This window comes from Anopheles arabiensis, chromosome 3 (genome assembly GCF_016920715.1).
Source record: "Anopheles arabiensis isolate DONGOLA chromosome 3, AaraD3, whole genome shotgun sequence".
NCBI lineage: Eukaryota > Metazoa > Arthropoda > Insecta > Diptera > Culicidae > Anopheles > Anopheles arabiensis.
Genome location: NC_053518.1, coordinates 85,479,625 through 85,583,056, shown reverse-complemented (window position 1 = coordinate 85,583,056; position 103,432 = coordinate 85,479,625). Strand labels below are relative to the sequence as shown.

The following is a 103,432-nucleotide window of genomic DNA, read 5'->3' as shown; positions in this document are numbered from 1 at the left end:
TCCGACGATTCCAGACGATTCCGGACGATTCCGGGCGGTTCCGGTATGTCGGATTGAACCTACCATTCGGAACTGGGTCCGAAATTTGTTGGAATCGTCCGGACCCAGTTCCGCTTTTTTGTGCGTTTTGCCCAACTCTAGTTGGAACCTGTTTTCATGTCAAGTTTGTGTGTGTGAAAGGTAATAAAAAAAACATGTAAAAACATATACATTTTTCGGAGAAGCTACAAGAAGCCGATGTGTTACGTTTTGGATTTATAATTTTCATTTATTTTTCCATTCCTTTCTCTTGGTTTGTCACCTCTTTGCCTGAAGATGGATTGCTCTTGTTCTAACGATGCTCTTTTTCCTGCTTTTGCGTAAAATTCGTGCTTCAACTGCTACCGTTGCACCTCCGTTTATTTTGCGTTTTATTTTCGTTAATTTTGCACATATCTAGTTAATGTTCACCAATTCTATTCAACATTCATTAATGATACCGAACATAGCTCATATTTTAGATTAGTAGTTGTGTGTAAGTGTTGATTTTGATTTTTTTTTTTCTCTTCCAATCAAAAGGTTGTGTTGTTTTGTATGTTTTTCATATTTATTTATACCTTCCTTCCTTGCTCTGTGGTTCTTTCTTGCTGTTTTATCGCTTTTACTGTTTACCTACCGATCAATATGTCTCTAGCAAATACTTCTGCATTTAAATAGTTTTTTTAATGTACCGATTGGAGGGTTTTTTGTTAAACCCTTTTCATACGCACCTATAGCACAATTTGTTTTGCGATGCACCGTTCTGTTACACGCGCTGCACACAGTAAAAACATGATTACATTGGTTAACATTTAGATGGCGAATCGGTTGTGCCCGTAGACAAAAACGATAAGAAAAAAAAACAATACATTTCAAACAAACAATACGAACATTTCTGCTCTGGCTGTTAGGATAAAGGCTCTGGGTGTTGTTGTTGTTTTTTTGTTTGGTTTCTAAAGAGGATGGCTACGTTTGCTTGCCCCTTACGACACAAAAGGTATATGATTTGCTACATGTATGTTTTTGTATCTTCATATTTGCAAGTTTTGTTAAACCCTTTTTTGACGAATAATACGGTTTTAGTAATTTTCTATAAGCATATAATGCATTTTAAATTTTATCCATTGTTTTATCTTGTGTTTATTGCATTTGGTACATGAACTTGATGTCTGTGTATGTGTGTGGGATAAAAATTGTGTAAATGTTTGTCTCTCTATAGCACCGTACTTCGGAGCAGCTGTTTGTGTTTGTTGTTTTATTAAAAAAATTAAAAAAAAAACAACGGAACGGATTCTTATCATTCTAAGCCTAGAACGCAGAAAGTACGGCAACCCGTCTGCTTTAACACGCACTTTTTTCTGTTTGGTTTGGTTTTTTTTCTGTGTGCCAAAACTGTGATCCGCATTCGCCCCTTTCTCTTCGCTAGTTTCTCTTTTCTAGTTTCTCTTTGTTGCACCTTTTGTGTGCAGTTTTCCTCTATAGTACAACCGTCTCTCTCTCTCTCTCTTTCTCCCTTCACTACTACGCAAATTTGACTTGATCCTTTGTCCTCAAAATACTATACGATAGCTTAGAGCACTACGTTAAAGGTTAACTAAGTTTAACTTAAGTGTTTAGCAGGTTTGTAGGATTGTTGAAAGAGAGTAAAGAGAAAAGGGGAAACAACAGAACAATAAAATAGAAATAGATAATGAAGTAGCAAGGTAGCTTAAAGACAAAACAATAACGGATGTAAAGAAGGGAACATTAATGAAGGTTCATCTTAAAACGATTACACTACCAACTAACGCACACTGGGGAGGGTGTTTTGGCGAGTTTAAAAGAGAAATAACGTTTCGCCAATTTGCGGATTCTTTACGGTCTACATTTACATTTGGAAGGATGGAAGGGACCAACTATGTATGTGTGTGTGTAGAGAAGGATGTGTAGTGTGCTAAACCTATGTAAAAAAATGGTATCAAGCCATAATATATATGTAATGGATTTTAAGGAATACGACACCCGACTTTGTATGTTTGGTCTGTTGCAGTAATGATTTTCTGTTCTGGTTCTGTACAATCTCTGTTCAATTTAATACGTTTTCTTAAGGTTCTCATTTTCACTTGCATTCATTTTCGTTGTTTTGTGTTTAATTTTGGCTAGTTGCAATGTGTGCTATTAAGTTTTCAGAAGTGGCTTTTGCGTTTACTTGTTCGGGTTTCTCCTCTTTTATGTTGTTTTACATTACACATCGAGCGGTTTTCATCCAAAGGCAATTTTGGTTACAATTTTGTTTAAAGTTTTGATCTAGTTATAGATTGATTTCTCATTTTTCATTTGCTGTTTGCTGTCTATAACAATTAAAAACTCCTTTTTGTTTTGTTTCGCATGTTTATACTGCCCCCTTTGTTGTGACTTTTACTTGCAAAATAACCTAGGGAACAGTCTCGGGGTTTAAGGAATTTTCTTCTAAAAGACAAAACTTTTCAAAGGCAAAGTAAGGTAGAATGCAATTAAAAAAAAACCATTTCGTTTCTCTTTCAAACGAAATCATTGGAACATGAAAAGGGAACCCGCCACTGGACGCGTTTAATTTTTATGTTTAATGTTGGGCACGAGTGAACAGTGACGCCAGTAGCAGTCATGTTTATCGTTTTTCTCTCGCTGCCTCTCTCTCTCTATCGATGGCCCAGCTATATGCCACGTATACGTGCGCATCCTTATCACCAATGGCATGACCTGCTTGCTTTGCTACTTTGTGAACGATTTCAGCGAATGGTGGTGGTGGTGGTGGTGGGGATTTGTTAAGGGTCTGTGCTATGAAGATTCTTCTTTTGGTTAAACTACTGTAATCCTCGCGCTTTCTCACATTGCCTACCGTAATAACTATATCGCTTTGATTTTGCATCTCTACATACGTTGTTTCATGTTCACCAGTCGTATCTGTGATTGCATGCGTGCGTGTATACTGCGACCCAGACCGGGTGATGACCACATCACATTGGGGAATTGATGATGTGTTTTACTGTCTTTGCGAATGAGGGAAGCTTTGCGTTCACACACACACACACTAACACACGCTCTACCTTTGGGCCATCCCTTTATGCTGTGCAATTTGAGTTGGACGTATCTTGGGTCTCGGTTAACGGCTAACTCGTATCACTCACTTTCACTCACCGGCTATCTGCGAATATGTAGCAAAATCGGGGAAATTTCCCGCACACCCACCAGCTTTGCCGACGCTGGTTTTGGGGCGCGGCCATGAAGGATTAGTCCCTGTTTGCCACTACCTTTATAAATCATGATGAAGTATCCCTCCCCTCTCCCCTTTCCCCACAAATCCAACAAACCTCCAGCAACTGAACTGAAATCGGTTGCCAAAGCTCTCATGACTCTGACTGCTGAAACTTTAACTCCGTGTGATCCGTGTTGGCCGTGCGGATTGGTTCGGTTTTCACTTATTTATGCTACCTTTTAAAAGCGTATGTGCGTGTGTGTGTGTGTTTGTGTCCTTTCCAATCGCTCGCTTTCCCACACACGCTCGCTCTCACCGCCATGCAGCACATTAATACGCTAGCGTTTTAACGAAGGGAAGCGCCAGCAGCAGTAGTAGCGCCAGCCCGCCCACCGACAGTGTCCGGTGCGCTCCGCTCGAACCACCGATCGAAGCCACCTGAATGTTGTCCATCGCGTCACGGATCTGGAACTGGTGCGGCAGACTTTCGGCACTGGACCAACCCTCGGTGTTGCGTGCCCGGGCCGTCACGAACCATTCGCCCTCCGGAAGTCGGATCGATTTGCGAATCCTAGATGATAATGGGGCGAGAGAGACGGTCGGAAATGCAGTGGAAGCGAAACCAATTCGTTCGTAAGCAAAAGGGTTAGAGAAAGCATTATGTCACCCTTTTTTCTCTATTTTGTCTTAAAAAAATGACCCAGAAATGCCGGGTTTCCAGGTGGGATACTTACGTCCAGGTGTAGCCGTCCGGGTTTTGGTCGTGGCTGGAGATTTCGGCCGTCACCGGTATGTATTTGGTCTGTGTTGGAGGCAAGGTTGGGGAGGAGGGGTGTTGTAAGAAAAGAAGAAGAAAAAACGGCAAATGAGGTGAGCGTAGGTTGAAAGGTTCAAAGAAAGATCGGTAGGGTCAATGTGTTGGGTTTAAATAATTGGTGAAACTGCTCTTATAAAGGGTTAATGTAACGAAGGTTGAGATTTGCCTGCAATTGGCGTGACCTTCCGATTTGTGTTCGACAGTTGAGATTAGGTTTGTTTCAGTTCAGGCCTTGTCGATTGGATCTCATATCTTATAGAAAGGATATACATTTGAAGTAGTTAAATATTGAAATCTGTTCAGAATACGGAAGCAATCTTTTCGATTACAGAAACCTTGTTTTGTATAGCACTGCTGTTATATAGTAGATTGTGCTGCTTTTATAAAAAGCATCCTGGAAACATCATCAACTCTTTTGATTGTTCAGATTTGTTTTGCCTTCTTACGGGTACAAGCAAAACACACAAACAAACAGAATGATCTATTTTGGAGTGTAGAAACATAGCGAAGTTCCAAAAACCCAGTTTTTGATACTTCCATGAATGGATTTAAAAATTCACAATGTAGGGACGGTGCCGTGGTACAGTCGTTAACTAATACGACTTAATATTGTGCCTGTCGTGGGTTCAAGCCTAGAATGGATCGTCCCCACCTAACCAAGTTCTGACTATCCGGTTGCGTGGTTTCGAGTAAAGTCCCGAAAGCCTGTATAGACCGGCATGTCCGCGTTGGAAATTTACGTCAATTAGAAGAAGTAATAATTGTCAATGTTGTACGAAATTTGACTGCATCGCTTATTTTGAATTGCTCTTTACTTATAGAAAAATGCTCTTCATACAAATGTCAATTGTTGAAGACAAATTAGAGGGTATCCAACATAAAAAAAAATCTTGGACATAGTACTTCTACTGCTCAACAGATGGCGCAAGATTAAAAAGGCAGTTTCACTACCAGCGTATTTGTGCTACAACATAAAAACGATCAATGTGTCAGTGATAGCATGCCAATTTGTTTTTCTTGATCCTCAAAAACATAATCGATTCAAAAGAACTATTTTAATACTCAAGAGAGAAACAGGAACACGACCCACCAATGTCTAATAAACCTTCAAAGTACATCTTGCTTGGAACTTACATTCTCTCCTCGGTAAAGCACGAGCATCTCGGTGATCTGCTGAATGCTGTGAATCTTCCACCATGTGTGCAGCAAACCGTCCGAAGAGTTGGAGTGTATGAGATGTGCACCGCCCGGCGTCAGTCCCAGAATCGTTTTCGATACTGCTTCGCCTAGCTCGTTCTGTGAATTCAATTAGATAACATTAAAGCACATGAGACCACCCTGTACAGGAATCCTCAACTTTGCCACACGAACCTCAATTTTGCAGTAGTACGCCTGCAGGTCCTTCTGCTGCACGTTCTTGATGGTGAGACGGGTACGGTTGTGGTGATTGTGATGATCGTTCGTGATGATGGTCTGGGCGGGTACCGACTGAACGATCTCATCATTTCGAATCCACTGGATTTTGCGTGGCTCCGGATTGCTGTCGTACAGGCAGACCATTTCCACGTTCTCGCCGATCGCCGTGTTGATGTAGCTGGAATGCTTGTGAATGATTGGGCTACCTGCAATGGAGAGAGCCGGCACGGGAGATTGTTACTGAGACGCCGCAGTTTTGGTAATGGTGGATCTACGCAAGGGATCTAGAGAGGCTATTCGAGGGACTTGAAAATCATAATGCAGGCAGAAGGATACCACTCTCAAACATGCTTCAGGGTGTTGTGGTCGTTCCACGGTAAAAATGCGCAAATGAAGTTAGTGGTGATACCATGCTGGATCATTTTGGAGTTGGATGATGCTACAAAACAGGAGGCAGTGTGACACTAAGGCATAATCCGTTTTCTGGGCTATGTTTCGCCAAAAATTAAAATCACTCTCAATGTGCTATGTGTTGTACAATGCTGTCTACAATACTAAAACAATGCGGTACTAGACGTCAAACTGTGCGATACTGTGGTCGTGCTCGTGCGCTATGTACAGCAGGTGTTAGGAGAGCCTACGGTGGAATCTACTACGCTCTCGCTGTCTGACATGTGTGTGCGGCAGTGCGGCAAAGCTGCAGTCAAAAGTCAAAAACGAAATACAAAAAAGAACAACACTACGAATGTGGTATTATGTTCCACTAATGATGACCTTTCTCCAGCGGCGGTGCAGTTACATTAGCGTCATCCATGTAATCATCCTCCAGCTCTTCCGATGAATCATCTGCGACGGGTTTTGTATTGTTTGTTATGGTAGTGACGTGTGTTAACGTAATGCGCAATGAACGAAGTGTGGATGCCCACGGTGACGGAGTGAGGCAGACAAGAGTGTGTCGGAATGATGTCGAATGAAGTCGCATGATGGCATGAACAGATTCAAAACAATTAGCATTATGTTAAGATGTGGGTGTGTGAATCATGAGGTTAAAAGTAAAGAAGATGATAAGGATTTAGAAGAAATTTGCTTCAAAAAAAAAAAAAAAAAAACTCCCCCATACGTCAATTCCCAGCAAAATTTTTGTGATAAAAAGAAAGTCTCCCACTTCTGCTGAAGCCCTGTACTGACTCACTTGTGAATCCTCCCCTCCTTACCTTTTACAACGACAGTCACCGTCTGGCTGATCGGGTTGCCTATACCATTCTGGGCCATACACTCGTAGTCTCCGGCGTGTTGCGATTTCACCTCGTGGATTTCCAAAAACTCCTTGCGCAGCTTGATACCGAGCTGGCGGCTGTTTTCCTCATCCAAATGGCGTCCCTATCGAAGAGCAAACACACAGTCGAGTACACAGTTAATGATCCGTTGACCTGTGCCGTTGAATTCTTAGTAACCTACTCGATAAGCCCAGGTGATGAGGGGAGTCGGATGTCCTCCTGCCGAGCATAGCAGCACTACCTTGCGATCGCGCTGATGCATCTCAATCGTATCGTTGATGGTTTTGCTACCGTGCATGATGTGGACATCGCGTGGTGGCCTGAAGGATGGAAGGGATGGAATGAGAGATATGTTTACCCTGGCAGGAGCATATGTGAGATTCATGCGCCTTTAAGGTACTCACGTCAACAGCTGTAGTTCAATTTTAACCGTCATATTGTTGGGCAGTAGCTGGCAGGAGTAAACACCCTCGTCCGTGAGCTGCACGTTGTCGATAACTAGCGAAAAGTCGGGGCCACGCTCATACCGCGTGTCCGGTATCAGACGGATCAGCTGCTGAAAGATGGGCTTGTTGTTGTAGTACCATATGATGATGTTGTTAGCTGGAAAATTGATGAGATGGAAGTAATTAGAAGCAGCACTTACGTTACCTTACACCTTGTCTTGTTCAGCATTCCTTTGAAGTTGGGTTTGAAACCGTTCATTCTGCTTAATAACCAAGCCCACCAACAACTCCCCTAACAAACATAATAACTTGCCATGCCATGACCTTGCATTCTCTATAGCTGGCAAAATATGTTCGCCGACGTAAGCATTCCTGAGAATCGGCTTGGAATGCCGAACCGTTTTGCACGCCAAATGCATTCGCGACTCGTGCACCGTTCCCGAGTGGCACAGGAATGGCACAGAAAGCGTAAATAAAATGCACCTGCACATGCAAATAAAATAAAAGAAATACACATAAAAACACACACACACATATACACGAAGCAGTTGGCATTAGAAGCCACTTGGCGTGCAGTTTTATCGATTCCAGGCACTAATGAATTGCAGGTAAAGTAAGCGAGTGAGGAGCCGCCGCTGCCGCACGCCGTTCAACCCGGCCAGCAAACACACCCAGCTAAGGTGAATTTATCGCACCCGGGGAGATGCAATGGAGCAATTAAATTATTCATCTAAGCTACGAGTTCTGCCAGTGGCAGACCGTGCCGTTGAATTCTCGGTGGCCCCCAATGCCCAAACGCCAACCACTCACGCGAGGTAACGTCTAGTGCGTGCGGTGGTGGTGGAGGCTGCTGTCATGCAAATGCAAAACCAGACCCGTAGCTGGTAGTTAGAAGCATTCGGTACTCAAAGAGTCTAGAGACTTTCCGGCTCTGATCGATCTGTTGGGGTGCACGAGAGAGGGCATGCCAGAAAGCACTGGTGCACAGTCAGCTGTTTGATCGGGGAAGTGTGGTTGTGTATGCAGCGAAAAGTAAACTATATAGGAAAGGCTTGGAGAATGTTTTTTTTCCTCTCAGTCACTGCTGAATCGTGAGTCTAGTGGAATTATGCTAACGCGGATCATAAAGCAGGTGACGGGGTAGCCTTGAATTTTAACGAATCCATTTGCGATAGCTGACAAGATTCGTCGACTGTTTAAAAGTAATGTATGGATATCGTTGGAAAATAATTAAATCAATTAAACAGTCGCTTGCGAATGAGATTGATTATCCTCTCGAGTGGCTTCGAAGGTATGGGAAGCAGTGATTAATGTAGCTTTAGTAAGATCTTTTTAATACAACATTTTATACCTGTTATTATGGCCTCTAATGAATGGCCGTATTTTGCATATTTAGGTTGATAATTTTGATATCAGATTAGCTTATTATACGGCTCCTTTACTGACTTAATTTGTTTCATTTACTTTTAATGTTTTTCTTTTTTCCTTTAGCTTTAAGGACATTTATGCTCATTTTTTAAATTATTTTTCTAATTAGAATTGTTACATATGTTTGCAATTATGAAAACTTCATTGTGTTTACTTGTAAGTTTATTTTGCTCTTCAATTCTTTAATTTGTTGTATAGGAATACCCTTAAAAGGCTTATTGCTGTTTGTAATAAAATGTTTTCTATGTTTTATTCGCTCCATTTCATTTTACTTTACTTGTCTAAATGTAACTTGTATTCTTACAATTTTTGCAATATTGCTTATACAGTTTACGAACATCGACAAATAATAAACGTGCCAGAATCCATTCTTTGGATTGTTTTATCTTTATTTACGTTTAATGTTTACCTTTTTTCGCTTATGATTCCTTTTTTTGCTATTTTTGTATGTATTTCAATGTTTGTGTATTTCATTATTGTATTGTAGTGTATTTTATACTTTACTTGTTCCGTTTTTATAGATTGCTTAAATTTGTTAACTTTACTACATCCTTAATTTCTTATGATTGAACCTTTTAATTTATGTTTAAAAAATGTCTGCACAGTTAGTTAAACAGAACAAACCTAAATCCTTACAATGTTTGCAATGCTACACGCACAATTTACAAACAAACCCGCAACATTAATCGTCCCAGCGACCCATTCGGGGGATTGATTTATGCTGCTCGTGGCTGTCACATCACCGTACCGTTTGCGGTAGGTCAGTGCAACCGACGCCAGTAGTAGGTGCAATACTGGACTTTGATTTGAAATTGTGTTGTCAGCTTATCTGTACAAATGTTGCAAATCGTGCATTTCCCCTTTGGGTCTCAGTTGCCTGCATTTCGAACGCTTCCACTTACAACACACCCTACAGTCACGCCCGTCCACGAAACCTTCTGTGTTCTGGAAGGCTTCATTAAACCATCAATCAATCAATCGTTTCCCGATCGTTTCCCGAAACCAAACCCAAGCCCCCGGACCGTCTGTGTACGGTGGTGACCGTGGGTGGGTTTGCTGTAAGCCTTCCGTACTGTCCCGATCGCACGGAAAACCCCCAAAGGGTACAACAATGTCCTGGCTGGCTGGTTGGCTGCCTGCCTGAAGGAGGGTGAATGAAATATTGCTTGGCTGTGGTGGGTGCTTAGGGAAGGGAAGAAAGAAATATGTTTCCTACGAAGATTTGCTCGACCATCGAATGGCAAACACTCCATCAATGGATTATCGACGATCATGTCAACGGTGGGCTCGAGCACTGACTGGACCGCCCCGAGGGTGGGCCCCTTTTTCTTTTAGTGATGCTCCCTTTCCAAAACCCTTTGTCTTTCGCGCGCTCGGTGCATGACCGTTCCGGACATTTGCATACGGGTAAGGGGGGTTTTGATCGAGATGCAGATTTGCATATGCTCATCAGCACCATCGTGTGTGTGTGTGTGTGAGTGTGCACATCACAACATCACGGCGAGCAATCACGGTGCATGCACCGTCGAAAAGTGATTCCATTTTCCCCCGTTTTACAATGTTCATGCACACGGGTCACGTTCACGGTTTGCTTCACGCGAGAACATGACAGTGGCTTGCTTTCTTACAAGGATGAGTAATACTGGGCATTGAGAGGAGCAAAAAGTAGCTACAAAAAAAAAAGGTTCGGGAATGGCCAAGAGAGATCTGAGCTTACAAAACAACAACAGAAACAGCACACGAGTGGGAGAGGGAAAATCCCCTACCGAAAAGGATTCCCCCAGGGGCGGCTGCTGAAATGATGGATCGTGAAAGCATTCCGTTAAGCTGACGTAAAAGGATCCGTACGTCGGACTTTGCCTGTACGAGTGTGTGTGAGAGTGTGTGGACATATTCCGAGAAGATAGTACTTCTTAGAAGCAGATTGGGATAGGATTTGCTATTCTCATGAAAGCTGGCAGAAACAACAGATGGAATTATTTTCGAAACAATTCATAATTTAATTTAGTTGCTTTATGCTGTCCAATTGTAGCAATTTCAGGGGTTTTGGATAAACAAATTGGAATTTAAATCATTTTCTTCTTTTTGTTGTTGGAAGATGGATGCATATGGTCACATTAGCATTTTTGTGTTTGTTTTTTGTTGAAGAAAATGTTAAGCCCGGGGGACCATTGTCCGTACTCGCTAGTGTAATTTTGTTTTTTACTAGCGCATCTGGCGGCGGCTGACCGAAGCAATTTGCCAAACAATTTGGAGCCACTTGAGAAAATATATTATTTTTCCATGTTTTTTTTTTAATTAAACTGGCCTGGAAAAGCTTTGTAATTGATAGGTGAATACGTTGTGCAACTATTTCAGCCATTTAAGCATCGAAAAATGATGAAAATAATACTTTATTTTGAGATCTGGCACGACTATTCCTTTGATGCACAAAAAAAGTTTCCACCAGCCGCCGCCAGATGCGCTAGTGGAAATCGAAATCACACTAACGAGTACGGACAATGTCTCCCGGCCTTTTATAAATACTACAAAGACCATTCAAGTCTACACGTTGTAATGGTTTGCATTACCAACGAATCGGGATAACGAACAGTTTTAATCTGTTTTTGATGTTTTGTTCCTTTTATAAAAAGCTATAAAATGCTTCAATTCCGTTGCACTTGTATTCAACGCCACCACTTTACCCTCCGTTTCCTTTAGAATTCCCTACAGCTAAATATGCAAAATAGCACACAGCAATCCCCGTTACTGCATAGCATCAGTCACACTTACTTGTCGGATTGCTGACGTCGCACTTGAGCGTAACCTGTTCGCTTTCCCGTGCCTGCTCGATGTAGTCCTTGGTGAGCAGCGTCGTCCCGAGCAGCGCATTGTCGCTGATCTCCGGTTTCTCCTGCGACGGCACGTCCTCATCATCGTCGTAATCGTCATCGTAGTCATCGGCTGGGCTTTCCACTGCTTCCTGTTTGTTGCGCTGCTCCTTCGACACGCTTATGCTCGACTGTGGAAAAGCTGTGGGTTAAAAAACACCGAAAACAAAACGATCATTAATATCATGTAAAAATTTAAAATGGAACGTAAATTGTCGCCAGGGATTTAGTGTGTTGAAAGGGAGTGTTTTTTTAATTTGAATCACAAATGCAAAGAAGCTTCTATTGCAACACAGAAGCAACTCGCTACAACGCCAAACACGATAAAATGTCGTGGTCACGATTTCGGGATGACGTTATACCTAATCGCCCAACTAACGCGAGCAGACACTTAAGATACAATGTTTTCACATACAATCTTGCCCTCAAATGTGGTGCTTCAATGTGCCGATGGTCGAGAGCATGTAAGGGCACGAGTGATGTTGATGATGATGATGCCATGCCATGCCATGGCTTTCCGTTTCAATCGCCCGAAACGGTGTTGGGTAATAAAACTATTTATGACTGCGCGCTGTGTTAAGACAACGAAACCACGCGGTGTAAGCGTCCAGCGGTCCGATTGTGATGATGCCCCCGGAATGATCATCGCAAACCGTACGCGCGGAGGTTGTCACAGCAATTGCGGCTCGATAAACACACAATTGAACGTTTATTAGTTTTATCGCATTCTTTCCGGTGCGATGTGTTGGAATTCCAGCACGATGACACGTTATTGCTGATTAAACGAACATTGTTTAGTGCCATTAGGGTGTGATGGGATTGCCTGTTTGGTAGGTGTACAATAGGAATGTAGAGTGAAAAATGCACACTTGTACCATTGGAAAAATAAAAAAGGGGTATATGCCGGGTAAAAGAAAGGATAAGCTTGCAGTAGCATATGAAAGATGCATTAATAACATGAAATATAATAAATACTCATGTTTTAAGACAATTCAATAAGGTATAGCGCAAAACTAAGGGCTCAACATCTAAAAACGAAACAAACAGAGTTGCAAAACCCTTGGAAAGCTTCCTGTCCTCTAGCGTCGAATAGCGCTATCGTAACTCATTTCATTTCCTCTATCTTCCACTAGATGGAGCTAGATAAAAATCCCAGATTCTTGCCTCAGGAATGTCTGTGTCATAAATGATGTGATTCACGCGTTGCTGTAACTGTTGATTACACGACCGCACACGGATTGCGGTAATGATGTGCTTAGCATGTAAAAGAACACATCCATTCATAAGAAAACTGCTGCCTCTGCAAAAAAAAGAAGAAGACCGTTGCAGAACGTGCGAAAGAAATGAACTGTGGCATTTCTATTTGTTCGCCATTAGTCGCAAATGACACATTCCCGAGGTCCGCTGTTTTTGCTATTGGATTCGTTCTGCTGCCATTAATGTGTTAATATTGCCGGGAGATTTTTGCCGAGAGATTGTCGCTTGCGCTTTGACTATGATGGCTAATCATCGTCGTCTTTTTTTCTCTCTCCTCATCCCTCCTACTAGCTCTAGCTCTCCATTCCGGTCGTTAGTAATCGGTTGATTAACATAACCAACGGTGCCTGCTGGTTTGTAATATGCATGAACACTTGGCGCTTAATCGTGCATGAATGCAAGCGTCACAGACACACTCGTACACTCGCTATGTCCTCTTTCCTCGTACCTCCAATGATCAAGCTGTCATGGACGTGTGCCGTTTTATGTCTCTGTGTCTCTCGATCATTTATTACCCCGAAGGGCTACACAAGTGGTTGAATAAAAAAGCTGACGAAAGGCATAGAAAGTGCAGCTTTTGTTGTGCATGCATGTGAGCAGAGTGTCCTAACGGTCGCTGATCACTAACAGATCCCTAACATGGTCGTCCCCCCTAAGCCCTTTGTGCTCTCGTTACTCCGAAACGGTTGGAAAACGAAAGTGACAAATCCGGCACAAACGTGTCATTATAAACAAAAGGTAGTCTTCACCTTCTCCTCTCGCCGTCGCTACCAAAGACACACGATGAAGCCTCGCTGACGAAGCACTCGAAACGATCATTTGTTACGATTCCTTCGATTCCAATTAGGGAATGGGAATAGAAAGAATGAAGGGGAGGATATGACAGGAGTATGACAGGAGAGCAATCGGATGGCGTAATCGCCATGACAGGTAATCCTTTTTTGGCGTACACTTTAACACGATTTATGTGCAAAGTGGGCCACAATAGCAGCGCCCGATTGGGTTAGTTTTGGGTTGGTGCCTGTTAATTGTTCCGCTTGTTAGTGTGATGTCATAGCGCGCGGACCGTTAGTTTTTGTGTGTTTTTTACGATAACATTATTAGCGTTTGTGTATTTCTCGTAGTATTGGAGGCACTTTTGCACGATTTGCATCTACTTGGATATTCCAATGCACACCCCTAAAGCACGGGTTATTAATTTCTTCCCTCCAGAATGACATAAGCGAATGATCACGGCGTGAGTAAGCACAACCCAAAAAGCGCCAGTGCCACCGCACATCTAGATTCAGGTTGCGTGAGTCATCCCGATGACTCGGCCAATTCTGACCACGGGCTGCTCCACTCACAACTGGACTGCCAAGGATGGTTCGATTTGCGCAATACATGCCCGTGCGTTCATGCGTTCCAAAGGGGCTCTTAGCAGTAGGCCATGCCGCGAGAGAGTCTATTCACACACATTTGGCAAACGATTACGGGCTGGGAATGGCTCATCACACCCGCTCAATTTATAGGCACTGCACGTACTTTAATTGTTTCTAGCACCGGCAATGGCGGTTTGTTCCCGCCACTCCTACTCCAATCGACCCAAGAATGGGAAGAAAGTGTGTTACTAATTAAAACCATGTACCAGCGCTTGTAATAAGTGTTCGCCGATGTGTTCCTTTCCTCCGCTTCTGGGCATGAAAGCGCGGGACCAATGGTAACAATGACGAATCGGGCTGTTTGTCCATTTCATGCTTCACTTCACCTCATGCAGACAGGATACACTGCGTAAAGTTGAGCCCGTGCAATGTTCCCCTGGCCCTGGGGCCCTCGATGGCGTCAGCTATCTGTACGCACACCTCTCTCTGTCTGCCCGTACGGCGACGCTGAACGGGATTCGATGAACCAAAAGTAACGCGTATGACAACCCCGAATCCCCTGTTCCGCGTCCTGCGGCGATCTTTTTGCTTCGTACGCTTCCCCGGGCCAAAACGAGGACAGCACGAGCTTTCCGAGCGACCGAATTTTGGCGCCAATCGTCGTCGTCGTCGTCGACGTGTGGTGTAAAAAAGTTTTCGGGAACGGTTTGACAAATATGAGGAAATTTATCATTTTAAGTTCCGATTCCGTTACGTCCGATATCACGTGCATCGAAGGAAGCAAGAATATAGGGGTAGAAATAAAGAGAGAGGAGATGAAACGTTCGGAAACAATAGGGAATAAGGGTCATTATTTGGACGGTTGTGCCGGAGCACCGTTTCGGTTCGGCTCTGTTGCTGAGGGTGATTTTGGCCGCTTTCTTTGTTGTTTTGTTGCTACGGGATCGTTTATGGGGCACCACTCGTTCCGTGGTTCGATACTTGATGATAAGACAACTTCCCTTTTTTCCAAACAGAGTGCTTCGGGCTCTGGGTATCGTCTGGCACACGATGATGACCGTCCGGGACCGTTGCACAGTGGGATAAAAGTTGTGCCGGGCAGGAATGAAATCTGCTCAAATTTCACCTTCAATATTGGATCACTATGGATCGAAAGAATGTCGACTTTCGTGACAATTTAGTCCCAAGATGGGGGAAGGAAAGTATTTCTCTGCCCCAAAAAAAAAAAAATAAAAAATAGGAGACACTTAAGCTTGATTGAAGTGGACACTTTCGGTGCAACTTTTGTGATCCTGATTTTTGACTTTTTCCACCAATTAAAAGCCCCCTTTGTGAGCCGGTTGCTCCGGTGATGACTAATCCCCTTAAGGGAGCGGGACAAGTTTTTCCGAACGCGCACAGCACGAATCCTTGGGCACGGGAAACGTCCTGGGGTGGGAAGGAAGAAGGAGTGCCTGTGTACTAGCGAGTACCGACCGAAATCGGCCACGTGGTTGGTGTGGTGAGGAAAAAAAGAGGAAAAACACAAGCCCCGTTCCCTGCAGGATGCGCGTACCGTCCTTCTGCCTGCACGCGCGCGTGTGTGTGTGTGACTGGCATATCAGCGCCAAATAGGCGACCTCCTGCCAGGCGACCGTGGTCTCCCTTTTTTCTAGCCTCCCATTTTTCGTCCCCGATGCTTCGAAGGACGTGAGTGTTGTTGAGCGTTGTTTTAGTGTCGCTTTTTTGTGTGTTTTTCCTGCTGCATGGATTTCATTGTCAGTTCAGTTTTGGACAGTTTTAGCTTTGAGGTTTTTTTGAAAAATTGTGTGAGCACATTGGAAAATGGTGTTGCAAAAAAAAAAGTAGCTAAAAAATCCAAACCATCCACCGTGTCCCAGTAGCGTGGCAAACCTCTTGGGTATTCACTTGACCTTTCGGCTGGGCGCGATGGAGGAGCCTGCAACGCGAGTTGGCAATAACGAACGATGAATGATGACGGCATTTTGTGTATTTTTTATCATCATCGTCCACGTCGCCGTCGTCGTCGTCGTCGTCGTGCCTGGTCCATCTTTTCCAGTTCCTCCCATGGCCCGTGCCACTGCTGTTATTGTTAACTAAATGTCAACGCTGGAGGTCTTGGATGGATGAGCAAAGTGGTGGTCGGATGTTAAAGCTGCACCGGCTCGTCGTGGCTACTTGCTCCTGCTGCATCGATTGTGCATTGGTGGTGTGCAACATTAAAGCGACGATGCGACACGACCGCGGTGTACCGGTTTTTCCTTTTGTCGTGCGTTTTTTTGCTGTTGCTGTTACTAGTCCGGTAACGGACCGGTTGCACCCTGGGCGGGAGAAAAATGGAAGAACATAATAATAACGCCCGGAACCGTGTAGTGGTGTGCGATGGTGGGCAGTTTATTTATCAACTTGTTTGTTTTTTCCACCTCTTGCCGAGGGTTTTTTTGCTTGTGCACTCTATGGCAGAAACTGTGTCAGCAGCATCCAGAAATCGTCTCACATTTTGCACTGTGCGTGGTAAGCATAATAATTATTAAGATAAAAAAATGCTCATCTTTTTTCTTAAACAAGTTTATACCTTTGCTAAAAAGGGGACAGCGCATTAAAACCAATTTGCAAAAAATAATTAAATCATTTAAATCAAAATAAACAATTGATGATTTTATCACTTTTTCAACCCCCACCGTACGGCGAACGATCAGGCAGAAGATGCAGCAGAGAGGTCGTCTGTGTGCCACTGGTTTCTTTCCTTTTTTTTGCTACGGATGCAAATTTGTTAACAACGTTTAACATCTTTGCTGCACTTTGTCATGCACCTCAGCCCATCCTCGTTGTTGGCTTCCACCCTGTGTTTAATTTCCATTTCAATATAACGACAGGAGAGGCAGCAGCAGCACCATATTGTTTCTCCGCGCGGTTGCTCATCTCTCATCCCGTCCCATCGATCAATGAATGATCGCGATCCCCGTTGGCGAATGTTTTTGTTTTCATTCCACCCTTTACCCACTGGTAGAGATCACTGTCTCCCTAGGGGGTGATAGAGGCGTGTGTGTGTTTTTGTGTGTATATTTTTTCCCCTCCCTTCCTCACGCTGCACGCAGCTTTGCTACTTTTTTCTCATCTTGATAATCATCTGCACTAAAGAAGTGATTGCGGGATGGCGGTGTTTGTTTGTGTGTGTGAGTGTGTGTGTGTGTGTGTGTGTACACACCGAGCACGAGAAGCTAAACGGAAAAGCAAACGAATGTCCTTGTTTGTCTTTAAAGACGTGATTAAAGTGCTGACTGTTGTGCAAAGTACTTTTTGATTCGTAGCATGGGATGGGTGGAAGTTCTCACGAACTTTTTTGTTTGATTATCGTTTCTCCCACTTTTTTGTTTCTGTTACTGCGCTCTAACCGCACTGTGTGTGTGCGTGCTTCATTTGCTGGGCTAATGGCCATATTTCTAGTGATAAATAAATAGAAATATTTCGAAAACCGTTTTGCTATTTGAAGCGGAAGGAAGTCTTTTACCTAATTGCACAGTAGGTTACGCAGTTTGAAGTGGTTGGGAACTTTATTTGAACTGGGAAGGATGCGTCATTGGCTGGTGTCCTAGTTTTGTTTTTATTGCAAATTTGAAGGTTTTATTCAAAGAAGATTGCATTATAAAGCAGTTTTGCTCTTCTTTTCAATTTGAATGAAAAAGACAAGGTTTCAGGAGTTAACACTTAATTTTTACAATTACAGAAATGGCTTCATGTGGTTAAAAACTTCGTTATAGTTACAGTTTTGCATTATTTTATAATAGTTTTGTTTGTTAATTTTTATCTTTTTTTTAATAGAACAATAGAAAAAAGTTAAGAAAGAAGGTAATTGATTATTTTAGAATTTATCACATAATAACATGAAAATTGGAGAACCACTTTGAATATTATACTTGTCTCTTATAGTCTCTTTTGTCAACTATACAAGTATACAATGAAACGAATGATATCAGCTGTGCGTTTTCTTGCTTTAAAATATGTGAATTTGTAACAGAAATTAAAAACAAATCATTAAAATCTCTCCCAACTCTCTAAAAATGTCGAAAGTACACAAGAATTTTCATTAGTTTCGCTTTAATTTTAAACGCCGTTGAACATCACATGAATAATCAGCGCGCACTGCAATGCTCTGTAACGCTGAAACACTGTAACACTTTGTAACAAATTAGGGCGCAATTCCCTTTTTTGTCCTTTTCGCCCCAAAAGTGTGCCTGTGACGGCATGCCGGGGGTGGCCGTGGTTTAATGATTTATGCGACGAAGATTGTATCACCCCATCGGAAACTGCCATATATACATACGCGTATACACTACACTATACGTCGCCCCGTACTGACACACTGGCCCGATTCGTCACACCACGGGTGCGTATGAATGCGTAACCATTGTTCGACAAACTTCCGTAAATTACTTGGCCCTACATGGCTTTTCGGGGCCTGGCTGGCAGTTAAATTGTAACTCAAGTGTAAACACTGTTCAAATTCGAGCCCCCATTTCGACCGGTTCTGCTGCTTTCCGCTCATATACACGACCCGTAAATCTGCGCTAGAAATGAATTGTAGTTTATTGCGTTTTCTACCAACATTGCGGCATGCAATGTACGCGAGAGTTGTGAGCTCTCGTGTGTGTGTGTGTTGATGAAAATTATGAGCTCTTAATTAACCCACCAGAAATTTTGTACACCACAATCTCTTGCCACATCCCACGATTACTGTGCTCGACGTGGTGGTGTCACAGCGTTCCAGCCCTTTCTCCCAAACTCATTTGGTTAATGTTACGAATTAAGCAAATGGACAACGGGAAATTATAGTCCGTGGCTGGCGGGAAGTTGTCCCAATTTGTGCCAACGCTTGCGGTTATGGTGAATTCGATATTCGCGATACCCGATCTAAGATGATTGCAAATTAATTAGGCCCGGAAGCTAAAGTGCGGCGCACGGTGGTGCGCTCGTATTGTTTCGCACATTTCGCAAACGAACGCGAGTCTTTCACGACAGGCTGCGAGATCGGCTGCGCAATTGTTCTCGTAGTTGCTGTAACTATCGCTGCCGGCAGTAATGGGCACTGCTGTAAATTGTTCTCTCGAGGCAATGCTATTTGTAGTACCAAAGCAGAGACAGGGATAACAGGGACATGTAACAACAACAGTGCGCACTATTTGCGCGCGATTTCGATCGTGGCGTATTGGACCGTTGGTAGCCATTCAATCTAGCCGTGGTTGGCAATCGTGCAATCGGCCGTTGGGCTGTCAACGGAATCACTGCGGTAACGGCACTTCGTTTCGCTGGGGGTAAGATGTAATGAATTATTAATCGCAGCAAGAACTCGTTCGGTGGCACGCGCTCGTAACTGTCACGCGGTACACCAGGAGGGCAGCAGGGCGTGTTGTTTGGCGGAAATTTGTTCGATTTTGCTAACGCGAAAGACCGTTATATTGCAATGGCAATGGAATTGGGACACATGTCGTTTGGAGGGGTAGGGGGGGTGGTACATTCCCGTTGGGATAAGACGGGTTCGTTAGTGAGAGATGTGTAAACAAATCGATAGCAGTGTTATGGCAAGAAAACTGCGTTTTATACTCGCAGGAATGGTGTAAACCCGACATAAGCTTTCCGGTATGGTATGTGATCCGGTTCGAAGGACTAAATGACGTCATTTTTGCTGTCGTATATCTTTCGCAAATGTAACGTTCTTTATTTTATTGTACTTTACAACCTTTGCTAGTAATTTGTGAATGTTCATCATTCGATTTTGGGGTAAAAACGATTTTTTTAGCTTTTTACCCATTCTTATTGTTTTTCAGTAGAAAATGATATCTTTACACTTTCTGGAATCAAATTAAAGCAAAGCAATGTTGAGTAATACTGCCTTGTAAAAGGTTCAGTGCGAAAATCAAAAGTGTATGTCGTGTTGGTTTTGTGTTAATATTTCAAGACTTTGCTTCGCAATCAATCTTTGTTAATAATTTCCCGCTGGGTGTTTTAACGCAACCACGGCTAAAAGCCACAACCCATTTGTACCGCCATCAAAACGTGCTCATTACCGTCCTTTTCATCAGTTTCATTCAACCCAACCAGCACAATGTAAAACGGAGGTCACCAAATCATGCTTGAAGATAAATAGACCCTTAGGCGCTCGCGACACAAGCCTGTGAAACAATGGAAAAACCTTTCGTCAAACCGGCGACGTTCGGTTCGGTTCGGTACGTGCCCGTATCCTGATCTCCAAGCAGCAGCAGCAGCAGCAGCAGAAGTAGCCGCAAGGGAGCAATTTCCGTCCGTGCGAAATAAGCTCCGGTCTGTTCTGTTGGCGATGAATTGTGTGCTCCGACATTGACATCGGCTTGCACAGCGCGTCCCGTTGGTGGTACGCGTCACGATCGCGGCGAGCAAAAGAGTGGCTTCCATTCATTGATCTTTGTGCTGGCTTTGGGCATCATGGTTCGAATTTCTTTCGCTCCGAGGTTCGCGCATGTGGAACCCCAGCCTGCCACAGCTGCGACGATGACATCACGTTGCAATCCGAGTGCTTTCCACTGGCGCACAAGGGGGACGGGAACAACATAATCGCTTTATGACAGCGCGAGCGCAACACACATTTGGCGCGTTTGCATCGAATCGTGGGGCGCGGAATCGAGCGACCGGCGCTTCCACCATCATGGCTGTTCCAGAACCTGTGTGTAACTGTCGTGACACACATTTTCACGGATCGCTGGTTGATTGAACTCTGGACAAGGAGGGGCCAGGTTTAGGGGGGGGGCACATTTTTTCACGTTCACGCCATCGCGATGCCGCGCGTGTCGTGTGTTGTGGAGTATCGATCGGTTTAGCTGGCGTAAGCTTGGATTATCGTTCGCACATCGTTCTGGGCCGATTACTTGAAGTCAAAGATTAACGTGAAGTTATTTCATAGTTCTTGGATTCATAATACTAGACGATTAATCTCATTAAAACAGTTCCAATAGAAATGTTGTGAAAACTCAAACTTTCAAATGTGTCATCTAGCAGTGCGCCATCTAGCGCAAAACATGTCAAACGACAAATGTCAAAATTGAGTTTGATGGCCAACATATGTCAATTAGCGAATGATTGTTTACGCTAGTAAACCAGCAATATTTTATTGCGATCAAGGTATCAAAACGTGAAGGTCATATGACGCAAACTTCACAATGCGCTGCGTAATAAACAAAACACCAAAACTGATTAAGACATATCCAGGAAGCAACAAATTGTTTTTCCCTTTTGTATGATTTATGTGTTTTTCGCTGTGCGCCAAACGGGCTGAAATAAATCACTGTACCAGCACTTTTACACCTTGTGGTACATATGTGTGTGAGCGTTCAATTGTTTGATCATTTTTTGATGCCTTTCAGCGTGCATCATGTTTCTTTCTCTCCCCCCTAAGGTTCAGGGAAAGTTGAGGATCATAAATCTAACCCCCATCGCATGCAAAAGAAGTTGCGCTGACACTTTCTCCAATTTTACGAGTGTTCTTTGTTGTGCCTTTGTTACTCCAAAAACCGCACCAACTCACACACTATCTTGGACCTTGGAATGTCTTTTCAAGGGTGGACGGTAAAGGAGTGTGCTACGTGCCCGATTCCAGGACAATACCCCGACATATTGCATGCAAAGATTGCTCGGGGAAATAAATCTTGTCCCTGCTTTTCGCCCTAATGCGATTTGTACCATACCATCGCGTCGGTCTCGGGGTAGTATTGAGTAGTGTCAATGCGTCAATGTGTACGAGAACCGAGAAGCATCGGACGCTTTTCTATTACTACTGAAACGAGTTCCTTTAGCGAAGGATGCGAAGGATTCCAAAGCGCACGAAAATATGCTGCCTTTGTCGCGTGCACCTTTCGTTGTAGGGTCTTGATAGGGCAACACAAAAGCTTCGCCAAGACTGCAACGGTTGGGGAATTGGAAAATAAAAAGGTCGACAAACACCCAAAACACGGAGCGGGCACTGTGTGCCGACTGAGCGTATTTAGGTTAATTTGATTCTTGTGGTTCTGATAAACGATTTTATGATCGTCACCGGAAAACCCACCTCCCCTGACGGGTCTGACAGGCGAGATGTGGGCTTGTAGGGGAAGAAAAAGCACACCAGTGAGCAGTAACCGAACTTAACTTGTGTTTTTTTTTTTGCTGTTGTTGAACGATTTTTATTATCGGAGCTTGATGTTTTTTTTTTTAGTTTTTTTTTCTACTTCCATGTCACCTACTGTGATGTGGTGGTTGGTTGTCGTAGTAAAAGGGCGTAAACGAAGCCATAGGGCTACCGTCTAAAACGCACCCGAACGTGCGGGAAATTATGATCCGGAAGTTTATGACGGGTGCTCTCGCTTGCTCTCGGGAGGTTGCTCCGTTGTGGTTGTTGTTGCTGTCCGCATCGGATCGGAACAAGCTTCTCGTCTGGGAAGCACGGGAAACCCTCGGAATCGATCCGGTTGGTTTGATGTAAATATGGTGCAGCATTTTTTCGCTTTTTGGGAGGAAAAATCAATTAACGGTCACATTTTTTTAATGTTTCTTTTATTTGCCAGCATTATGCTAGCAGCAGATACTTTGCGGTAATATCATTTACGAGGGTCAAAATGACCTCGCACCGGCTATAGGGAAGTGATAAAAAAACATTCGACCGCACTCAACGAAAAGGACTAAATTGGTTCCAAAGCTGTCATAAAAATAATAAAACCCAACTAACCCTTTGAAATAAACGAGCAAATGAACAAAAGTAATGAACTGTGCAAAGGGGTAGATTGGTTTAGGCGATGCATTCGAATGTCTATAAAATTGTAATTCGTTTCAACGTTTGAACGATAAAATCTCAACCGCTGAGCAATGATAACGGATAATGGAAGGAAACTAACCCCACGCCTGTAAACAATTATCCATCAATTACCGGTACGATCCATCCAAGTGTCGCTCTTCCAAGAAACAATATTGATGTTTCCTCAGCGTCCTTTGGCTCACTTGGCAACTGATGCCCCATTCGGTGCCAGACATCCCGACGTAAACGATGGTGAAAAATGTCACCATTTTCCGGAAGAGGATGAGCAACCTCCCAGTAGCAACAGCAATAAGGAAAAAAAAGTAATCGCCCAAGTGTCCTCCAGACACACTCATACACACATAAACACACTGGATGATGCCGAGTGTGCGGGAAAGTTGTCGCCATTGCGTCGCGTAAATAGGTCACTGTTGTTGCATTTTCCCTCCTGCCACACACACACACACACACACGCTACTGCTACCGGCGCCTCTCGCCAATGGTGGTAAAGTCACTGAAAGCGCTTTTATGATTTTACGTAAGCCCCCGATCATCGCCCACAGTGTTGGCTGCTGGCCCAACCGTGGCCGTACCGTCCGTAGCGAAAAACGTGAGCGTATGCTGCGCGCCACTGTCGTGCTGTCTGGCGGAAAATATGATGAAGTGCGGTCCCGGAAGTGTTTGGTAAGCTGGAGGATGTGAGCTTACAGGATTAATCATAATGATAACGATACGGGGAAATTTTTCATCTCCATGCTACGGGGGAGATATGGTCCGGCGGTACACCATTTCATAGCAGCGACGTGGCTGAAGTGTCCAATGCCAGTGGAAGCGTGTGCTGCTATAATACAGAAGGGGGAGTTTTTATTTCAATGGAAAATGAGGAAATACTTTTCCAGCAGTGGGGTTTGAAAAATTATCCCCAATTTATCTGTTAAGCCTGTGAAAGCTTACAATAATTATTTAAGAGTAAATATGGACGACTGAATGTGGTAAAGTTACAATGAGGACTGATTAAATTCTATTTAGCAGCTATCAAAAGAGCTTCTTCTTCATCTTATTATTACTTTTTGGCTTTCAAAAAACGACGTCCGACTATTCCAGCAATCGGTACACGTGTCAACTAGACTGTCAGGCAACTTCTCCAGAGAATGACTATCGGTCCTATAGATTCTGCTGTGCGACAGATATGATGTAAGGTGAAATTAATGCACCTTCGAGCTCATCAAAATCTTAAGACAAAATCTACCAAAACTAACATTGAGTTAAAGTTAAGATATTATTTCAGCTACGTTGTCCTGTTCTAACAATTAAACCTAAACCTGTACAAAGAAACGTCCACCGTTGCAGGACGGTTTACATCATGTTCCTGTGTCATTCGCACTCCGAAGTAAGATGTCAGCAAATTGAAATCACCAGCAACAAGCTTTGTCTGTCAGATGTCAGACGTCAGATTGCGCTCGTGTTGTCCTTCTGCTGGCTGTTTCACCTCGTTCAAAGGAGACACAGTAAGCCCTCCACTAAATCAAACGATGACGTACCGAGCTCGGCTGAGATAAACGGTTACCGAGACCTTGCCACTAAAGCAAGGTCAGGATCGGAGAGCCAGATTTCCCTTTTACGTTCTGTCCAATTGCTTCATGAAATTGCTGAAATTGTTGCCTTTGGGTTTATAAATAGATATAACCGTAATAATCATCACCCCTGTGCAACTCCACGCCGGACGCCCTGTGCGAATACCCATTGGCATGGGGTCTGTATGGTTTTGCCGTATTGCCTCATTATTTCCGCAATGCTCCAAATTACGGTACGGTCACGTCCAGCTGAATCTTCAAAACAACCACATTTAATAGACCGTTGAGCGACTATGTTTTGAAAATTATGTTCCTCAGAAGCACACAACGGAGGACGGGGTGTTACAAATTTCACACCACAACAGCGCTCGCTAATCCATCCCGTACCGGACACACCGAACACAAGCACGTTTCACGCGTTAGCTTATGAACTCCGTGTTCTGTTCTCTGGAGTCTGTTGTAGTTGTTTTTTTGTTGCTCCAAACGTTACATGAGCTACATTCTGGTAAAGCTTTCATATTTTCTCCGATTCACAAAGCGGAAAGCATAGCATACACACTGCTCTGAAGTCAGCGAGATTGCTGTGCTGTTGTGCAAAAGTCGGTGGATTATTCTGCCACCGGTTGTTAATTGTCACCAGCGCTCCATGGTTGGGCCGTTGTTGTGGCGTTCATGTGGCTGTGTTCCATTTCTATCACTAGTTTGCCGTGGTGGCATGGTGTGCCGTGTTATTTTGTTCCCGTTTGTATGTTTTTGTATTTTATTTCTATTCCCCGCACCGCCTCTACGAAACCGACTTCTCCGACTTTTGTTTCTAACGAGCCACATTTACACAATTTTCCACTCCGCGATGATTACCAGCGTTTCCTAACGCTTACTGCTGGTTCGCGCGTTAGCGATGCGATATGGATGGGCTATGCGCTCTATTCGTCTTGCTGTGCCAATCCTGTTCGGTGGGTCGCAGCACCACGTGAACCGTTGCCACCACTGGCTTCTGCCGTACTGCTACCACTTGGCTGGCTGGCTTATGGTTGACGTGGTTTTCACTCCATTCTCCAGCGGCAGTGGGTTAAGCTACCGGAAAACGAGCCTTCAAAGCTGAACCACTCCTTGCTGTGGAGCAGGAGAAACTCCACGCCCTTGGTTTATCTTGCCACTGTCGTCGTCGTCGTTGTCGTCGATGTTGGTAAAAGCGACGGAACGCACGGCTCTTCGTGTTCGGGCGGGATCAGCGAAATTTATTTCCCTCCCAGCAATAGGAAGCCCACCATGATTGGGGCGTGAGGACACAGACACACACCCACAGAAGAATTCCTTGCAACGGAGAGATAGTATCAACCGATCGATAGCAATAACTGGTTTTTGATGGTGTGTTCCGGCGAGCGTTGTGAGCCCGTATCGGAATCGGCAAAATCAGCATCTGGGGGAGGAGGGCCACGGGCAGCAAGAATGGGTGCAGAAATTATCTACATCTCGCTGAAGGTGCAAACGAGCGGACGGACGGCGAAACGGAACGTCTCAAATAACACCTTCGGAGCTTGGAGCCTCGCATCAGTCCTGCAGCGATGACTCAACGTGCGAACGTCATTTTGCCTCCACTCCTAAGCGTAATATTTTATTCCTGTACTACCGTTTGCTTCGCACGAATAAGATTGTATTGTAGCCGCCATTCGGGGTCCGTTTTGCTCCAGTGACAAGGATGGTGTAGAATTAAAGTGCACGGGGGAAAAAAGCTAACTTCCCAACAAGAATATAACGCGCAACGTTCTCATGGGACACGGTGGAGCAGGAGGAAAACAGCAAACCCCTTTCCCGGGGGTTTCCCTCCGTTTTCATAGAGTATGGTAATTTTGTACTACGTTTTTTTTTGTTGTTGGATGGATGGTTGGCACTGCTGACTCCTTTGTTGAGGAGCGCTTTTGTTGCGTTCGGGTTCCGTGTCGGCTGCGTCGGGGAGTCGGGAGAGTCAGCAACACAGGGAGAGAGAAAAAAAAATCTACCGGGAAAGGAAAATCTAAAAATCACGAAAGTGCAGTTTTGAATAATTTATCCCGTACCGTTTCTAAGCGCTTCCGAGCGTTTTGTTGATGAAACTCTCTCCCCTTTAGTGCGGGAGTGAAAGGCTTACGAGGAAATGCTTTTCTTTGTTGTGCAGTTTTTTTGTTATCCTTCTCCTCCATCTTACGGAAAGCAATGAAAATTATGCATGGAATGTGATTTATTCGCGGAATTCATTGAAATAGGAGGGGGAGTTCGTTTTTAAAAAGGTTTCTTATGTCGTTAGGATAAAGGTCCATTAAGTGTTGTTGTTTGCAATTGGCCTCTGGGTTGGAATTGTGATGTAATTAGGTGAGGCTATATTACGTTAGCATTTGATTCTGCGATGAAAAGGTTTGGAATTAACTGTAACGAACCTTTCGACACTGAAAACTGATGCTTGGGGTGATATTGATGTAATGAAATATGAATGCTGCCAGAAATAACGATCAGAAGTTACGAGCCTATAGTTATTTACATAATATTTTAGAAGTTGTAAAACATGATAGACATATTGGAAGAAAATTAAATCTAATAAATGGATATCAAAACTAATTTTAATCATCCTTAATGCACCAGATAATCCTCTCTTTTATAAAACAAGATTAGTAAGCCTAAGTAACATTAAGGAGAAGGTTATTTACTTCATCAATTAATGTCTTAATTAATGTACTATGAAGACGACAAAGGCCATAGTCAATGCTTCATATTCATCGATTTTCCCTGCACAAGTAATCGATCACTAGCAGGCATCGCGGGTGGGGCATCGCTCCATAATGTTCCAAATCTTTCCTTCCCGCCCGAAAGTTGCGTACAAATATTTGTTTTCGCTGCCATCTGCCCAACCAGACACCAGACTCTTCCAACCATCATCGATCGGCATTCCGCATATCCGGAGCATAGTGCCCCTGCGGCGGTCGGCAATGTTTGACAAACATAAATCTAACCACCGGGCCGGGCCGGGCCGGGCTGCTGGCCTTGGAATGACGGTTCTTTGAGTGTTCAAATTTCCCTCCGTTTCCACGGAAAATCCACCACCAACTCTTCGTGAAACGTGTTCCGCGCTGGACGCGCATTGTCAAGACGCGCAGGAGCCCGGAAGCGGGTAGAGCAGGAGCGCGTGATTTCTTTGTTGGGTTTCTTCGAACACAGAATCCGAAAAGTAAGACGTTAGAGCGCCGTGGAAACCCCATATTTCCCAGCCTCAGCCTATTTCACAACCATTAAAGCGTGACGCGCGATCCAATGAATGAAGTCGGCACACATTTCTCGAACAGCTCGATGACAGCTATACCCGGCCGATGTTGGTCAGATGTTGGTGGTGTGCCACACACATGTGGCGCATCCTGGCGACCGATTGCGATTTGATAATGTTTGTCTTCATCGCTGTGTCTTCATCGCTGGGACGTATTTGGTAAATACACAAGGGAGTGAGGGGGGTGAGTCTCAATGCGTAATTCATCACAAGGTTCGCCTCCCTGATGCCAGATGGAATGCGTAGCGGCAAAACAACAAGAATATGCTACGTTACGAATCGTAAGAAGCAGACGCATTTCGTCTTTTATCGTGCTACTAAAAGACAGCAGTAGTTTTACGAAGCGAAAAAAAGTGAATTTAGTGCCCATTCGCTGATGAAGAGCCGGAATGGATTGCTGCTGAAATTGGTTTGCCACTGGCGACGATAGTTCACGATTTCATTAGAAGTTTAAAATTTCACTCTATTTGATTGCTCATTTTGGGGAACTTTTGGGGAAGCGCCACGTTTAATTTCCCGTCCAGAAGTGGGTTACCCATTGCCCGTCCCATTGCCCAAGGTTACCACCATTCTTAAGGGAATTGGATTGGAGCTCAGCGCACTGTCCGAAACCGTTTCCTTTGCGCCGCAAGTGGCGGAAAATCACGCAGCGCAGCGACAGTTAAAAGGATTCTTCGTTGAAGTGAAAACTGCATTTCGGGTAGCGATTCGGGGAAAGCATTTGCGCGACGCATAAGAAGCAAAGGAAAACCATTCGGTGGCGCCATTCAGTCATTGGAATTCATCCGTCGTGTGAGCTTAGGGTTTAAAATTTCAAAAAAGAAATAGCACTTCAAAAAGAAAGGAAAAAGAATCAGGTGTTTTCTACCGATGGGGAAGGGGGGTGTTATGTGGTGCATGGTCTTTAGAAAAAGTCGTTAGGGATTGTTCCTGGTCTGAGAGGAAATAAAAATTCCACTACTAAAGTTTATTTTTATTTTTTCACTTTTTGTTCTGTTCCATGACAATCAAACTTTTGCACTAGTGCATTTTGCTTTTTTCCCTCGGCCTTTTTTTGTCGCTCTTTCACGTATGTGCGGACGTGAAAGTGTTTCTTGGATTGATGCTTCAACATGGTGGTAGGTCTCTCCCTCTTGGTGAGACGAGTAGTAGTGTCATAGTTTTTCAACAACCACTCCTCACTTAGCGAAAGGACAAAGAAGAGGTCCAGCCACTACTCTGTAGCGTGAAACAACTATGAATACAAAAAGAGCACGAAACTAAAAGGGGGAAAAAATTCGAGGGGTAGTACGTCACTCGGGAAAAAGAACATCAGGAAACATGGTGCTATCGCTATCTGACACACACACACATGCTCTCGTATTACTTTATCGTAATACTTCTTTTGTACTACTATCGGCATGGAAAATGGGGAGAATCACTGCTAAGGGAACAACAACAACAAAAAGACACGAAAACTTGTCCCGCAAAATGGAACCTAGGGGAGGAACACTATGGCACTAGGGAAGGGCAAAAACTATACCATGTGTGTGTGCGAGTGTGTGTTTGTGTGTCAGTAGCGCCCGTACATGTCCATGCATAATCGGCAATTTCGGCGGTGGTTGTTGGTTGCCGTTTTCACTACTGCAGAGGGAAATAAAAACTCCCGCTTTCCCAGCAAACCGCGTGTGTGTGTGTGTGTGTGTGTGTGTGCGCGCGAACTCATATTTCACCCAGCACCCTCCCCAGCAAAGTGCTGGTAATTCACAGGCCCCCTATTCAGCTCTGCGACGACTGCGGAAAATATTATATTTATAGTTATCGGGTCTAGGGGCCTTGTTGCCTGGCAGGATATGGGGCAGTGGCATGATATCTCTATACATTTCGTACATATATTCATTGAAAAACATTGCCTTTTACCAGTATCGATTTTCTTTCCCACCGTACTCCGTCCTGCGGTGTTTCGGAACTTCTGGTCTCGGTTCACTTTGATGGCCAACTGCTGCCAACTGGGTTGATCCTCTGTGTCCTGTATTTTTTTCCGGTACACAAGAACCTGGCGCCGCTGTAGCCTTGACCAAGGTGGGTTTTGAACGTGTGTGTGTGCGCCTTTGTGAGGGCAATTCTAGTGAGGTGTGGTGGGTCATTGCCAAGTTGACGACGGTACCTCCTGTGCAACACTGCAGCTAGTGGTAGAAGAAAGTGTGCGATCGAATTTTATTGAAAGTCATTGCTAATCCGGTCGATAAGAAGATTGAGAGGTTCTGGTAGGGTTTACAATTTATTGGAGCTCGTTTGGTGCAGCTGCGGCCGACTTGCATTCGTTGATATATTGCCTAATTTATAGGTTTAACCATGTACATAAAGCTGGTACAATAAGTTACAGCTATAAACCACTTCTTCTGCACGCTTCCCGATCTGCTTCCATGGGGTTTTGCAACTACTTATGTTAGGAATTCACAGGCACTATGTGTAGTATCTCTGCAGAACCACTCAACGGCAAGAGTTACGACTTCTTGCTCTCTCGTAACAAAACGCACTAAATGTTTCCGAATCTTACGGCCCCACATCTCTCGAATGATGGCGATTATATGAAAAGAAAAAATCATTGGAATCCAGTGTTCCGATGCCATCCAACTTGAACTACGAAAAGTGTTAACTCCAAACACATCGCTGTATCTCTCTTCCTGTCCAAAAGGTTACGTGATGTGGTCGCAAAACCTTAGCGATTACAAAACGACAACCCATTAGTGGGGCGGCAGTTGACGTGACTGATGGCAGTTTTCGGACTAAATGGAGCAACCGGTCACTACCGGGGGCCGTGGGACTCCTCCAACTAGATTAGAAACCCTGTCGCACCCATCAGGCTTGAGGTAATAATTCAAGAGTCAAGAATCGGGGAATGACTTGAAGCGAATGCACTACATGTATTCAACGCGCAAAACTCTTCAACAGTGGAGGGAACTGACGGGATCAGCTGGCTTGAATGTTATACACACACACACCCCGTGTATTGGGTTTTGGTAGAGAGTGTATGCTAAAAATATGCTCCAAACCACGGAAAGAATCACGGAAATATTCGCCCGTACACGCCGCGGCCCGATTTGCTTCCGATGACGTAAGCCGTCGAATGTCGAACGTGTTCAAAACTGTTCGGTCTCGATAGACCTTAAGCTGTCTTTTGCCTCGAAATGTGCCTGTCGAGATTATCGGCTGAATTGGGTGGGAGGAGGGTTTAGGGATATAGTAATACCAACTCACCGTCCACTTCATTCAATGTTTCGAGCATGGCTATGTGTGTGTGTGTGTGTCTTTATACATTTAGGGTGTGCGCACAAGCGTTGATATTCGGGGCAGCAGCGGTCATGGCCTGGTGGCCCCATCGTGCAGCTGGGCAATACTGAAACTTCCTCCTCCGCCACACTGCGAGAAAACCTACGCGCTCAGCGCCTATTTAATTTGGAGAAGCAGAAGCTGAAGCTGACGTTGAAACCTTCCGCTCCCGTTAAAAGTAATCGATCATAACGAGGGAAGCTATGGCTTGAGTGAAGCGCGCTTGAGGTGTGGGGAATGAGGCGGATGGAGACGACCCGAGTCCAAGTGGAAACCTAACCTGGCATTTGAATTGGAGAAGAATTTCTTCCTTTTGGTAGAACGAAGAAGAGATGGCGTATAAATGAAAAATTATTATTAGACTTTCAAGTATTTCTCTAATTCATGGAAATTCCATTTCTAGTGACTCGGTCCCGGTGGTGGACCATTTCGTTGTGCGCCGCCAGAACGTCCAGCCTTTTCGTGAGGAGCAATGAAGAAACCACCAAATATCCCGTTCGTGCTTCCTGCTTATTTTTGTGGGGAGTAGGGGATTTTCCCATTTCTTCAAGCAATTGCAGTCTGGTGTATTGAAATATTCATCGAAATGAAATCTTCAAATCTCCTCCCTACCAACCATTGAACGATCGCTTCAAATAAGGGAAATGAAAATAGTAAATTGAAAAGAAAATCCCCCCGCCCGCGTTGCAACTGCACCTTTTGTGGCACGCTGTAATGTTTATTTCCATTCCAATGGGTAAGAGCAGGCTCGCCTGAAAGGAAATCATGTTCCAAAACATTCCACACAAACGGGGGCAGTTGTATAGATAAAAGGGTTCAAGATCAATACTTCTGGTGCGACGAGATGGGCTGAGCTTCGCGTTTACCTAAGCCAAAACCTGGTGGTAACGTGTAAAGACACGATTAGGGAGCGATGTTTGTAATCAAAACACGAATAATCTCCTCCGATGAAGGAGCTTGAAAGTTGGAAAATATTATGATTCGAATGTTTTGATTTTACACCTTTCGGCTACGGTCTCGGCCCCCTGCCCCTACCGAAGGCCGATCAATCATAGTTGAAGCATCATCGACCCGTCGATCGATGGGGCTGTATTCCAAATATGTGCGCTGTCTGTGAGAGAAATGGGAAGAATTCGTGACTTTACATATTCCCAACCGCAAGTGGTCCATAACAAATGGAAGCTTTTGAGGGGAGGAAAAACTATTTAAACGACTGTATCTGGTGGTCAAAAACAGATGATATAGTGCGGAACAAACTTCCTAATGCTTGAATTCTAGAGGTTCCTGCTGGCTGTAGATATTTAGCCTTGCAAATCGAGCCACTTTACAACAATGTTCACAGTGTAGACATATCTATATATTCAGTACACCCACTCATTAATAACCTCAAGTAATGGCATCTGGTATCGCCGGCTAGTCGTTTCCCGCTAGTTTATCCAGCAATTAATGCACGGAATTAACGGTAGACGCTCAGTACAGACGCGGCATGGGCTGGGGTCTGGCACATTACTATGCAGCCGAAGGTTAATTTGCTTCCCTGTCTCGTGAATAGTGTCTATTATACAATGGCATCGTAGATCTTCCCTAGCACGAGATCTTCATCAGTGGTCTCCCTCCCCATCAACTTCCCACCGCAAGAACTCGGGGCAATCTTGAGATCGGGTAATGTATTTAAATCGCTCAAGCGCGCGCTTTATGAACCGTAGAGGTCTGAGCGTTCGATACCTTGGTGATATGGCTTTGCGCTCGAAAGAATCCAGACCTTTCCCAGCATGTACGATGTACGGTGCATCCCGTTGGTTACCTACTGGAGCTCTCTGTGAAGCTCTCGCCGCATGCGAAACATCTATTCATCCATCGATCATTTAAACAAAACGCTCTATTACCTCGCCCTGTGGCGGGAACTCCAGCCTAAAGAAGCCTTCAGAGCAAACAACTCTCCATTGGAGCGATCCAACGAAATGTTACCAGCTGGCCGTTGACTCCCGTTCGTCAGACACTGCTAAGAATCTTCCAAAATAACAACAGAAAAGAAAAGAGGAAAAAACGCCTTCCAGGCAGGGCTCCATGTGCGAAGCGCGCCTCCAAGATCTTCCCCGAAGGTTTCGTCTTCGGGAAAGAGCGCGCAGCAGGGAGAGAAAGCATAACAAAACAAAACCTAAAACCGGTTGCACCCTCCCAGCGTTTGCTGCAGGGGCCAGCGGGTCCGGGAAAGATCGTGCCCGGAAAGATCGTGCGAAGCTATTTGCTGCCCATTTATTGCTCTAATGGGTCCCGATTATGAGCGGCGTCGGCGTTGAAGACGACGCCGGCTCCATGTACGGGCAGTGTGGTTGGAGCGGCTTGGAGCCCATTGGTTGGCGGCTTACCTTGCGTACGGCCCATGGTTGGGGTTGGGAGATATTCGGGGATGCCGATGTTGTTGACGACGACGACGACGACGACGACGTCCAATGAAGATTATGATCGAAGGTGTCAAGAACTTTTCTCCTTTCGGTCTAATTGATTAACAGGGTTATTAATGGGGCTTAACTAATGGGAGGCAGGGCGAACGAGTCAGGGTCGTAGGACGAGCGTCCAATCAAGATGGTGTGGCGTTGTTTGTGGTCAGAGTTGCGGGGTTTGGGTGTCGGTTCACATTGAAGCAGCATTGTTGACCAAATCTGAATCTCTTGGTTAAAACCAATTCGCATCTGCTTGTCTAGGTTCCTTCAACTAAGTCATGTTTTAATAACTACATTGTTATAGGTACACCATCGATTGGCGGCGATTCATGAGCTCCATCGTGTACACGTGAGGTGTATAAAATCCTCCTCCTGCCAATCTCAATCATAGTCGTGTAATAGTAAACACCGGTGGCATTGTTTGGCCAACATCATCAGCGTGCTTATCAACATCCGCACGAAGGTACGATAGAAAACTAAGCTAGAGTCGAACGTATCTCATAGAAAACTAGCTGTACAAACATTGCCAATATACATAGAGATAGACGATGTAATCAAGATGGAAGTACCATAGGTCTGGTGTAATTCACACAAAGACAGCTGCAGCTGATAAGCCTTGGACCAATCGATCAATCAATTGTGAACGTGAACGTGAAGGGAAACGGTTCCGCGTTACTTGGTTTGCATAATCGAAAAGGGGTTCTAGAGTATTTTATATTATTTTAATATGTTCCAACAGTTGTCAAATAGTTTGAAACTTCAAAATTTAAGGCAGCGGGAAGGCAAAAGCCTTTTCTTAAAGCACTTCAGCTCATGCAAATTGAAACACAAAATGTGATAGACATGTCAAAATAATGGCTAATTTACATTAAAAAGCGCCCCAACCGTATGCTCAATGCGATTGCCATCCGGATCGCAAAATACCTCTCTAATGGAATGCTTCATTTTATCCCTTTTATGTCCTGTGATCCATTTCCATTCACTTTGTCTCGGTGGTGTCTTCCTACGCAGTTTTTTTTTTTGCATAAACGTGATCGGAATGTCCACCAGTGGACGAACGGTAATGTGTGTTTTGCGGCATGTAAATTCCCATACAGCGATACAGCCGATGGAATGTGACAATCTGTGAATACCATCCGGTTCCACGCAGTAATCCGGACCATCGGCTCGATTCGATGCCTTCGGGGGCGCTCGCGCGCTATGAGTGGTTGACATATTTGCCGCAGGTTTCTCCCTTTGCTCTTTCGCCCTAACCGACCGATTCACCTGAATGAAATAGGAGAAACTGTGTGAGAAAATTCATCGCTGGCACGCATACGGCGTTTAATCGAAACGCTCATCGAACGCCGATCAAGTGTAAAGTGTGTGTGTGTGCGTTCTCTCTTTCTTCTATCAGGTGACAGTCGGGGGCATTCTTTCGGTGGTACATTTTATACAGTTCAAACAAAACAGAAGAAAATACCCTTTCCTTAATCGCAGCTTCGATCGTACGCTGCATACGAATGTTGTGTACACGATCACGTACACGTTATTGTCCTCCTCGGAAGGGAGAGGAAGAGAGCTGCAGTAAACCTGGCTACCATGGGGGGAGAAGAACCGTCTTCGGTTAGTGACCGGGACTGCCGTACCACCGTACACGACCGCCATGACAATCGATCCGGGATCGGGAACCCTCAATATTGACAGTGTTCAGAAATGCCTAACCACTTCATCGTTCAAACCCTATTGCCGTTGGTACTACTGCACGCCTTTCCATCTTCGTTACCATTTTTTTTAGGTTTCTGAAGTGAAACCGACGGTCGTTTTGGTGTGGTCGTCACCCAAGATGTACGCAGCAGATCAAGCGAGCGCGCGAGCAAACACAACCCAACCCGGCGACGGGTGGCGACGATCAATAATGTAAGTCATTTAACCGGCCAAACACGTGCTTGGAGTGCCTGCTGGAGAGGAAAAAAGGGCACCCGTCCATGTGCGTGTGTGCGTATGGTGGAGGCATACCTTAGTAGGAAAATATAGGTGGAGGCGATTCGGGAGCGTCCGCCGATAAGTTTTGGACATTGGCGCATTGCGCTTGGAAGATTCCAAACACGGAAGAACCGTTTACAGGGTGGTGTGTAGCTATGTGGGTTAGTCCCTTTTTTAGGGCTTCTTCAGTGTGGTGTGTGGTCAGTAATATTATAATCGATTTTTACTATTTTTAAATGAGCATATTCTAACGGAATATGCTCTATAATCATCTGTTATAGTCATCCTTTCGACATATTGGAAACTACAAATAATCATAATTTTCCCGAGAAGCATGCGGGAATTCCAAGGTTCTGTTTGCTATCATTTAATCTACCCAATGTTTTTCTATCGCCTTTTTAGCATTTGTTTTATTTACTCCACTTAACCTATTCTTAGGAACAATAGCTCCCAGAACTTGCCAAACCAAACACTGGCAACCATTTTTATTGATTATTGTATTGACAACAACAGCAGCAAAAAATCCCCCGCGTGCTGGCTACAATGTATGCATGCTTGTCTATGGCCATATGGTCATTAGATACGGGCACGGAGCACGCTTTTAGTCGTCGCTCGTGTATTCACCCTTAGAAATACACGGCCCGATAGATACCCTCACATCATCATCATCATCATCGTCTTCGAAGCAAACAAAAATAAGGGCGACATGTGACATGGTTCATTGACGGTAACGTAATATTTGCATAACCTTAACCAAGGCAGGCAAACGTTGTTTCACAAAAGCTAGTCGGAACCCAGCTAGCTAGACCAGGAAGGATCGACCGTGTGTTTGTTGACAAATTCCGGTACGGGTTCGGAAGTTGCGTTTCTGAAGCGCGCCTTTGCTCGCGAGGGCGTGCTATCTGTGCGCTATTTTAGGTGAAGGTTTAGGTTGATTTGTTTTGGCAAGTTCCGCAAACAAACCATCCGCAAATATATTCGGTGGGAGGGAGGGAGGTGGGGGTGTGTGGGTTCGTTAGAGAGAGAGAAATATTGTGTGAGTTTAGGCAGAAAGAGGACAAGATTTTGCAGCTATGCATATGGGATTTATCGTACCCATAGTCTTAACTCGCTGGAATGATGAATGCTTGACAACAAAAAAAACTGCCATGTCATAACAAGCTTAAGCGCTATGTTCTTCTCCCGGCATTTGTATACCAATTTTCACATCCTAACGACAAAATGCATCTTTAAAAAGACACATTGCACAATACTGCACAACACTGTATCATCTATGTGTGCCCATCGGGTTTTATTATTATTCTTTTTCTTATGTTGGCACTGTTGTCGGCCAACTTAACAAATCACCTCCAATAGTGGCGGGAAATGGGTGCAATATATCATGGGTGCACCGCATCGACCTCCCATGATTTGAGCCAGACCCATTCTCCTAAACAAGGCAGATGCAAAGAAGGCAGCCTAGGCAGCAGATCGGCCGATCTCACGGCTTTTTGACGCGATCCGATGAGTTGACATGCCAACTGACGACTCGGGGGAACCCGAAGGCCAAACAAGCACATGGTGCAAGATGCGTCGAGTCCGCATCGAATTTGGCATCATGGAAAGAAATGCCAAGCAATATCGTTTCATCATCTAGCCTGTCGGGAGCGGAGTTTGAAGTGTATCTCCCTCCAGAAGGAAGCATATAAACGGGGCGCTTGGGGTGAAAGTGGACGTTTACGGGATCTTCGTTATAACAAATCACGAAAATATGATAAATATAACGCTCTTCCCCCTCGGGGGAGCCGTTACCCACTGAAAACAGAAACATTTGGAAGAGATCCGTTCGGAAGACAGGGAATGGTTGTGGCGTAACAGTGGCATTTCAGCAGATACACGCCGTTTGGTGAGCGGTGATGCCTCTTGAAATTCCAAAGTTGCGTGATGAGGGAGGCGCATCCGTCCCGAGGACGGCCGGATATGAGATGCATCGCCGCGGGTTGCAGTTTCTGCAAGATGCAAGATGTCAGTAGATTGGAATCACCGTCACGCTGATGATACTGCACGCCGGCCGGAGGTTGGGATGGTGGCGGGTTTTCAAAAATCAACAAATAATCAACATTCTCCAGTGTCGTTGCAAGGCCACCGAGACCAATGGGAAGCTGTAACATTGCTCAAGGGCTTCATCGTAGCAAAATTGTAGTGTTTTGCAGAAGAGCAACTTTGTGCCGGGAAGGACGTTCATTTCATCAACACCTACCCAGGCCCAGGCAAGACTCTCCATCTAACTGCCTGATAGCAGTTTCTTAACTCCGGAACAATCGCCAGACACCAGACCAGACTGCCGAAAACCGATGCGATGCGCGCATCTCAGCAATGAAAGCATGTTCCGGCGACACACCTTCCACCCCCAGCACGACAATGTTTGCGTTTTAACGCACATTTAACGGGGACGTAAACATTCGGGGGTTTACCGCCCACCTTTCACACCGAGTTTCCTCGTTTACCAGGCGCCACACAATAGTGCGTGGTCGTCATCGTGGCAGCGGCGTACACGGCGGTACAACACTCTCACGTAAATGTGCGACGAAAGCGCTGTCGGCGTATGGGAGCGTTCCGTGGCTTGTCCAAAAGTTGTCTACCCGCTACCGGGGTTGACGGGCGGAGGCAAAGTTTTCGAAATGCATTCCCATTGCCCTTGTGAAATTGAGCTGGATGAGATGAGATAGCCCGGGAGGGCGAATGGCAATGAGAAAATGGTAAAATAAACTTCCGAACATGAACTTCGTTCAAGACGCTCAGACACTCGGTAGGTTTCCTGGGGGAGACTTGCCCGAGTGTTGTGGTGGGCGAGGTAAAGCGAAACGGTTGCGGTCGTCGACCACGTTTGTTGGAATGTCAGTTCCCAATTGCCCCAAGATATGACCAAGATAGAATGACGCTCAGGTCCTCAGTACACCCGGAGGGTTTGACAGTTTGGTGGATGGATCCTGAGTGCGGGCAGCAGAACTTGCTGGAATAGGGCACCGTTGCCACACAGTGGCACAATTACCAGTGCAACAGTTGTGTTTACCTAGGGCCCACGGACTTCTTTGGCAGAAATGGTGTTTCCGTATTTTTAGGTACAAGCATGTGTGTGTGTATGAGGTATAAGAGTCTCGTTTCCTTCTGACCGACTCAATGTTGCCCTAACCCCGGAGGCTATATCGCACCCAAGCATCCATATCCTGCGCGTGTCCGTGTGTCTGTACGCGAGCGATTCTTTGATGTTATGGTTTTTTGTCGCCAGCCGTGGCCTGGCAGACGAATCATTTCAAGCAAACTAAAGATCATCTTCCGCTGTTCTCAGTCGTTCCCCGTTCCGGCAATATCCGTCCAGGAAGTTGGCAGAAAAGACTGCTTCGGAGGCTGAGAACGGAGGTTGTTCCCAGTAAGCGGACGTCGCACCTCAATGTCGCCTCTTGTAACGATAATCACACGCTTTCGACGGTGGTGTACATTCTCGTTAAGAAAATGTTTGTCCATGCTTTAATCACCACGGGAATGAAGACGGCAAGGAAGTGGAGTTTTTTTTGCTGTTGTTCTTGTTCACCTTTCGGCAATCTTACTTTCTCTCTCTCTCTGCGGCTTCTGGTAGCGCTGTCTCGAAAGCTTTGAAGCCATCGTACGACACATCATCAATATTGGATGAGCGATAGTATTTCAACGGAATTCGGACGATGAATCACATTCTGTGCAGTATTGGGAAGAAAAGGTGTGTGTTTTGCTGCAGACCATCACCCTTCCACGAATGGATCAGGTTGTACAATCCATGACATCAAAGTAAACGATGACGGTGCGATGCGTCATTTGCGGGCTTTTCTGGGCTTTTGCCTACACCTCAGGTTGACCAGGTTAGATCATGTGTGTGTTTGTTTTTATCTACTTCCTTGCTTATTCACCCCCTTTTTTGGCAGGTACTGATGATGATGATGATATTTCAAACAGAATACAGGTGTATTGGCAAAGCTGTTGTTGTTCAAAATTGTCAAAGCCATTATGATTCACGATTTGGAATTAGTAATTGTTAGTTCACCGTACAGCTCATTTTCTCAATAAATGGGAAATCCATGACTGTAGAACAAGTTGTCATCGATGTCATCGCTTTCTTTGCTTCGGCGAATGTATGTGATCATTCGTCAACCTCTGCTACGCTGAAATCAGAAGGATGGTCATCAGGAGTGTATCATCTGCGTTAAGCACGCTTAATACCACCGCTGACCAATCTGTTGCAAAACGCTCGCTGCAAATGTTCACCCAAGCGGGATTAAGCGGTCGGTCGATAAGTAAGTACCTCGTAATCAACGATTGCCCACACACTCTGCTATTCCACGAGAGAGAGATAGTGTGTGTGTGTGGTTTTATTCCTCTCAGCTCACTCACAGCTCACATTGTTTTACAAACAACTTCATGCGGCACGGCGCCACGTACGGCGCTCCTGCGGTTGCGGTTGACGGAAATGACCTTCGTCCTTGAAAAGGATGCGCATCTGCCCGGACGGTAATGTGTGTGTGTGAGGATCTGCGCGTGTGTGTGTGTAACCTACTATATGATTATTATTCCCTGCATGCGTGGTAGAAAAGCAATTAGTTTTATGTTTGCAATCAACAGCCAATCCTTATCACCACCTCGCACACCGATATGATCTCATACCGGTACAATACAGCCCCAACAGGCGCGTAACCGTAGCAAGTCAACACTTCAATCATTGTCACTTACGGCAGCTGTAACAGCAGCAGCAGTAGCATCGTCAGCATTGCAAGCAAACCGCTTTACCGAATAGAAAACAATCGCCCTTTGAAAACAACAATAACGAGTGAACGTGTCTCGATGACATCATTCACCCAGAGGCGGCTGTCAATCGTGCAAGGTGCGTGTATGCGTGACGGTTGGATTAAAATAGGCAAAACCACCATCATTTCCCGACGCGCGACGAGATGCACGAGATAAATCAGATTCCCATTTACTTTAATAATAGGTATAGGACGCCGTACCGATTCGTCCCCTGCTTGTTCAGCACTCTTCCCTCATCCAAAGCGCTATTCAAAATCACTCTCGCTCATCAGATCTCGAGCCCCATTGGGTCGCCGTATCGTTTGACATTTGGCTTCGTGTGCCGTCTGACACAGGCTGAAATAGTACCACCAACTAGTGAGCGCCGTACCCCAATGTACTACTCTTCCTCTATTAAACGCGTCGCGATTACTAAGCTTGTTAGAACCGCACCCAAACAACCGAGGTGTCAAAAAATTGGGTCAACTGTGTGTGTGTGTGTGCACCGTCCGCTAATCGGTGATCGGCAATTTGCCATGAATAGTGCATTATTAAGCACAATTGCAGTCTTTTTTTTTTTGGGTCGTGTGGCCCCGTTGCTGGCTGCTGCTGCTGCACCGTCTAGAATGACGGCAAGAATGTCGAGAATCTACGATGATCGGTCGGTGGAGCGTAAACACCGCGCGCGTGATTGTTGTGCCGGCGTTCGCTAGTTATCGGCGGCGGGGACAGCGGGGCCGTTGCGCCATGCATTGTTACATATTCAGCAGATGCATGTGTATCCGGAGTGAATCTAATTAAAGCTCGAAAGCCCAACCAATGAAGTAATTATCAATTACATACCGATTACTCTTGCGAATGCGTTTGACAAATGAGGTACTGATTATTGGAAGTCGTTTAATAGCGGGCCTGAGTCGGAAGTTTATTGACTTGCGGTGACTCCTATTTGCGCCTTATAATTATAGGGGCATGCGGTGTAACAAGGCATTGCTAATTGGGTGCTGGCGCACGGTGAAATGCTTTTGGACAATTCAGGGAGGAATTTTAATGCATAAAAAATGAACACATTTTCGAGTTATTCTAGCCGCGGAGCACCATCAAACTGGCTTGTATTTATGGTTGAGAATTTTATTTGGAGCATTGTTGCTGAGCTCTTGCTTGGAACAATACCTTTTCAGTATCCGTCAAAATAAGCCGACAGTTAATTTCTCAACTTGAAATCGGGGTCTATTAAAGAGCGCTCACCATCTCTTCTCGAATTCCTTTGTCTGAGTCGTTGTGCCAGCGTTGATACCTGACTATTGTTGACATTATTTTAGTGCCAGATGAGTCATATCTAGTATCCCTTTTCAGCGTCCTTTCAACATCCCAGATGACAGTGTCTTGCCCATCCGCTCTGGGACGGAAATTTGCAAAGTTTACAGAACCAACCGATCTTCTGTCAAGATAGGGTGTGTTGAGAGCCTTTCTACCACTTAGCAGCTAACCTCACCCGAACAAAACGCATCCTCCCAAAACACTCACCCAGCATGAAGTCATCTCAATTAGGGCTAAATTTCGTTAGCCAGCTGATTGCCCTCCATCGCCATCTTAGGTGAATGGCGACCTTTTACCAGTAGCTTGACAAGCTTCTACCAAACCACAGGCTTCTGCTCCAATGAATGTTGTTGGAGTTCGATCAAACGATATTCCGTTCCGATATGATAAGCTCCCAGTAGGGGTGGAGAAGCGCCAGCATTATGTAAGGTCAGATACCCGATGGGAAACGTTCAACCATGGCACTCACTCCACCGGTGGTTTGGAATCGCGGCGGGAGCGCGTCTATCAGCGTTGACTTACCGTGACCTGGAAACGAGAAGATAGAGAAAACACAATGAGCATTTTTCGGGTTGGTGGAATGTTGGTACGGAGGATTGTGCGTTTGATCGAACTTATGAAGTCTATACACGGATGTAAACAAACACGGGGTCGGGGAGGAACCAAATGGGTTGGCTAGGGGAACCGCTATCAGATTTGTCAGTGCATTGTTTTCTGATGAGATGCCATTATATCAAATGGCAGGGGTCTGGGGAGGGTTAATATTGGAAGAGCCAAGGTGTTTTGTGTGAGTGTTACAAAATATCAGCTATTTGATTATTATTATTATTGTGATGTACCTAACGGAAATGAACTTGAAGCTCAACATCGCACCGTACTGTCGCGAGTGTAATAACGTAATTTTGTACTAGTAATGGTACATCATTACCACCGGGTAATCGACAGAGGAGCGACAACCGCCACACAAGCAACACAGTTCATTGATTACACTTGGGAAGACTCGGTCGCTTGTGATTAGATATGTTGACACAACCTCCATACGTGTTATCTTTTGACACGCTTGTAAAGAGTTATCGGAACCAGTTGTTATGAAATCTTGCGCCGTCTTTCAATAGCGGCGCCTCTGTTGTATCGGGACGCTCCAGTTCTCTTTACCGCCCTTACTCACAAACAACAGCACACGTTTCGTTTATGCAAAGCTGCGGTGTTTATTTGCCCCAGAAAGTCCAGTTCGCTTCGAAACCCGAAAGATCGAACAGAGACGGACAGTTTTGCAATTGTTATTTGAGCGACTTTTATTGCCCCCTTGCCCAATCATCGTCTGGTGGGCGAGCATAGCAAGCTTAGCAGATGTTACACCCCTGGCACCGTGTGGTCGGGCGCTACTACGCTGCAATTCTCGACCACAGCACAGCTCCGGAGCTGCATCAATAAATCGAACTTGTGTGCTGTTGTTTTTTTTTCTCTCTCGCCTTTCCTTACGTCGTTTGCCGGCCCAACTCGATGGATTACCTTGATGCAATAAATAAACACGAAGTACGAAGCTGTTCCGGCATTGCGGGTTCCCGTGTTCGTGTGTTGAAGTCGACGGTTAGAAATGGGAGGAAAAATTCATAAACACAACAACAAGAGACGGGCGCGAAGAATTTCAAACCCTGCCCGTCAGGTTTTTATTTGCATAATGATTTATGGACGTGTGAGCGCAAAGCCGTCGCGGAACGTTTCCGACTTTCCATTTGTTTGCTTCTTACTGGTCCTTTTGCCGGCGGTCCTGATGAGTAAAGCGAGGGAGGACCGTATGTGTTCTGTATTGGCTGCTTTATTGCATCATTGGTGGTTAGATCATTCGCAATGTTGGAGTACGGTCGGCAAGAATATGGTAAGGAGAGATAACAAAGACGAGATGACTCATACGTCGTTAAGGTGTACAAGCTGTCAATTATATTTATTATAATCTTCTCCGCCGATACACACACACAATGCCAAATGTAGTTGGACGTTGTGTGGACACGGTAAGACCTCATCTTAGTTAGTCATCTCAGAATAATCTTACAGTTGAGATAATAAAAGCAGCTTTTACTGTTATGGAATGATCACAAGCTGCAGGCATCAGCATCGTTGATGATCATTGCTTGATCCTTCCTTTCATTTCGAACTGCCATTGTTTTACCACAAAAATGGACATTTGCTTCTGCTGTTCCGTAATCCAATCACGAACACAACCCATTGACCATCAAGCTGCCGGTTGCGCACGCTTGGCAATCCCGAAAGCAAAGTGTTTTCTAATCTTGAAACCCAGTAAAGCTGATTCTCCATTACCATAATCCCTCGCAAACAATAGAGCTGTGCTTTGCAACGGGGGGGAGGGGGGGTTCTCTATCTCAACCTCGACCATGACGATCGCTAGAGCATGCTGCTATGTGGGATGACCATGACAAAGATGCACCCCGGAAGATACAATCCTTTCGAAACCACCGTTGTTTCAACTACAATTCCCAGCGCGTCGCAAAGCTTCTCGCAGCTGACATCATTTCTATCAATTGACTAGCCAGGTTCGAACTATCGATTGCCTCGGTGTAGATCTGGCCATTCCAAGCCTCCCTTCGCCGTTCATTCCATTCCAACCGTTTCCACAATCGATCACAACTCTCGCCCAGCTACTCCGATTCGCTCTAATGGCGGCACACGATCGTTCGATTAACATTTCAATCAAATTGATTCTAATCGAACCGATCACCACGATCGACCACATTGGAGCAGCGGAGTCGATCGATTTGAAGCTCATGTTTCACGACTGCCTCTTCTTCCCCAATCGCAGGCGAATCTTCAGGTCGCTTTGAACTCGGGCCGGCTCGATACGTTGCGCTCGAGCGTCTCAGTCTTCAGTGAAGGTCTCTTCACCAACCAAGATTCTAATGCGTCTCCGGGGCCGGACCTTCGCGACTGGATGTAAATTAACTAAACAAACAGCGCGGTCGGTGTTGGACGTCGTACGGAGCGAGATAAAAATAAAACGTCCAAGTGAACCACACGCACACACACACATACATCAAAAGCCACAGGCTACAAGACCGGGGCCTGTGTGAAACCAAGGTGACGAAGACGTCACGCCGTTGTAGGTCTCCATCATTCTGGGTGGAGCTTGGTGGAGAAGATCTTGGGGTTGATGCGGATGGCAAACGATACGTGAGTCAATGGTATCGTAACTTCGGTGACAGAAGGCAGTAGGTGCCAGCAGGCTTATCATGTTACATCATAATGTCTGACCAAGACGGGTCTCGCCCAAGACTTTATCTTCTGGGATGAACAAGATCGGCATGTTGTAGTGTTGTATGAGGGAGTTGCTGATTTCAGTACAAGTTATCGTTCAGGTTCTTCTCTTACAGAGCTTCCATAAAATGAGACAAGAACTTCGTGTTTCAATTATTAAACACGTTTGACATGAATATTATCTTAAATTCTGAGTTCAAAATTCTTCCTGGATAGCTTTAAAAGTCTACATCTGCAAGAACAGTTAGTCCGGACATTAACCAACGTCAATTTGAAAATCAAAAGCATGGCGTATTTACAATCCTACCATGCTTACCAGCATTGATTCTCCACTTCAATCCAAATGCAACTATTTTCCCGTCGTGACATGTGATATGATATGATGAATGAAGCTGGTCAAAGATCGATCTAATCACTACTTCACCCGTCCGACTGTTGGAATGGAATGTGGTTTTTATGCGTACCGCTAGACCCATTAGCCTGCAATGTGGAGCTAAATGCATGCCAGTGTGTAAACGCCTCCGAGCATAGACTGTGTGACTAACACATACCGCCCGGCAAATGGCTCCCCTGCAAAGGCAAAGGTTAACGTTTACTTCCATCAAGCGCCTGTCGGTTGCAATGCACTGCATACCAAAATACTACTCCTCGGGAGCATACATACATATACTGCATGTTCTGTTACACACTGCGCTTGATTAGCAGGAATTAACATCAGTTTTCATAGATAAAGTCGATTCTAATCGTTCCATCAGCACGATACGGATGCAGACGGGTTTTTTTCGTTTTCACATCGTGATTGAATTCAAAGGCGCCACGCGGTTATCGGCGGGAATTTGTATTGTTTCCCGTCCCCAAGCGTCACCTTCCCTACACGCTAGCGCTTACGATTGAGTGTGCGTTCCTCGGCGGAATTCATAATCGAACGAACAAATGCAAATGTTTTGCTATTTTCCAATTCCAGCACACCCCGGACCCAGCAAAAGGGAGACCCGTAGGGCCGTGCGTGTTTCATTGATTGGATGGCGTCAGGGATTTTGTTTTTTTGTTATTTATTGTTCGCTTTGCTTTGCTGTGGTATTGTGAAGAGCGTAGTGAATTTATTGTGCGAAACCGTGCGAGTGTCATCAGCCGGTGTGCGGCTGATTCATCTCCGGCACACAAGCCGCGGTTGATGAACGACACCACCGAGAATGCATCGTTATGAATTCTAATTAGCCGGCTGGTCGAATCCCGGATGGTCTGTGTTTGACGAGTTCATTAGGCAAAATTATTCATAAGTGGCCTGTTGTTGAAAGGGCCTGGCCCGGGTGTATGCGGGTGTAATAAAATGGAGAATAAGTGTGGAAGGAATCAAGGTGAAACCACGCGTTGATTGGATTTTTATCGATGTAATGGTTAAAAAGTTTAGTGCTTCATTCCAACGAGGAGAATGGACGGACTTTCAAACATTATGCGTTCATTAGAAATTATTTTTATTTGGTATTGTATAAAACGCTTAAATGGTTTTCTTTTGACTAGTTTTTTCCGTTCTTTTGTTAATTGTTGTTTTATGTTAAAACATGAATTAAGCACATTTTTATGTGTTTTCTTCTTCTATTATTTTTTACTTTCCTTTCACTTTTTTGTATTTATTTTACACCTTTTTGGCTAACATTTTCCTAGTTTTCTATTATTTACGACTCTTTCGATTACTCTTTTCTGATTTCCTTACCATGTAAGTAACAATATATTTCTCTATTTTATAAATTATTGTTTTCTATCTCTCTTGCACGAGGGGAACTCTCAAGCATAAAATCCTCAACTCACACTCCATTTTGACCTTTTCTGCTTTTTAACGTCTTTTCCATTCATGATGTCTGCCCTGATAGACGTGTGAATTATGATTGCCACGCACTCTGCGCTCATCCGAAACCGTATAATGGGTAAAACATTTTTAAGGAGTTCCACCGACGCTGCTCAACCTCGGCCACTCCTTACGCCACGACAGCTTTTGGGGACGAACTTTGATGGCCGTTAGTTGGCCTAAAACTTCCAGCTTTTGGCTATCGGTAGTCTACCATCGGGGAAACGGAAAGGTTTTGCCAAAATAAAAAATTAAATCGGGAACCGCACAAACTGATGGCGAACCTTTTCGGGCGTAATCTGCTATCAGGCGCTTGCCAAAAAATGTATGTAAGCTACAAAAGCCCCGGGAGGTCATCTGACACCAATAATACATTTGCCCTACCCGCCGCATACCATGCCCAGGTAAGCATGTGAAATTTAATCCATTACTTTTGCGTATGCGAGCGCGCGCGCTGTTTTGCGTATAAGCCGGTCTGTCTGTAAAAGGTTTTTTGGTTCGGGGTGAAGTTAACGAAACAAACAGTAATAAAATTGTGCCAACTGTGCGCTCTGGAGGGAATAGAGCATAACGGAACGCTGTAAAGGAGATACACCGTAGCGCAAAGGTAACCTTAACGCGGGTGGCAAACGGGTGGGAGGAAAAGAAAAGAACAACAATCCGGCAAGCTCTGGTGGTGCCGATGGTAAAAAGTGTGAGAACAAAAGGTAAGCAAAAATGCGTACATAGTCGTTAAAAATAAAAAAAAAGAAAGAAACGAAGCAAATGCCAAAATTTTTGAAACCAAACAACAATCGGCACAGGCATAGGTCCTGTACGCATGCTATGCATACACAAATGTTCTGCCAGTGTCACCTTTACATGTAAGAAGGGGTTTGTTTATGGAATATGCTGTTCTGTGCATGTATCGTTTTCAAATTACCGTGCGTTTGCACATCAACAAAATTGTGTTGATGAAGTGTTGTTTGCTTTTAACAGTATTTGTCGATGTTTGAGCATAACATGTGAACGATGCAGAAATTAAAAATCTATACACGATTGACACGGTTTTCAATATGATTTTTTCATGATGTTTATTCCGTATTTTCATTATTTAAAACATATATTTTATTCTATATTTTCCACCACCGTTTAAGTAAAGCTTTGCCGTGTTTTGGATATTGCTTTCCTTGCTTAAAACGCCCTTCAGGTGAGAACTTTTGAGTTTATGATACGTTTCCATGTTGCTAGGCCGCATTTAACATTCATGTAAAGGATGAATCATACATGAGCCTGGGGGAAATATTGCTGACCGCAGGCAGGCAATAAAAATGCATTCGATAGTCGCAACCGCAAACACAATGGTCCGCATTGTGTGGCACGCACGCTGCCGAACAAATCGGTTGAACATTTTTCATATTTTTCATACCGTCGCATCGGAAAAAGCGATCGATTTTTGTGTGACTCTTGCTGACATTTCTGGCGTGCCCGCAACAGCACAGAGCGCTCTAGTACGTGATACATATTGTGTAAAGCGCAGGACAAAAAGAACGAATGGGTTGTGTCGTACCACCAGAGCGCGCATTCTTTTGCCGTTCCTTGCAAAACCCTATAATTTAAAAATATAAAACTGAAGCATCTTCTAAGCAGACAATACTTTTCGAATTGCATTTTGCTGTTTTGCACAAAATGAGATGCAAAAAATGATATGCTGGCGGCACTTGCTTTGCGTTTGCAAAGTATTGCATTTTATTTTCCACCATAAAAGGCGCCAATTTCTGGACGCCGACGGTGAGAGGAACACACGGGTGATAATATGCAAAACAAAAAAGCAAAATGTTAGTAATGAAGGTGTGTTGAAAGAATAGAACCCCGGGCCTCATAATGTGGCCGGTTAATCCCACCTCGAAAGGAATGGTGGGTGTGGACTGTAAGTACCATCCGGGTTTTGCCGCACCGTTGGCAGGGCTAATCCTGTTAAGAAGACTTACAAAGGATTTGATGAGGATGCATGCTCATTGATGAACTCACGCTTGGGTGTTCTTGCGAGCAGTACCGAGTTAGGTGTGGCTTTTTGGAGCATTGTTGCAAAGGATGTTGCACTTTTGTTTTGCTTTTGGGGAAGGTTTGCTCATTTGCAAGCTGAATTGATGACGAGGCTAGAACGTTTTTACGACCCAGGATGGCTTTAAGTATTTTTTAACGATTTCACAGGTAGACTGTTAGGAAGTAAGAATATTAAAGTAGTAATAAAATATTTTGTTATGTAGCTTACTCAAGCTTATATCATTTTTGTATTACGCTTGAATACTTTTAGCTCTGAATGTAATCTTAATCATTAGAAGAGCTTAAATCCTGCACATTCCAATGCTCCAACGCAACTAGTAAAAATGCTATTTTTATTTCACACACGTGCGTTAAATGTGTAGCCCTGTGATATCAAATTTCTATCAATTTTTACGACCCACCATCGACGCTAATTCCCCAACCATCAAGAGATAGGCGATAACCAATAAGCGCCAACAACAAAAAAACGCGATGTTATAGAACGATGCAACCAATTCCAACCATTCAAACAAAACAAAAAAAGATCGAAAAAACAAACACAAAATCGGCGCAGCTTTGAATGGTTCGAGAGAGAAAAAAACAGTTCCACTTCCGCACTAACGGCGGCCAGCTTAACAGTTCGGATCTGAAGATCGGTTTTCACGGTCAATTAAGTTGATTTATCGCGACGGGCACGTAGGCCACGCACACCTATCATTACCGCCATTTAGGCGGGACGAGTTCGGCTTCGGCATTTTGCTATCGATTACGTGTGCGTTTCGATTGCTGTTTGTATTATTTTTTTCAGCTGCCCACCTTCTTGTTTATTATTGAGTTTGTGTGTGGTTTTGTTTGTTTGTTCTCGTGTGGTTCAATAGCAGAATCATGCTCTAACAGGAGAGGATTTGGCATGAACACGGCATCACGGCAAAAATAATTGCGGTTCCGCAAAATCAATCAATCGAGACGAATTCAAACCATTGAATGTTATAGATTAGATTTTTTTTAATCGTTTTTTTTTTCTATCATTAGAAAATATATATTTAAAATCATTTTCAGAAACTAAGGCCTTATCATTTATCTTTTTACATCGTTCATGACGGTGATGTTTGATTGAAAAAGATGTTTGGATATTTAACAGTACTATTCTATAGTCTAAATACTAAATAGTCTAGGATACTAAATAGTCTGTTTTTTAAAGGAGTATTAAAAGCATTTACTTGTTATTTGTTATCAGTTAAAGTTTTCAAAAACACACTCATTGCTTGTTTTTTTTTTCTTCTTACGACCTAAGATCACATGATCAAGTCCTCTGTGCAAGCCCTTTACACTCCCTTTTCGCTGGTGTAAACCAATAATAATGTGTTCCTCCTCCCTTTTTTATGGATGAAACGGAAATTGTACCACCGCTCCCCACTTTGCATCCATCGCAAAACGTGCGCGCACCCCTGGCAAACCCCGGCCCGGTCCCGTAACACATGTGACATTTTTCACACTCTCGCGCGACCATGTGAAAGCTAATAATTATCGGCTGATGGTGATCGCGTTTTCCGCCCCATTAGCCACCATCGATCCATTCGGACGGCCGTTACGTTACGGTGGTTGTGCAGTGTTTTTTTTTTTTTTTGTTTCGTTGTTGTCTGGTGTGTGTTTGAGCCTTTCATTTTCATCCTCACTCGATCGTGAACGGTTGAGCGGTTGGTTCAACAAGCCGCTCGTTATCCTCTGCGAACGTGACCACTAATCTCGCTTTTCGTCACTTGGCGCAAATACGCAATGTTGCAGCGCGAAACGCGCGAAAAAGTGTTTTATTTTTCAAAGGCAAACACAACAGGGCGTAGAGAGAAATCGTCTAATAATGAAGAATTGTACGATAAAACGAAGGGAAAGAAACGTGAGAAAACAAAGCAAAAACGCCCCAAAACGAACGTCAGTGTGTGTGTGCGAAAACTGTTTGAATGTCCACGCGAGAAACGTCGAAAAGGCGGAAGATTCTATGCCATTCGGGAAACGCAGGCTTTAATTTTAAACCGGATGCCGCCATATGTTTGTTTGCTCATATTGTGTGTGTGTTTTTTCAGTGTTTCAAACACCTTTTTTTTATTTTTTCTAAACATCGAAAGTTATTTGTGGATTTTATTTTCACATCATCGTTAAAAGCCGGTGGCCAACGGTGTGGCCCAAGATAGTCAGCACCTCCGAGGAGATCCATCAAAATTCGATTAGAACCGCTTAGTCCCTGGTCCCCCAACACATTTAAACTGATTAGCTGCAATCGTGGAGAGGCTGTTTTCACTTTGAACAACATAATAAGAGCTTATTTAAATATTTATAGCTAAACTCGTAATCATTATTAGCATGCGTGTTTGTTGAAGGAGAGAGACTTGTAATGCTTATTATTGGTTTAAGGCACCTATAAAATACAGCCAGGAATTGGTGAAGGTCGTTAGGTTGCAGCAGCAGCGTATTGGCATAAATATGCATACCTGGCTCGTAAAAGTGCCCTGCCATTAAAATCTTATCCACACCGGCTTCCCCATCGTGATCATTTCTATTTATTGTTGCTTTTTTCCAACGCTCCAACGCACCGAACGATGGCGTCACCGGAACCTGGTTTGTTTTACGACCTCTCGAACATATTTTCACAAAACTCACTTTTCTCTAAACTCGTTAACTCGCCCATATGGCCAGACATCCGACAGAGAGCTGTATGCTGTGAACATTATCTTTACGATTAATCAAACATCCGACGGTTGTCGTAAAAATAAAGCCTCACTATATACAGCGAGAGAGAGAGAGTGAGCCAGCTCGGACAAAGGTGTGCAAACGTCCCTTCCGTAGTGCACTACTTTCTTCACTGCACGGGCCCCATTTCGCTTTTCTCGCATGGCATAATCGGATGTCATGCTTTCCTGGCGTCCTTGGGGTTTACGGAAAAACAACAGCACTGCACCCGGCATTACGTCATAAGCGCACCGGTACAAACTGCGGTCGTTGGAGGGTTGGAGGGCTGGGAAACGTCAAAACATGTTTTAGACACCTTCACAGTCACCTGGAAGCGACAGCAAACTTCTGGAGATAGAGAAGAGGAGGAGATCTAAAGCCTTAAGCTTAAGACTCGTTTGAATAAACAACGTCAACACACACACACACACACACACACACACACACACACACACACACACACACACAGACATGCTCTTGAGAACATATGCAAACAACCCGATAGGTCAGTGAGAGCATATGTGTGTGTCACTGGTGGAATACAAAACATCATCATCCTACGCGCGCGCTTGTGCCTGGGAAAGGACGGACAACGACGACGCCTTGACACAACCGCTCACCTTCCCCGACGTGCGGCCCCTGTTGACACCTGTTCGGGTTGCGTTCCGGTTGTCGTTGCTGGTAGGCACATGTATGCGTAGGTAGATTTATTGCACATCGCTGACTAGCGCGGCCAGTCCTGGAAGGAGGGACACACGGTTTTCAAACTCTCGGACTAGGGACGCGACATGAAGTCTACGACCGACTTATGGAGACAGGCCGGCTGGTTCGTTTGAAAACAGCGGTAGCCAAACGCGGCTTGTAATGGTCGCTTGCTCCCATCGCCAACATAAATCGAGGAAAGTTGCGGTAATGTTGCAACCCTGATGCAGGCTGATCGTCTGGTCTGCCTCTCCCTTTGGCTGCGGTGTGGAAATTATTATGCAGTGCGGGAGTTACCACTTTCTACCGTGCACTGGGACTTCATCATCACCAACGGTGTAGGGTGTGACGTTTATGAAGTCCGAGCACCGGAAATGAGAGTCATTGGACTTGAAAAAGCAGTACGCAGTTTGCTCGAAATTGCTCGTATGCATACACGTACCGAGGACATACACCAGAAGGGTGGTTTTCGGGAGTAATTTTACTGGAAAAAGTTGTGGGGCACACTGTCGTAGTTGGCAATGTGTTGGAGTTATATTTTAGACCAGTGTCGAAAAAAAGGAAAAATCAATGACGTGATGCATGAAGGTTGGTAATGGAAAAGGTTGTAATCACTTACCGGTGTGAGGTTTTAATATGACGCAGCCTGTCGTGACAGAGCTCTATTTTTCAACCAAATCCAGTGTTGTGTATGACCCGTGTGAGGTGGAAATTAATTCTGTAGGATTTCGTCAGACACACGATGGTGTGGGATTTTGGTTTGGGTGATAAATTCTCCCCCCACACTCTGTAAGTGTGATTCAACAAGGACAGATACCTAATCACACAAAACCTCAACGGATACTCGTAACGATACTGCTTCGCTCCGTCTCACGGTGCACGCAACGCCTACTCAACAAAAGGTACAGCCTACGTACGGTTGAGCCCAATCCTCCCGCCATTGACAATTACATCTTCAAGGGGCCACTTCTTCGATCACAAATGGACAAAGTACCCATGAGACGGCTCACAGCTAATTGAATCAGCTGTCTGTTTTAAGGTGAGAGGATGGTGACGCAATTCAACACCTTCAACACATTGGAGACGATAATGCAGACGGTCCCCTAGTCCCCATCCGAATGCATCATACCGTACCACCCAGACGATGCATCATCGTAGTACGCAAGAATCCAGTTTGTATGTGTATGCTTAAGTTGTTAGCATTTAACGAACACATTATTGGCCTTTCAAGTGAAGATACCGACGACGATACCGGCTTTCTCAAACCTCCACAACAAGGCACAACTGACAGGTTGCTTTGTTTTAATGTGTGCCCCGTACGACGTCACGTTTTGCGCACAAGACGTTGCGGAGCACAGACCTCAGGTGAAGCTGTTTACTTCTTCTGGCGGTGCTTTTGTGTGATTCAACTCATCCCACCCGCCCGATGTGTCACACTTTGCCAAGGTTTTAGCACCCATTTTGGGGGGGGGGGGGGTTCGTCGTGCGAGCTTATTGACACATCTTCGGTTTTATGACGAGCTAATGAGCTGTGCAGCAGCTACTGCGTGTGACAGAAATTTCTGGCTGGAAGTAGGGAAAAAATAGATGTTTATCTTTAACGTCCACCTGAGTAACATTTTTGGTAAAGACAGCTTCGTCTACCTACTGAAAACAGACCTACATTTGCATATGCACACCCCTGTTACGATATCTCATCTTCTGTCCATTGAACCCATGCATGATGTTTTTTTTTTAGAAATTTACATCCAAATTATTTTGTTTCCATCGACCGTTTTGTCATCAACTCCCTGGAAGGGTGGAAAGAACGAAAGAGGAGGCTCATAATAATCATTTCGGTCACCTCACGCGCTGCGGGCTATGGTTAATGGTTCAGTTTCACTTTCACGCACGTCAAACTTCTGGAACTGGTCGAAGAATCAGACTCGATTAATGATCCCTTCAAACGAAACCCTCCTCCCAGCTGTGTGTGTGGGGACTGCTGCCAATGTCCACTGTCCACAGCAGAGTGCAGTGTCGCTTCTGGTGGTACACCAGAGAAAGGGTGTGCCGCGCGTGCTGTTACGCTTCGGTTATGCCTGACCGCATCGACGCACCACATGACGCGCGAGCGAGCGCGCGCGACACATCCGCCTGGTAAAGGTCTCCCTACGGAGTGTGGAGTGTGTTCCAATGTGCTGTTCGGTCGACCGTGTCCAAGCTGCTGCTGCTGCCTGCTGACGATACGCGGTAATGGCTGTGTCTCTGTATGATGCTCCAACTGCTGCTACTGCTTCTGCTGCTTTTGAACTTGAATTGGTTCGTTGGGCTGATTAATTGAATATCAATTCATTGAACCATTGCTCATTGAGATGGGTTCTACCATGCTACGTTCGTTGCCTGACGCTCCCGAATGCTCTCAAGTTTGTTCTTCCATTATTTGGCATCCCCATGCTGGCAGTGGTGGGGTTTTGAAAACAGAAGTCCCAGTTTTGAAAACAGAAGACGACTACATCTACGAGTCCGCTGTGCTCTAACCAAACAAGATAGGTCATCATACACACACACACACACACATACATAAAAGCAGGGAACAGGGTAGCTCGTAAAATGCGAGTGCCAGCAGTGGGTGGAAAGCGCTTTACAATGTAAAAATGTAAACCGTTGTAAACTCTTTCTCTCTAAAAACCCCAAGCGCCGGTATAACGCGTGGAGGCAGGTATAGGAGCACCCTGTTTGTCTCCTCCTATCTGTCTTGCCAGCCAGCAGTGGCAGTTTAGAATGAAGGAGAGGTGCATAAAATAGCAATAAAATCGATAGGCACTAGCTACTGACCGTTCAATTTTCGCTGCATTATATTTTATTGATTTTTTTTTTTTTTTGTTGGTTAAGAGGTCCCACTTTTATAGTTGCATCAAACGATCTGTGCAATCGAAACGGCCTAGTGAGTCCACGAGGGAGGAGGAAGAAGGTGAGTAAGTGGTTGTTTATGGTACTGAGTTTATTAATGTTAATGAATCCACTTTGTTTACAGTGTTGTTGATGTGGTTGTTGCAAAACAAAGCTATAAAGTGTGAGTTCTTCATTAAAACACGGTCTACTGTTGTTGTTGCATTGTTGTTACAGGTTGTTTTGAGGGAGATTTTTTTTCTCTCAATTCGGACAACTGTCAAAATACTGAGCGATGAGAACATTTTCCGTTGAAATCGACATGAGCTCACGGAGGTCCCTTATTCGAAACGATGCAATGAGTGAGCCGAAAATGGTAAATTAATGACACAGACGCTTTGCCCCCCCAGGGGCAAAAACAATGCACCGTTTTGATCACGCACCATGTGAACAACGGGACGCACGACGCGACATGTGTGTGTGTTCGAGTAAAGCCCTAAAAAATCCCACCAATGTACTCCACGCCCCTCCGGACAGGAAGGAAATGAGATTATCTAAAAAGAAAGATCAATATTGACGCGCGCGCGATGCTGTGGCGTAGATGGCGGCATCGACGCCACACGTTGCACAACGAAAGTGCGCAAGGGATCTTCCTTCCTCTGCTTTGCTGCTGCGGTCCAGTTGGTGGACCGGAAACACGCAAATACTCGCGCACAGCAACCATCGCACGTACGCAAAGGCAGGCGGTGGCCAAGAATCGGCGGCTTTTCATGAATGAAAGCGTTCGTTTGTTTGTTTTTGACCCTGGGATACGGCGGTGTACGCTACACCGAGGACGAGGGTTTTACCAGTGGAGGTCACCTGGGAAGGGGATGGTACAGCGGGGGGTAGTGTAAGGATTTTGTTTCTCTTTTTAGAAGCGAAAGAAATCTTCATTCATTTAATCCAATGCACATCCGTGTACGGGGAATTCGGTCTGACAGATGAAAACCGAACAAGGGGCAGGATTTTGCACGCTGCCTGATAGAATTCTTCGAAACTGTGTAGTTCAGCTGGTATGGTTCATTGGAGGGCTGACCGGAAAAAAACTGGCTACGCAGGAAATAAACCCCCAAACCGTAACTTCAAAGGAATTTGATGACGCGCGCACACACGGGAGAGTGTAGTAACACATTGTATCAAACATTGTGTGTTTGAATTTCGCGGAAATGTGTATGCGAAGGACCTAAATCTCCTCTTTGAAGTTGGCAAATTTGAATTGAGGTATGTAAGCGGAGATACACATACAGGAAGAAATTTAATATGTTTGGCGTTATCCGCGTTCTAAGAAAGGGCAATGACACAATACCACACCACAATCAGATGATGCACACGTGACGACATTTAGTTGAGATTTGAACTCGCTCTTCTTTCTCTCTTGTTTACGATTGCACGCAACCGATTTGACAATTCTAGCATCGCAGCGATGATGCGTTAAATCCTAATGAGTATCTTTCCATTTTAATCATCGTTTCAGGTCTTCTTTAATGATCCTTACGTTATTTACGTTTATAAAATGACAATAACATTCAAGTGATTGCTCGTTCGCGGCTATTGCTTTAGCTACGCGCACAAACCCGTTCTAATGAACAATTTTATTAATTCGTTCAACAATTATGCGCTCATAAACTAGGCTCAGCTAAAGAGCACTCACCCCTTCACACAAGCACACGTTGTTCTAGTGTCACCTGCCCAACAGGAGTGTCTTTCGGCTGAGCTTTTGCTTCTCGAAACTGATTGCGTGCGCACCCTCCCGTGAACGGAACATCCGCATCCGCTGCTCCGTTCCGTCCCTATGAATAAAACATTGTGCAATATCGTACATAGGACCGGGGCCTCGACTGAGCTGATCTCACCTAGACTTGGTGGTCTCCCGGACCGTGTGTAAGCCTCTTCAACTACTGCACGGGTGTGTCGTAGTGTAAATAGTAATCATGTCCAAGGTGATAAACCTCACCCGTTTCGTTTCTGGCACGGACCACCGCCCTTCTACAGGGGAGCAATGTCTTGCAGGCTGTGCGTGAAGTGTCCCCTACCTTTAAGGGCACGGTTCGAGTACGCTTCCTTTTCACACCTTGTTAATTATTACACCAACCAGGCTGCGGGTACCCAGCTCGAGCTCGAACACGGCAAACTTTGCTGTCACTTTGCTTCGGACGTCGTCCTACACACAACCGTGAAATTCTGGCCAATGATACTAACCCTCCGCCCTCTGCGCGCCTTTCAGAAAGCCAGCCGCTGCCCCTCAATCGGATGAGCTTTTTTAAATATGCAACAGCTTGATAAAACATTTACCGGGCAAGCGACCGTCGCAACGCGTCCCCGGGGCATCATCCCGATCGCTTCAATCCACGCGGGGCTCGGGGGCTGGTTAATTTTTAGCCTCCATTTCGGCTGCAGACCAGAGTTTCTCGCATTTCGTATTCTTAAAGCACGTCAGGTAGAGCTTAAATACATGGGCAAAGAAAAAGAAAACATAAAATCATCGTACCGTACCGGCCCAGCCCGGACGAGTAAACTAGGCAGGACTTTCATTCCCTCTTTCCCCCCCAAAATCATCGTGGAGGAGTTGATGAAAAATTCAACCAATTATGATTAGCTCGCCTGGTTCGGGCCCATAAAGACCGGCCTGCACCATACTCGACACTCGTTAAGCTGACGAATTCCTTCGTCATGCGATACCCCGGGACTCCATTAGAGCCCGCCTGGTCCGAGCTGGCGGTGGTCGCCACTGACGCAGGGGCGCCAACGGAGAGCGTTGCGCGTGTGCGCGAGCGCGCGCGCCACCGCCTCGGGTGCAGGTGCGTAATGGACGATCCCGGGTCGTGTGCTATAAATAAGCAATTTATGAGTCGTAAACATTTTAATTATCGTTTGCTTTCTCGAACTTGAAGCTGTGCACCATTGTTGGAAAAGACGGCTGAAAATCTTCGCTCTGACGTGTGTTTTCGGGCGGGAGAATTTGGGGAATGCGCGCATTGGGGGCGGTGGGAAGGATTGTTGGGGTTGGAACCTTTAGAACGCCGCGTTTCGGCAACGATAGCTTCCTTTTCCTCCCCCCTGGTGCTACTCTGAACGCGTGTAATCGAACTGTGTGTGTGCATTCGTCTCGTACGCTTAAACGGTCTTCTAACGCCCCGTTACATTGTCTGCTGATGAGGCGGACGGGCTCAGCTGACATAACCTCAACGCCAACAGTGACGGTTAATCGTTCTTGACAGTTTCGGTAGCACCGCGTGGCATGGTGCGCGCATGTAAATGTATGCCGGCAAAAGGGCAAAAGAAATTAGGGTAATATGGTCTCCCATTTTCATGCTTTATCTTGTTTCTGGTGCTCATATGGGATCGACGTCTCTCGCACGTTTCGTAACATGGCGGGACAAAAACTATTGACATAACAGCAGTGCAAAAACAAAAACAAAACTAAAGCACAACAGAGACTGTAAGGTCGGACATTTGGCTTGTTTTTTTGTTGCTCATAGCGAAACAGAAACGCACCCAAATTGGACGTTAAATAAATGCGAAATGTTCGTGTTGTCTCCACACTTCTCTTTGGTGTATGAGTGTGAGTGTGCGTGCCTGCCCGCCCGGGACTAGGTTGATTGAACTCTTTATGGTCCTGGTGGCGGAATTGTGTGAAACCCGGTTGGCTAGGCTGGGTCAATGCTGGAGGAAAGCGGTATTTGGTCCCCCATCCCCAGGGTATATGTAGCTTTATGACGCCATCGACATTTTAACTAAAACATTTCGGAGCTAGATTCATCACCAGTCATTTCCATGTGTGTTTATTGTACCATTCCTCCCTGCTGCTGCTGCTGCTGCCATACTTCCCAATACCCCGCCGGATCCATTTTAGCTCGATTTTAAACGTCGAGCCGAGATGAAACCGGGTGATTTATCTATCCTTCTGTTCGGGCTTTGGGCATTCGGGCCGGAAACGTTTCATTCCATTTGGCATCTACCCGGTCCAGGCGGCCAGGGAGGGCCGTTTGGCACCGTTCCAAATTGTAAAACTATCGCCAAAATTGGTTCATGCGAGATGAGAGCGGGTGGTTTTCAAAAGAAATGGGATGAACGGGAAATTCCCGGAGTGCGTGTTAAAGGGAACGGAAGCCCGGGGTTGGTAAAACAAAACACATGCCAATTCGGGAATTCAACCGCGCGCGCTCTGGGATCGATTCGCGCACCAGATTCAGCATTCAGCGTTCGATTTAGGGCACTGGGGAGGGATTAATTTAAAGGCTTTATCATTTTTCACCTCTGGTTCGATCGTCTGGCGCTCCAAAAGGGCGGATAACGGCGGGTTTGATATGGAATTTTAAATGAACCGGTTTTTAGGGCGCTGAAGTGTATCGCGATGATTTGAAGCGTTTTTGTGCAATTTACCATCCCAGGAGTTGGTCATTTGATAGCTTAATCTATCGATTTTTTATTATTTTTTGTTCAGGCTGGCTTGCTGGTTTGCATGCTATTTTCACTAACTCTTAACTGTCACAAATTTATTTGATTTATTGCTTTACTTTATTATCACGTTTTTTTGTCCTTGCGTGAATATGATATATTGTTGGCGGGTTTCGTTGTTGCATCGTTCTACTGTGCACTTTTTGTTTTGTTCTCTTCTGTGCTGTGTTGTAGATAATAAATTAGTTATTTTATGGACAGTCTCTTATAGGATATTATTTTTTATTATTTCTCTACTTTTGATTTTGATCAATTGCTAAAGTATCATTTGTTGTGTTTGTAGTTCATTTATGCAACTCTAGCGAGTAAACTTTTACTTTTTTACTTTTTAAAGTATTTTTTTTTAAAGTATCATCTTTAGTATAAACTTCTACATTTTTTTCGCTTTTTATTAAACAACACATGCTTAATTTTTATTTAATGATTTATGCTTTTTTGTTTTCATATTAATATTTGTTCTTTTACTCTTTTAATTAACTCTTTTTCATTAATTGATTATCTTTTTTAAGTCTGATTTCTTCTCTTAAATTTATGTGAAGTTATCTTACTTTTATTCATTTATATTCGTTTAAATCTCATAATTGTGCTATTTTACTCTTTGTTTGCAATTGTTGCCCCTCCTTTCGTCTTATTTGACATTTTACAATACATCATTGTCTGTTTTTTAATAGCTTCCACTATAGTGCCTACCTCGCTCGTGCTCATCTGTGAAAACTCTTTGCACAGCCATCCACAGCTCCGCATCAGTGATTTAATCCCCGTTTTCCCCCGAGTAATGAAATCGAAATTAATTCCAAGGCCATCGGGCCACGCGAAACCCGGCGATGTACTCGACAAACAGTTCAGCTCATTAAATCCAGCCTCCAACCAGCGCCACCACGTGGTTCTCACACACAGTTGATGGCGACATTTCCGACCCGGCCCCAATTTGCGCCATTCTCGAGTGACTCATCCGACGACGACCGGGATATTGGCAGGTGGCGGGTGCAGGCAAGAATCGAACATAAACTATTCACACCGGACATAAATTCATATATCCCCCGGTTCCCGGTTCCACATTTAACGCATCGTGCGTTCTCAAGCGGTGGCTCCGGTTCTGTGGAGCTTTATTCATTCTCCTTCTCTACCCTGTACGGCACAGCAACCATTCAATACATCTCGTTCAAAGGGGAAGGAGTCTGATGATGGAGTTTTGTGGAGCGGAGATGCAAGAACGATTTATGTGCATACATATATCCATTCTGAACTTTACGGAGGTAACGAGGACGCTTCCGCACCACCGCCGCCGTCGAAATGTGCGGCCATGCGGGCCAAACCAAACAAAAAACGCGGGCCGCGAGAAACGGTTTATTGACAATGGTGTTTTGCAGCGCAGAAAGAAATTGCAAATGCAGAGGGCTATAATTTTAATATTCATTAAAACGCGCGCTCGCGTTAAGCGGATTGCAGACGCTTTTGTGGCGCGTCTGTACGCGAAACGGACGGACGGACCAGCAGCAGTTCGTGACACATACACACAGTGATCACTTTCACAGCGTTATGATGGGATGACGGCCGTGTATATATCCGCTATTACGTGCAAATGGCACGGGCGTTTTGTCGGCAGGATTTGCACGCGAAAGGATAAAACATTCCTTTTGACACGTTCAGGATGAACAACAGCACGCCAGACAAATGAGAGGGGCACGGGGTGTGGGGCTGCAAAATTGTGCCGAAGAGTAGTGAATAGGCTCACTTGAAAGTTGGGTTCAGTTTTGAAATAATTTGTTTTATGCTGCGGAGGACTTTAATTTTTGAATCATATTTTCATGTCAGTTGGATATAATTATTCTCATTGAATATGTTTATTTCATATTATGTCAAGATTATCTTAACCCGCAATAACGAAACGTAAAGTTCACTTTCAAAAATAGTATCCAATGAGTCAGCAGACAAAATTCTACATATCTTTCGGTCGATCTCAAACCGCGATGGCCAAAACAGTGAATCAACTTCGTTCAGGAGCGTGCGCGATCAAAGAACGGCAACCCGCAATCTGTTAAACGAACTCCGTGCGGCAGTTTGTGGAAGTCGTATAAGCCTATTCCGGCATTTACCACATCTTGGCTCTATTAAACAACAATTAGAGCATCTAAAGTTAGCTCAGTTCCGAACAGTCGACGTTCCTGAGCGACAAGAATCTCCAACTGATGCTGTAGATGAAAACCGTGAGACAAGTCCCTATATCACTGCGTTTGCTTGGCCTGAAGGTCGATGCAAACGGACAAACAGTAAAATAGTACCAGGAAAACTTGAACAAACATGTCAGGAAGCAGAAATCGCGTGTACTGGCTTCGCAGCGGCAAGCAATGATGCCATAACTCAATGCTCTAACTCAGGGGCCTCCAAACTTTTCAGCTCGCGGGCCGCATTGCTTCAAAAATAATTATGTTGAGGGCCATACGACGCTACCTTTAACTGATGATTGAACTGATGATTTGTATAACAAAATGCTAACGATACTTGTACAGCTTCGTGTTACTAAAGCTTGATTTTGGTCTAAGAAAAGTAAAAAATACAATTTTATTAGGAAAAGTAAAACTAACGTAATTTTTATTTTAGCTCTGGCAAAGTCATAGTGGGCCGCAAAATAAGCTCTTGAGGGCCGCATGCGGCCCGCGGGCCGTAGTTTGGAGACCCCTGCTCTAACTCATTTCGGCGGAATTTCGATATGACATCCTAGTCCGCGAACTGGCCCAACATTCTCCAGCACGCTGCACCCCAAACGATTTTTTTCATGCAAACCAACATGATACAAAATTCTATTTACTCCAAAAAATTTGTCGCGAAAACTGAGGAGGAATCGATCTTAAAAGTAGATCTTGAAACATAAAGAAGATCTTGAAAAGTAGATCTACACGCATGTCTTCGTCCACCAAGACGCAAATTCCGGAAAACTGGCAAGGTCGTAGATTTGTTTTTGCAAGTTAACTTAAATTCTTACCTATCAAAGGGTGTTCATGGAAAGAAATTATTTCTCTTAGTTTGTTTTTTCTACAGCCTTCCGAAAAAAGTCCATTTTTTAATGCAAACGTTACAGGCCAGTTGTCACGACAAAACACTTGTATGCTTCAATTTTCCTCCAAATTATCTAACCTTACCACACAACGCATTTCCTCCATCCTTTCCCGCTCGAACTGCAGCTTTTTTTACGGTACGATGAGCATTTTAAAAATAGCACCAGCGTAAAACGTTCTGCGGTTCACGCGCGGGGGCAAACGGAACGAACGGTTCTGGCTAGTTTGGCCACCACCTTCAAAAAGCCGCGAGCTATTCAGGTCAACATTCTTTACCGCGTCTGGTGCAGCAGCAGCAGCATCAGGCAGCAGCAACAGACAACAGCGGCAACTGCACCGGCAACCACAGATGTTCGGATGCGTCGGTTCAGACATCATTACAAAACGCGCTGAATGCACTTTTGCGTTTTAGCGGGCATTTCGTTGGTGCACGGTCGATGCTTTTAGTTGGCGTGTGTTGGTGGTTTTGTTAATTTGTTCGTCAGTCGTTCTAAAATATGCATGCGCAACTGTGCGCCTACACTTAGTGGAGCCCGTTTGCAGTGATTAATTATTGCACATTTTATATGTTAGCATAGCAGCATGAATATTTTGAATAGTCCATAATCGATTTTAAAGCTGGTTTGTTATAACAATATCATAATTCAATTTTAATCAGCTTGCCTTCGTTAGATAGGGGTTTTTTGCATGTTCTGCATTATTCACCCTCTACCATTTAAATGTAAATTACATGCAGCAAAGGTGTATGCAGCGCCCTCTGCTACATTGTTTGGCAAAACTCAATGTTGCTGTTTTAAACACTGCCGTTCATTGATTTTTATACCTCCTTTTACTCAGTTTGCATCGCCTTTTTGGTGTGGCACCCGTCTGACAGCGGGCGTGATTCATTAGTTTCCACTTTTATGTTGCACCGGTTGGCAACGCGCTTGTACCATGCTTTACGAGTGTGCCATTTCGTGTCCATTACTAAATTAGTCACCTAACCCGAACCGCCACCCGTACAGACCACAGACGGTGTGATCGTAATCTCTGGATGGTGCCGATGAGGCCGAAATTTTGAATTTCTTAACATTTTACGACAAACGCGTTGATTACTAAACACAGGGAGGGGACTTTTCACTTTCTCTTTGTTTATCAAAATATATAAAAAAGAAAGAAAAGAAAAGAAGCTTTAAAAATTGCTCCAATGCTTTAAATTGTTCCCTTCCCCTCCCCGACCTGCCACCACCGATGAGTAATATTCGCCAAATTTCCGTTCCATAATGCCCATTACTGACGCGGGCGTCGTCATAAATCGGGCTACAGGTCCTTGCACAGGCCGTTTGTAACACGATGCAAGACACAGCCGGCATCGTCATCTTCGGTCAAGAGTCGTTTGCTTGCTTTCGCTTCTTTGTTATAATCTCGTCCTTGTACGACGCTTCCCCGCTAAACGACCACCGTACCGGGAAAGATAACGATCGTTCCTGGCTGGCAAGATGGATGGATGACTTTTTTTTGTATGTGTGTGTGTGTGTGTGCAAACCTAGCTCGCTTGCCGCCACTCCTCGTGCCAATGCTAATAATTTCCTGACCTGGTCGGAAGTTTGTCTAGCAGAACGGCGAAGCTTGATGCTCTAGCGCGGAGGCATGTTTCGGGGGTAGGCTGCTGTGTAGGGGAGTGAGATTTGATTTGAAGTGATTTTTCACATTCATTAATTTAATGAGATTAGTCCTGCCGTTGTGGGGCCTGTGTGAATGTGTGCCTGTGCTCGTCCACCGGGTGACGCCGTGCCCCCTCTATTGACTTTGGCAGCGTTCTGGCGCAAAAGAGAGAACGTCCTCGGGGCAGCATTTTACAGTGCGCGATGCTGCGATGGCTTGTTTTCCGTTGCGTAAGTTTGTGCCCCGGTGCATTTTGGTGTGCCGGTCGTATTGGATAAGCTCGTTTCGTTTCAAGGATGCACGTAAAGCGGATTAAAAATTATGATCTAAGCATTTCAATTATGCTGATACGCTTGGGCTAATGTGTAATTAGATTTTAAAAAGCGTTTAAAGGGAATTTTACTGTTCTGCAAAGAGGTTATGCAGGACGTATTTCTAGTCAGTGTGCAAGCTTTGCTTGTTTTATTTCATTTGTGATAACTTCGTGCTATGTTGATATATTATTTAAAACAATCTACATTTACACAATTAGTTTAAATTTTCGCTAGCGAAAGAAACACAGAATTTGGTTGAATAATTGCCAAGCAGGCTGCTTATCTGTATTTGATTTATACCTGCAATAAAACAGATGAGAAAAGAACCATATCGCGTATTGCAGTAGCTGGCAAATGAATGATTGAATATAGTCATCGGAAATTTAAAAAAATAATAATGGGGCCCGTCACGATTCTAGTCAATTTTTTGTATGGAGTTTGACAGTTCGAGCCTGAAATCATGTAAACACTTCATGCAAAACCACACACAAAACTAGCCTACAATTTTAAGTCTAGATTATTCTAGCCTCAAAGCTAGAATTAGATTCGAGTACCTGCTCGAAAAATGGCAAAACAAGGTTGTGTTTACATTTATCCCAAGGTGTATTAAAGAGATCTGGTGGTGGAATCCAGAATCAAAGTCTATGTAGTGGTTAGGTGGTCTCATAGCATGTTTTTTTATAACCAAATTTGAATATCACTTTTTGACAGAACAGGTGAAAACTTTTGCTCAAAAAGGCTTTCTGGAGGCTTGACGAATACACAAAAGACTCTTAAAATATTCATTCAGAAACAGAAGCGATAAAAATCAGCTTTCTAAATTCATACACCTTGGGATAAGCCCATTTGTATATTATACTCAATTAGATAGCTGCTCGAAAACTGCTAAACAATGCAAACAGCTGACAGGCTGAAATTTCAGCCTACGAAACGGAAAGGGTCCCAATATTGACTATTTTGACGATTTACGTTAGAAAAATACAGTCTGTGGTAGTGAAAATATAAATCATTCGTTAAGCCATTATTGATTAAATAACTTTGAAATCGCTTTGGTATTCGCTTTTAGGCTTCTAAATGGTCTAAATGCTTTAATTATGCTTTGGGGCTTTAGTAGAATCAATCGCACCATTAAGCGATACGTAGAATGTTCTCACAATTACAAACATCAAATGTCAAACTATGGGCTACAAAATCTACCTGGAATCATTAAACACTTCTTTATCATTCAATATGATGTTTTGTTCAACTGTGAACAGTGCAAAAGGAAAATTATTATTTATTTTGAAGCTAACATGTTTGTTCGCTGTTTTATACCACGTATGATCCACCGCATTGAAAAAGAATAACAGGTCTTGTTCTATTCTCATGCCAATTAAAATGAGCACCAGAGATCCTTCGCCATTTTTGCCCGTGTTGTTGAATGTTTCAGATTAAATTCATTAGACGTACACCTAGCTTTCGCAGAAACCCATTCATCTCTAATACGCTCGGATCATTTTTCATCATCCTTCGATCGCTGTTGAAAACGTTCAACCAGGCACACACGTATGTACATACACTTTTGTGCCTTGATTTCAAATTCTCTGATTGACACCTGTGGGAAGGCGTGCCACTGTGTGTGTGATGCTAGTGATGATGATGATGATGATGAGGTCAACATGAACATGTCTAGACAAAACCATGAACACACAGGCACACGCGCTAACACACGGGCTGGCGTGAGCCTGATGGATGATTGCTAGCATGCTAAACAACATGCACGGGCCACGGGCTCAAAGAATCTAGCCCGGCGCAAAGGCACACCACACCGTACTCCGGACTGGTGAATGAAGTCAGCTGAGCCTGTCATACTGTGTGCTGTTGTTTTTTTAGCTTTGCTTTGCTGGCTTCTTTTGATTTTGGCTCACAAATTGAGGCAAATTTGGATGCAAGAGCAACGGCAGAAGAGAGTTGCGATAAATTATAGGTTTCGCGCGACCGGCTTGATTGACGCCGGATTCTCTTTTATTATTATTTTTTGTAGGGCTGTATTATACCCACGTGCTATATAATGTACCGCACGAAAACAGGGGTCGACGAAGGGATGTTGTGTAACATGTCCGAGGATTATTGCTGTGCGCTCTCTCCCTCTTATTTTGACTGGCAAAGTTATTGATCACGAGAGCTTAAATTAATTCTCGTTTGTAGGTTTGGCCGATTCCCCGCGAGGATACGTAATGAGGTACAAATTGAAATGCTCAATCACACCCATACTCGGCGTGCGGCGGCCGAGGTAGTGGAAGTTAATCTCGTACTACATAGCTGTTAATGGTCCAATGCTCTTGGGATTTAAATTCCAATGCTCAGACACACTCAGCAAAGGAATTATGCTTGATTTGCAAGTCATGAGTCTTGCTTGGGGTGCTGCCAAACCTAAACCAATTGCTAGCTGGCAGGCCGTGGCGGTGGACCTGTTATCTAATACCATGCCATGTTTAATTGGTTGCTTTGTAGCTCAGTGTCTTATCTGTCGTAAGCATACACTAAACGCTTGTTTTAGCCTTATCGTTGTAATACCCATAATTTGGTCCATAATAATCACTGCCGCCAACTGCCTATAAGCAAACAATGAGCCACAATCACACCCATAGATACGGAGCACGGCCTGGTGGTGGAGGCAGTCAGGTGGAGGTGCACGCACATCGCGAAACCATTTCACAGGTCCAATTAGCACAATCAACATTCAATTTGCAGACGTCATTCGTCACGTTCCGCAATGGCCTTTTCCGTTATCGAACAGAATCTAACGACAAATCTCGGCAAAGGCTCGGCCGATACCTTAGTGGACCACTGGTTGTACGGCTTACGGGTCGTGTGGTTGCGGCCCTATCGAGAAGCGACAACGAGATTGCAAATAGAGGGTTTAGTGGTGGCATTATATTCGCGCGCTCGATGGTTGCCATTTGGTGGGCTAGCCGTACTGAAATCATTTATTTTAATTAATCTCTGCACGGTCGTACACAGCGCGCGGAGACTTTAAGGGCAGCTCCAGTCCCGGGCCCATTCCGGCGAACAATCGATCGTGGACGTTGTTACTGGCCAGCGTTCGCAGTAGCATTAGCATATATTAGTAAAATGCTGTCAACGATACCAGTACTAGCGAGAGTTTTAGTGCTATCGGTTTATTGGGTGGATGGCCATGACCAGCGGCTTACTGCTTGCCGTGACCCTTTGCGTACGACTTTAGGTCGCTGCTATGAGCGTTGGGCAGAGCAGAGTTAAATAGTTTACGTTGAAAATTTGTTTTGGTAAGATTTTAGAACTGGCAATGTAGGTTGCAAAAAGAGATACTAATCGAAACACTAATTTGAATAGCATACAATGAAAGTACTTTAAAATTGTCAAAATATTATTTAAACAACTAGATCAAAACAGCAATTGAAAATTAAAATATTATGTAGTAAACTGATGATGTATGGACACTAAGCTACTATGCCATAATGATGCTATAAATAATCAATCTCGATTTGTAGCTATAAACATACATTATAGCATCACACTGATTGCAAATTTTCTCTCTTCTTTCTTTTTGCTCTTCTGTATCAAACATGATATCTGACTTACACTAAATTTAAATCAAATCCCTCAGAGGTCAATGTAAAGTTGAAACTGTCAAAATGAACTCTCCAAATACACTTCGTTTAAGACGGCACAAAAAACAAGTCGTATGACTAGTTTGTGCCTAGCTAAATCCGGATAGTAAACAAGCCCAGAAGGTGATAAATTAACGATCGACACTAACGCGATTCAAATTTGATCAAATTATGTATCTTTCGGGACCGAAGAAACAGGTCCGACCAGTGTGGTGGCATGTGTCGTACGCAACTACCACGCTACCAGTTCGAAATTGAAGTCAGCTGAGTGACTTCATAATTTACATTTAAATTTGACCGGAATACAGTGGAATGCGATACTCATTGGCACCTACTGGAACGATTTTCTCACCCCTCCTTGCCCTACAGTAGTTTCATTTCCAGTAACATTAACATAATAAGTTGCACGATGATGCGATGGTGAATATTTCAACGCTAGGAATGGCCCCGTAAAGGCCAAATAATTTAATAATTCTCAGCATGGATCATTCATTCCAATTTGTTTGGCTACCTGAGGTAAAAAATATACACTTCAAAGCGTTTAAAATGAATTGAAATGCGAGAAAAATTAATCGGAAATTATTAAAAACGCCCTCTTATTTCCATTTCTCGCTCAACAACGCTTCTGGCACTGAACAGCAATAAACGTCATATGCAAAACCTCCGTATTCTCACGTGCTCGTGGAAAAATGTTGGAATAAATATGAGGCGCATTAATAACTGATCAATCTGTTCTTCGTGCTCCGATACCAGCGATGGTGTCGTTGATAAAATTGATTATTATTTCGCTTTTAATATCCGCCCAATATCCAATCCAATCTCCGTTGAGGTACATTCTCACGAAATCCTCGAAATGTTTTACATTGTTTCACCTGTTTGACATGCTATCTTTTAAAATTCTGTAACGCAATGTTATGTGCTTTGTTGTTTCGCCAATCAACTGAAAATTGTAATCTAGAAACACGTAAATTTATTCAAGCTTGAGGCTTGTAAATCTTCTCAAACCGTTGAATTATAAAACGAACCCATATTACCAGCCTGGCTACCAACAGCCAACTGTCTGTCACCGAATTGTTTCTCGTTTCATATTCAACCCGCTTTTGCTCATGTTTGTCATAAAGCGCGTTGTCCGGATAACAAACAAATTTATCACACCGAAAAACCGAAAAAACAGAAACTCACACCATCGTAAACCACCTGCCTTCCCGCCATTCAACCCTTTTACGCACAAGACCCGCTTTGCGTAAGACCCGGGCTTGAAATGTGAAGAATTCGGGTACCGGGACCTAACGCCGTCGCCCGAGCGCTCGGGTCGGCATCGAAATTTGGTCTTGAGAAATTCTTAAGCAATTCCGTCCACGTTACCCCGCAACACCATGCCTTCCGCTTGCACCAGCACCTTGCGTTCGGTTTTCCCAAAAGCAACGATCCTCGCACGTCTCATACCTGAGACATTCTGTCGCGGTTTGAGCGTTTGAGAGAGCCGCCCTGCACCTGCCGCACACTGGCGGAACACGATCGCGCGCGCATTTGTACGCCGTACGCCCCGTTACCGAGTAAAAATAGATAAGGCATTCGAGATAAACGGTTTTGCCTCCCGGCGGCACGGTGTGGGGTACTTTAAATCGGTTTCTAAGACAACTTGTTGCACAGGTAGCGTGGCGCGGAACCAAGCAGAACGGCGCACCAAAAATGTTTTGAAGCATCGTTTGCATCGCTAGTCGACGTGGAGACTGGTGTTGGGAAAAGTGTTTTTCGCGCACAAGCAAAAAAAAAAAAGCCGAACAAAAACAATCTTCCCATTCTCCATCCCGGCTGTCCGTCCCATGGGTGACAATGTTCTCCACGAGTTGGAAGAAGCGAGTTACGGGGGCCGAATTGATTCAATTGTTCACTGGAAAGTCGGAACAAGATTGAGCCACAATTCAATGGGAATGATAAATGGGAAGGGAAGAGCGCTATCCCATCGTCGTTTTCTCTTCCTGATCGCTGAGACATTTATATCCCATTGCGATGGTTGCCAACGTTGTCCCGAAAAGCATGCATAAATTATGGCACGTCGTCCGTTTTGGGGTTGAACTTTTATGTTTGCCCTTTGCGAAGGTCCCCTGTGAATTCCTTCCTTCCTGTGCTGTGTGCGAGGAGGTCGTCCGATTTTGATTTATCTTCCAATCTTCTTTTCTCGAGCGCGGCGAGCAAATTGTTTTGGTAGATTGAGTGATTCTAAGCGGTTTGCTGCCTCGGTTTGATGGGTTTGGTTTGTGGTGTGGTCGGAGTTTTTTTTATTGCTTTGCCACCATTGTACCAGCACCAAGGTTCGGATGATATGGTGACAATGGGACAGAACGGAACATAAACAAAAACGAAGAAAAAAAAGTAAAATTGTCACACACTCGATCACGCCCACGTTGAAAGGCGTTTAAATAGCAGCAAGCTTAACTACTCAGCATAGAAAACAGCAAAAAATCACCCAAAAGCGATAGACAACAATCATGCTCACTCTCGAGATCGAGAGTGTTCGATTTTGTATGCTATTTTTTGTGTGTTTTTACCCAGTTTTTCCCTTCTTTCATAAATTTCGTTGACAAGTGCAGGTTTTGGTACACCTTTTTAGGCTCGTTATCCGGCCCCAAAGCTGAAACACGATACCCTTTCCACCGCCCTAACCTTGGCATTGGCAGTTGGACATGTTTTGCCAAGGTACACCGGTACACGGTGGGCCTTTTCGGGACGATTGGAATGTGTGTGTGTGTGTGTGTGCTTCGATTTTCGAGCTGCATCAACAGGATTTGTAGCTTCTATGTTGAGCTCAAAAACACAAAATCCATGATGTCAGCACAAATCCCAAATACGTCTAGCAAAAAATACAAAAAAAAAACCAAACATCATTGAAAAATCGACATGCCTGTGGATAAACTCATTTATGATAAGAAATTCCCAGCAAACGAGATTCTGCCACGCCAATAACCCAATAGTGTCCCGCCGTGCACCCGCCTGTGCGTATCGGTCGGTGTTGAATTCGGGCCAACCGGTTTGATGATGCGAGCCCATCTCCATCTCCGTCATTCAGCATCATCAGCGGGAACCGGTTCCTCCCGCGACTCACTGCGGGTGCCGGGGAATGGTAAAATTGGCCAACATTTTTCTGCCGCTTTTCGACATTTTATAATATACTAACGAAAAAGAAAAATGCAAACAAAAATAAACGACACGATCAATGCGAAATGAGCATTCGCGCCACCGCGATAAACCGGTTGTCTGGTGCCCGGTGTGATGTTAAGGTGGGGACAAAAATAACTCTCCATGGTTCCATGGTAGGTAGCTGCTTGTGCTGCTCTGCGAGCGAGCTCTGAGATAATTTGTTCCGTCAATGATACGGCGAAGAAGAAAGCTAAATTAAAGCCCGGTATGCCGCTTGCCATGCCAGCCGGGCAGAAAGGCAAAAGCTGCAGCATGTAATGATCGCACCCGTGATCGGTAATGTGTGCAGGGGGCCGTGTTTTTGATCGGTTATGAATTTAACGGTTGTTTAAAGTAATGTGTAAAGAAGAATGGGGGAAAATAATGTAGCATAACGTGTTGCGGGTCAACAGTGTGAGGTTATTTTTTTCCCCAGTGGCGTTATCAGCAGCATTTATCAGCTTCGAGAAGAGAAAAGCCAGCAATTTTTGCAATCTTTTGTACACTTTGGTTGATTATGGAAAAGGGGAAAGGTGTGCAAATTGAAGATGTTTAACGGGAGCGACCCAGATAATTTGTTTTAAATCATAAAAAAATAATGTATTGCAATATTCCGAAAAAGTGCTGATGTTCTGCTCGGCCTTTTTAGTTTCTGTCGGTAATTTTCCTACATTTTGAATTATGCTGTTTGTACCATCTGTGTTTTTTAAAATATTTTTTATTAATAAATCAATTTTTTTTCTTTTTTTATCTTCTCTTTACATTTGTGCTGTTTTTTTTATCTTTTATGCTTTAAATAACATGTGTTTTGATAATTGTTATAAATTTCTGCATTATGCATTATGCTTAACAAATGCGTTTGACGTTTGCTTTGATTTAAAAACAAAGAAACAGGAAAGATATTCGTGTAAAACTGACTGTAAAAAAGTAAAAGTTCACATTCTTAATATGCTTAATGCCGTGGAAAGTTTTCAACATCGCTGCAGCACACGCCGCTACCAAGACTGCCAAACAATGTTCAGTGTCTTCTGGCTTTTTTTCTTAAAATAGAACATTCGATCAACGGCACGGTCCTATCTATCTATCGGCAAAATCAAACTCGCATCAAACATTCGAACCCACCCCCTCGGGGGCAAAACGATCAATATAAAGTAATAAAGATTTGCTGCCAATCTAAACAAAACCCCCCACCCCCCCACCTCCGCAGCCGAATCAGCGCAGGAAGCCCGGGAGACAATTCCCGGCAAAGGCCCGGGCACGCGTTGATAAACAATTTTCACCCGAAATCAATAAATGAACCAATTTAAACTTCTCATTAGAAACTTTTTCACCATTTGCGCTGCTCGCCCGCTCGAGATGATGGGACGGGTGCGACCTGCGAGCCGTCGTCGCAAAAATGGCAAGCGCGAACGTGATAAAACCGCAAACGCAGCAAATGGGCGAGCGCGCGCGCCCGTCCGTGCAAAACAAAATGTGTTTGTGTGTGTGTTTGTGTGCGCTAATCGATTTTGTCCATAGAAAAGGGAAAAGTTTAATGGATCTCCTCGAGGGGAGCTTTCCCTTGCTGCCAGTGTTGTTGCTCCGGTAGCATTAGCCGGAAAATCTTGACCGCAAATCAAACGGCAGCGTTTGATGAATGTTGGGGTAAAGTTTTTACTGCCTTTCTATCTCTCTCTCTCTCTCTCTCTAAGACTTTTCCCTACTGTCCCATTTTTCATCCCGAAGTTTCCCACAACCACTGCCCCCTTCCCCCCCTTCCTTCTCGCGCTAACTCTGTTCATTAGGTGAAAATGGGAAGCACAGGCGAGGACGCATAATGAGAAGATTTATTTTGACTGCTACCGATTTCACAGTAGAAGGCGTAGAAGTAGATAGGCGCAACCAGGAACCAAGGGTGGGGCGAGGGAATTTTCCGAATTGCTTTGCTTTTTTTTGCCCACTCCACTCCTTCCTTTTCATCGAAGGAATTCTGTTTTCCCGGTTCACCTATTAGGTAATCGAATAAAGCGAAGAAAATATTGCTCCGTACGCTCTCCCGGCACCGTTCGGTCGTTCGTTCGTTCGTTCGTCCGCTGAAAGATTGATGGTTGCGCTTTCCTTCGGCATTTGTTCGCACGTCTTCTGCCTGTGTCTTTACCTTTTTCCCTTTTTCCACGCCTACTCCACCACTACTACATATTGCTTCATTTCCCTATCCGCGTTCGCGTTCACACACATGTGTACAAACAAACAGACGGTTTGGACGAGATTTTCCATCCCTTTTCGCTTTATCCGTTCGCCGCAACCGCTGCCGCATCCACCTTTTTGCGATTTAGATTTGGAAAATTATTCCCACGTCAGACGTAAACATTTCTCACCGTCGCTGCCGCCGGTGTGCGTCTGAAAGGGGGGGAAACCCCCACGCGAGAGCTCACCCGGTGGCCCCGGGTATTAATGGATGTGTCCGGGTGGATATAGAAGTTTCCTGCTTCGTTATGGAGAATGTTTGCCACCTACCCTACCAACCGGTGCGCATTCCCAGGACGCTTTCCCCCCCCCCCGCCCTTACGAGAGTAAATCTCAGCTGGGCTTGTGCTTGTGGATGGTGAATCGCTGCTTAATGGAGTCTCGGCGATGAAAACAAATCGAACATAAACCCCGCGTTCCCGCTGATACGCGTTGGCAGAAGGTGTGTTCGATTGTTATGATTATGATTAAGATCCTGCCTGGTAGGTCTGGAGTTTTTTCTTTTTCATTTTACTTTTTCCTGAATAATGCAAGTTACGCTGAAAAAACGGCTGGAGTCATACGTACCTGGTGGGAAAAAGGAAGAGAAAAGGAAAAGTAATCATTAGAAATTAGGTCAACTTGGGATGCTGGTTTTGTTATTTATATTATGCAATGGAAAATTATGATTGATTGGACGGGTTAAGCAAGGGGGCTTTGCAAATATTACCCAGTAAATGGTTCACTTTATCTTATTTTTCCTTTTTTATTTGTTATTTAGACAGTGTCTGGAGTTTTTTTTTTCATTGTATAAATATATGGTGCGGCCCTCTTTGTACCTTATCTTATATACCGTACCGTATCTTATGCTGAGCTTATTCATTGAAGCTTTTTACATAATGTTTAATGTCCTTAGTTGTTATTAGATTAGGGATCTCTTTACGTATCTTTTTATTTTAGTCCTTTTACTTTTTATTTAATTTTATTTTTATCCTTTTTTTACTGATTTGCTTTGTTGTGATACTTCGGGTTTGTATGCAGTTACATCAAATCTATCTACAAAATATATAATAAAAAAACTTTCAACTTGTAAAAAAACATATATATAACGACAATACTTTTGATAATTGTGTCGAATCAAAGATTATCTACCTTTGGGGCCCTTTCCGTTTTAAGTTCGTAGGCTGAAATTTTAGCCTGTCAGCTGTTTGCATTGTATAGCAGTTTTCGAGCAGCTATCTAAGTGGGTATAATATCCAGGTGGGCTTATCCCAAGGTGTATGAAATTAGAAGGTTGATTTTTATCGCTTCTGCTTCTGAATGAAGATTGTAAGAAAGTTTTGAGTATTTGTCAAGCATCCAGAAAGCTTGTTTGAACAAAAGTTTTCACTCATCCTGTCAAAAAGTGATATTCAAATTTGGTTATAAAAAGACCACCTGGACTACATACACTTTGATTATGGATTCCATCACCAGATCTCTTTAATGCACCTTGGGATAAATGTAAACAACACCGTATTTTGCCATTTTTCGAGCAGGTACTCGAATTCAATTCTAGCTTTGAGGCTAGAAAAATCTAGACTGAAAATTGTAGGCTAGTTTTATGTATAGTTTTGTATGGAGTGTTTACATGATTTCAGGCTGGAACTGTCAAACTCCATACAAAAAACTGACTAGAATCGTGAAGGGCCCCTTTATTTGTAAATTCCGTAGGCAATGGTCCTCATACCATCAATTGTATTAATTAGAGTCGATGATCCATTAGCAGTTCCCAGAATAATAATCCTTACTAGGAGTTACTCAATAGGAACTAATCCCTTAATTTGATGAGCACAATGAATGGAGCTGTATTTGCATGCTTTCGCCAAGCATCCGAAGCCCTTATCTTGCCAACAAAACGAGCCACCCGCATCTTACGGAGTGTTTTGGCCTCTCGCTATAATTACACCCTATAATTTCCACTTGCCGTCCGATTCTTCCGTCCATTGTTTTACAATTAATCGATTTTAGCTGATCCCCCAAAATTCACCTTTGCTCTTTCTTTGCACCACAACTTTGAGTTCATCAACATCCAACGGGTTGAATGGTCGAGCCGAACCCTTTTGGCCGGTTAGTATTTGCTGAAATCCTACGATCTCTACCCCATCGTCGATTATTTCCGCAGCGACGGCTATCGCCTTTTGCATAATTAATTGATAAGTCCTAATTAAAAGCTTACAACTCTTCGGTAGACTAATCAATTGCCAGCTTTTGGGACTTCTCTTTGGAATTGTTCTAATCGCATTAAACAATGCCTATGAAAGATATATAAATCAAGCTTAAGATACCTTAAAGGACACTTTTAAAGTCATTAATTTACCTTTGAAAGTAATAAACTTCCATTTGGTTTACTTTCCGGAAGTAAAATAAAGTTATTTAATCACCTATGATGCTGTCAACCTTTGCCAACCATTCTTGTCCACCCAACCATATCGCCATAATCTAACAACCGTCACATCACGATCAAAGCCACGGACCAGCCTCAGCGTAAAATATTTCAACCCTCCCTTACAACCCTTTTCTCCAATCGCCCACGGTTCTTTGTGCCATTTTTCCAAAGCGCAAATCCGTAAAGTAGCTCACCACGACGAAGCGAAAGGTATCGGGTTAAGAATCCGCTTTCATCACCTTCACTTCGCCCTGAGGAAGCATCCCACCCCCGCATCGTCCTCTGTCTCCATAAAACCCCGTGACCCACTGCGCTCACAAGTTTATCGAATTTCGTGTGTTCACGTTCCGATCTACACTGCTCCGATCCTCCGACCCGATCGGATCTTTCACACTTTCCTCTAATTGCATTGACGGATCGTGAGAGGATCCAGTTATTTCCCTTTCGCGCCCTTTCCCGCGTGTGTGAGGTTTCTTCGACACACACACACACACACACACACACACACACACACACACACACTGTCTGTTTGCATCCATCGGGTTCACGATAGGTGGCATCAAAGATCGACTGCACTGCTGCAACTTGGAACAGTGCCCGGGGTGGGTTCAAATTACACGCGGATCGAATGTGCATCTCGGCGCGTTTTGAATGGTGAAGAAAGTTACGAAAGAAACGGAAGGTAGAAAAGGCACAAGGGAAAGAAAAACTAAACCAAGACACCAGGACAGATCTCGTAGTGCCATCCCCGGTTGCTCTCACGATGCACCTCAGTGCAATACGTTCCGCCTATTTTGAGGAGTTTTTTTTTCTCTTCAATCTGCTGCATTTGCTTCTAGTTTCCTTCCATCTGTGCTTCTGTGCCTGGCTAGATTGGAAATCGGTAACAGTATCGTCTTGCCGGCGAACCCTTTCTGCCACGATGGGTATGGGTAGAGTGGGGGGAGGGGGGGGGGGGTAAAAAGGGGCAGGAAATAAAGCCACAAGACCTCGGGCATCATGAGATGCCGGCAAACCGCAGTGCGATGGACGTTTCGCTTGCGAGCGAAATGAAGGAATTCATTTCCTTCGCACGAAATGGGAAAACATTCTCCTGGTGTGCGGCTGTGGGTTTTGGATGAACAACAAAAAAAAAACAGCGCTCAGCAGCAGATGATATTACAATTTACCTCTTTTTTTTTACAAATGGTTTATTTTAAAGAGAAATCCTTTCGTTGACTGTTTTTTACGTGTTCATAGTAAAGATATTACTCTGCTGCAATTGTATTGTGTACCTTCCCTCAGCAAAAGCCAATTATTTTTATTTATTAACACAGCTACAGCACCCTTTTTTATCCTCTACACACCATCGCACTAACACAACCACGAACAAAAAGAGGTGCTGCCACAGAGTTGCATTCTATCCGCAAAGTTTGCAGCTGAAAAGGGAAACTTTTACAGCCAAAACCACTGCTAGACAAGAACGCAAACGTAACCGTAATTGCATCGCTGTTGTATCGCTTTCGGTCATTGTACGCTGTGAATGCAGTTGGTTTCTTTCTTTTTTCTATTTTTATTTTTTACCGATTACACACGATAAATCATTTCCTCTTCAGCGTGTACGAAAAGCGATGTGTTCTACTGGTGATAGCAAAAAAAAAAACGCTATCACGATGCAATTTTCGCAAAACCAACAAACCAATCCTTTTTTTCTGTGTTGGTTTCTGCGGTGTGTGTGTGGGATTGCAAACTCCAACATGAAGCTTCTTCTCAGCTCTGATTACATTGAGAATTCATGACGCCCTCCGGGGGGACGAAATTGGTTAGTTTGGCAAGGGAGTTACGGGAGCTAACGAGTAAATTGGTGGTTCGCTAGACAATTGCTGTTGATGTTTTGCAGCGAAAAGCCAACACACAGACACTTAAGTGATGTTGAATTGAGCAACTTTTTGGCAATTAAAATTGGATTTAATTTTCTTGATTTTTCTACTCAAATGAAAATGTTTGTACTCAGTAAAATTAAATGTATGTCAAATTCAAAAATATATATTAATTAAATATGAAAAAAGAAATCATTTTTAGAGCACATTTGAAGCTTTGCTGTCAAATAAAAACCATTTACATTTTTGACAGAAAGCTGCTACTATGTTCTGTGATTTAAAGTAGGTTTATCTGTTTAAATTGCATGATGTCCTTTGCTCATTTTGTATTCGTCTCACACGGTCACCAATTGGTGCGCGGATGGTGGCATAATTATGACAAATACTGTAGTTGCAGTTTCAGCACAGTGTAAACTTTTCCCTGCTGACTTAATTACACAGTAATTAAGTGATGCGGTCTCCAGCAATCTTATCCCAGATCGTAGCGTAACTGTTATCGATTCAAAAATAAAAAAAGGACAAATAAAAGGACCTAAAACAGCGCCACAGTTTAAGGCTAAATGATTTAAACGGGGAGAAAACTTCTCCGACCGGAACAAATACTAGAATCACTGTCCGAAACAAGGACAAAGCGGTAGTAATCCATTGAAGCAAAGTTTGAATGAGTTTTGAGCAAGGCAAGGATGTTGCAAAAGGGACCAGAACCGGAATCGGAACTGGAAAGTGAATATTTTGAGTGAACAGCGAAACGTATTGGGATCACGTTAACCTAATAAGAGAGCATGGAAAGTCCTATAAAGTAAGTAATAAAAATTGGAAAAGGATTCAAATGTAAAATCCTTGACGGTTCTACTACGCGAACGTCATCGCTTCGTTCAAAGCGGATGCAACATCAAAATATAATAATAAAATACCAAATGTGCTCTCTGTTATGTCAGCTTGCACAAGCTTATTAACACCACGAGTATCGAATTAGTCGTTCAATTTCTTATTGACATCTAATCGGTAGCGCACAACCCTGCAATGTAATGTGTAAAACGTGCGAAACGACTAAACGACTTAACCTGTACCTCTCCTGCACATAATGGCAAATTGAATCGACCTTCCATTCCATTGTATCCAAAGAAATCAACATTGAAAGTATTTTCCTTTCGGCAAACAAGGAGCAAAGAAATACTTTTCCCACTCAAAAAAAAAAACCCCCCGCCAGCCCACTTCAAAATATGTCACGATCGTTTCAGCAAACAGCAGTACTTAGGTCGCTTTTACCTTGTGCTCTATCTTTTTCCAAACCCCGCACCTGCCAGGCCAGAGCCCAGAGGTTGGGTTCTGGCTCGAGCGGAATGTTGACTGCTTTCGCCACAATTGACACAATTGACTGACAAACACGCTGTATGGCGTGTGACATAATACAGCGTTCGTCCTCCTGCCCTGCTGTTTCCGCTGCAAAGCTATCGAACGACGACGACCACAGGATAAAAGCTTTTTCCTGTCAAATACTAGTACGGGGAGAGATTTTTTTTATTCTTCAATTTTCTCCTATTTCCTCTCACTCTCTCTTTCTCTCTCACCCATCCACGTGACAACGTACCTCCCAGTAGCTGTCGATATGTATTATCAATGTTCAACACTTCTTCAAACACCTTTAAAACAATTTTATCGTTGTTCGTCGCTTCGGTGGCACACTTCGCTGATTGACATCTCACCCGCAACCGCAGGCTGATTGGTTTTGGAGGTTGCGCTACGCCCCCCGCAAGTAACAGCTGTCAACCTGACACAACTGAACTAATCAAACGACCTGTCAATAAGAGCTCTGCAGTGGCGGGAACTTACTAAGACACTTCCGAATGGATGATGTTTTCTTCCAGGAATTGTAAACTGTAAAATTGATCAAATTACAACCCCGCTACATTGTATCTTTAAGTGTCACAGTTTCACGGTGACTCATAGCAAAAAGAAGAAAAACAATCCCCCCCTCCCCCCTTAGTGGTTGTGCAAATTTGTGCCAAGTATTACTACTACTTTCCAACCCAGATGACACACAAAGGCGAATGATGTCACACGTCTTCTTTCCAGGCTCCTGTGTTCCCCCCTTTTTTTTAAAGGACGCTATCACACCATGCCAGCAAAAGCTAGCGATAACCAACCCGCTCCAGATTAAGTCGAGCGTTCGATTCAGCACTGCAAACGCGAAGGAGGTGGGTGTGGTGGGGTAGCGGATAGCGCACCATAAACGACGAGGACGACTTCATCCTGGTGGCGCCAATTTTATTCAACGATATCCAACCCCAGACTCCTTTGTGTCTTCGTCGCCGTCGTCGTCTGACATTTCGCTCCGGCACTATGCGTACACTATGCTCGCTTTGTTAGTGGTAGTGTTTCGTGCATCATCATCACCCTTCTTGCTTTTGTTCCGCGCACTTCGGCGCGCTCCCTTTTAGTGTTTTAGAGAGCAGAGCGGTGGCTTGATGTTGTTCATTTCCACTCGTCGAATGCATTTTCTCGCCACCAGCAAGCGCCATTTCCCCACCCCTCAGTTTTGCAGGAGATGACGCAGACCTGGAGGGCCTTCTTTTTGTTTTTGGGTGTACGAAACTTGCTTCGTTAGGGCTGGCAGTTGGCTTGCATGGAAAGAAACCGATAACCAGACTGGTACGTCCTTCGGTTGGCTGGTGCGAAAGCCTTTGCAGTCGAAACAGTATCCTTTCCCGTGTAGCCCGTGTGCTGGAATACCGCAACAGAAGAACAAAGAGCTCGATTATCCCCTACCAAGTGGTGGGTTTGTCTGTTTCCCAGCTTATTCGAACGATATACGGCCGTGTGCCGTTGTCCAATGTACAGAGCAGAGCCGGACCAACTTCTTCCTAGTGCAGGGAGGAGAGGTTTTTTGATCTGTGTTTGTAGCTCGTAGATATGTGTTTTTGTTATTGTTTGAGCAATAACACTTCCAGTATGAAACCGCCACCGCTTTGGCACTCACTGGACCAGCCCGGGAGGTACTTAAAAATGGATCGCTTTTTCGGACAGTGGTGGCAGCGCACAGTGGTTTGGTTTCGGTTTAGTTTAGGAAAACAGTTTTCCGGACTAATTTTTCAACCCATTTTCTCCCATCACATGACGAAGTTGTGGAATGTGACTCACTGTTTCTGTCCCTGTCACTCCCTTTCCCATTTGTTTTTGGGGGGTTGAAGGGCGTCCAAAGGAGCGCAAAGAACGAAACAAGGTTAATGCTTACTTCCGCAACCCAAACCCTTACGCTTGTGGAAGGTGCAAAAGGGACGAAAAATTATAGTGAGTAAGTAAATAGAAGAAAAAAACGACCACCATATTCTCTCACAACACACACACACATACATTCACTCATTCACACACTAATAGCAGCCGGCATCCTTCGTTTCCGGGTGGTGTGAATTTGAATTGGTAATTTTCGTCCGTTCACCCAACACACGACACAGGAGAGAGATAGCGAGAGGAAGGGAAAAGCGAACGGCGCACAGTATCAAGTATGCTCGCCTATAATCCTTACTTTTACTCCTCGTGCCGTCTTGTAGTCGGGTTTCCTGCGGTTGGGGTGGGTATCGCTCGCCAGCGAAAGCGAACGCTGCACCAGACAATCCTTTTTAAGCGCTTTCGCTCTTTGTTCTTGCGATACTAGAACGGATGGGTTGGGGAAGGTCGATGTAGTACGGAATGCCTGGATTCGTTTGAAGTCTATTAGCCATGACGTTCCATTTCTCAAACCAAGAGAGCGAGAGAGGGTTCCGAAGGGTGTAGGACTCAGAGGCCAGTGTGCTTTGTGTGGCGCTTCGTTCGTGAATGAAGAATCGTCCCATTTACGGGCCACAGTTTGGGGTTGTATATCAGTGGTTTCACGATTTTCCTTCGCCGCACACCCCTCTATTCCCAACTCATTTCCCAGACGCAAAGTGTAGCAGAGAGTTGCAAATGATGTCGAAGTCGTAGTACTCGAACCTCGTTCTGTGTGCTACGATCTATTGAAGTTTCGTTTGTACGATTATGTCCGTGTGTATGTGTATGTGTGTGTGTGTGTGTGTGGAAAGAAATTAACTGGCTAGATATAGGTGTACCGCACGACTGGTACTGGCCGGTTTCGGAGCGAAAAAAGCCATCGGGCTGGAAAGATCGGTACGATTCGATAAGCATCTGGGAAAGCTTCTATTTTTCTAGACAGGAAAAACACATCCACCGCCAGCAAGTGTGGGTTTGTGTGTGTGTGCGTTTGGATGACTGTTTGCGATTCATTTCCAGAAAAGGATTGTACGGGCAGGAATTGTGGTTGAGTAAGGATCTGTTTTGCACTTCTTTTTGTTCTCTCTACAAGCATATAATTTAAAACCAACATAGGGCGGGCAGTAGAGATTAATATGATATTTATTCATTACCATTAAGCTGGAGAAATGTGGGACCGTATGTGCTTTGCTAGGATGCATGAATATGCTATTGAGTGCTTCTTAAACCATTTTTATGGGCAAATTTAATCTCAATTATGCTTACAAAGTGTCTATATATCATAGAGATATTAAATTAAAAAAAAAAGTGACAGGGCTTGTGAAAGGAGTTTTTGTTTGCCCTTTTTAAGTAATAATCTTGATAAACAAACAGGCCATGTGGCTAAAATATTATGTTATTTATCATAACAATCATTATTGGGAGATTTTACGATTCTAGCTAGTTTTGTATGGAGTTTGTCGAACGAAATTCTGTTAAACTCTCCATACAAAACCGCTCATTAGAGGGCCATCCATAAATGACGTAATTGGTAACAAGCAATCACGCTTATAATTGTAATAAAAGTTCATTCTGTCACTGGATACTCCTAAAACTACTAATTCAACCGAATCAAACACTTTTTAGTAATTTTCTAATTTGTTTGTGATGGATGGATCGGATGGTTGAATTAAAATAATTGAAAAGGTATCTTGTCATCATCATCTTAATTTGTAGCTATTTTTCTCCATGTTGCTCTCCATATTCTCTTCGATTGAGGTACAGTGATTTTTTTTTGTTTTACATAGTTGTTTGTCAAAAACATCGAAAACATCTACTACCGACACGTGTTTGCTACCGATCGCAAGCTCCAAACCTGTACTTCAATCGTTTTAAACATTGTTTTTTCCCCCTTTGTCTACTAACCCGCTTCCTTGCGGTGACCTAAAAACAAACTTTGTTTTCCCCGGTTTTAAAAATGCAACCCCGTAAAATGGCTAAGGAACGGGGTAGGGAAGAAACAACACCGGCAACGCACACCATCCGATGGAGATGGAAAACTTCAAAACAACAAAAAAAAACCCTCTCCGCGTGCTCCCTTTAGCACGAACTGTCAATATTTTTGTAGGTACGCGAGCGCGCGCGCTTGCCCGATTTCTTTTAATGTTCACCCGGAGTTCAGACCGAAACGGCGGTCCGATATGTCCACACACATGTTCCAATATATCGGGCGGTTTTGGTGGTTGGTGTCCGGCGCAACCTAACACCGTATCGGCCCAGTTTTTGTGCGATCCGCCGCTGTTGACTTTCCGAACAACGGAAAAAGTTAGTTCGGCTGCAAGTGTGGAACCAAAGAAAGAACTATACACTGTGTGTGTGTGGGTCTTAAATATTTATAGTTCACTGTGACGCGTCGAGTTGATGTTACAGTGCAGGGATGGTAGAAAAAATGCAGTTCAGTCGAAAATCATAGTGCTGTGAAGTGAGAAAAATAAACCATCTCCAACACCATCCTCGCAAACCAGCATGGGACGAGAAGTTCCGAAGGGAATAGCAATCCCCCTGTCCTTCCCTGCAAACATGGAGCTGATCATCACGATGCAACGAATAGCGTTGATGATTGGAAATTGATCCACTACTGCGGGGAGCAGATTTTGGAATAACTTTGGGGACGAAAATGCTGAGGTTGCATGGCAGAAGAGGAGAATTCTAATTTGCTTTATTTTAATGCCTTCCGATGGGGAACATGCACCAACGGACAAGTAGTAGACACACGCCCCGGGAATGGAACAGGAAGAGTAAATCTATTCTGACACATTTCGATGTGTGTAGATGTGTCGTATTCACTGATTCACTGACCCACATCCTCTCGTATCTTGCAACGCAATACGGTTTTGCGTTGGGTTCGAAGGAAAGTTTTACTCTTTGTGTTTCATTGAAGCATAATGTTGTTTGTTTGTGTTTTAGAAAGATGGTTTAATAAGAATTTTTGTTCGCACTTTGTGGGACACAGATACAACCGTTCTATTGTTATAAGTGACTTTTATTTCTGTAGAATTACAGTTTGTTTAAAACTTTATTTTGATATACAAACATTAATGTACGGCAAATCGGCTTATAATGAATTAAATATGAGGATTTTCTATGTGGGCTTAATTTTGAAATAGAGCAGGACAGAATCACGCTAAAAATAGGTCCATGAAAAAGAAAACATTAAAACCTAACAAATGTTGCGTTAGTAGATATCCAATTCTTCATATGTTTGTTGTTTCATAATTCTGGTCCCAATGAGCCAAACATTATTACTACAATTGCAATGAATTGTGATCTATGTTGTTGTTTTGAAATGTTTGAAATTTGTTTCTGCAGAAAAATAATCGTTATTTCCTTTGTTAATCTTGGATCTTTTGTTGTGATATGCCAGTTAAAAGCTTAATAAGGCTATTTAAGTTTATAAATTGTGGGTTTATTAAGGTTTAAAGGAGTTTATCTTAACCAAATCTAAATGTGCAACTACTACTCTTTCAATTAAATGTTTGCAATGAAATCCAACCGTTTCTAACTTGTATTAGAACCTTATAAATGTCCTCTAAAACGTATTTTGATTTGTTGACTACCGTATAAAATTTTTATGTTGACTTATAAAAAATAGTAATAAATTTGAAATTGTTCAATAACTTATTAACCCTTATTACAATTATTATCAACACATTGATTGAATTATATTGTGTACTATACCTTGTGATAATATACAGCAGCACTAAATGCAAGAGCCTTACAAAAGCTGTATGAATAGTAATACTGTCTTACGTGTGCTACCTACTCGATGTACTTCAATTGTTTTCAATCCGACTTCATGAGCTGCTGCACAATGTAGACGCTAAGCTTCTCGTTGACGCATTCTCCTTCCTCAGCCGTCTTTAAGAGAGAGAGAGAGAGCTGCCACGAAAGTAAATCGACACACAACAGCACAAACCGACACAAAAGGCATTCGATTTCAAATGATTAGTTTCCATTGGTGCCCGTTTCCGGTCGGACGCGCCTGCCGGGTGCTGCCTAGGAATAATCAATAACCATCACCGTTCATCGAGTTTAATTGAATTCAAATTTCACTCGGCAGTTCACAGTGCTGCGACCTCGGCTAAATCTCGGCCCGTGTGCCATCTAGAAGACTGGTCCGATTTCGAACCTACCGATTGGAAATTTAACGAATGTTCTACACAGAGAGATGTACGCTTCTACCACTTCCAGCAACACCGACCACCACCACCACCACCACTTGACATAGATTGATTGTAAAGTAGTGAGGCCAGTATCTGCAGCAGTAGTTGTTTATCTATCTAGCCCTCACAATGTAGCAGTGTTAGTGTGTGGTTACGTGAAAAAGAGCACTAGAACACTCTGAACCCAAAACGGGCAACGATAGTCGGGTCGATATTTGATCATGTTATCGAACCTCGCGCAGATAACAGTATGCTTCACTATTCCAATGCCTTCCCTAGCATTGCAGCCCGTGATGATTGGAGTGGTAACCGCTGTCTGGTTGCAAGCATGAAATTAGTGAACCGATCAATCGCAATACGAAGAGACGGCAATGAGCAAAGGAAAGGGGGGGGAAAAGGCACACACCAACCCACCAGCCATCGTTGAAAGCAAGCAAATCCCGGCCGCCGGGAATGCATCATGCTTAAACCGTTTCCATATGGATCCATTTGATGATGAGAATGTTGATGATGATGGCGATGATGGTGATGATGCAGCGCGCTTTTGTGCATTGGAGAAATGTTTTGAAAGCGTATGCTTTATGATGTCTATCCACCACCACCACCACCAACACCCGCCTCCTTCCCCGTGAGGGTAAGTGGGATGGAAGGAGTAACTATCATTCTGCAGTTCATAAGCTGAACTCATTTGTTATTACTTTTTGTTTGACTAGCAATGTGCTGCATGTGCAGTTTCTAGTGCTGTAGTGTGTTGGAAGGGAAAAGTAAAACACACGACCATACAGTGTCTAGTGTGTGTGTGTGTGTGTGTGTGTGTGTGTTTGGTCGGATCGAAAAGTATGGTATGCGAAGCATTCATGCACGTAGTATTGTATTTGAAGAAGATTCTCTCGTTTTTGTTTTAGCAATAAATATATAAAACGATTGCATTCCCTTTTTTCGAAAATAAACATGACAACCTCGTACATGATAATGCATTTTCGAATTGCATCATAAAAAGTTAGACAAAACATTTAATTTACATTACAACCACACCATGTAACCGTCCGTCGGAGCCCATCCAATATTGATTATGCTCTTGGTGATGGTGATTTCCACGAGTGTAAAATCAATATTCACCGTACCGTGTACCGCTCCCTGTTCCCATGTCAGTTCAATGGTTGAGGTCAGTTCCAGCCACAACCTCTGGCGGGCATAACAGTTGCATCCATTTCTTTATTTCCCACTCCCGGTGATACCATTGACTGGCTGGCGGTAAATTAATGCAATTTTCATCCACACAGGCCAATGGGGTTGTTTGGCTCCTGCCTTCCAGGAAATGTTTGCCGACCTTGGTACGGATGGTACAGTTCCGGTAAGCTGTAACGGATCTAGCTACAATGTAACGCCGAATGATTATTAGATGATTCTTAGCTACCAACAAAGGAAAGCTAGTTATTTCTGGTTCCGTGTAATCTTTAAATTATTAAACTTTAAAACATGCACATACCTCACACCGAAGAACAAAGCCCTTGGACTGCGTCATTGTTACGAGCTTGTTGAGTGTGAAGAAAAATTGGAGCATCTTTTGAAGTAAGCTCGTTCCATAACGCACGAGGGAAAATTAATTACCCGCCTCGGGGCAATTTGTGTATGCGTTGTTGTATTATTGCTCTCCCATGCTCTTCATTTTCGCTGCTTTTCCTTTTGAACATTAACTTCCATTATTGACACACGATCGAAAAAAGGGTACACACACACGCATGGGCGTTGTACCCGCTGACCCCTTTTCAGTGTGCGCCTCATGTCAAGTATGCTACAGCACGTGTTCTATCGATGCCTATTGGAAGCTCATAATAATTGAAATTCAATCGTTCGCACTGAAACTGCTGCGTGAAAATTGTCACCAACTGCTTGCTGATGAAAGGACATTGTGCTGGCACTGTCCCTTCTCGGTATGCACGTAATAAGGGGCTTGTAATTTAATATACGCTCACTACCGCGAACCGCCAATGCCTGCATTCAAATTATGCTAATGCATCGCAAACATATTATCGAGCAGCAGCGTTCGATTGATGGATCAATTGGTTTAAAGTTTTGACACACCATTAGCGTTATTAGTCCAACCATTATCTGCTCCTCTGCTCAGCCCGCACGGACAGCGACCGCGGACCGGAACGGAGATCGATGGGAGATACATTTAGGAATATTTTGATCACGTATGCTGCACGCAACTTAGAAGAAGCTGTGCAAGAGAGCTCATTGAAGCAGTCACGGTGATAACATCATCTACCAAACTGTTGACACGAAGCGTGCTGCTGTCAAGCTTTGCTCCCTAACCTCAATCGATACAATGTTCTTTGGCGCCTTATTCACTTCACTTGCCAAACAAAACTTCTCCAAATACAATCCGGCAAATGGGAAAACTTTTGCTCTGTTACTTAAGTGCTAAACAATGTATTCCTATTCTTAACTTTATTTCCATGAGTTTGCTTTCGCTTTGTTCTGTTGCCCCCTTCTCGCTGAGTATCTCCTTGCGTATCCCTTACGGACGATCGAACTAATACTCTCGAAACCGTAACGATTGATTTAGTTTGTCTCGGTTTTTTGTCTATTCAAGATGGGATGGGTGACAACGTATAAATACACACACAGACAAACACACACGTGCTTCAAAGTGTGTGCGTTTGAGGAGTTGCCGTCTGAAATGAATTTCCTAGGGGGGATGCCTGAATGCGCACAGTGCGTGTGTTGTGCTCGCCCATGGATGCTCGCGGGGTGTACATTAATTTATTTAATGTATTTCACCAATAAAACTGAAATTAACGTTCAATTACTTTATATACGGGAGTGTTACGGAAGACTGAGCAGGGTTGAATTGGGATGGTGCGTGTGGCGGCAAAGCAAAAAAAAGGGGTGCTAAAAGTCTGTGCGGCGTTCGGTCTCGGCCATACGATTCATTTGTCCGGCCTCCGGAATCTCTATTAGTCACCGCGCCCGGAGAAGTAGAAGTGGTAGAACTCAACACGATGTGATAGTGAGTGAGAGTGTGTGTAAATCATAGTTTTATCTTGCTATGCTGTCACAGATGGTACACAACCACAGTCGTAGAGCAGCAAATTGTCGCATCTGGACGAAACTGAAACAACTCTTCCCTATCTTCAGGGTTATTCTTCAGGTGAATAGGCGTACGCTTCAATTCTGCATTGTGTGATAGCAAGCTCGAGAGCTCCGTAAACATCACATCGTGAGATCTATTCCAACACTTCACGAGCCGCTTCTCACGTGTAATGGTGTAATTACTTTGCAACATTGTACGAATTTGTTGCCATTAATGCCAGGTGATAATGCCGACGTCTCTCACTTGACCGAAATAACGCTAATCGCCACTTCAAACACCCTGGGTCAAAGCATCGCTTGTGGCTTTGGAGTGACATCCGCACAGGAACTCTTACACTTTAGGATCCCGGTTGGTGTAAACGTTGCAGACAGTTTGGGACAGAGAAGCGATGATCTTTTGGTAGTACTCTTTAGATCTCTCTACCCGCGCTACACATGTCTACAACTTGGGGCTCTGTTCACTACTTCGCCAGATATTCAACCCTCTTCGTTGCTCCTCCTCCTCCCTTCCATTCAATTAGAGCGATCGTCTAATCGTCAGCTTGATCGTTTCGGAAGCTGCGTCCCAAGCGTGTAGCAGCAGAGGCGTGCCTCTACATAACCTTTTAATTGAGATAACTGTGGCAATGTTTCATAACTCTTAAGGGTTAAAAATATCCATCCCAGCCGATCGATAAAAGCAGCCGGGCACCGCGCTCTCGCAGACTTTCTTCTAAAATAGAGTTGAATTTTTCAAAGTTGATTGTTCCTGCCGGTGGGGTCCCCAAAACACGTGCTCCACTTTGGTTGCGCGTATAAGCCATAATTAATCCGCGCTATCTTTGCGTGTCGTGCGTGCGTAGTTCCGTACGGTACAGCAAAACATCGGGATCGGGTGCGGGCTATAATTTGTTCTGATACGTTGAGGAAATAACGTTAACCGCCCGAAGGGATGCTTAAACTGAAGTGTGGGAAGCAGGAGAGAGGGGGAGCTCTGGTTACGATAAGCACTGCCAGACCGTTTTACAGGGGTTTTACGAAAAGGTAAAACACGCTTCGGGTCGCAGACCTTCAATGTGTGGCGCTTTTTATCTCATCCACCGTTTCCCGAAACAGCGCCATATTCTCCCTGTCTGCCTGTTTTGCCTTTTCCAATTCAAAACACAAAACCTGACCGCCGAAAAATCACACCGAGGATCTGTTGGTTGGTCGGTGTGTGTGTGTGTGTATTTTTAATTTCGCTTTAGCTGTGTGGTTCGCGTCGGTTTTGTTCACATGAGACATTCAAGCTGGGGAGGGGTGGGTAGTATAACTTCGTAAATTTCCCATTACATAACGTACCCGGTAGCTAAAAACGGATGGGAATCGTTTTTTTTTTGCTTTCGCCTGCCCTCCCTGAAATCAACCCAATTTTTTGGCAGAACCATGAATGAAAACGGCGGTCCCTTTCGACCATATCCTTTGCTAAATAGTGGTGTAACCTTGGGGCCAAACCATCCAGCGTATGCAGCGTGTAGTTGGGAGTGTAGAAAGTAGACTAATTGGGTTTTAATTAAAAAGTGACTGCGCTTCATTAGGCTGGGCAGGTGGGTGTTGGTGGGTTCGGAAAGAGCGTGTTTTTAGGCCCGTGTTAATGCACCGAGAAGCTTAAGGTTAAGGACTCGTGCCAGCGATTCGCGGCTTTGCGCCCGTGCCTGTGTTAGGCTCGCCTTTCACCTTCAGTGAGTTTTGGGTTCGGTTGAGCTGGTACATAAATTTTAGCTTCGAGGGAACAATGTTTCACCTGTCGTGTATAAAATAGAGTGGTAAAATATGGAGTTATCGTAAAATTTGCTCACTAGAATTATTGGTTTTACGTTCATTTATACATTAGCCTATTTTCTTACATTGCCTCCTTTTATAATTAAGGCCAGAAAGTTTAACTTTCAGTCTGTCAGTGGAACAATATGCATCACCCGGGTTATCCTACTTAACCATTTCGTTCCTTCTTATTGGATTTCGTCAATTGTGTACAAACATTGATACATTTTTAAACAAATTTTTAAAGTATTTTCAACCTTTCTTGTTCAAATATTTATACTTTAGAAAATAAATTATATGACACATGAGCTTAGTCCGGTCTAGTAGTACAGTCGTCAACTTGTAGTTCTTAACAACATACTCATCATGGGCTCAATACTTGAATGGATCGGTTCCCCCGTACGTAGGACTGACTATCCTGCTATGTGTACTCAATAAGTCACTGAAAACCAAGTCCACTAGTGGTACAGGCAAGCCTTGACCAACAACGGTTGTTGTTCCAAAAAGAATAAGAAGAAGATACATGAGCTGATCCAGCCATCGCGAGCCTCTGACGAGACAGCAATTTGATGACATTTTTTTCTGATTGAAATAATCTAGGCTTAATATCTGAGACCTCGTTTGATGTGTGAGTTTGTATGGAGTTTAGACATGATTATTTGAGGAATCACAAGATCTTGTTTAAAAAATAGTTACTATTTTATTAAAATTTATATTTAAGACACAGGACAAAATTAGTGAATTGTCTTTCATTTGATACTTTGAAGTTAGCATTACTTTAATGAAAATTCTTTGCCAGAATGAAATATCAGATGGTCAGAATGAAATATCAGATGGACACTCAAGCAATTATTAGTTTTATGTTGTCTTCGTTTTTCTTTTTTATTCACACAGCTCAAAAGTGCTATTTTTTGTTATTGCAACTTAGAACTAATCAGAACATGAAACATCAAAACAATTATCATAAAATTCCATCTCACTTCTTCCACTTAATTGTATTCAGCATTTATCATATTTCAATCCCAAAGCAGTCCGATCTACCGGAAGCATTGTACGTGTTCTGCTCGATCTCACCCTACAACCACCACCCCTGTGGTATGTTTAATATCCGTTGTATAAGACGACGACAATCGCAACAGGGAAATGCAAAAAAAAAACAACCCCACGAATGGAATGTGCACTTCCCAAACCCTCTTCACTCCTCCCCTGTTTGCAAACCTGCCGGGCAGCATCGACAGATCGCGATCGCGTTCGGGATCGCAAACGATCGCACATATGGTTTATGCTCCTCTCAGGAAAGATGGGGTGGGGTGCCGCCATCATGCCCCATCCCGTCATTCTAAAGTGCCAACTTCATTAGAAAGAAATTAGATACGATGAGGTGCACGTTCGTGAGGAGGTTTTTTGCGCTCGTAGCCATTTATCTAAACAGAGCGGAGGAGCGGGCGCAAAAGGGTAAGCAAACGGAAAACCAACACCACATTTATGACCAATCGGTTGTACCGCCAATGGGTTGTGCTGTGGTGCGTTCCATCGTTCCTCCCTTTTTTTGTTGCTCCAATATTTGCTTCGCCTCATTTCTAAGTGGGGTTTTGCAAATTAATGTGCGCTGTGTTGGCCTGGGCCGGGTGGGATGTCTTTCGTTTTCATGATTTATTTACAAAACCTCATTGAGGTTAGGTTTAAGGCTGAAGGCATGAAGTTTCGTACCCAAAACACACAAGCAGACATGCTCCAGCACACACATACACACACACGCACGCGCGCGTCCAAAGTCTGCAAAGTTCCAGCGGTGCCGTCTCTAGCTGCTGATCGGAGCTAAACCTCCGAAACATACCTATATTTCATGTTGGATCGGTTTTCTTCTGGGAAGTTCTAGGTTTTTTTTCTTCTTTTGCTTATCCTGCTCAAGTTTTTTGCTGCCACTCTCATGGGAAAAAAGTAAGATTAGCAAAGTTTTTTTATCCCTTCCTTGCGCTTATAAACTCATGCTTATCGTTAAGTTTGTATGTTTCGGGCATTTTTTTTTTTTTGTTGCTGATGTGTTGCTTCCACTCCGTCCTTTCGGGAGGCCTAGATACTTGAAATTCCTAATCCAATTGGACATGGGCCTTTCATACTTTATTTAAAATGCACCCAAATGCTATCCCCGGTACAATTTACATCGAAAAAACAGTATTTCCCATAATGAAGTTATGTAAATTTACCAAAGATTGATCTCGTTACTGTATATCTTTCGCTATGTGCCTTTCACTCTCTCTCTCTCTCTAAAACCAGCCAACCCGAACAGAACCCGAATATCTATTTTCTTACATAATGAGCGGAGTTCTCTGCTCGCGCTTCGAAGGTCTCAGATCTCCTGCTCAGAGCACCGTAGATAAAGATAAAAAAGTTGAAACGAATTTTATGGCTATCAAAAACTTCTTTGCGCTCTGGTGGTGCGGTGTTTATGTCGCTGGCTGGTGTAGCTGTAGCGGCTAGCGCTTTTATTATGGCCTGGCAGTAGAAAATATCCTGAAAGTGCCTTCACCTTCAATTTGCCAAAAAGGTAAAAATCTAACCTTTTTTTAAGGGAAGGTGGAAAACGATTCCCTTTTTTCACGGTAGTACTGAACAGAAAAAGGAAAGCAAAAAGCCTCAGTACACTGTTCGGGATCTTTGGAAAATGGGGAAAGCTTGCCATTTTGTACGCTATTTCGAAGTGTGTAGGTGTGTGCGCCGGTAAAAGAACGAAACACTTTAATTCCCAATCCAGTGTAGCGATTCATAAAGTACTTCAACTCCCTTACCCGATACCACCCCAGCATTACGTGTGCAAACAAATAAACAACAATGAGCAACGCAAGGGCGAGAAAACAACGACTTTCCACCAAAAAAAGAAGAAAAAAACAAAACAACCACTACCACCACCAAGACATGAATCGGTCGGGGTGCGTGGTTTTGGAGCTCAGCCAGATCGAAGTTACCTTTGCACCGCTCTTTGCCTTGTCGATCCATTATAAAGTTTCGTAAAACGGCTTTCGATGTGTGGTCCTCACAGGTCCCGAAACCGGAAGGTCGTGAGCTGGGAACGATCTTCTGGCGAGCAAGTTGTAAAGAATAAGGCCAGAAGTAGCTGCTCTGCCTTCGGAGAAACAGAAAAGACCGGCACGCACAGCAGGACTATTGGTTGGGTAATGTTTCTTCTTTAATAATTACACACCTGGTTGAGAGATATGGCAGTGTTTGGAGTGGAGCATTCTAAAGCGTGGCGTACACTTCCACAAGAGTTGCGCATCGTGCAACACCGAGCAAATGAAATAAAAAGCGCTACAGAATGGCTTCATCGTACGAGAGAGATACGAGATCTGGCGCTGCCGGGCTGCTGATATATGCCAGAGCCTTAGCGCGCGCCCCCTCCCCCCACCCCCTAGAGAGGAAACGACACACACGCAGGAAGGAAACACCTTCTTTCACAACGTGTCGCTCTATGCTGTGTTGAGTATGTTAGTAGGGGGGAGTAGGGTTTTTGTTGCTGTTTGATATGTTGATCTATCTCGAGATAATTATCCGCCGTTGTTTGCAGTATGCTTGGTCTCCCGGACTGTGGATTGCAGCATCTTTTTATCAGCCCTCTGGAGGAGGGCGCTCACACATACGAGCGCGGATGTTGCTACAGAAGGTCCCATAAATGTACTTCTCCCGACGCTTACCTAGAACAGTTCCGCCTAACGAGCGCAGAACTTGGTCTTGGTTGGTACCTTTTGCTCCACCCGGTACGGAATAATTGGAGTTGTTGAGCAATCGCTTTCACTGGAACGACCCTGTGGTGTAACATTCTCGAGCGGGAGTTAAGGTACTCTTCTTAGTTTGTTCTGGGGTTTTTTTGTGTGTGCTCTTCTTCTCAACAAACCTGGTTGGTTAAGTAAATCCCAACCCAACGAGCAGAACAAATAGCTTGGGGAGGAGGCACGGGCCTTCGTGGAGCACTTTCCTATAGTGAGTTGCATTAAATCTACCCAGTTCGGTTTCGTAACATACTCCGCAACACGGTACGTCATTTTTAGCGCCTTTATCCCGCTGTGTCGCTGTGTACCCCGCTGTATAGCGAGTGTCGAGTGCCCTATTTTTCGTCCTTTGCTGGAAGAGCTAGATTAAAACTCACGACACGACACAAAAAAAACATCCCAGGATTAAGTTTATCCTCGTGGAGCAGAATCTACCTCATCACGCTTTGTGTGTGTGTGTGCTCGTAGAATCTAAAAATAATGTTTCATTAATTTCCTTGTCAAGTGCGCTTTCGCCTTCAGATTTAAGCTCTTAGAAGGATTAGCACTCGACACAGCAGCATCTAAAACATCGCCAAAAAGACTAACTTTACTAACTTTCTCCCACACCCTCCCTCTCGCTTTCCCATCTCCTTCGCCAAAAACCCTCTCCTCTCAATTACTTATGCAAATCTGTGTGTAATGCAAATATTTCGGCAATTACTTAAAAACTCACAGCAAAGGCAATATCGATGCTCTTCCAGCGACGCTTCCGGGAATGCTCAACACACCCGCAAATGTCCGCAAGAGGAGACTCGCAATTATCTCACCGGAATGTCGGTAGCAGTAGGCCCGAAAGAACGAAAGCAATATAGACAAAAAATGCTACCCAAGCTTGTTTGTTTTCCATCTCAAGCACCACCTGCTCGGGGTGGATCTAGTTCACATGGTAACCGGGGAAGCTTACGGTGAGGATGGAGGCGCACACCAGTACAAAGCGAAGTGGCGATATTGCTTTCGCTTCGTCGCGGTCAAATGGAAATATTTGTTTAGGCATTGCCGAGAGGCATTCTGGCCCTGGGGGGGGGTGTCTACTTCCGGAGAACGTTTAGGAAGCTGCTTAAGATTTAAGCGGAATTTACGGGCTCACTGGATTTGCATACGGTAGCGATTCGGTACGGGGTTTAATGTGAGTTAATTGATTTTTATTTGAGAATTTTCACCGGAGAAACAAAAGCAGTACGGTAGATGGGTTGTTGTTCGAGCTGTCATTGTCATGGTAGATTTTGAATTACGACCAAACCCATATTAGCATAAGGTATGAGGCCGTTCGTATCACCTCTCATTGTTTGAGGTATTATTTGGGCGTTGAAGTATAAGTTATTTTAAGCTCTTTGTTATCTTTAAAGTAAGAGTTTAGTCAGAAGTTGCTCTCCAATGCTTGGGATGTTTCCTCAGGAACTAGACCGAATGTACGGTAAATTGTCTGAGCCCTGAGAAATCAATGAACTAATCATAAAATAACAGACTTTTGTAGCTAGACAGAGTTATGACCAGAGCTTTATCTGGTTCAATGTCTGAATGCAGCAGTATCTCTGAGCATATTGGCTACAATGATTCTAGCTGTGTTGATCGCTTCAAGAAATCCCATTCATGGCTCAAGTTAGTTCATGTTGTTCTTTAGATTTACGATTATTGTAACATAACGCAAAGTGTTATCAATTTATGTAACATGGAGTACTCGATAACTGTTTCTCGGTAATGAAGATGGTCTGGATCACTGCTTCTAATCCCCATATACGTCTAGTTGCCTTCGTTCTATTACAAATGAAGGAAAAACACTACCACATTTGTTGGTACTGCGTGTGTTTTGTGTCCATGTTCTTCTGAATGATCTCAATTCTTCTTGTATTCTTCACTTTAGATCCAGTACTAGAATGTGACAAGAACCTGGATCATTCGATTTTACAATTCCAGGGCTTAGAAAATTGTTTTCTGATTTTTTTTTTTAATTTAAAATACACGCTAACGGAACACGCTTACAACAAGGATCTATAGGCCGGAACAGCAATAAACTTGCCAAAGGCTATTCGTAAATTCCTATCGAAAGGAAACTCAAAACCGCATTCTCAAAGTCCTAATTTTAAAATTCTCTCCCAAAAAAAATGCCTTTGTTACCTTTCCCAACGATACTCGCTCCAGTTTTAAAGCTTTGATGAAAAATACCAGAAAAATACCTTCTTAAATACCTTTACAAGTGCTTCACCTGAACGCCGACCTGAACGAGGCGGTACAGCCTCGTTACGGCCACGGTTTATCTCGTTTGCCTTCTCCACGCGCATCCACTTCAACACGGACCGAGAAGGTGATTTGAAACGACCGAAAAGGAAAACTTTACAGTCAGTAAACGTAAACAACGAGAAAGACAATCCGTTCCACTGTGTGTTCCGTCCGTCCGTCTGTCTGTCTGTCGGTCTGTGAGTCCCGATTCCGGGGCACTGGAATCGTTGTCACTCTCGTTTTCAATTCCCCAAATCTCCCCGTCCGTTTTGCCGAGCTGCGGAGCCTAGAAAGCATCATGCTCGCCGCCACAAGGGCCGCACCAAACGTGACAGTGCTCGGCGGCTGCCTTACGGGATCGTAAATCATGTGACATAAACTAATTAGCGCCTCGTCATGTCTTTTTATCTCCGCCCGGTGTTGAGGCGATTGTGTGTAGGTAAGGGCGGGGGGGGGGGTGAGATTATGTTTTAATAAAATTCACCAGAAATACGCGCCCGAGTGAACAAACACGCCACTCGAAGCGCACCCGCGACAGCATCACGAGTCTTGTCACTTAATGAAGTTCTTTTTTGTTTTCTTGCATTTGTGTCGGAAAGTTCACACCCCCTGCTGCTGGTGGAGAAAAGCTTCTAGGAAAAGGCTGTTTTTTATCCCGCTTTCCGCTTTCTTCCCTGATTTTTCATTCACAAGCTTCAAGGGTGGAGTGAATTGAGTCGATCGCGCTTCTTATGGTTAAATGAAGTTGTTCTACTTACTTTCAACCATGGTTCCGACCAGCACGACGGCGAACGCCAGTGCAAGCTGCACCGCACCCCAGCCGCGAAGATTCATCGTTTGGCGCGGTCGGTTCGTCGCTTGTTGGAAGCTGGAAGACGCTGGAAGATGCAGAACAGCACAACCGAACAGAGAAAAAAGCTCTTCAGCCCTGGCACACACACACACACACCAGGGTAGGAGCAGGGGAGGTAAAGGGAAACACTTCTTTTCACACTGCACTGCACCTGTGTGATGTTTGGGGAGCAGATTCTTTTCAAGCACCTTTTTTTGATTTTTTATACTGAAATGATTTTTCAACTTTCAACACTTGTTGGGAAAACTTTCACGAACGCTTACACTCGCACACACATACCGACATAGACACACAGGCTGAGACTGGTGATTCTAGAATAGAATGAAACTTGCTTTTATTTGCATTTATCTTTATTTAACTATTGACGATTCAACGGCAGACTTCAACGCATAATGATGAGGTCTGCAAGCAGGTGCTCGAGAACTTTTTCTAATTAGTATATTTCGTTCTCATTATGATTTTGAATAAAAGTGAAACAAGTGATTGATACAAACTTCTAGTAGAGCTTTTTTAAAGATTTTTCTACTACAAAAGGATCATTATTGTTGCAAGTTTAAAAAAAAATGGGGGAAAATGTAATAAAAAAGCAAAAAACCGAAACTATTCTTGTATTATTGAGCAGGACGAGAAAAAAGAACACCCAACCACGCTACTTCAGGTGCGCTAAGTACACACGAATACATTTGCTATTCATGAGACTGCCGGACTTGGTTTCCATTTTGCTTTTGGTCGAAATAAAATGAGCGCACACTTTGCTGCATGCACACCCGTGCACAAGTTTGCCCTTTCGCGATAGTGGATGGGTCGGTGGGGGGAAAAAATAACGACGTTCCTCACTTTAGGTGGCCCTTCATAGCTATCATCTGCCGCCCGGTTCCCCTAATTTCCCCCCAGGTAGCTCAATGTCGGTCAGTATAAGAATTCTAATTTTAAAATCATCATAATTTAGTCGCCAGTCATCACATTCACAACACACGGCCACACACACACACACACACGGCTCAGAACTGACCGCACGCTAGAGCAGGGTGCCGTGTTTTCGGGAAGCGAACAAAATTCAAAATGTTGAAAGAATGCGTTATGCAAAACTGAGCAGACACGACGGTGGTGTATGTGTATGTGTGTGTGTGTTTTTGTATTTTAATTTTCTAACACCGCCCAATGCGCAACCACTTTACAACGGTGTAAGCACAGCCACGTGAGAATACCGTCGCACCACTACGGCCACTACACTTGTACGCTTGCACTTCCGTTGCAAAACTGGGATGAAAATAGCTGACCACACACACACACACACACACACGCTGTCTCACACTCATTCACACCGTTTGCTGGTGCAGCGATGATCGCAACTGTTAACGTTGCACTGCAGTGACTGCAGCGACTGCGAAAACTGCAATCACTTAGTTGTAATGGAATATCGGAATTTGAATTGCATTACTATCATCTTTTTATTATTGTACAGAAATGGTTAAATTTTTGTTTTACTAAATCACAATGCTACGACGGATCGCATCATTACTCCACTTTTAACGATCACTTGATCGGTTCCGAACATTTACGGGCACATCTCTACGAAGAAATTCTTCACAATTGCGTTTTTCTAAACCCTGCGTTTCTTTAATGCTCACAGTACTTTCAAGCAACACACAACCCGTTAATATTTTTTTCCAAACACCAAATAAAGACCTTTTTGATATATTACGCACGCAAAATTTCACGCCACCCGGCACAACGGCTCGATACGCAGCGACTGTCCGTGTTCACTGGTCGCGGTTCAAAATACGAATGAACGGTCAACGTTACGCTGGTAGCCGTCGAAGCACCGCTTGCCATGAATCGTTCATTCGCAGCGTGCGACCAGAATGAACACGCAGAAAACACGCAACTGTGTGCGCCGGCAAGCAGGCCGTGTCTCACAACAAAGCGTATTCCAGTTCATTCGTAGCGTGGAATGAATATGGTTGTGCACTGTGGGCTATTTGTGCGTAAAAATTGGTAGAAAAAATATAACAAAGGTTTTATTAAGGTATTTAAGAATAGGGAAAATATTTATTCCATTTTTTTGTCTTGTGAGGCAACACACGTTTTCCTGATTCGAGTTAGAATTTTACGCTTGACGTGATTGAAAAATAGTGTTACTAAGTTGAGCTAGCTTGAGAAACCCGGTTACGTAATTCATCTCTCTCTGTCTCTCTCTCTCTCTCTCTCTCTCTCTCTCTTTCTCTCTCTCTCTTTCTCTCTCTATCTCTTTCGCTCTCAATCTCTCTCTATCTCGCTCTCTCTCTCTCTCTCTCTCTCTCTCTTTCTCTCTCTTTCTCTTTCAATATTTCACTTTCTCCTTTTCTCTTAATTTCTCTTTCTTTCTCTTTCTCTCTTCCTCTGGTATTCTCTCACTCTGTATGTGTCTTATTCTCTCCCTTTATCTCTCTCAGTCGGTTCTATGATGAATAGAAAACAATTACAATAAAAAAAGCTTATACTGTTTTCCGGGTCAGTTTTTTTAATGTGAACGTCATTATTCAACCATCGCGCAAGGTTTCTTCAACAGCCCTGCTGTCACAAATAACGACAACTGTTGAAAAACATCTTGCAAGTATTGAATAATGCTGTTCACATTGAAAACTGCGCCGTAAAACAAATGTAAATGTCAGATAATTCAATAAATACAAAACGATATTTTTAACTCACTGACTATCATGCCCCGCACTGTAAGTCGACTTTGAAACGGCATGCGTGAAAGCTTTTCAAAACTTCAAAGCTTACTTGAAATTGAAACGAAAAGCTTTTTTAATGATGCTCTGATGTCGACAGATATCGACTAAGATGTAAGGACATGATGCAACTGTGGGGTTTAGACAATTTTGTTTTACATTTTGTTGTATTTCTTAATTAGATGTTCCGATGTTGTAAAATATTTCTAGTATGACGCACAACTGTAGTTAATAACATTGAATAGTGAGATGAGATACACCTGATTACACTGATCCCAGCAAAGAGTTTGAATTGAATCACTTTATTTTGACTTATTTATTAACAAAGTTCTGCAATATTGATGTATTGACTAATCTTCATCTATCTTTATCACTTTAATCTACCTCTTTACAACTGTTATCGTTTAACTACACCGGCAAGCGTGGCATTATCATCCTTATCTTGAAGAGTACGTGTTGTTTAACTGCAGTTGCATTTTAGAAGTGCAACACATTCGCTGCATCCGCTTCAGAAGAAATGGTAGGAATAAAGCGCCGCAAATCCTCCACCGTACAGCAGTAGGTGAAACCACGGGCAAAGTTGCCATAGTTTGCATTACCCCATCCGTATTGGGCACAGATATCCTGACACAGCATCTCACCTGCTGGCATACTTCTTCTGAACGGATCGTTATTAGTGACAAGCACGATTGCAGCATTTGTGCGAATAGATTTGACGATTTTCCAAAGCCACTTGGTGTTTCGATGCCCGTGGCATCCAGTGTGATCGGAACTTGCTGGCCATTTACGTGGGGAAGGGTAAGAACGTCGTAAACTCCCGTAAAGACCAGTACATCCTCCTTTAAGCGACCCGCGACTTGGCGAGCTGCAGCTTCAACGGCCTTCCAGTTTCCGCGATTCGTTGCCACCCACTGGGGAGCGACGTTGACGTAGAAATTGGTGACCAATCGCCATGGACGAAAGATACCATCTGCAAACGGTACCATATGTCCTCGTTCAAGATTCGAACCAGACGAGATGAAGCGTTGCGCCTGAGCAGCGGATCCCAGAAGATCGGTAAAACGTTTAAGCTGGTGTGCTTGGGTGTAAGCCGTGGCAAATGGAACATTCGCAGGGGCACCATTCGTTTTAAATGACGTCCGGTTTGTGTCGGTAATAGCATCTGCAGGGAAATGCACACCCATTATTAGTTATGTGTTATGTGGAGCCAACATTCTAGTTACGCTTACAATTGATGGCTGATCCTCGTATCATATGACGCGTAAAAAGCACCGAAGCCGTTTGCATGTTGTAGCACGATTGAAGATACGTTACGAAAGCAAGGCCCGGAACATCAAATCCCAAGCTCAGCAACGTTCCACCACTACCGCAACTAGTGCCCCAATTTCGATGCGTCCCGGTCGTATGGGAGTCACAAGCAATGTTGGCAATATTTACATTGGAAGCTCCAAGGGTAAAGGTCGTTCCAGAGACGCACCGAATGTAGGCTGTTTCATTCCCAGCTGGAGAGAAAATCGGGTTGTAAAAGAAGCTAATGGCTACGATTCAAACCGTATGGACTTATTGTACTGTGAAACGTACTGTTTAGGATTCGATTACCTGGACAGGCAATCATTGTAGCTTTACCGGCCTGCCACTGCAACGAAGGTCCATCCGGAGCCCACAACTCATCGCTGCGCAGGAACAGTGGTTCCTTTTGGTTCAGCTGTGATTGGATGTGAACGTTACACTCTGAAAAAATCTCATCACTGATAATGTTGCTATACGTTCGCCTTATCGAAGAAAGCTAATATCTCTTACGTCCATTAGTGAAAGCAGCCAAGTTTACTAAACCCATAACGTATGCAAACATGTTGAAACTTTGCTAATTCCGCGACTGATGCTAAGACAAGAACACAATCCATACGACTGTTGAAAGGCTATTGTCTGTCAGAGACGCTTTTATAAACTAAATTCCGGATACCTTATCAAACACGATAATTATTATGGATTATTGGTTGTTGAGTAGGGAATTACATTATCTAGTTGATTATCTATCACGATTCCAGGAACGATTGCTCTCAGATGCTTTTCGGCTATACATGATAACACTTTACACATATGTATTCATACATTATCTATTCTCAACTCAGATCATTCAACTACATCGTGGCAAATGAAGATGATGTATGTGGCAAATGAAGATGATGACCTGAAACATCTGCGATAATCAAAACACCAACACAATGGATGCTTGTTTGAAAAACTAAACTGAAGACCTTGAGTCTGTAAGTTTACCTGTTTCATTAAACTCTCGGTCGAATGTTTCCAAAACATGTTTTCTCTTTATTAAAATTGAATTTTATATACGTCTGCGGTGTCATTTTGAGTAAATATTTTATTACTAAACTTAGGGAGACTAGGGTTATACACTATCTTGATAACATGAAATGCTTTCAATTGAAATCCTTCTCACGTAAAGGTTCAAGCTTTGCTAGCATGTTCCGCAAATATGTCAGGAAATTCCTATCTTCACTCAGCCCTTTCAAGCTCAGATGCAGCTCAACCGGCACTTGCGGTATCTTGGAGGTAGACGCTTTCAGCACAGATTCAATGCGCGGCCGATCGCGCTCTGTTATGTCCTCTAGGCCGTGCTGCAGCTCATACTCGAGTAGCGCCTTCGACAGTTCAAAATCCGCACACCGCAACGACAGAATCACAACGTCATCCGCTGCATCCTCCATTTTGGTCACCTCCCGGGCACCGGCCTCGATGGCATGCTGCAGAAATCGTTTCGCCCAATCGACATACTGTAGATTCACTGCTTCGTACAGTGCCCTCCGATTAGCTGGCAGCGTGAGGTTAGGTTTGTACTGCATGATCAAGTTCAGCATTTCGATGGACCCGGTCTTGGCCGCCCACACCAACAAGGTGCCGCCGTCCTTGTCGGTCATGTCCACCGGGGTCCGGTCGTAATCGAGCAGCTGTTTCAACGTTGAGATTGAATTTACCAACGGCACAACTACCGCCACGTGGGCCGGTGTACAGCCGTACGCGTTCCGAACAGTTACGTCGATGTTAAGGTCGAGTAGCTTTGCCACGACGATTTGTTGGCCGCATGATGCGGCCATATGTATGAGTTTGTTACCATCGGTTCGATCGTCCAACTCCAGCAACGTGTCCCCTTTGACATTGCGTAGATCTCGCCGGAGACACTCTTCCATTAGGTACAGTGCTGCGTCGGGTAGCATACACAAAGCGCTATGGATGATCGAGTTGCCATGACAGTCAGCCAGCAAAGGATTGGCACCGTGCTGCACGAGCAGCTGAACCGTTTCCAGATCGAAGTGAGCCTCTACAATCTTTCCCAAAACAGTCTTACCATCAGCTGCTCTGATGTTCAGGGTGTTGGATAAGTCGACAGAAGCATCCGGTGGGAAGACGTCATATACGCAGGCAAGGTCTTCATTTCGCAAGAAATGTATTGCACGTTGTCCTTGATAAAACGTACCGTTTATTACGGTTTTCGGTCCTTCGAATGCATCGGTGAAGTTTAGCAGGTCCTGCAGAATGTCGTCCAGTAAGGTACTATCCCTTAACTTCAATACAACATCCTTTGGCACGTGCATGGCTTCCAGTACAGTCATACTCACGGTCACATTGCCAAAAACTATCGTAAGCT

At 44.0% G+C, this 103,432-nt stretch overlaps 1 protein-coding gene and 1 pseudogene across 5 annotated transcripts; both read right to left on the bottom strand.

Annotated features, from left to right (window-relative positions):
* Positions 1 to 242: 242 nt before the first annotated feature.
* On the bottom strand, positions 243 to 98,894 carry LOC120900201 (neurotrimin-like). 5 transcript variants are annotated; one of them, XM_040306890.1, is made up of 12 exons: positions 98,767 to 98,894; positions 96,963 to 97,368; positions 42,119 to 42,124; positions 11,389 to 11,628; positions 7,147 to 7,345; positions 6,924 to 7,062; positions 6,680 to 6,845; positions 6,240 to 6,311; positions 5,421 to 5,671; positions 5,184 to 5,345; positions 3,967 to 4,034; positions 243 to 3,803 (listed from the first exon to the last, which is right to left on the bottom strand). In XM_040306890.1, exons 2-12 carry the CDS (start codon positions 97,036 to 97,038, stop codon positions 3,563 to 3,565), a joined length of 1,620 nt encoding a protein of 539 aa, XP_040162824.1. In that variant the 5' UTR covers positions 97,039 to 97,368; positions 98,767 to 98,894; the 3' UTR covers positions 243 to 3,562. The 5 variants fall into 5 exon arrangements, with proteins under 5 accessions (XP_040162824.1, XP_040162825.1, XP_040162826.1 ...); XM_040306891.1 differs by having other exon boundaries at positions 98,747 to 98,856; XM_040306892.1 differs by having other exon boundaries at positions 96,963 to 97,359; positions 98,767 to 98,839.
* A 1,160-nt stretch (positions 98,895 to 100,054) lies between these two features.
* Positions 100,055 to 101,685, bottom strand: LOC120903245 (annotated as a pseudogene).
* Positions 101,686 to 103,432: the final 1,747 nt, after the last annotated feature.

Coding starts and splice junctions, on each gene's coding strand:
- LOC120900201 (XM_040306890.1), bottom strand. CDS start 97,038: ATGAATCTTCGCGGCTGGGGTGCGGTGCAGCTTGCACTGGCGTTCGCC. Junction 6,846..6,923: donor TCATCACCTGGGCTTATCGA/GTAGGTTACTAA, acceptor GCTCTTCGATAG/GGACGCCATTTGGATGAGGA. Junction 5,346..5,420: donor CGTACTACTGCAAAATTGAG/GTTCGTGTGGCA, acceptor TTGAATTCACAG/AACGAGCTAGGCGAAGCAGT.